General features: G+C 38.7%; 5 protein-coding genes across 5 annotated transcripts in view; 3 read left to right on the forward strand and 2 right to left on the reverse strand.

Annotated features, from left to right (window-relative positions):
* Positions 1 to 7838: 7838 nt before the first annotated feature.
* LOC139708928 (histone H3.3A) lies at positions 7839 to 12079 on the forward strand. The gene is made up of 3 exons (XM_071620893.1): positions 7839 to 7958; positions 9971 to 10262; positions 10787 to 12079. The coding sequence occupies exons 2-3, from the start codon at positions 9981 to 9983 to the stop codon at positions 10913 to 10915; spliced, it is 411 nt and encodes a 136-aa protein (XP_071476994.1). The 5' UTR covers positions 7839 to 7958; positions 9971 to 9980; the 3' UTR covers positions 10916 to 12079.
* Positions 12080 to 19442: 7363 nt separating this feature from the next.
* On the reverse strand, positions 19443 to 22412 carry LOC139708942 (uncharacterized). The gene is made up of 2 exons (XM_071620911.1): positions 22317 to 22412; positions 19443 to 20142 (listed from the first exon to the last, which is right to left on the reverse strand). Exons 1-2 carry the CDS (start codon positions 22391 to 22393, stop codon positions 19728 to 19730), a joined length of 492 nt encoding a protein of 163 aa, XP_071477012.1. The 5' UTR covers positions 22394 to 22412; the 3' UTR covers positions 19443 to 19727.
* A 2599-nt stretch (positions 22413 to 25011) lies between these two features.
* On the forward strand, positions 25012 to 32645 carry LOC139708943 (5-demethoxyubiquinone hydroxylase, mitochondrial-like). The gene is made up of 6 exons (XM_071620912.1): positions 25012 to 25088; positions 28672 to 28931; positions 29579 to 29693; positions 30323 to 30407; positions 31109 to 31232; positions 32537 to 32645. The coding sequence occupies exons 2-6, from the start codon at positions 28689 to 28691 to the stop codon at positions 32612 to 32614; spliced, it is 645 nt and encodes a 214-aa protein (XP_071477013.1). The 5' UTR covers positions 25012 to 25088; positions 28672 to 28688; the 3' UTR covers positions 32615 to 32645.
* A 5858-nt stretch (positions 32646 to 38503) lies between these two features.
* On the reverse strand, positions 38504 to 118625 carry LOC139708930 (cytohesin-1-like). Its single transcript, XM_071620894.1, is given in 14 exon segments — positions 38504 to 43295; positions 49241 to 49389; positions 49789 to 49860; positions 51100 to 51176; positions 66946 to 66984; positions 66987 to 67056; positions 73075 to 73223; positions 73776 to 73888; positions 76061 to 76141; positions 84154 to 84272; positions 98804 to 98867; positions 99521 to 99585; positions 106014 to 106087; positions 118252 to 118625. Coding segments are annotated over 14 exon segments (1272 nt in total). The 5' UTR covers positions 118373 to 118625; the 3' UTR covers positions 38504 to 43216.
* Positions 118626 to 125197: 6572 nt separating this feature from the next.
* The window catches only part of LOC139708931 (sodium/calcium exchanger Calx-like), a 95485-nt gene continuing 76503 nt past the window's right edge, over positions 125198 to 144179 (forward strand). The window contains exon 1 of the mRNA XM_071620895.1: positions 125198 to 125245. The gene's annotated coding sequence lies outside the window, so the exon portion shown is untranslated. The remainder of the gene's footprint in view (positions 125246 to 144179) is intronic.

Genomic DNA, 144179 nt, shown 5'->3' on the forward strand with positions numbered 1-144179 from the left:
AAATAGCAATTAGACCAAACAGTAATCGGACGAAATGATGACTAGACCAACTGGTATATATTAGACCAACTGATATCAAACAGTCTATTAGACCAACTGGCTGTAGACCAAGTTGTAATAGAGTGTACAAACCGATCCGGACGATAGCCTCTTTGAAATGGTTGTTTGAAGGTTAAATATAAATTCAAAACTCGTCTTTTAATATTACATGAGAAAAAGTACCAACGCACCCTTTCGGCAAAACCGGGGGGGGGGGGGGGGGGGGCTTTGGACGAAGGGTGGGGTTCCAGTCAACGCGACGCGATCCAACGCTCCCAACGCACCCTTTCGGCAAAACCGGGGGGGCTTTGGACGAAGGGTGGTGTTCCCATTAACGCGACGCGCCACCACCCAACCAACCCTTTCGGCACAAGCCGGACCATAATATCTGGCGCTGAAGGGAAACCTTGCAAGGCGCCCTCTTCGTTGATTACCAGCGCATGTCGGCATGTCGATGGGGCGGATACCGAAACTAGACCCGCCTCATCGAATACAGTACTCTCCGCATAATCGGGTAGGCTCGATCAGAGCGTTTCTTACCCGATTAAGCGGAGTACCCGATTAACAGAAGAACATGTCTCATTTAAAATTGACACACACAATACAATGTGTATGTATATTGTACACTGCACCAAACACCTAACACTGTATCACGGCACATTGCATACCTTATACTTGCTCGGTCACGAGCAATGATTTACACTCTTTTTATGGAGAAATATGTCTTCAGAAAACTTTGTCGTTTGACTATGGACTCCTTGTTAACACGCAGGCGTTTTCAGAAATGAATACGTCTCTTTGCGTTCATTAGTCTCATAGAACATCGGGTAACCGGGTATACTTTTCGAGAAGTGACTTGGGAAAAGCAAAATTATGGAGCTGATGCATGGCCTGGTTTTCGTTGCAAACTTCTCGTATTGTGAATGTTGTTGCGGAGCAAGTAAAATGAGGAGCAAGTAAAGGGAGGAGCGCAAAACTTGTGTGTTCAAGCTGTCTGTCTATGCAATTGTGAGTGCCAGCTACATTGTGTAATGTTCGTTCACATGTGGTAAATCAGAGTCGGTATACTGGTACGTGTGTTTTCATGTTTAATCACTCCCCAGATGATCGGTCTTCTTTGCAAAGCAGAGAATACATTAGGCCTAGTCGTGGGAGATTTTTGACATTCATGATTTTTCAAAGTGTTTTATCTGCGATAAAATGTGGACAGAAATTAGATTAGAAGAAAATTATTTACCCATTTATGCGGAGAGGCAACCCGATTATCAGGTACTTTTAATGTGCATTGGAACTGATTTTGACATTACTACCCAAATAAACGGAGTACCCGGTTAAGCGATACCCGATTACGCGGAGAGTACTGTATAAACCTTGCCTGAATTCGCTTTGATCAGGACGAGAATGGGATGGCGAGTAAGTGCCATCTTCTCTTCTCACCTTTACATTTATTGGACATAATTATAGTGCCTTGACGAGCTCTTTCCCGTCCTTTCGAAGACTCCTTGATGGGCGAATTTCGACTATGAGTTGCCTTCTCGGAGAAGAGAATCATGAAATACAAAATTGAATTTCTGCACAAAACTATAAATGCTCAAATTCCGCCCGTATGTCTTTATACGCTAACCGTCAAATCCGGGGCACTTGAATTTCTGCACAAAATTAAAAATGAATTTACATTGGAGATTTTTGTTTGTGATCACCGATGTCGTCAATTCCAGTTCGTGGCATTAAAAAAAAAAGAATCATAAAATATCACAATATTTGGAGTTTATGATATAATAATCACTGATATTACATTCTGTGATAACTTACTAATGATATCCTGATTTTGTGATATCACTATGCTATATCTAAAGTAGAATTTGTGATGAGATTGTCATGAACATAATTTACAATTTCAATATGATATTCGGATTTTTTTTTTTTGAGGGGGGGGGGGTTGATAATATCACAAATTCCCATTCGGTTGTCACATTAAAATCCAAATAGGACTATATCAAGAAATTGAATTTGATAATACAAGTTCATCATAATATATTATCACAAAATCGTGTCTGCAAAAAGTCACGAACTGAATTTTATGATACCAAAGATATCGTGATTATTTTTTTTTTCATAATGAATTAAGATTGTTATTTTATTTGATAAACGACGGGAACTTTGGCTGCCAAAAATTCGATTCGTGGTATTACAAGGTCAATATTTTTCTATTCACTTCCATCCCACGAAAGGTAATATAATACAAAATATGCATTTTACACATTCAATTTATTGGAAGCAGGAGGCCTCACAGATCATAAAGTATGTAGGCCCTATGGCTTGGTATATTGCAGTTATACGAATTATATAATTAGTCATTTGCATTCTTTGTATTATGTATATTGCCTTCGTTGGATGGAAATAAAGTATAGATTAATTGAATTTGATATCACGACTTGGAATTCGTGGTATCGAAAAATAATAATACTGTAAAATTATATGATAGTATAGATAACGACATGTTTATACATGCCATTATATGGAAACGAGCGCCATGTTACTTACATAGTCATGCTTTATGCACGAATAAGCCAGTTCACGATCCGAATTCAGAGCACTGTAACTTATGGCGGCCATGACAGTGGTGCTTCTGCAAAGAAGATCAAAAACACTTGCAATGGCTGATGCAATAAGCCAAGTGTATACATGCATAAACCAGGGAACTCGAATGACCGGGTCTCATGATTGTCAGTCGGTTATGGTCTCCACTGAGCCACAACAGCCCCTCGAATCATAATTCTGTGTATCATTATTGAAGAAGTTGCGCAGAATTTAGGTGATAACGATGCAAACGAGTTGATGATAAATGTTAACAAAAGAAAAACAGTAATACATAGGCCTAATAAATTGTGTTTAATAGCATGATTTTGGTTTTACCTTGCCTATAATCAGCTAATCATGCTGAAAGAGGAATCCCGCACCAGTCAAAAGATATTAGTCTGAAAAGATAGAGTGAAATTCTATAAACAGAGTGTGCCAACTTGATCAGAATCAGTCGATGGAAATAAGGGAAGTTCTGAAATTTAGCAAAAACGGATTTCAAACACTTGATATGAATAATATGCAAATAATAATTGTAGCACCTTTACGGGTTCAAGTTTGCACTTTTTAGACCTGCTATATTCTGGTCTGAAAGGTACAATAAAAGACACATTTTAAGGATGCATTCTGATAAAACATAATAATTGTGTCACACGTAAAGGTGAAAGTTGTAACATTTTTGCTTAGAGTGTTCTCGCCTTAAATACTTTTTCACATGCAGCTCGGAGAATTTTTTATTCCAGGCTTATGAAGATGTTTATGACTATACAAAAATGGCGACGAATTGATATCAAAATGGTTCTTTGGAGGTAAAAGATTTGTACTGCATGCTTCAATGGTTTACATGGTCATTGAATTCTTCACTCTTAGAGCTTTTGCCTAGAAAACGTTACACATTTTGGCCCTAAAACATAATTATAGGCCTATATACCTGAGACCAATCTCTAGAGAATGACATTGGCACAAATTGCTTCATTGTTACAATCCTGTCATGTCCTTAATTGAACTAAAGTAATTATTCACAAAAGCATATACTTACGTGAATTCATGCACTTGGAATCGGCGTATTTTGACCTCACGGTTCTATACACCATCACCGCCTGACAACTCGTTCTGCTATGATTCTGTTCAGTGTTCTCGTTCTCGCCTTGTAGGGTGGTTCACACAAAAACAAAATAATGTATAAAGTACACTATTATGTTATTATGCATACATGTATAATGTTTGCTGAGCATTCCTGTTTCGAGTTTATAAACGCATGTTCCTGTCGGGACTTGTTCTTTTTTTTCTGACCTGTCACGACTTGTCCTCTCCCTGATGGCTAATCTCATTCTATATAGGCCCCTACATCGCACAAAAAGAGTTACAAAAGTCAAGGGTTTAACTCTCAGGATCACGTCCAATTGCACCTTGTGATCACAGACATTGCACTATACACAGCTAGATTGCCACTGGGATATGGTGCATAGTAACCCGATGGTAATGAGCGGGTGAATTAACTTCATTTTTCTGGTCGTTTTCATGTTATTCGTGCAGTTTCATTTATTCATTTTCTGTCCTTATAACTGGCATAATATTATTCATTGTACCATTTTCTTTGCTCATCTATAAAGCAGTAAGGAAATCAAAGCGTTTACGGTCTTAAATATGATTGATTGATTGATTGATTGATTGATTGATTGATTTATTTATTTATTAGGAAGTCTGGTCAGTGTTTGATGACAGTCCTCTCCCAGAGGGCCCTGCCATGATTGTACCTTTGTACCCCAGAATTGCCAATACTGCCATACCCTATCCAGCAGGGTCAAGAGCGCGGATTGTGGGCAAAAGATCTTTTTCCAAAGGTGAGCGCACCGGGCATGGATTCGAACCCGTGATCTGACTCTTCTGTTCACAAATCCATGAAGAGCCTTGTCTATTCCTTTCGCAGCCCCGTATAGGGCCTATACCCTTCCACGAAATTGTTAGGAGTGGGGACCTGTGTAGTCTATATCTTTGCAACATATTGTCCCCAGTTGAACATTAAATTATACTGTAATAGAGCTTATAAAGCTGTCTGTGTAAACATATCCAACAATGTCAGTGCCGGGTCCAGAGTGCATGATTGGGTGCTCATGAAAGCAGAAAAAAAAAGAAGAAAGCATGCATAAAAATCAATTATACACAGGTGAGATTGTTAAGCAAGCTGTGTAATGGAATTACATTGCTACATTATCTGAAATATCTTATGTGAGCCTCTTATGTCGTCATCTTTGTTCAGTGTAAATCATTTTGGGTTTTTCAGAGAATGAGCCAGTTCGTATATAATAATAGCTCATGGATTGTATACACATTGGTACTTCAATGACCTTTTTTTTCTCTCTCTCTCTCTCTCTCTCTCTCATTAAATTTGGTTATTATAGGCACTTCACTAGTTTTCAAAGCGGCATAATGAATAAGCTTGCCCGACGTAACAATATTTATGGAATTCGTGTTAAAAAATGCGTTTTATAATACCAGGTGACCAGAATATTCAGTCCGTCAGTTGATATTTTAGCAGGCATGCTCATTACATTGTTTTGTATTGAATGCAACAACAACTTTTTCTTTTGATATTGCCAAATTCCAAGCTATCTGTCAGTGGAATGAGCTAAGTATGCAAGCACAATAGATCACATGAATAACCATGACATCACAGATGCTTATCTCAGTGAATTATACGAACAAACCACATGCCTGTTAGTACAAAATGACCAAAAATGTGCAAAATGGAATTCTGGTCTATTGTTTCTCCGATCGGTAGGACCGCACAATAAAATTTCAACTGTAAGTCTATAATGGCAGCCTGTGTGGTAAGGAAATTTAAAATCGATTTTGTCTTTTGATAAAACGGGGCCCTGCATGAATTCAGTAAAAGTTTGGTTTATATTCTATATATAGCTACTTAACGTTATACTTATACTGAAAATCACTTTCATGAGGTTGGTGATTTTAATCCTTAACTCACATTTTGAACACATTACATCAGCCCAACAAAAGATTTAAAGCAAATGAAAATCACTTTATCCCACTATAGGCCCCTAATGCGTGTTTTTGCGTGTTTATTTTTGTACAAATTTTCTTCGCGTGTCATTAAAATATTTTGCACACTATACAATATTGTCGCCGAAAATATTGAAGGGCTGCTGGCGGGGGGTCGCATTTTAAGGATTTACTGAATCAATGCATGCATAAATTAATCATGTTTGTCAAAATAATATTGGCACTTGTTAGAGCGCATTATAACTTCTCGGCGGCACGTCTCCAACATGGGTAGGCCTATATTATAGGGAAAGCTATAAAGGGGGATTCTTGTTTCTTCTCCTGTTCCTTCAGAACAGGGAGGTGAGAGGAAGGTACCTCCCTGGTAACGAAACCAATTCAGCAGGTCTATGCACGGTATAAAGCATGACTCTCCGTACCCCCGACTGGACCAGGATATACCCCAGGCACTGTTATGACTAGATACCACCCCCCCCCCCCCGAAAAAAACAACAACAACAACAAAAACAACAACAAAAATAGGTCTAGTGACAATTTGTAGTTTTGGCATGCATGCCACTTTCAATAATTCATTCAAAGATCCTATGGGGTAGGGCTTTTCTCGTAAATATTATATAGGGCCCTATGCGAATTTGAGTCGAAGTCGACAAGAGAAATTTTGTTTTTTCTCCTTTTCATTGTAGTATATAGTTAAGGACACTGTACACCTTATAGACATGTGGATTGACTGAAATGCAGCAATATGAACTTATACCACATCGTAAGAGTTTGAGGAAAATCGATCGGACATTGGCATTCAAAACTGATTAATTTTTGCAGTTTCTGCTCAGTCACTGCTGGATGAGAAGACTAGATAATTATTACGGCTTGTGATGTCACATAATATTGTGTACAACGATATAAAGAAAATTCAACGTATTTTATACTCCCATCAGGGCCGGCGCAGTGTTTTCAAAAGTGTGGGGGCCCACTTCCGGGTTTAATGAGCTAACGAGCAAAAATTAAAAAAAAGGCTCATCTCTTCTCCCCGTCCACTTTCGGGTTTCTTCAGAAGACAAGCAAAAAACAAAACAAAACAAAACAAAAAAACAAAAAAACATAACCTTACCGCCGCCATTATATACTTCAAGATCCCTATCTATTTCTATTTTAGTGCCACTTACGTACTTCCGGGTTAAAAAAGGTGTGGGGGTCCAAAGTGATGACACCTTATTGTATTCCTTTGTATGGTGCACAAAAAGTGTGGGGGCCCGAGCAGGCCCGAGCCCCCACGGCTGCGCCGGCCATGCCCATAACAAAAGAACTCTTGACCTCCCCCCTTCGCTAAGGCATGGAGAAACCATTACCCTAACATACGTCAGTATAACAAGTCGAGGAAACGTGCACTTTTTTCAAAAGTAAAATTTTGTGAAATTCTCCTTATATTTTCGTTTTATACTCCCTAAAAAAATCTTGGAGTGATCCCTGAGGTTACTCTAAAATAAGTGAAAATAAACATTTTCACTCAAAATTCACTCCAATTTCACTTTAAATTCACTCTTTTCTTTCACTCCTTCAAGAGTGACCATTTTCACTCGATTTTTCTTAGAGAGTAGTTCTACGCATGTGACATCACACACTGCAGTAGTCTCTCATCCACTAAAAGTTAAACGGATTGTCTGAATTTCCCCAAACTTTTACTGATCTATTGCTGCACTCACTCAATCCGCATGTCTATGAAGGTGGACTTGTATAATCAGGACTACATGATATCAGCACACTGAGGATGACTACAGTATAGGTCGAAGCCTTTGCTTTTTTCTGAACATCCTCACAAATGTATTTTACTCTTGATCGTATCATACGTGCCTGTTTCTTGCATAACATTTAGCAAAATCCTAATTCTTGACACCTAAAATTCTTTAGCAGACGATATCCTCGCGAATCGCGCGTTCAAGAGCCCGATCGCCTAATACACGTAAGTCCCATAGGCGAATCTTGGGCATTTCGGTGGATCCAGCGCACATTGTAATAGCCAATGAGTAGCCGAGAAAATTGTCCAATTGAGGCGAAGATATCGTACCATAACATCCAATCAAAATGTGATATGTTTGACCAATCAGATCCAAGTATGCGTGAAGACAGTAGCCTATCAAACATTTCGTTATTGCAACATCCCGGACAGACCAATGGTAACCCCCAACTCATTACCTACCGGCTGCCAAACTATTTTTAGTAGAGGGGATTGCCGATTATGCACGTTGACTGTGTTTATTCCGCGCTTGCAAGTTACCCAGTGTGAGCCACTCGCGAAGTGAACATTGTGAGACCGGTAGAAAGTGAGTAAAATTGTATTTTCACGGCTACTTTAAGTTGTGGACTAATTTTTAAGCCGTTATCAGTTAAAGTAGATATATATAACTCCTGTTTATGTGAATTTTACTAATTTCGAATAAGTATTCGCTTGTAATTAACTCCTTTTGTCGTGAATATCGCCGAAGTGGGACACAACAATGAAATGCCGAAAAGCGCGCTAGAAACAGTTGAAACAAGCTCCGTCCGTGTCTAGCGCGCCTGTCTAATAGAACGTGCGGCGGAGCGGCGCGGTACGTGTGGAATTAGAACTGTAGAAGGCTTCGAAGTCGAGTCCAGTGAAAACTTCAACTTATTAATGCACTCATAGTTCACTATGGTCAGGTCAGGGACGTCTCCCTGCATGTGTAATTTAAGATCCTATCCGTTGGATGTAGACAATGTTTTTGTGAGCATCTAAGATTTTCTTTTGTCTTGTAAAATGTAACGTTAGATCTTTTTTTGTATGTAAGACTCTCTAACTTTAAAGCGTAAGAATCAAGAGCGCGCCAGAAGCCGTTAAACACATGCCATGGCACCATCCGTTTCTAGCGCGCCTGTCGAATAGAACATGCTGCGGCGCGGCAGTGATGACTGGTACTGTGAAGGCTGCCTACATAAATTTACAGCAAACTACAAAAATACAAATAATAATGCCAACTAGAAAAGTTCTACAAAAGTTAAAACTGGATAGAATCTAGAACGTAGAAATAGGGTTCTAAATGCTCAAAGAGTTGTAGGAAAAGATTTTCCATTGTAAAAATGCCGGCCTTGTGAAATTGGGACTCTTTTTTTTTTTTTTTTCATTGTGCGTGGTGAGGGAATGTGTGATTCAAACACTAACAAAATGTTAGACCCTTTCTTTAATTCTAATTTGTTGCCTATGTTGATAGAAATTGAATTTCTATTGCTCACGACCTGGCTCAGCGTAATTTGATTGACCTGAGCGAGTGTCGTTGCATTTAATGATTTATAATCTTATTTATGGTATCATTCATTGTTTTGTTGTTCTTGTTTTTTATCGGGTAAATATTTGGACATCTCCAAATCCCCAGCCCAGTGCAGTGAAGAATGCAAAACCATTGCATGTAGTCTCATGCGTGAATGTTCGTTCTTTACGCGCAGTGCTTCAAAGAGAGGGGTGTCCATTTCAATGTACAGTGTCAATGTGGTGGACACCTTCCCATAATCCCTTGTCACATGACTTGCTCACTGGCATGTGATTTCCTCACACAGAATTGCCAACTCACACACAATTGACCCAATTTAAACTGTCCGCATGATGAACAAATCCTTGTGCTGAACCCCAAAAATATAAATTGATTTTTTTTTTTTCAAAGTCTCTCCAAATATCTGCCTGATGTTCCAAACATATTTGGCCATCATCCAAAATTTGACTGCCCTCTTTATGTGCTAGGCAGTGCCTACTTGTAAAGCCTTAGAGTTCTGTGATGAGATGTAGGACCTCTGTTACAGTGACTCAGCCGTGCATTTTCGTCCGTTTACACTGCCTTGTCGAGCCACAACCGGCAATAACTTTCCTTTCGCACGTTCCTTTGAATGTCATAGGTGCGCTCTTCGTACATGATTTTTTTTTTACTCTCTCTCTCTCCCATGATCTCTACAGTAAGATTGGGTTTTGCCCCACTTTTGGGTCTGCTTGCCTTTACATCTTTACATCAACAAAAGTTGTCTTGTGCCAGCCTCATGTTTGGTTCCACATTTTGATTTATGTGTGGTTACATCAAAATGATTTTTCCCACTGTAAACGGGTCTATTTGTTGAAATTGGGCAAGACTGAATTATGTAATATGTTATTGCCATGGCCCACAACAGCCAAGTACATAGTCATCAAGGCTCGTACTGCCATACTAATGATCATATCCAAACATTCATCCCTATGAATAGTGGCTAATGATAAGTGGTAGCAAATATTCTTTTTCTTGCAAGAAAATGATTGTTCACCATTAATTAAACTTTCGTTGTTGCTATTTTTCAGAGATTAAGCAATGGCCCGTACAAAGCAGACAGCCCGAAAGTCAACTGGAGGGAAGGCTCCCCGTAAGCAGCTGGCCACCAAGGCTGCCAGGAAAAGTGCCCCATCCACCGGAGGTGTCAAGAAGCCCCATCGTTACAGGCCTGGAACCGTCGCCCTCCGAGAGATCAGGCGCTACCAAAAGAGCACAGAGCTGCTGATCCGAAAACTGCCATTCCAGCGCCTGGTGCGTGAGATTGCCCAGGACTTCAAGACTGAGTTGAGATTCCAGAGTGCTGCCATTGGGGCTCTTCAGGTAATTTAATGTTTGCATGGAGTCCTCCTTGGAGTCATCAACATTTTTTTTTTCTTCTTTTTAGGTTTCTATTTATAAAGCTATCTTTAATGACCCATTTGACGGGGGAAAATGACCAAGGTCAATGAAAGATTTTATTAGTATGAATTAGTGGTGACAACCTGAAGTGTCTAAGGGGTAATTGCCGTCTAAAAATTCCTGTTGACACCTATGCTGCAGCTAAGGAGCATTGCTCACATTAATTACATTGAATTTGATTTTCTGGTTGGTCATTATGTAATCATTTGTGCTTCTTTGCGAAGGTATTGATGAATCTTTGCTCTGATGTCGTGAGAACATAAATTTTTTGTTTTGTCTTTGTTTTATCCAGTATCCCAGCTGTAGATTTGTTGTTGGAACAAACATTCACCCCAAACTTAAACCGTGGCTGGCCAGTTTTTGTTTTTGTTTTGTTTTGTTTTTTTGTTTTTTTTTTCAGTTGTGAACAAAAGTTTTTCTGTTCTTTCATTACAAATGATATGCAGGAGGCCAGCGAAGCATACCTTGTTGGTCTGTTCGAGGACACCAACCTGTGCGCCATCCATGCTAAGAGAGTGACCATCATGCCGAAAGACATTCAACTGGCCAGGAGAATCCGCGGAGAACGAGCATAAACCGGATTGTGTGGTGTCATATTATGTGAACCTGTACAAAACAAAAAATAGTAGCTGGCACTAGAATGGGCTGTGGGCTGGGTCCCTACCTCCAAGTTTTTTAACGAATATGTGAAAAAGCTACAGCAGGCGGAGATGGAAACATGCTGGCAACAATTCCGGAGAAAGACCTTTTCAGGACCTTAGAGTAACTTCACACTTTGAGCTGCATCTGAACTATTTTTACAATCTTCATACATTGGGTGTGCATTCTTGTGGAGGATGTTCAGTCACACAAGTTGAAGATTTGGCACACTTCCATGCCAGTAAAGTTTTTGTATACAATACCTTTTCTTCTCTTTTTTTTTTTTCTTTCTTGCAGCATGGTTTTCAAATGCAATATGCGCAAGTCTACAAAACTTTCAGAAACACTAGGCCTGTCTTTTCCACTGTTATTTTTGTGACTGAACACCCTTCAAGAACTGTAATGTTCAACTTCAGTGTGTGCAGTGATTGCAAATCTGTACATTTTACCCAATCAGGAAGGGGGGTGGGAGTTGTAGCCTCAGAAAATTTTGTATGTTTTGTTTGTTTTCTTCTTCGTAGCACATAACTTATATTCAGACTTGTATGGTGGAGTGTCAGTGATTGGTTATATTACAAACTAGTAAATGACTTGTGTTACTTTGTCTATATATTCATGTCTTTATAAAACCTGCAAATCAACTCCCACGTTTTTATTAGTGAAAGTTTGATCTTGTAAATATTTTTACCGCAGGATTTTAGGTTAACCCCAAGTAAACTTAAAACATGTACTGTTACAAGTCCACGTATAAATACTGCAGAAATAGTTCATTCAAACACCTAATGGGGAAGACTTGTTTTTGTTTCAGGGGGGATGTACCAAACTGAAAAGTGAAGACCTAAACTACCTCTGATATATTTAGAAGCTATGTAATGGTAAATGAAAGCTAAGTTATACACAGAACATTTGGAGTCAAACATGCAACAGTTAAAGGGGGGAGGGACCAGGTAATTTTTTATCATACCCAGTTATCAATGCCTATGGGGGGAGGGGGAATGATGGAACAAATAATGTAACCTATGTCCTTGATTCGTGTTTTATGTGTAATAAACTTGGGGTATAGAAACCGAAATGGTTCTGTGTGCATGTGCCCTAAGCGTTATGTCGTGGTGTAGTATGCAAAGTGATGTCCCGAGTGCGAGTGTGTGATGTGGGACTTTAGACAGTGTGTACAGTGCTGTGTTTTTGTTTGTTTTTTCTGTACCAGTTGACACTCCATGCACACAGAGTTCATTCAATTTAAAATTGCTGCTGTTGGTGTGATGTGTGTAGATCTAAACTAACACCACAAGTACATTGTACAGCTCAACATGTAGGTGTACACCAGGGTAACCACAAAGCTCACATCCAAAGACACATACACAGTGTATTTACACTGTGTTGCTACACCATGTTTCATCTTTCACTTTCAACATAAATGATGCTGGTCTAAGATGTCTTTGTAATAGACATACACTTGTACATGTACAGCTGTATTCAGTTTTAAAACACTAACTCTATAGTGTATGTTGGCCATAACTAGGGGGCTTCCAAAATATGGAGAAAAGATTATTCTTTTGGCTATGAAATGAGTCGGGTGCATTGTAATGTCAGGGCATAAATCAACTTTTTAGACACACCGAAGCCCCCCAGCTATTACTGCAATAGACATACATGTAACAAAAAAATGATCCTTTTTGGTGTTACATGTACACTGTAGTGTGTTTTGATGTCTGTTTCCACTTCATACCGATGTATTGTACATGTATCAGTACATCGGTGTGAAGTGAAAACGGTAATGTCGTGTGCATATGCAAGTGGCAGGAAAGTGGACCTAAATGCATGTTGCTAGATTTATTGTGTACATGTACAAACATAAATCAATCTGTCTCATTGTGTACAATTGCACAAGTTAGTGCTAAAAGCAAATGTGATGGATGTTTTTGCTGCAGTTAATTTGCTTCTGGATGATGCCTCTGTATGTGGATGAAGTGGATTGATTCATCTAACTGGTATTGACCGATTCGGGTTCGTTGAGGGCAGCAGACATTTTACGGCACAGGGCGCAGCCATAGTGGGTGTATCAGCCGACCCCCCTGCTCTCCCCCACCCCAGGGCAACATGTTTATCACGCACTTGTAACAAAGGTTCGCGCACTAGCAAGCATTCGCGCACTCAGTACGAGACGCCCATTGGCTAAAGCAGTTTTTCATTCTACGCGCGTGCTAATGTAGGGAGAGGGGTGGGGGAGTGCGGAGGGGGGGTCGACTGATACACCCACTATGGCTGCGCCCATGCCAAAAATACACATAGAGCGTCACAGAATCGGTCAATAGGATCAATCACAAGATACAATTTTACAGTACAGTATGTGCATGCATGTTTTGACTTTGAAATTGCAAAGTTGCCTACACATTTCCTCAAATTCTAGACAACATGTACAGCCGTACATGTACAGGACGTACATGTGCAACCACCTGTCATGCATTCCTCTAATATGAATAGGCCTACATGTACAATTAATGAATACAATGTACAGGTACAGAAGTACACCTGTACAGTGCGAATTACAAAACGACCTTTGAACTTGAAGAATAAAATGTACTTGCGCATGAAACCTGAGAAAGTTTCAACTGAGCTATTCACAGGATATACATAAGTCAAAACTGGCTTCTAATCAATAGGCATTTATGCGCGTAACTACATGCCAAACATTCTCTGTGTACAGTGTACATGCAAATGAGCCATGTCTCGAGTAGAAGTATAGTACACTGTAATTATCAACGTGATTTAGTACATGTACAGTGTTGTTCCCTCTGTTTTATGCAACCTGTACATTATGCGGACTTTTGATACAGTCATAGAATGTACAGGAACCAATCCATTACTGTAGTAATGATCATGTTGAGGCATGTGCATACCGTAGTACATGTACACTGCACATGTCTGTGTGTTTGTAAACCTCCTGTACTACCCACAGTACATCATATACTGTACATTGTACTACACTACATACATTTACAAAAATTGTATTTTACTCTGAACACAGGACTGGACAAATATGTAGTACAGTATGTGCTTCATTAAAAGAAGAAAAAAAAAATAAGGTGCATTGATTGTTTACTGTGCAAACTTCACCTCACTTGTTGAAGACATTTTTCACACATCTATACAGAAATACATGTATAGCTTGTTTGCTTGGCTTTGTCTTGCACACATACATTTGCAATTCTCCCTCCCTTGCTTTCTTTTAGGCATTCAGTGTACATGTAATTCCACACCATGTTTACTTTAAAATGAATGAAATCACATGAACAACATAACAGCAGGTCCCCAAGTTTTTACAGAACAGTGCTGATTGTCATATCTATACACATGCAAATTGGTGTCATGAACTCGTGTAACATGCTCATTGGTTCATGCACAAAAATACAAGTACATGCATTACATTTATTTTTAAAAAAAATTAACAAAACTTTGTCAGATCATGTGACAACTTAACAGCCAATTTCCCCTTAAAAGGGATCGTATAGTTATGGTTGAAACCCAACTTCAGGTTTTTAACTTTGTGTCTGTCTGTGTGTGTGCGTGTACATGTGTGTGTGATAATGAGAAACCTCTTATGAAATATGAAAGAGCATGTAATTCCAAGAGGAGTTTCACGTTAATTTGATGAAAATTGGCCTTGAAATGGCCGAGATATCCGAAACTGAGCAATCCTGATGATAAAAGGTGGGACCCGACTGTTATTAGGATTGCTTTGTTTTTGGATATTTCAGTCCTTCCAAAGCTGAATTTCATCATAACTCTATAAACTTTGAATTCCTCTTAGAAGTGTATGCTCTGTATTATTTCGTAAGTGGTTTCTTGGTATCTTGCAGAAAGTTCAAAGCCCAATCCTCACCTCCGCAGGGATGCCAAGTTCAAACAAATTTTATGAGTGAGACTTTCATGACTCAGCATCTTGGCATGCGAATGTGCGCGCGAGCGAAGGTGTGGGAGGGGTTTTTCCCCCCTGTGGCCCAGTCCCACGGTAGGGAGCTTTTTAAATTTTTAGCTCTTAATGGTGCGATCAGGTGCATACTTAAGTGACTGTAAGACAAAAGGGAAATATACCTTCATTTGCAACTATCACTTTAATCTTTTGAGCTATGCTCATTATTATAGGCCCAAGTTGCAGACTTCGCCTGATGCGTGAGAAAAATGGGTGCCATGCGTGAGATCGTGAGATGGCCCCTAAATGCTTGAGTCTCACGCAGAATGCGTGAGACTTGGTAGCTCTATCTCCGCCGCCAATACTATAGGCTCCTATCATCCCTGTACAAGTTTTAGATATACAGTGTACATGAATATATACACCACATAATAAATGCGTGCATTTTTGAGCTATGTGTACAAGTATAAATGTATACACATACATATACAAGCTGTATATGGGATACACTTAGTTCCAGAATATCAACTCGGTAACTCCTACATGTTGACGGCACCGTAGGATCCTGACACGCATAGGAAATAATATTTCACCAGTCCAGATGTAGCTTCTTCTGTCTTCCTAACTTTATTGGAGCTTGAGCTTTCAGCCCAGGCCTCCATCAGGGTATGTTGATGATGAGCCTCGTGTTGGTTACATGTATGGTCTACCTTACTAACTACCCACCCCGATCTTCATAATACATGTATCTACAGTTTATCTTGTACATGTATACAGTCAAACTTGCCTAAGTCGATCTAGCTGGACTGAAGAAATAGCTTCCACTTACCGGTATGTAAGGCCATGACATAGCACCTATTCTGTGATTGATGATGTTGATGGTAAAACAGTGTCAAACTTTCATGAACACATGGAATTGATAATTCGAAAATCTTACTTATTTTCTGTCAAATTTTGGTGACAGCTCTTTTATTCTGTCAGATTTTACACTACTGTATTCATTAACCCAATAGCCCTGGGGGGCACATTGTGCCCCCTACCATATTTTCATTTGCCACTTCTACACACTTTATCCGATTTCAACCAAATTTGGTGACTTTTCCTGAAATCTTATTGCAAACATTTTGATATACAATTTAGCTATGTCCGATATTGTTGGTTGCCATGGCAACTGTAAACTGATAACCATGTCAGCAGAGACTCCAACCCTAAGCACCTTCTGATCTGAAGATTCTCCCGCCTGAAACCCCTAGCAAACGGGAGACTCCAACATGATGTGCGCAAAGCGCATATAAGGCTTATTTTTCAACATACGAAGACAAAAAGTAAGAAATCATTTCAAACGGGAGACACAGAGCCAGGGCGGGAGAAATTAAATCTCATGCGGGAGAATGGGAGATTTTGCAAAAGTGGGCTTTCGGCGGGAGATCTCCCGTCGAAACCGGGAGAGTTGGAGTCTCTGTATCAGTCAGATTTTGCATGTTTTTCTGTTTCAATTTCACTTAACATAATAATGGATGAAATGGAGGTTTTCTTGGCTGTAATTTGCTGAAGGACCAAAATGTGAAGTAATAATGGTCATGAATTGCCCTGAAATGGTATTCTTATTATTTCCTTTATTTTTTATAGACATAGGCATCAAACAATAGATATAATAGAAATAATCAAAAATACAGCTGTACAGCATTTTCCAAAGACTTCCCTTTTATTTCGTGTCATTTTCACACAGGCTTAGCCTGTAATATCATTTGTTATGTTTATCATATCATCAATCTGCAAACTCAAAATTCCAATATCATGGAAACATGAAATGTGACACCAATACAATATGTACCTATCCCAAGCAATACATCATAGGTCTCATATATTTCTTTATATTGTAATAAATAGCGCCCCCACATGTTGACCTTGAGAAATTTTAACCATAAAAAATAGTGGGGGTTGACTTGCTTCTCCCTTGTGTCAGATATGAAAATGATTGATATAAAATAAAAACATATATGCTGGGGATAAAAAAATATAAAGAAAAAACATGATTTTAGCATATTTCCTGTGTATTTCTTTATATTTTGGTAAATAGTGCCCTCAATGGGTGACCTTGAGAAATTTCAAGTGTTAGGTCATGTAGAGTACAGGTTGTTCTACCCATGTGCCACATATGACGGTGATATATGTCATATACAAAGAAGTTATATAGGGTGGTACAACGAGCCAACCTTGGGCCTGGAAGGGGTCAAAATAGCTTGGGCTTTGTAGGGTTAAAGCAAATGCTGACAAAGTGTGAATTTTAATCTTAAAGAGATGGTACAATTTTGGTTGAGATGTGGGATTCAGATATTAACTTTTTGTGAGATAAGTAGAAACCAACTGTGAATTACATGTACAGTTAAATTTAGTGCATTCAGAATTCTAAGAGGTATTCAAAGTTGTTTTAATAAAATTGGTTTTGAAATGGCCAAGAAATCCATAAACAAAGTACAACAAAGTGGTCCTCATGAAAGCATGCTTTATATTCTTATTTTACTGTATTTCTGTATTGCAATCTTGGTAATGTACATTTTTTAATTTGATACAATGTTCTTGGATTTTTTACAATGTTTAACAGCATGCACATTATGTGTGTGGTTGTTTTTTTAAGTTGCAAACAACTGAATCTTGAAACAAAAGCAGTACCTGGCACTTACATATTCAGTGAATGTGAATCATCAATCATTTCATCATAAACTAATATTCTACAAAAGCCAATTGATGTTATTCACCATGTAATTTAATTTCATACAGCTTGACATGACAGCAGCTGTTACATAATTCAAACTTCATGTAAATGAAAGTATGTAATACAGTGTACAAACACAACGCAATATGTGCAAGTATATTATGAAATGCTGTGCAATGAGCTCTAGCTATCGCCAAACTCTACAGTATATGGCTTATCATCATTTTTTTGGAATCCTTGAAATGGCTCAAGATCAATCAGTGGAGATTTACACTCTCAGCCATGAAATCATCTAATTCAGGGTTCACAAATAGCACATCATTACCACAAATCTGCAAATTTTGACAAAATGCAATCTTGCATAAAAAAAGAAGAAGAAGAAATAATAGTCAATCACTATCTTGAGCTCTTGTTGTGTAAGTTTAAGAAATAGATGGGGACAATACATTCAGAACACTTCAGCTTATATCTTTTCCTAACATGATGAATGGAAAACAACTGTCAGATTTGAATAAGAACAAAAGAAAGTTGAATAATTGTTGTTTTCATATTAAAAAAACAAAAACTCAACATTGGCTAGTTGGGTTGAATTTTAATGTGGCTATTCTCACAAAAATATCACCTTTCAGAAAGAAAAATACAAGGGCAGAGGTTAGTGCACTTTAGACAGTGAAAATTCATACTCTTGTAAATTTTGGTAAAGTCATGACAATCCCCAAGTCGAATCAAAAGGGACTGGTTATCATATCTTCAGATTTACAAATCTGCATTTTCACTAAACAAAATAAAAGTAGCACATGCTTGTATCCATTCTAGGTAGAAGTCTTCTTTGACATTTTCCCTAATTTTGGACTTGTGTGAGGTTGACTTTTAAGGCAAGGTGGACTGCACATTCACACATCACTTTGAAGGGTCCTGACTGGGTTTGAGGATGGAACAGTTCACATTACTTCGACAGGTAGAGCAAAAATGTCTTAAGAGTACCGGTACAACTTTTATGAGTACTCAAAAGAATGTTTTTTGTCGCATTTTGAAACAGGTAGAGCACAGATACATTACATATCATCTTTAGAGTTACCTATACCACTAAGAGGAACGAACGCATGTCTTTTCACCAAGATTTTTCTGTGGGTTTTTTTTTTTCTGATTCGATTTTTTTTTTCTGAATTGAATAAAAAAAGTTGGTGGTGGTGTTAGAAAAAAAAAATACCACTGTTGATTTCCTCTTGAAAATCTGCATCCAAACAGGAAATCTTTACTACCTACAATAAAGAAATCTGAAAAGATGTCTCTGCAACCTGTGATGACATCATTGTCAAGATCCATGAAATTGCATTTCGCTGCTACAACGTACAGGCATTTCTAAATCATGCAATATTCATATACAGTGGATTCCCATTATAACGAAGTCCTCGGGACGGGCAGTTTTCTTTCGAAATAACGAATAAACTATAAAAATATATGAAGTGGATAATGTTACGGCCCACGTTTTTACTTCGTTGTAACCAGAATTTTGTTATAACCATGTTCATTATAACGGGAGTGCACTCAACAGGTGACTCCCGTTGTAACTAAGTCCTCAGGACAATTTTCCTTTGTTATATCAAAACTTCCTTACAGTCCAACACACAAAGTGTAAAAAGATGACATAGATGATAATTTTGGGACCTAAATTTTTACTTCATCATGCAGTTATACTGGAATTTCATTACATGTATAACCGCACAAATAAACAATAGAAATACATTAAGAGTGGATAATGCTGCGGTATGAATTTTCACTTCGTTGTAACCGTAATTTTGTTATAACTGTGTTTCATAATGAGAGTGCACTGTATATCTGGGCCCCATTTCATAAAAGGTTGATACAATAACAACTCTTGCTGGAATGGCAATTGTCATGGTAAGGACAAGAATCCAGCTTTCTGATTGGCTGTTGCTATTGGAAGTTGCCATTCCTGCAAGAGTTGCCATCCTAACATCTTTTATGAAACGGGGCCCAGGTAATAAAGTCTCTTAAAAGCTGCATGGAAGTAGGCAATAAAGCACATTTTAGAACACTCTACGAAATGTCCAAATCCCATTCTTCCAATAAATTAAAAGAAATATTTCGCTGAGAATCATGAAGGTGAGACATTGGGACTCTCTTCTCCTTCTTGAGACTGCTGAGTGGCAGTGGTCGGAGACTCCTGCTCAGGTTGTGGGAACATATCGGGAAGGCGGTCATGCAGAGTCTTTTCAAGCTCCCTGTCTATATCGCTCTCCGACCTTAAGAAGACCCAGGCCATGAAGATGCAGAGGCTTATGCTGAGGGGCGCAACCTTCCACCAGGGGCGAGAGTATTGGGCCCCAAAGCTCTCATCGGCGGTCCAAGTTGCTGCTTTGCTGCCGGAGAACTTGAAAGGCACATCTGGATCATCTTCTTGCCCACTATCCTCTGCCTTCTTGACATCCTCACCCTTGGAACCTTTGGGTTCATCTGAGTACATGGCCGTCTGTGAGTGTGATGCCAGAAGTCTTTGAAGACATGGTGACCTGGAAGTGAACGGAAAGAAATACATGTATATACAGAGGAAAATTAATAGAAATACATGTAGTACAATTTGCAGCGGCGGATCCAGGGAGGAGGCACCGGGCGCGTACCCCCTCCCCCATTACATTTTGCTAAAACAAAAGAAATAAAACGAAATAAATGCGGGAGGGGTGCGTGCACCCCCCCCCCCCTTTAATTTTGTAAAGGTGCACCCTCTTTCCGGAATCCCTGGATCCATCCCTGATTTGTTGATATATCCATGTTGTCTTATAACAGACTCTTCATTACGCTTAATTACTTAGTTAGGTGAGAATCAAAGTTATCAAGCGACAAAGTATCTTATTCACTGATCGTTTACTACACAAATGCTCCTTGTCTAAAGCAAACAGGATCGGAAGCCTTCTCCTTGAAATTAACATTCAGCAACATATTTTTCTGGAAATAAGAGATATTGATTATCGTCACTGACTAAAACTAGACATTGTGACAAAAGTTGTGACTGACTGTTGAAGTGTTGGTCTCTCAATAGGAAATAAATCTTTACTGAAACATTGACCAATGACCTGATGACATGTCATGAAATATGACTGTCTAGTGTTACACAGTGATTTAAATTTTATATACATTTATCAGATCTAATCTCAGTCCGGGAAACCCGCTCATGAGGACCGCCCCCGCGTACGAGGATGGTCCCTCCTCATGAGGACCTCCCCCCGCCTCATGAGGCCCCCCGGGGAACGCCTCATGAGGCCCCCCATTCACTTCTTATTCATCTCACATCTGACGTACAAATTGTCGCACCTTTGCACGGTGATTTTTTGTTACACACACATGTCCACTATCCATGATGAAAAGAAGAAAAAATCCTGTCTGTTTTTTTTTTTCAAAAATCGAGTTTTAATCAACCGATGCAGAGCGCCCATCAAAACACGGGCGCCAGCGCATTCGCACAATGCAAGACTGCCGCACCTAGCGGCCTGATCCGACTAAATATTTTCGATGCTTTTTTCTGCGGCTCTCACCTCTCCGCGCACGAATCAGCCTCGTGAAGCTGAAGTCTGACATCTTTTTACACAAATTCGTAACGAGAAAAATTAAATCAGTACCGTACTAACCTGATCTTGTCCATATATTCCAAATTACTATTCCACACTGATAGAGTAGGTGGGTAGATGACATACTCCAGTTTGTTAGCAAAATAATCACTTTGTAGGTATGACGAGTTCAGACATACCAGACTGGTATGTGCTGGATGCGTGATGTGATGCGACGTACGTCGCGTCGCGGGATGATTCCAGAGAAAGCGCCCAAACGGCGGAATCGTGGGCGGAATTGACGAAGAAAGTGAACTCGTCATACCTACAAAGTGATTATTTTGCTAACAAACTGGAGTATGTCATCTACCCACCTACTCTATCAGTGTGGAATAGTAATTTGGAATATATGGACAAGATCAGGTTAGTACTGATTTAATTTTTCTCGTTACGAATTTGTGTAAAAAGATGTCAGACTTCAGCTTCACGAGGCTGATTCGTGCGCGGAGAGGTGAGAGCCGCAGAAAAAAGCATCGAAAATATTTAGTCGGATCAGGCCGCTAGGTGCGGCAGTCTTGCATTGTGCGAACGCGCTGGCGCTCGTGTTTTGATGGGCGCTCTGCATCGGTTGATTAAAACTCGATTTTTGAAAAAAAAAACAGACAGGATTTTTTCTTCTTTTCATCATGGATAGTGGACATGTGTGTGTAACAAAAAATCACCGTGCAAAGTTGCGACAATTTATACATCAGATGTGAGATGAATAAGAAGTGAATGGGGGGCCTCATGAGGCGTTCCCCGGGGGGCCTCATGAGGCGGGGGGGAGGTCCTCATGAGGAGGGACCATCCTCGTACGCGGGGGCGGTCCTCATGAGCGGGTTTCCCGGACTGATCTAGACCCTCTACGACTAAAGTCAGTAAAGATGTCTCCAGACTACGGATTACGGACGACGTTTGGGCTTTTGGCATTGCTTTATATAGGTAGCACTACGCATACTATAAGACATATAATCACATAACAGGTTATTAATTTACACTTGATGAAGCTCTTTATACACATATTTTTAGGTGTCATACTCATAAATACCAGATTTAAACTTTACCACCTTCAGTTAGTTGTAGAGCATAAACTTTTTACTTACATGTGTTGATTGAGCGGAAGACGGTTTACATCGAGGAGTCTCAGACACGTTCTACAACGTAAAATTGTCGAAGACATTTCCTTGGATTTGTCAGGCCTCCCCTGGTTCCGCTAGCCGCTTTGCTTGAAGTTGATGCAAGTAAGTGAAAGTGAACGACTGAAGAGAGATGTCGATGAAATTCACGACGGACGAAATCTAAATTGCCCAAAAGATAATGATAACCAGTTCTTGTAAAAGATAGATCTATCTAGACCGTCTAGATGTTTGCTATAGGTTTGTCACCCTACAAAATCAATGTCTTTGTTGCGACCAATTATGCACAAAGATACTTATTTCACAACAGATCTGATGTCCGTCCAACAGCACCCGCATTTCCTGCATCTGGGACTACACTAAAAACAGTTTGCCACACACGCAGTCATTACGGACGGAACACTGCAGACTGCGGTGGTATCACGTACACGTAACTCACAAAGATTGGCGTCGATCGAACCCGAAGCCTAAGAAGAAGAAGAAGAAGAAGTCTATTTTCAGACCCTATTTGTCCTAATACTAAGCATTTTCAACTGATTATGACGATTCGTCTATGATCATTCTAAACGCAATTAGGTTTTGTTTGACTTTATGATACCCTTATAAATACTTTACAGTTTATGTTACTTATTTAGCAGTAAAAATACAAAATATAAACAAACGTACACGTGTATACATAAAAAGAGTAAAAACAGACTATACAATCAGACTAAATTGACGCCAGTAAAGTTACTTCTCATTGAGAGGGCAAAAATCTGAAATTATCTACCATTGAAACTGGCTCTAGCGGACTCGACCGTGCTACTGTCATTGCCAATTTAATAGACAAATTCGTTACTTTTTTTTTGCGACAAGTAGGGCCTACCTGTAATTAACGAGGATCCTTTCGATTCTTTTTTATCCATTTCAATCAGTATGAAAAAAAAAAATATAGAAAGCCTAAAAGAGGAGTAGCTTAATCCAGTTTTCTATGAGTTAATAATTTTATATCTTTCTTCAATTCATTTTCACGCCTTACACACTGCAGAATTGGTTTGAAAAAAAAGAAAGAAGCTGCTTCCTTTAAGATGTAATTCATTATTCATTCCATTAGTTGAAAATGAAAGAAACAAGTGGTAACTTTTGAAAAGACACATATTTTGTGCGAAAAACATTGAACAACTTCATATTTGTGTATCACACGCAGGAACACAACAGACAATGCACATCTCCTTATATGCTCTGGAAAAGACTTCTGACAAGCTTTACAAAGATCTCAAATTCTCTATTGCGACTGAATCAAATTGAGTGAGATTTCATATAAGATGTAGTAACTTTATATATTCACACCCTGAAATTAAATTTTAACTGATTCACTAATTTTAAACTTGTTGTTCAACGGTTCAGTTAGTTCGGGTCGGATTTTTTTATTTTTTGGGTCTTTTTTACATAGGAGTGTGGTAGGGCCTATGAATTACAGGCCTACAGTTGTTGATTTATATAGTAGGGTAAGCTTGTCCATTGTTTCTGATCTTAAGTTTACATGCTTGATGCTGATTCTTTTAATGACAAAATTAATATAGTTAATCATAGATGGAAATGAAGTCAATTGACATCTGATAAATCGATCCGCTAAAAGTCTACATTATTTTGATGTGACTTTAAAGGGATGATACAGTATTGGTGGAGATTTATGAGAATTGGGCTTGAGTAACTTTTTTTTTGCGAGATACCAAGAAAACACGCATGATGTAGTACAGGTACAGAGCATACCATCTTAAGAGGAATTCAAAGTTTATTTGATGAAAATCGGGTTTGGAATGACTGAAACATCCAAAAACAAAGTAAAACAAAGCAATCGTATAGTACGTGTGAGTCCCACACAGGAGCGGATCCAGGAATTCTGTAAAGGGGGGGGGGGGGCGTGACTAATATTTCTGGTGCCACTTCTGGGTTTCATTTCATTATTTTTCTTTTTATTTCTTTTGTTTTTAACGAAAAATAAAGGGGGGGGCGTGCGCCGGTTGCGCCCCCCTCTGGATCCGCCACTGCCACATTAGAATCACTCTTTTTTTGATATCTCAACCATTTCAAAACCAATTTCAATCAAATAAACGTTAAATTCCTCATAGAATTATATGCACTTTCATATTTCAGAAGAATTTTCTCATTATCTCACCAAAAAAATGTTAGAAACCTGAAATTAGGTCTCAAACTAACTCAGTTGAAAACAAACTCAAACTATACGATTCCTTTAATGGTGTAGGTCTATACAACCATATTTTTGGATTTCTCCGATTACATTGAAGGCATATCCCACCCCCCCCCCCCCCACCCCCTCTGCTTTGGAGTTGTTCAAGATTTTTAGAGATACTAATACTCCCTAAGGAGGGGAATAACACATAGGGGATAGGATGTCCCAGATGACAACCCTATTAAATGAGGGGGACGAAAACGTATCTTACATTTTACACCGTATCCATTACTAAGTAGCTAATTTGATTCAAATTGGCAATCCAGAGTGTTTTTCACCAGTAAAAACTCACGGTCTTAGCTCAGATCATCGTGTTGCGTAATATATGCACATGTGTTGTACAATATTCTTGTTACGAAAGATACACATAATTATTTTAACGATGAGCTAGTACGTGCTGAGCAGGACCAGAGCAGGCAGTGGCAAGCTGATGAAATGATCGCCGCGATCGAACTTGAAGAGCTGTGAAATAATTACATCGTACAAATTATACATCGAGAGAAGAAGTAAGTGTTTTGTTACATCATTAAGACATGTAGTTGTAGACTGTTCCATCCATATGCCGTGTATTCTTGGACTGTAACGAATGCGAGCGTTACAAACGAAATACTTTCTGTGCAGTTTTGTACACCCAAATCAGTTCGGGAAACCCACTCACAAGGGGGGCCCCTCCTTATAAGTAACCCGTCCCCCTTATAAGTAACCCCGTCCCCCTTATAAGTAACCCCCGGGGCACCCCTTATAAGGAGTCTCCACGCTTTTTTGCAATGCAACGCGAAAATGAAAGGACTGCGGCAATTCGCTTGATTATGTCCATAAAGCTTCACAAGTTTTCTAGTTACTCACGAAATTTGAGCAAAATCGGTTTGAGGCATCATATCTAAAATCATGGATTTAAATGCGATGTCAAACGACCCATGCGAATGCTGACATGCGAGCCATTACTGGCGTGAGTGTCGCCAGGCGCGGCGGCGCGGCAATGCTTGAGTGCAGACGTGGCGACTGAGTACGTACTTAGTCGCCACGTCTGCACTCAAGCATTGCCGCGCCGCCGCGTCTGGCGACACTCACGCCAGTAATGGCTCGCATGTCAGCATTCGCATGGGTCGTTTGACATCGCATTTAAATCCATGATTTTAGATATGATGCCTCAAACCGATTTTGCTCAAATTTCGTGAGTAATTAGGAAACTTGTGAAGCTTTATGGACATAATCAAGCGAATTGCCGCAGTCCTTTCATTTTCGCGTTGCATTGCAAAAAAGCGTGGAGATTCCTTATAAGGGGTGCCCCGGGGGTTACTTATAAGGGGGACGGGGTTACTTATAAGGGGGACGGGTTACTTATAAGGAGGGGCCCCCCTTGTGAGTGGGTTTCCCGAACTGAAATGCACTAGTGAGATAGCCCCACATGTTGCAATTTATGTCAGCGACTTCGCACCACAGGTAAATACACACACACTTGAGTCCTTGGCTTGTGTGCTACTATATACTAATGAAGTATAGCTCCTCACACTCTAAACTAAATGGAAATACCCAATAGATCTACATAAATTTACGCATACATAACATGATCTTTTGTCGTGGTCGAACAGGTGCTGCAAAAGAATGGGGGAGCAGAGCTGACCACTAAAAGAATGTTCTGACTTCTGTCAATAGTGTCATGTCACATGTAAATTTAAATTAAATTTAAATTTACTGTGTTATCATCAAATAATTTGAAAACAAAAAAGGGGGTCTACTATTACTAAGTACTATCAGAGTATCAGGCTGACTATGAATTTACTACTAGATCTGAATTACCTTTGTCGATGACGCCCAGTAAATTGTAACTGTAAGTCAAGGACTTGTAAGAGGGCCATTCCAAGAATCCAATCCTGAGCCTGAGGAGTTCCATGCAATTATCATTGAGCTAACTTTATCATTATTTACATTAATTTCACCTCATCTCATACTCTATTCTATGGAAAATTTATATTGCCTTTTTTAATGCTCAAATCCTCAACATTCAAAGTGCTGTGTACTTCTACTTGTAAGTTGTAATAAAATCTTCACTCCAGTAAAACTATCTTATTCTAGCTCTGGGAGGCCAATCTCTGCACTGTTAGCAGATCATGTTTAATTTTCATGATTATATTTTTCACCATCATGGGAACTGGGAGGTAATTTGATGATAATCTGGAAAAGAGTATTTTTGTATTTATTTATTTACCACTTGTGGGATGGATAGCCCTTTCAGCAAATTGCTGTTTTTCGAAGGGGTCCAACCAAAGTAAAAACAACATAACAATACACAAAACATTCAATAGGGGAGAGTAGTAAAAAACAACAACAACAAATGAAAAAAATGACTGTACAAGAAATACACAAATTTAGCTGAAACAGTAAACAAATATAAGTATACGCGAGGTACATATAAGGAAAAAAAGAACTCAAACAATAAGGAGCAAAAAAAAAGTCAGAGGTAGGGAGGTAAAAAAAGAAGAGAGAGAGAAAAAAAAAAGAGCTAAACAAAAACATTATCTCGTATATTATACCAAATCAAAATGCCATAAACTCAATAATGTAAAGCATTCAATGCAATTGGAATGGTCTTCAAATAATGTTAAAACTCTCAACTGAAACAAATTTACCATATATTATATCTAGGTCATTCCATAGTTTTGCGCCACGATAGATCAAAGATCGTATACCATAATTAGTTTTGGGTGGGGGGAGATTGAGTTTATGTTTGCCAGATCTCGTTACATATGGGGTTTCACGCACATGAAACATACTGCTTAAATATGATGGACAAAAATTATGGGTTATTTGGTACATAACGCATGCTGAGTGTTTTCTCCAACGCACACTAAGTCTTTCTAGTTTAAGTACATCATACAAATTTTGCGAAGGAAATAAATAATCCACATTCAGTACAATCCGAAGTGCCTGATTTTGTAATACTTGTAATTCATTAAGATAGGACTTGTATGTGTTTGCCCAAACTACATCGCAGTAGTCAAAATTAGGCTGAATAATTGATTTGTAAAACAATAATGCCGTGCGTCTATCAATATACAATCTTATTCTATGAAATAGATATAACAACTTTAACACTTTTTTCTTCACATAATCAGCATGTTGTTTCCAACATAAATTCTGATCAATAATAACATGTAAGTATTTACAACATTCATTTCTCTTTATTTCATTATCATCTATTATAAATATGACAACTGTTAAGTACTGTTCCTCATTCACTTGCAAATTTTGGTTGAGGCCTAGAACATGTGTGTCAATGTCTGTATCTTGGGCTCTGTGGGGATAAGGGGAAGGTCTATTGCCGTGTACTCATAACATCATGCTTGATTTTATAATAGTGCAATGGCTGTGATTTAACATGCTTTTTGTATTTCTTCAGGCAGCCAGACAGACAATTGCATGATCACTTGCACTGTTGTAGAGTATTGTCATAAAGTTCATCTGTACTGCACTGGTGATAGATTTGTAAATATTCAGTCTCATCTCAGTACCAGGGATTCCCCCCAGAAATTTTCAGCCAGTACGTCAGACTTGTTCAGTGGATTGCCCTAGATTGGCCTTCCTGAAGTGATGATAATGATTAAAACAGGGATTACAAATGCTCTTCATAAAGTTGGATACCCCCCCCCCCCCATGTTTATAAATTATGGCCTAGATGACTATTTCACTCCTCATCATACCACCCTCGCCATATCTAACACAGAGACTCCAACCTAAAGCACGTTCTGATCTGGAGATTCTCCCGCCTGAGACCCCTAGCAAACGGGAGACTCCAAATTGATGTGTGCGAAGCGCGAAGTTCCTAGGGTTCTAGATGCTCTCTGGTGCTATCTAAGGCTTATTTTTTCAGCATATAATAGCAATAAGTAAGAAATCCTTTCCAACGGGAGACACAGAGCCAGGGCGGGAGAAATTAGATATTAAGCGGGAGACCGGGAGATTCTGCAAAAAATGGGTTTTCGGCGGGAGATCTCCCGTCGAAAACGGGAGAGTTGGAGTCTCTGCTAACACCCCGAATTACTTTTTTGTTTCATTGCTCATTTGTTGTTAAAAACACTTTTCAATTAGGAAGTACACAAAGCACAATGCTGACAGCTGTTCCCCAGCTACGTTGTGCGGCCCTCAGGCAGTGCGTGCTCGTGGCCAAGAATCCGCTAGTCCTGCAGCGAGGGGGAGAGAGGGCCGCGAGTTCCATGACAGGTCTGAGCAGGAAGCAGATGATCGACCGCATCATCCGTGTCGATCACGCTGGTGAATTAGGAGCAGACAGAATCTATGCCGGCCAGATGGCAGTCCTGAAAAACACTTCAGTGGGACCCCTTATCCAGGTAGACAGAAGAATTCCTTCTCGGAAGATTTTTTTCCCTTTGAAAGAGCAATAGCTCCATTTAGCTATTAAGGAATTATGTGATTTCCATACGTTGGTCATAATTCTATGGGTATTTCTTCTGTAAAGACACTTCCCCCACTTTTCCCACTTCCAGCTGACCTTCTTCTTTTTTTTTTCGATTTTATTTAGTTTCAAAATATAATAGGCATCATTTCCAATACATAAGTACTTCAGGGTTTCATGCCAGGAAGATGTTTTTCATTCTTATTTCTATTTTGTGTGAATGATAAGATCCTTGTTTTATAAGTCCAAAAGTAAGATTGAATGCATTATTATGATGATGAAATGAAATTATATTTATGTATGATATGAATTGAATTGCTTCCCAATTGCCACATGCATTATGTCTTTTGCAAATACCTTTCCCAACATACTTGGGCTAATCACCTACATTTAGTTCTGGAATGTCCTTTCCTTGTCTTAGTGCAGCACTGCTATGTCATCTTTTTCTTTTTTTTTCCTTCGATAAATCATACCATCCGTTCACATATTCCTACATCATTTCTCATCGATGTGGCGTATTGTTTCATTGATTAAAATGCCTCTCTCTCTCTCTCTCTCTGTCTTTCCCATTTTCACAAACAGGAAATGTGGGATCAGGAAAAACATCACAAGGAGACGTTTGAGAGGTTGATTCCTCAGCACAGAGTCCGACCCACCGCATTGCTACCCATCTGGAATGTAGCAGGATTTGTTCTAGGTAAAAGGTGTTCTGATGTGGATAAATGATTTCATTGCAGCTGATTGACAATCAGCTGCAATCAGTTGTCAATCAGTTGCAATGAAAATTTATCGACTGAAGAATTTCATGAATTTGAATAAATGATTTCAGTTGTTAAGTTGGAATAAGAAAGAAGAGAAAATGAATAGTTTTTGCACAAGGAGAGACAGACCTACAGACAATAAGGAGAGATAAAGAGGGGGGGGGGGGGAAAGAAGAATTTGTTCTTAATTACTCCACATTTCCTCAAGCATCTATCATGCCCTGGAGAAGTTTCTCATCTCGTCTATCCTTATTGCTGCAAATATGGTTGAATGGCAAATGTCATCAAAAAAAAAGGAAAAAAAAAACAAAGGAAACTGAAGACTCTTGAGGTATACTACAATGGGAGTTAGGAATTCAAAGTTTTCAGTCCCTCAGAATAATTACTTTTCTAAAGAACTTGCTGTAAGATTGACACTAGCAAACGTGTATCATGTCAGTTAGTGCTAGCAGAAGCTTGGCAAGTATTTTGTTGATTTTTTTGTGTGTGTTTGTTTGTTTGTTTGTTTGTTCTGTAACAACGTGATCAAAAGTTTTGATGGAATGTTTTTGTTTCCATTGTCCAGGGGCAGGCACAGCCCTGATGGGAAAGGAGGCCGCCATGGCCTGCACAGTAGCAGTGGAAGAGTCCATCGGTGAACACTACAACGAGTAAGAGATTTGCATGAATGCAACCTCATTTTGACATTAACGACAAAAGGGATGGCAGCTCGAAGTTGTCAGGATGATGGCCTCATTTGCAAGTTTTCCATCTCAAAGTAGCTGAGTGTTCCTTTGAATTTGGATGAAAGTGTGTTCTCCTAGGGAGATGGTCAGAAGGGAGATTTGTCCTTGATGTGGCAAGAAATATCTCCAGTGAAATATATTCTACCCATGTAAAGAAAACGATTACAAGCGTGCAGAGGTCAAATAGGAAAAGTTTCTCAGAGTGATTTTGATATGATATGAGAACCCCACCAGTATGGTGCAGTTCTGAATAACGCAGAGCATTTTGTTTTTCTGAATTTGCTGAAATGAAACTTTAAGGGAGAAAATAGTTGTTATACTGTGTTGCGTACTGAGAGACAACAAGAAAAAGATTGATAGTGCAATGATTTGGGATGTTATCACTGTGAATAAACATTCCTTGAAATTTTACAGACCCCTCAATAGCACTTCAGATTCCTTACTTGAAACATTTTGTGATTATTCCCCTCTGCCATCAGTCAATATTTTATATACTGTCACCGTTTTGATCAAAGCTGCTTTATCCCGAGTGTGTGTAACTGCAGTGTTCACTTGTGCGGTCAATATAAACAAAATATAGTCTGAATGATGCGTTCTGCCGTCCTTTCTTCTGTGTTTGCCAACAGTCAGATAAGAGCACTGATAGAAGATGACCCAGAGGTCCATAAAGAGCTCCTGGAAATCATCAAGGAATTCAGGGATGATGAACTGGAACATCTCAACACAGGATTGGAACATGATGCCAAGAAGGTAAGACTGAAAGAAGGTTTCGGCTCTTCACTTTGAAGTACTTGTAAGGGTGCACAGGAATGATATTAGACAACTTTCAGACAGTCTACCAACATGCACACATTTGCTGTACATCACTTGTTTCAGTGGAATTTTTTAAATTCAGAATATGTGAATAAAATGCAAATAGATAAAGTGATGAACACAAATGAATTTGATTTGGCATGAAAGGTTATTATTCAAAAATGTAGTTATAAATCAATGAAGTAGATTTTGGTTGGATGCTGGAGTTTTAGTTAGTTTTATGTGTTTATGTTTAAGAAGTTAGTTTTATGTGTTTATGTTTAAGACTTAAAACAAAAGAATTTACATGAAGGACAATTAAGATTGAAATTGAACATCAAATTAAGATTTGATGTACCAGTACCCAATATCAGGATTTGACTAGTAAATATCGTCGGCCTCGTGCCAAAAGGGCCTTAACACCATAGACTTTGTACACTGTTAGGGCCCTTTTGGCATGAGGCCGACGATATTCTGTGTGTTTGTTTGTTTGTTTGTTTGTTTGTGTGTTTTTGTGGAGATGGTATTGAGACTTTTCTGTAAAATCAATGTAGGGTAATAAATATGAGAGATGTCAACCGATAGTATACAAATAGTGAATGGTCAAAAGTCCAATGGTAAAAGATTTCGCACGAGGTGAAAGATAGATGTGCTCTGTTCAAGAAGGCAAAGCTGAGTTGAATATTGCCCCTCATTTTTCACGGAGTGCGAAATCTTGTTCCATTGCACAAGTAAAGGCCATACACTATTTGTTTTATACAACCCCTAGGACGTCAATAGATGTAGTCCACACAGATTCTTGAATTTAGCACAGAAATATCAACCATTTTCATGATGATGGTGAATGAGTAGCTGCACAGTCACAGCCAGCCGTCAAACGTATGTACATACGTACGTACATGAAACTGATCGGTTGAAGTGGTTTACAAAAATGAGTGACAGAAGTTTGCACTTACAAGCGTGCTTGTAGTTGTTGAGTGCGCACAGCAAATGTTTGTTATTTGTGAAATCAGAGCCGTGCAATGGTAAACATGCGTTCTCCATTTTTTGCCCAAACAAAATTGCACAGCTGACATCCACAGCATGCGATGGTACTTTTAACTGAATGTCACGTGATGGGCAGTTGACCAATCGGATAGCTACATTCTTTTTAGGTGTTGTATAAATGTGTGTGTTGTGCATGCACATGGACTCGTAATGAAAGGTGTAACCCATCTATTGCTCTGTTCTCAAATGTCCATGTTTCCCTCTCTACCAACCAGGCACCCATGTACCCAGTCTTGGATGCAGTCATCAAGGGCGGATGCAAGGCTGCCATCTGGCTGTCGGAGCGAATATGATGCCCCACATCCCATCTACCATCTTGCCACCGAGTCTTAGTGGAGGATGTCGTCATAGTGATAGACTCACGTGATCCAAGGGAGAGGAAGATTGTGTCTCATACGAGGATGTGGGCTCTTTGCTGGAGCTGCGCTTCTCTTGGATTCTAGCGTGTTCTCTCCTGGCGTCGTTGCAATACTGATTATATGATGTGATGTGCCTTCCTTTTGTGATTGGACATCTGCATGTCTACTTGAGAAACTGCCTCTCAGCCACTTAGGATGGCTGGAACTTCTGCTGACATTTTGTTTCTCAAGGACAGGGCTCAGATCTGACATCACTGTTTTTGTGTTGTTTTGTGTGTTTTTTGAGCTGATTTCGTATTAATTAGGTACGTGAATGAAAACAGTGCTTGCTGGGAGTAGTATGTGCTAGTGGAAAATGTCACGCAGTAGAATAGAGTCGACCTTGCCTAGGTCGAATCTATTTGGACTGAAGAAATAGCTTCGACTTCGGAAAAAAATTGACTTATGAGGGATTAAAATCAATAGAATATAACGAGAAAAGGACCTGAAAAGACCCTCGATTTAAGTAATTATTCGACTTGTGTGAGGTCGACTTAGGCAAGGTTGACTGTATTTGGATTGAAATTGTTTATTTTGTCAGAAAGTCTTGGCAGAACGGAGGGGGAAGGGGAATCATATAGCTGCACTAATTACATGAAAAATCTATCTATCAGTCTTTCTCAAGATAGGCTGATGACATATTCAGAGTTCATGATAGTCCATTTTATATTAGCTTTTTGAGATGAGTACTCTTGACTCTCTTATTATCAGCTCCCTATTTGATTCATTTCTAGAATGAAAGAGGGAAGTGTACCACAAACTTTGTGCAGGTTTTCTTGTCACTCATTTGAAAATGTTCTGCAGGTGCTAATAAAAACTTTTGTGTACGATGTGAACTTTGTTTTCCTCAGTGATCAACCAAGTATTGTAATTTCTTTACAAGTTTATGAATCTATGTTTATAGCAACATCTCTCCATGTGCTGTTTTTTTTTTTTTTTTTTGTTTATGCAAGTCATGTAAAGTCAGGTGGGAAATGAATGTAATAAACTAGAAAAGCACTCTGAGAGCGCAGACCTCCACCAAGCACCAAATTTTCACCCGTACCACTGAACTCAGTGAGCCATACACACTTGCTGAAAATCGTCCAATTTCCCACTATAGCAGCCTTTTGTTTACTTTACGTCGCCAGCTGAGCAGCGCTTCGCCCAAGCAGAGCACGTGCCTTAAAGACAGCCAATCCCTTTTGCATGCAAATTTTTGAAAAATTGGTGAGAACACTTAGGTATTGAAGAAAACACTATTTGGAAACCTCCTGTAAATTTTGAACTCAAGAGGGTCTTTATTTGTTTAGTTAAATTGACCGTTAAGATTTGAATAATTTTTGCGAACTTCGCAAAAATTACAAATCTAAATACTAGTCTAGTTTTACAGACCTGTGTGATTAGTTGTACATGTAGTTCATGTAAGTGGTGTGTTGTTATTTGCCATTGATAACAAAGTAAGAGAAGCTAGTGAATTCTTCTTTTCTGACAGCTTTAACATGCATATCTGTTGTTCGAAGTATAAGTATCATATTACAACCACAGGAGGATTAATGTATGCAGCTGTGCCTAGTACACAAAATACGTAACGGTGAGCGTTTGGTGCATTATTTGAATTTTAACGGCTAACAACGTTCAAATATCACAGAAATGTTATAGATTTACAATAGTCTTGTCATTCTGGTGGAATATATCATGTTCTGTGCTATTTGGGAAGGAATGCAAAAGGGAAGGGCCATCTTTAAAGCGTGTATGCAAACCTGAAATATGCGCAGCTTGAACTCCCAAGTTCATTCACCCTATCTGCCAAAAGATTAAAAATCCTGCAAAAATCCATAAAAATTTCCAGATCACTACCAAAAAATCAATCATCTGTTTCTTTTGTCATTATCAACTTTTCCTGCAAGTTTCATCTAAATCCATACACAACTTTTGAGTTATTTTGCACACAGACAAACAAACAAACAAATGCTGATGCAAACATGACCTCCTTCCTTGGCGGAGGTAATGATCGTTATTGCTCTCGATAAGAGTGGGTCTTGGTCATCTCATATTCTATTCTGATGAGTCAGTGTAATCGATACGGATTGTTTGGCGAATGCAACCGGATGCTGAATTTGTTATGCCATGGCCCTTGTGCTGTCGCACAATGTGACGTGACATGCCCACATTATGACAGCAAAACTGAAATAGCGCCACCTAGAGGTGGTGTGTGGTGAAGGCTCACAGACAAAAGTATGACTGCTGCATTGAACCCTCTGGAGACCACTGTCTTTTTTCAGTATCAGTGCTATTACAATGTATATACAAAGAGGTTGTTCCTTGTAATCAAGGAGTTGAGTGTGGTTACTTCCTCTTTTTGTTCAAGCTGTGATGGAAAGTTGCCAGTTTTATGCCAAATTTTACCATGCATACGTGGGAATTTGAACATTGTACAGTGGGACCTCTTTATCGGGAGGCTGGGCCCATCAAAATCCTCTTACAGCAAAGTGATTTTGCCGGTCCTTAACTCTTATATTTCTTTGTTTTTTTTAACCTCGTTTTGTGAGAAACCCAATATTATGAGGCAATTGTCATAATTGTTTGGTCCTTGTTAATCCACTGTAATAACTGGGCCAGGGTTGTTGTTTATTAGTTTGACAAGACTGCATAATCACACAGTATAACTGCTCGTATGCGTGGAAGGACTGCATAATAAAGAGGTTTCTTTTTCTTTAAAAATGTTTCTCTAGGTGTTCAACTGACAATGATATCTACCATCCTTATTTGGAACCAAGGTAAATTGTATGTTGTCATATTGTTTCCTGTGGTGAGAGTTTGATGCTCTGCATCATTTATGCCATTATGGTAAATATTTTTATTCTAGGAAAAGTGACAAATATATTATACATGTATTTGCACAAGTTTAATATCTTGTACCAGAGTTTCAATGTGCTATGTTTATCAACATTCTGTTTGTACATGTAATGTAGGGGCTATGAAATTAACTCATAAAAAGCCACGCAAGTATATGAATATTCATGTGAATCATTTTGAAGAGCCACATGAGTAAATTGATATTTATGTGGATATTCCAAATCACGGTACACTTTGTAACTAGAAACAATACAAGGATGATGAAATGATTATTACCACTGGATAACAATGCAGGCTGGTTGAAGTCCTTAAGACCGGTCAAACCTTGAAACCTCGCTTACACTATCCCTCAATTGTCAATGATTCGACACAGCCCATGCTTCTTGGTTTCAATAGCCATCTTGCATAGCATCTTGTCTGTGCTTATTAAGACAGCTTTCCATTGTGTAGGAGTGTGTTGTGATACGTGATGGTAAATACCATGGCCAGCTTTTGTTTCCTTTTATATGTCACACAGAGAAGATGAATCAGTAGTACGCCATTTCCTTCTGGTGACTTTTGTTTGAATGTTCCCCTCTAAACTTTGTGAGTAAACCCTGTCAGTAAAATAAATGCATGTGTACATAACTTGACATGAATCTCCTTCATATGAGTTGCATAGTTTGTGTCTTTGCCATTAGTGATCCCACGGAGGTGTGCATGAGATGTGAATTTGGTTTGGGTGTACATGTCTCAACTGTGTCACTTATAACGGCAGTCCAAACAAATCATTAGAAGACGGAACGCGTGATTTCTATTACGTAGATGTGGATACAAGTATTTTATTACAAACTCAAAATCCCTGTTTACAAAGAGTTGCACATGATACGAGTGAATTTTGGTACACAAAACTCACAAAATAATAAACAAAAAACAACAACAACAACAACAACATATCTTTATGCATATATACACTTTACAGTCAAGAGCAACACAGAGAGATGGACAGCTTCCGATGCATTTTCTACACAGAATACAGTCACTTCCACACAAAGAAAATATAAATATATTTGTTTCTTGTCCGTCACACTCTATGCGACCATCTGCATAATATACAGGGCTATAATACATTTTTTGTAATGGCACAGCTTAGGACTTGAGTATTCTCATTTCATACAAGTCTTATTCTCGTTGCCCCAAAACAGCAAGGTAGGCTGTATGCTGATAACTCATAAATCATTTTCTTCAATACATATGACACTACGTCACACTACTCAATGGTGGACTGCTTCCGCTACAAAAGCTGTAACCAACATCATCAGACATGTTTGCGGGAAAGAAATATTCCAAGTTTCACTTCCACCGTTGCGAAATTGCAATAAAACATTTGGGTCGTGCCATATTCATCTGCAGGGGAATTCATTTCGTACTTCCTCGCTTGATCATTCCTTATACTTCCTTAATACTTCACCATTTCTTACAAGGTATTTTTGGTTCTCCCCTATGAGATAGTGCACAAATTTTAAGCATCCACAAGATTATGTGTGATTAAAAAACAAGACTTGTGCTGTACACAAGGCTCTGTGGATACTAACACTCAGCAACTTATGCTCTGCCGAAGGCACTAGCATGGGCGAAATCCATGCCCAAAGGTCTGGGAATAATTTTTCTTTCTTCCATTTCTTTGTTGTTGTTTTTTCCCCCTCTTGTTACAGGCAATTCATGGTAGCTTAGAAATTTTTCTTACCAAAGAGAAAATGGTTCACTTAATATTTATACAAGAATGAGTTTACAGTTATTTAAGAAAAACAAAACAAACACATTAATACAGCCTATGGCATTTTGCAAGGCTCTTCATAATGAGCAGATTTTTTCCCCTTTTGTTTTAGCTTTTTTTCCCTTTTGTTTTAGCTTTTTTTTTTTTTACTCAACTGGAAGACAATAAGAGTTTAACGTAATGATGTAGAGTTTTTTCTTCTGTTGTTCAACTGTAACATTCTTGACTTAGTTTTCTTAAGAGCTATACATCACTACTGCTTCTAAATTCTGCCTTCATAATTCATTTAGAAGAAAGCTAATATGAAGAACCTACAAATGAGCTACAAACTTTTCTATCTGAAGATCGTAAAAGAAAAGTACATTGGAGAGGACACGTCAGACTGATTTACTGACTGGCCTCTTCAGGATCACCCACACTATCCTATCTACAAAGGTTGTATTACAATGAAGTTTCTCCAAACATAAATGTAATGCTTCGGGAACAGACTTTCACATCGCAAGAATTCCTTGCAAACGTCCAGCAACTTTGGCCTCCTATGAGCAGTTATTGAAGGATCCCAAAGTATTGAAGGCTATAATTAAGCTTACAGGGGAGTAAAAAGACCAATAATAATAGGCAGAAGGTGCTAATCTGATCTGTCAAGGTGTCTGGCAAATCGCTTATCCTCTACTACTTCCTGTCACCATCACTCTCCACACTTGACTTCCAATGAGGAAAAAAACAAAACAAAACAAAACACAGACACTAAAACTCTATTTGCAAATACTTTGTTTTCTGCTGTTCTTTTCCATAGCAATGACATCTACCTATAGAAGAAAACATGAATTTTGCCTGTTTTTGTAATGGGCGCAAAATTTAATCGTTTCATTTCAGAAATAATGTCTGTATCATTCTCATCTAGTCAGAGCACAATTCCAGAGTGAGAAGCGAGAGGTGTATTAGATTTTTTTTCCCCCGTCACTTTACTCTCTGATCATGTCAAAAGGAACTCCCCCTTTGCTCTATTCACCACAACATGCAAATCCACATTCTTGTGGAACTTGTTGTAAATGGGAATTGTCCCAGACCAACGTCCTCTTGGCACACATGTTAACACATCATCACTGATCATGTTGTATTCTGCAAATTAACACGATCATGATTTCATAATAATTATTGATTTTTTTTTCTTCAGATATTATCTAATGTATGTGGTAGGCTGTACACATTGCCACTTGCTACATACAGAGTTTGCATACTTCTTGGCACTTTGAAGCAAAGGGAGTAGTGAGTTTGATTTCTTTGCATTTTATTTGACAGTGATGATTTCCAATACAAAGCCTCTGATGATGCAGATTTGCTCTGCTGCAATGTAACAGCAGCCACCATCTTTTGCAAGGCATTGTCAAGATTCCCATCATTCCTTGAAGCTTACTGTATACAATAACTTATTGAGTGGCCATTAATACGAGTGCAACATTCAATCCACTGACATTAAATATGTACATTTACAACAGTACTTGACAGCTCAGGCCGTCGCATCTTGCACAAGTTCATGATCTCCCACACACTGAGAGCAGACCGGGAGAAATATAGCAAATACTTTCACTTGCTGATGTCTATTAACCTGAAGGCAGTCTCAATTGAGAAATGGCAAATGCTACTCAAATTGTCTACGCCACCTTTTACACCAAATATCAGAGTATAAACAGATTGGCTTCCATAAGCGAGAGGCTGAATTGAAAGCTAGGTATAAACTAAACCTGCTTCACATAGTACTACCAGCTTCAAGTCGGTCTGGCTTCACAGTTGCTCTAAAAATCTCAAGACACCTAATTAAAATTTTCCCCTCCTTCTACAGGGATTAAGCCTTGTAGGCAATGCTTTGGCAGTACATATTCCTTTGCAAGACAGTTTTGTGGTCAGCAAATACTTTACAAAACTTGTGATATATTGCTTTATTTGGGCATGGAGGGTTGTGCAAGCACCTTTCGACCTTTCACTTCATGCCCAAACATTTTGGTATCATTGCTACAGTTAAATACTGCGCCAATGATACATCATATTTAGATTGTGCCAATATTCTTCATCAATTTGTTTCTGAAACCTTTAAAAGTTGGCAATCTTGCTCAAAAATGTACTCACTGCTCTCAGAATGACATACATGAACTGACAAATATTAACAGCCCCCTAAAAGAGAGAATACATTACAGTCAATTTAGTTCTTGCAATGGACTACGATCTGTCACTTACTTTTTATCATCGAATAAAGTGCCTGTCCATTGTATATGCATCTGTACATAGTTGCCTGTGTTCAGCATTGGATAAAGATATGAACATTGACTGACCTTCCTCTACTGATCACCGGGGGCACTTCAGACTTTCAGAATCTCCAGCGATACCCCTACTTGACTGAACATATTATTGGTAATCAAAGGCAGAAAGATTCAAAGTGTTAACACACACTGCTTGCATCACTTCCTATGAAGTAATGCATCTCAATTAGCTCCCTGTTTGAAATTGCAGTGTAGAGGATGTATAACAAAGGAATGCATCAGTCTCGACCCCACCCCTTCCGAAACTGTTTCTCAGCTCAAGTTCATTGGACCAACGCCTTCATCAATACATGTGTATTCCACTAAACAATGCACACAAACTAAAGTGTGATTGATTAGCTCCATTCTATTACATCAATATGAGAGTAGGTGGTGTTTCCATATCAAGTGTGCGTGTATAAATACAATAGCGTGAAATCAGACAGAGGACGTATGCTCACTGAATTGCTGATACCATGAATGAAAGTGCGGTTATTAGAGTATGTGTATTCCAATGAACTAAATTCTGTTTGTCTTCTCCGCTCCAATGTCTATGCTTCAATCCAAAGACTTGTTTAAAAACTGCATTTACATACCACCTGCACATCGTTTTGCAGATGAAAAAGACGCAAGACACACGTGAAAGTGAGTGCTCTGATCTGATCACAGATGTTCATTTGTAACATTAATGTGGAAGCTACGAAAAACACGAACTGGGCAAAGCAAAGCTGGAAAATGGAAAAAAAAGGCTTTGCTCCTTTTGTGCTCCGACAAAAATATCAACATTGATTCTACATTTGTAAATCTGTGCCACACTATGTGCAACCAAACACAAACAATCGATACATTATCATCATTTGTTTTTAAAAGGGGAAAGAAATAAGAATTCAAATGCAAAATTGGAAGACAATACTTGTGTCTTTGTCAACATTATTCTGGTGTTCCCATTATTCAGGATACACACTCTCGCACACACTAACTGTTCGAAACATTTTCAGAGCGTGCCCGCTCTGATAAATAGTTTTCAAGGACAAAAAACCCACATAAGACAAAGAGAGGAATAATAACAATACCCTCTTGGAAAGAGGAATGACAATTAGACATCATAGAGTCTGTAAACTAATCACTTGATAATGACATCAACCCTGGAACGTCGGTTTTGATATAAACACCGCAGCAAATTTTCGAGTGTCAAATCTACAAGTGTAACACTATGCAGCAATAGAACATTGCACTCTCATGTTGATCTTTTTTTTTTTTGGTTCATTTTTGTTTTGTCTCATTTTAATTGGTTGCTTTCTAGAGTAAATAAAACTGTTGCTGCCATTTCGTAGAATAGATTACAAGTAGCTTTCTGCTTGTCCATATAATTCTGTACAAGGGCACATCAAGGCATACATCAGTTCTTCTGCTTTAGTTATCACTCCCTCCCCCCTCCCCCATTTGAAACATCCAGTGGCCCTACTATGTGCAGAGAGCTTTCACAATATATCTTGGGGCATACATGACCACTGTCACACTGTGCTACACTATAAATACACAATTGATTCAGTAATCTACACTACTACATTTTCTTAGTGGAATGTACAACATCAAGCATGTATGTGATGTAGTCAAAATTGACACACAACAGTGAATCCATACACATTTATGTCAAAGGCGCGACATCATTCGGACGCACTGACAAAATAAAAAAGAGAACAAAAAAACAAAAAACAAAACAAAAGACAGATACAATTTCACAAAGTATGTTACATAACGTCAAACTAGACCTGGCAAGTATCTGAGCAGTTCTGCATTACACAATGCAACAGGTGCGTCCTATCTGTGCAGAGCCAGCACGAAAAAAATAAACAAAACTACTTTACACATTGCATCTTATATAAGACATGAACATCAATTCCAGAGCTGCATAATGACACGAAATACAACTTGAACATTTCTTCAGTAATCTACATCATGATTCATCTCTGTAAATTCCACAAGAGAAGGGGGGAAAAAATATAAAGAAATGGATTTTACGTAATGATTTGCGGTTTACATTTCTTGTGAAGAGTCCATCGTTTCAGGCATATGATATGGATTCGACATCAGTATCAAGAACACCAACCATTGCCCTTTACAGATCTAAAAACACATTTCAAGCAGGCAAAATTGGGTGATACTTGGTACAATTCTCTAAAGGCCTTCAGAAGAAATCCTTTCCCTGACATCGTTCCAAATGCATAAACAGCATTTGGCTTTCATTCTCATATTTTCTGTCTTGTCCACCTTGTAGTGACCCCTGATAAACTACACTCCTCACAACATCATAACATGGCCTGCTGTATTAAAGCCCTTCTCTGCGAATGGCCTCTTCCTAAATAAGATCAAACAGAAAATTCAGCCATTCTGAAAAGAGTATCTCCTGCCTGTGTGGACAGTTCGAACTGGAAGTGTCAAATTTGTATCAGCTCGTTCAATGCCAAAGACAACTTGTCTGTGTACAAAGGCAATGGTATTTTAAGCTGGTGGATTCTGGGTTAATTTAATGATGTCCAACTTTACAGCTTTATATGGAGAGCAAACTTTATGCACATACCACAAATTTTCTCAAAGATTATTTCTTTTTACATGATTTTTTTGTAAACATTATTAAAATTTGGGTCGCTGCTCTACTTTTACATTTATACCATACTTGCACACACTTTTTATTTAAAATCTTTCTTTCATAATAATGTTCATGATATCAAAGCACATCTTTGCTGCTTTGAACCTCAGGCAAGGAGGTTATGTTTTTAGCAGCATTGGTTTGTTTGTCGACTTGTTTGTCTATCTGTTTGCAAAATAGCTCAATAAGTCAGAACTGTGATTAGGATGAAATTTTCAGGAAAGGTTGATAATGACACAAGGAATAGATGGTTACATTTTGGTAGTGATCCAGATCGCCGTCTGGATGCAGGAATTTTTTGTAATTCTTTGAATAATTCTTTTTCATTGGGAAACAGGGCCATTTTCATAATTTGTGTATATAACTTCACAATAAATAGCCAGATTACTCAGTATCACCATCACTCTTTTGTACACTGTATTATAATAATGACTGTTAATCAATTTTTATACGCAGTGGGAACATAGGGCTATAATATACGCACTAGTCGTAGTAGGGTAGAAATTACAATATGAGTGGAAATGGGCTGCTTGGAAGAAGTCTGCACTCTCCCGAGTGCTTTCTTGTTTCTTGATTCTTGATGGTTTTCCAACAATACTAATGATTTGGGGAAAACCAAATATGTGCATAGAGTTGCCTGCACTCCTTAATTGAAAAAGGATCAACTGATGTAGATACAGTCATGCCATTGATTGCATCTTGGGCAAGATCTAAAGAGGAATTTAAAGGGGGGATGAGAAAAGGTGGGTGGGGGTGTGCCCCTCCAGACAACGCTTCCAGTGGTGGAGGCGGTTCGTCTTGAGAGAAGGGCAGGGGGATGTATGAGGCAGCACGGCATGATGGGAAGGTGGGTGGGTCAGGGTCCCGCCTCATCTTTTCTCCCATGGGGGTCTTTCTGCCCCTCCTCCTTCTCCTCCTCCTCCTCCTCATCCTCCTCCTCCGGTGGGCCCGTCTCTTCACGCCTCCGCCTTGTGGGATGCTTTCTTCTTCCTCGCCTCCAGCATCTCGTAGAATGGATCTCGACTGATGCTGGCCCTGCAGATGGGGAGGAACCAAGAGACAGAAAAGGAAATTAAGGGTGTGGAAGTGTTTACCAACAGATCATCAGTTCCTACCAGAAATATTCTGCTGGAGAAACCATAAAACTATTCCATAGACAAAGCCAGCGAAAACAGAACACAAATAGGGTGGGGGAAATGTATCTTACAGGAAATTATTACCAGTAGGGAACGTATAGTCTGCTTGTTATGTTTTTTTCTGTCAGGCATGTTTGTGTTCACGGTAAGATCAGTGCTGATCAAAGATCAACATTCTGTTCAAGATCTTGGAATATTTGAATAGAATCATCGTAATGGAGCGTATTGATACTAAGTACTGCAGACGAAGTCAAATCTAGTGGGAGGAAAACTGAAAACCAAAATCAATGCTTGACGATTTGGGGCATTGTAGTTATTCTTTTTCCATTCTTGTGTAATATTCATGCAAAGGAAAAGGGCTTTTTCTTCTTCCTCTTAAGTTGAAACACCAGTATGACAAGACTGACAGCTTAGCAATGGGGTTACACCCAATCAATCTCACTACTGTCGCCCACCTCTGTTTAAAGGGGAATGCGGTCGTAAATGATGCTATGGTATTTGCGCAGTGGCATCACAGTTTAATAATAGATCACGTCATCCGAGCCACGCTACATGCAGCAATGCAGTGATAAGTTCACACGCTCTTTGGCAATCCTACTCCAAAACAGATGACTGTCCAAAAAAACCCAAGACAGATAGAAGAACTTGATCCCACAGGGCTGATGTCCTTGCATATATATGTGAATGCACAAGTATATAATACTCTCTGGCTTTGTTTGTTGTTGTTTATTCTTTCCCTGCACCTTTGTTGGAGCATTCCACCTGTTGGTTAGGGGAGACAGTAACACCCAACCCAAACTGGCAATAGGAAATTGCTTTATTAACATAACAGGAAATTCAATCGCGGGCTGCCAAGTTCTCCGCAAGCAGTCAGACAAAAGAGAGACAAGGTAAAAAAAAAAAAAGACATACACACACAAAAAAAAAATAGCTGGCACATCTATGGACTATCAAGCCTGTCATTGTCCCGCCCAGCTTTTCCTATTAGCTTACCTGTAATCATGTTGTGTGGTATAGAATGCATATTTCGCTCTATTACAAGTATCACAAGAGGGGCAACCACTATACACACACATGCACACGGAACTGCTTCCACAGTGGTGTATTTGTTGTAATATCATATAATAAAAACCTATGCATAGTACCCTTCACAACTGATTGAAAGCCCACTAGTTTTTCAAATCTTACTAAAAAAAACATTCTGCACAGCCCCACCACAAAGGGGATATACACATTTTTCTTTCATGGGCGAGTTTTCCAAACATGCCTTTAGTTTCAATTTTACTACCTGTGACAATGCATATTTTTATCATCACGGAGTCCCTAACTCTCTTCTCTCTATCTCTCTCTCTCTCTCTCTCCCTCTTTTCTCTTTCATTTCTTGACTTGTTTTCCAAGAAAAAACAATTAAAAGGATAATAAACACGAAAACGACCTCGAGGAGTATGACGGAAATAAAACAAAAACTTTATACTATGTGCAGGGCAGAAGGATAGAGTTTCCAAAGGAGCTTCACAGCACTTTGCCTGCACTAAGCACAGCCTCAATTGGTCTCCCATAATTCATGCTTTGGGCAACACATGGGGAAAACACACACACACACAAACATTCCTGCCTCGCACATGTTACATATATCTCCCTCCACTCAGGTACAATGTCCTTCCTCAAACGTGCTGGTATGCACAGTTACGGTTTCTTCGAAGAATGGTCATTTAATACAGACAAGGATAGCCAATGACCTGCTAAGTCCACGAAACCATATTTCTGGGGTTCAGAACTGTGTCTTTTTCATTATGATTTCCACAATTTATTGTTATGGCTTCATTTGTCTGGGTAAAGAAACAAATCTTCTTTCATCTGAGCCCTTTGGTCACGTCCACTGACTTGGAATTCTTGTGCCCAAATCCCTGAACCAGAGTAGTAAAATTGTAAATGCTGCTCTGTTTTTGGGTCCATTTTTACTTCCTTTAAAGGTCCTGTTTACCTTTGGGAGCAGTGATTTAACATTCAAGATATCACATTTGCTGCATATGCGTAAGTCTGTTGTACCACAAAACATCCTACCATATAAAGTATTTGCAATAAAGCCTAAAATATAAAGGAGATATCAGTATTTTTCTCAATAAACCGTAATGGTAGACGGTTCAGTCTGGAAACATTTTTTGTGGTAACTATTGTTCACATTTTGTATATTTAACAATACTTATCATCGATTTTACTGAATCAAATTTTTACAGTGGTTGTTTCTATCCCTAACTCACATTTTAGAGCTATTTTAAAGCACTAATGCTGGGTTTTTGTTTCATCTGCAAATGGTAAATTATGCCTTTGACGCACAAGCAACTGTAAAACTACAGCAATTTCACCTCAGTCCTACTTTTGATGCCAGAAAATCCTGCACACTGTTATTGTCGATAAGTAAAGCAGTTTCAGAGAGACTTTGCCGAATAAATAATCATGACTATATAGCCACTTGCAGCATCATTAACATATTTTTCACCCTCCACAACGAACAGTTATGATTCATTACATGCAATTCTGTTTACATGCAAGTCTGTTTGATTCTTTGCCATCATAACACAAACAACTTGAGTCTGAATCAAAGATCACAGACGCATATTAGTGCTTTACTTCATTAAAATGCGATACCCTTCTCTCAACCGTACAATAATTATTGCCATCATTGTATGCTCTGAAATCACTGCGACTTATACAGTGCACTGTACTACAGTCTTTCTGATGTAAAACGGAGAGCAAACCAGTCGTGTACTTCAACACATGTGGGACTGAGTCATTCTGGGACCTTGATAGCAAATCAAACTTTACAAATTGGACAAGAAGTACCGGTACCTTACGAAATTTGATGAATAATACGCGACCCATTGAAATGCAAAATTTACATTTTATGTATGCATATTAAGCCTTAATTGGCTTGTAGCACAACAGCTGTAGCTTTAATTCTTGGTTTTTTTTTTACGGTTAATTCACAACATTGATATAATCATACGGATGTTGTTAATTAGAGGCCTGTTTCAGGAAAAATGCTCTTGGCATGTTATAAGCTGTTATCCAACATCATACTAAAACTAGTTGCTTCCTCTTTCCCCTTACCACAACAACATCAATACTAAATTTCATTACAAAACACTATTATTAATATCCTTCCGCATAAAAAAAAAAATATCGCCAGCACTTTTCAAGGCTATAGATCTCATGTTTTCCCATGAAACCTAGTAGGGTATCCACACACAATGCTTTATTTGGGCTTACAGCAGTGGGATGTGTGTGTCTGTGAACATTTTTGGTCTGTTCATCTCGATCATCAATATACATACATTGCCTGCATGTACTGTGTATAATATATCATAATACATTTCATATTATATTATAACATACTACATCATAATAAAATAATGTGAATACATCTCCTACATGTACTGTGTATGTTTCAGTGCTTCTAGATGAAACGTCTAACAGCAATCCCGAGAACACAAATCAATATTACTTGCACCATTTTAAATTCCATTATTCTGACATGATAGAAAGCCAAAACTCAAATAATATATGTGGATTGAGTGAAAGCAGCAAAATTAGTAGAACACATAAGTGGAAGTTTCAGGAAAATTGGACAATCGATGCAAAATCGATTAATTTTTAAAGTTTTAATGACGTCATCACAGGATAAAGAGTCTACTACAGTTCATGATGTCATTATGGACTATATAAAGAAAACATAAGGAGAAACCCACAAAATCTCTCTTTTTTTAAATCAACAGTACACCTTCCATCCACTTGTTACTGACATATGTTAAGGGTATATGTTAAGGGTAATATTATTTCCGCTGCATTCTTAAAGTGGTAAGTCAAGTGCTTTTTCATTATGCTAGAATTAAATAAAAATAAGCTGAATCTTCTTTATATTTCTATATACTGTTGCCAATAATGATGTCAACAACTGTTGTAGTCTCCTTATCCAGCGATGACTGCAGTAAAACTTTATAAAGATTCATAACTTTTGATTTGATTGTCCAGTTTTCCTCAAACTTTCACTGATGTATTCTACTAACACTGCTGCTTTCACTCAATCCACATTTATATTTGGGTTTTGGTTTCCTTTAATCTTTATTTTTTTCTTTTGAACAAAGTGCAAAAAGTAAAAATGAAAAAACGAAATCAATGCAGCATATCTCATCGAATAAAAAAAAATGAAACAAACAAACAAAACAAAAAAACCACCAAGAATTTCCCCGTTCTGTCACCCTCCGCAACCGTCATATCCTTTTGTTTGGGTTTGGGAAGGTCAACTTGCCAATTGGAGGTCTTTTAGTCCAGGAAACGAAAATACAGACCACGGCCAGGAAACATTACGGGACCATCACGTGCCGATTGTGGCTACGTTTTTTACGCTAACGACAACGGGCTAAAATGTATCACAAGAAACCACTTTCAACTTGCTTTTTATCTCTGGCAAGGCAAAGGAAGTTGATGAGTAAACTGTCTTCCACATGAGGAAGCCAGAGATATATTTGACAATGGACGGTGAGCAATTTCATGCATGGTGTGAGTATGGCAATGTGAGTGTGTGTAGGTGTGTGAGTTGATGCGTGTGCTTTCTCCGCCATACACAGCACAATTTAAGCATTTCCAAACATCTTTTGACTTTAATGTATAAAAACTCGCTCCATCGGCAAAATCAGAATAGCTGAAATAACCGAGATGTGAGAGCACTCCAGAAAAGCAAGAACTGCCAAGATGGCGAATGAAGGAACACTCCAAATAATACTGACTCATCTGAATGATGTAGAATGAGCACTTGAAAGCTAGACAATCAAAACAGCACAAGGCTTTGTTGGCAGAGCGAGGTCATCACGTAAAGGTCAATCTCTCTCAAGCATTCAACTCCTTTATCTAAAGTTGCGATGGTAAAATCTCAAGGGCCTTAATGGTTTTGAGCATTTCGGTTTCACACAAGAATCAAACACCTGGTATGCAAGCAGCTTTCAGCCAGGAGGGAGACTACCACAAGAGTACACAAAATGTTACACTTGACATCCTGCAAACAAAACCACTCTAATCTTCTATGCAGGAAAAATGGCATCATGCATGTGCTAAGATCTGGTTTACATACAGCCTATCACTTCTACCCTCGTTATTTCCCACAGAAAACCTGAATTATGCTCTCACTGTCACTGTAATTGTGTTCTGTACTCAAATGAAGCACAATGATCAGTCCTGAATAGGGAATGCAGTGAATTTTAGGAGACTATTTGACATACCACATACTGACTATATCTATTATACTATTACCATGTGCATTCCTATTGACAATTTGATTGTACCATCATTATCAAAACTATTATGATCCTGATGATAATTATAATTATAATCATAATCATAAGCATCATTATCTTTATAATCATTATTATTACTATAATCATTATTGTTATTATTATTATTATTATTATTATTATTATTATTATCATTGTTATTATTATTATCTTTATAATTATTATCATTATTATAATTATAATCATTATTATTATCATTATTATTATTATTGTTATTATTATTATTATTATCATCATCATTATTATTATTATCATCATTATAATTATAATCATTATTATTATTATCATCATCATTATTAGTGTGATTCCTACTACTTCAATTATCATTGGCTTTGTCATCATTTTAACTATTATTTCGATTAGTACTCTTATCATTCTAATCATCATCATCATCACCATCACCATCATCATCATCATCATCATCATCATCATCATCATCATCATCATCATCATCATCATCATCATCATCATCATCATTCTAATCCTGCTAACTTACTGCAGTGCATGGATCCACTCCTTCTTCTCCTCCTCGCTGGTCGCCGACATCCTGTACGATGTGTGACGCCCCTCTACCACCCGTCCGTCCCCGTGGGTCTTCGCCGCCTTGATCACGCTCTTGGTCGTCGTGTTCAGCTCAAAGCAGTGCTGCAACGAATAATTGGGCAGTGGCAACGTTGAGAGTGTGACTTAGTACTTGACGCTTGCGGTTCACAGAGAGCCATGCGCTCCTTTCATGCATTTTGAGACATACAGTAATGTTCACTTTCGTTTACATTGTAGGTAGTTTATACACTGCACTCTGGTCAAGGTAATATACCTTTTCATATTGCTCATCTATGGAAAAGGTGTCAAAGTTTCTTATCATATATTTAATTCTTTGACTACAAGTGTACTTACCAAAGATTGACAAGGATGAAATGTTCACTGCTAATGCATGATGGCATCTACTAATGCTATGAGGAATTAGAACTTTGAGGCAATATTTCTGAATATACTGGGAATCCTTGGACCACCCTTACTGAGAAGAGACAAACGTTGACTTACCGCCTTTCCTTTGTCCTCCACCTCTTGCACCGTCAGGTTTTCTAGCGGGATGATCCCCTTCGGTTCGCGGTCCTGGTGGCGGAGAAAAGGAGAGACAGCGTCATCTAACGGTGCACATTCTTGCGATGACTCTCGCACGTTTCACGGCTCTGCTGCATCAGCCACGGAGGCAAGTTTCATCCACATCATGTTTGCATTAATGCATCCAAACCCACCCACTTGCTATATTTAGGAGATTCTCATGACAGTTCTCACACGTTCTCACGATTTTGCGTCAGCCATACAGAAAAAAAATTTCACTCACATCATGTTCGCATTACGCTTCCAACCCACCCATCTCCTCAATATTTCCGTCACCTATGGTCTGCTAACTCAACGCACATGTTCAAAGGTTGGCAAGCATTTCTTTCATTTTCCATAAAATTTGGCTTCTACTCCACATCCAATGGCAAGACTTTGTGAGTAGAAATGACCTCTCGCATCTAAGAAAACTTTGTACCAAAGAAAACTATACAACTACAGTTAGCACCAGGCATTGTATTTACTTCTCTAAAAATCTGATATGAAATTCATATGTTTGAAATAAGAATATGTTTGCCTCATTTGTGCACTGTCATCCTTCTATTTTCATCTCTGGCTCCACCCTGTATCCACTCCAAATCTATTATTGCTGGCTCCAACCCACTCCCCCCTTCCCCTTTTCCCTTCCCCTCTCCCCCCCCCCTTTTTTTTTCTATTCTGCGATGGCAAGCATACCCAGGACCATAGGAAGCATGCTGCAGTGTCTGCACAATGTGAGTCACGGCTAGACTTGTGGCAAACAGGAAATCATAAACAGCGACGCGCTGGTACCTGACCCGCAACTCAGGTGCAGCCCCGTCTGCCGCAAACCCCCTCTCTGACGTCTTTCGGGCTAGTCCCCTCTTTCCCCGCGCTAACGAGCACTGCGTACGACAAATACGTATTGCATAAAGGTCAGGCCGATCCTAATCGCTGCCCAGACACCATCTGCTTAGTGTGGCGTCAGAGCCCAAATTAGCACCATTGTGAGTTGTATCGATATCAATATATACATTTATTTATCAGTACATATATAGGAAAACTGGCAAAAAAATATGAGTCTAATGACATAGTTATACAAACTCTTTGTACCAGCCCATTTTCAAAATATGATAAAATCATTACTATTTTCATCATCATTACTTTTGTTGCGTTGCATGCCATTTGATGAAACAGAATTAACGCTCCACTGCGGTTACCAGGCATGATCTACAATTGCGTTCTCATGAAGTCACTTCTATCATAACTTACTGTTGTGAACTCAAAGTAGTAGAGACAGTTGTCTGTGAGGATGAACCACCTCCGCTTCCAGGTCTTGTATCTTCCTCCTGTCAAGCAGATAAGACAACAAAGCTCAATCAACAGATAGACTTGCAACAACAACAACAACAAAAAAGGACTTGTTTAACCAAAAAATAAAAAATAAAAAAAATGTATGCATAAAAATCTGCTATTAACAGAACAAGTGAAAAGATTAATACACTTGTGTAGTTAGGGTTAGTAGAAATCAGGTTAGAAACAATCATTTCAACAGAGGAGAATTTTTTTTTCTTCTGGAAATTCTATGAGAAAGGCTTGCATTTCACAACAGGCAAGAAATAAGAAGTATTGAATACAGACATGCCCCTATCAAGCACTGTAATCCATATTTTAGATGATTCTATAATGAGTTCTCATACAGAACAATGTTTCTTGAGATTTTCTATCATGGGTTTCTAATACAGGACAGTGTTTTTGAGAATTTGGGGCCTTTGATATGATAACTATGCCAGAAGCAATTATAATTACATGTAGCAGCTGATCGACCATTGGACAGGAGAATGTGTATTATCTTAATCTTGTTTCATTACAATTCAAAAATGTCAGCTCATTTTACACACACATATTTATCATGGCTCTTCTATCTAGTGAATTTCATTTGCTACTGAAGACATGTTTTCTACTGCACAAGGCAAGCTCAGACATTCAATGTTTTGGCCGTTTTCTAAATCTACACCATACCACACAGACTGGACAGGGTGCTTTACAAAGGGCAGTTTGAAGCTCTGCAGACCCCACAAGTGAAGGTGGGTGAGTTTTGAAAGGGAATGTTTGGGCTATTCTGTTTCTCTTTTCTTTTTTTTCTACATATCGCTGCGACAAGTGGCAAGAAGGGTGAAGGATGGGGCATTTGAACTTCAAGGAATAGAGTGTAAAGATGGCAAACACACACTATATCTTGAACTTCCTCGATCACTAATGACAGAAACAAGTGCACCCCAGCACCGTGATAACCCTTTGCTGCTTTAACCAATAAAACAGTCTGCCTTAGTCTCTCTACGTATCCTACTTCATCGCACATGCACAGTAGAAATCTAAACCAATGGAATAGACTCCCAACCATATACGTTTGAAGTGTCTATTTCTACGATATATCTTTCATGCAAACATGTTCACGTAGTTCTTCTGTCATTCTCTCATTTGTACCATAATTTTTAAGAGGGCATACAGAATCTTGAACACGTGAGGAATAGAGTGGGATTTACATTACTTTTGAGATGGAATGAAGGCTTAATTCAAGATTTCAAAATCTACCAGTATTCAGCTCTTGTGTATTTTGTCTGCTTATAAAATCTAGATGCAATATCATACAAATGCAAACTATTAAGACATGAATGGTTTTCATTTAGACTATGCACATAAACTTCATTAGAGGCCTGCAATACACTGTCTCACATCTAAAAATCCTCTTTAAATATTGGATCTCTTTGGGGGCGGGGTGGGGGTGGGACAGAAACTGTAATTGATTGAGCAATATTCACTTCCTCTGTTACGTCAATACTTGGTAATTGGGGTTTAGTTGGCACAAATGTTAGAGATTTTCCCTTTATATCCACTTTACCATCAATACTTGTGAACACCATATCCCATGACTAATGAACATAAAAATTATAACATTACCCAATTTTCCACAATGTTAATAACTGAATAAATACATACATTTGATGTCATAAAACTACCCGAGTAATCAATTATGTATCATAATAATATTTAACAGGCATGGTAGTTAATGTAGTCTGAACATACTCCCGAAGATATTCCGTTATTAAGTACCGGTTCATATCATCCCATATAATGATAGAGAGAAAAAGTACCCTTTTGTAGAGGTTCTCTTTTGCATTGGCATTCTGGGAATCTCACAGAGAAATGAGTCCATTCTTGCCCTAAAATTGACAGGCAGTGAATGAATACATCACACACCAATTCGGGAAGACCACTGCATCTGACAAATTAAAAAGTTTTGTTCTCTTTAATGTCATAAACAGACTGAAGAGAATGCCCTAGAGCTTTCCATAAAAATGAATTGGAAGTCTTTGGAATGCATTGATCATCTTACATTGCAATAAAAGCAGTTTCAAAGGCAGACTGTGTAATGACACATCGTCGGTTGAGAATGATAAGGGCGTTAAGTGATTGATCACAAAACCCATAGTGTTCGAGACAACTTAAAGCCCTTCTCATTCTCAACAGACGACATGTGGAAAAAGTGTGGTGGATCTTTGGACAGGCTTGCAAAAGAGAAAGCTCTACAATCTATGACCCGCAGCATTTACATAGACGGTACACCTAATGACCATAAACAGAAAAGAAAAAGGGGATGAGAGTGGTATTGTTGGTCGCCATGAAGAACAATAGATCTGATACTACGCAGCAAAAGCACATGTTTCCCCGACCTTGTTGAGATACCATTATTGTGACACTAAATGAGTGCATTGTGTGTGTGTGTAGGTGTGTGTGTGGGGGGGGGGGGGGGGGGTGGGGGGAGGTTCTTTCATTTCTTTTCTACTCTTATTTTCTCATCTCTGGGCTAGTGCTAGATGACAATGATAGCACGTGATGCGTGTGAGAGTTTTCTAATGTTTTCCCCCAATGGATGAAGTGCCCATGCAATTTATTCAAGGTACATCCTTGTACACCATGGCTCATGGCATCTTTCCAATGATGTGGTTTTGTCATTGAAAGGGTCGTTCAAAAAATAAAGGGGGCTATAACATTGATGGGACTATTGGGGGTGTGTGTGTGCTTGAAACAGCCAGGCTAGGATCAGTGATGGTAACGGAGAATTGACATGCCTCTAAACCACACAATTTATAGCCAGAGATGTATCAGTGAAGTACAAAGCTCTGTAAACATGACTATACTCAACCACTATCCCACTCCTCTCATGTGCACATTTCAAATGTAAAAGGGAAGTTATGCTTCATTTTGAATTCAGTGCTCATGTCTGTCGATAAAACGGGAATAAATAACAGAATTACAGCTATACCCCCCCCCCTTTTTTTTTTCTGAATTACTTATTAAACTGATGTACACTTGTTTCAGGAACGAGATTAATTGCAGCCCACTCTTTTCCATAATCAATTTCAAAAGAATGCTTAAAAATTAAAAAGATCATAACGTCGCTGGGGTGACAAGACCTTGTATCTGCAATTTTGGTGAAAATGACTTTTTTTGATTAATGGTCAAATAATCGGTTAAGTGATGTCCTGTCCAAATCCTGTCTGTCTTACGCCAAAAATGAAGCCACCACGGCATGTCCAAAGAAAGGCTATCCCATTCGCTATAGTGCTTTGGCCGCCATGTTTTTTGGCTCTCCCGAACATTTGACATTTTGTAGATACGAGGTCTTATCGCCCAAGCGACGATAAACTCTTGAGATTCTGGAGTACCACTTAATGTGGGAGAAGCCCAAGAAGATAATGGGAGCCATCATCATAACGGATGGTATGGTATTGATTGAGATGGGGCTTCAGGTTTCCAACATTTTTTTCTTGTGAGATAATGAGAAACATCTTATGAAATACGAAAGAGCATACAATTCGAAGAGGGATTCAAACTTTTATTTGATGGAAATTGGTTTTGAAGTGGCCGAGATATCCAGATTTACTTCGTTTTTTCAATATCTCAGCCATTTCGAAACCGATTTTCATCAAATAAACTTTGAATACCTCTTTAGAATTGTATGCTCTTTGATATTTCATAAGTGGTCTCTAATTATCTCAAAAAATATTAAAATCAGAATCCCCCATCTCAACCAAAACTATACCATCCCAACAATGTATCATATCTTATCACGGGCAAAGACAGAGGATTGGTTCCCTTAAACCTCTTCCAAGCCAGTTTGTGCCGTACTGTAAAAGTGGAAATTTTCGCGCATTTCGCGCAACCCGAAACTAGCGCGAAAATAAAAGCACGCGAATATTTTTGCTCGCCATATGTTCCAGTAGTTGATGTCTTGATTCCACGGAATTAAAAACACATGCGAAACTCTTCTCAGCCCACCGAGCGCGAAGAATAAATCTCGCGAAAATATCCACTTTTACAGTAACTGGTATTAGGGGCTTCAAGGGGGCAAGAAGGAGGCAGAGAAGTAAAGATATCAAATTATGACATATCGATCAAAGTTAATGCAGAATATACTCCATTCTTCATAATTATACTGAAATATGATTATCATGAAGGAGACTACGTATAAGGGACAGACAGGAACGTGGCGCAAGCTGATAATGAGAGAAAGGTAATCATTTCATAGAGATTATAAATGCTAGAGACAGAATAAAGAGGGGGAGGAAAAAAAGTTGCCAATTTGCAGATCTCAGTAGATGAAGAAGTAAACAGACAGAGCAGCCAGGAAAAATATAATTTAAAATGCTGCACAAAGAAGAGGGGGAAAAAAAACTTTCACTGGGCAAGATCTTAATGAGGAATGGGATAATGTTTTTGTGTTCAATGCAAATCAAACTCAATGCAAATTGAAATTCCCTGAACAACATTTGAAGATGTTGAAGCTCTATCAATATTCAACGACAATTTATCAAAATTAAGCGAGTTTCTCACTTGAATGATTAAGTTTGAGGCAAACATATGGAAGCTGACAGCAGGAAATGAAAATGAAATTCAAGCTTTTTGGGAAAAACCATTACACAGCCATACTGTGTACAAAAGGGTGCCACAAGGGGACAGGTAATTGTGGGGGAAAAAAAACAATTAAAAAAAACCATACCACTTCTAAACAGGAATGAACTTGGACTGAAAGATTTCCAATTGAAAGAAGCTATTGCTATCATTACAAAAAACAAGTAAATTGACCTTCTACATCAAGATTGATACAGTGAACTTCTCCATTAACCCTTATAGTGCCATGGATTTTGGATGGTATGTACAAGGCTATGTGGGTTTCTGTGCCAATCAGGACTCCAAGTACACAAAGGCTTAACTACAATAGGAAATGACGATGTAATGCCTCCCTGCCTAAAGTGAACATTGCATGTCAGAATGCCCTTTTGTTTTTTAAAATGCGGACTTATAGAAACAAAAAAAAAAAAAAGCCACAATTTTCCTGTTGATTGCTAAGTTTTCTCTTTCTGTTTTGCCTTGTCTTATTTTGTTTGGGGCTTTTTTTTTTATTCTATTTCAAAGAATGGAGGACCTTTCCTTGTTCTAAAATTATATTCGCACTGAGTATCAGTTCCAAATTTGTACGATCTGGGATTTCACTTTGGAATGTCACAATTTGAGACTGAAAGGGAATATTTCACCAAATGTAGCATCATTTTCACCATGAGAAAAGTGTTAAAAAAATAAACACAAACATGTATGGGATCATCCCACTTTTTCCAACCCCCCCCCCCCCCCCACAAAATGAAACCATAAATATCGATATAATTCCCACTTTTCTTACTGAATGAGGTACGAATGATGTCATCAAACATTTCACAACTACAACATGCACCCAACGTGTATATGCAGGAAACTTGAATAAAACTATGCCTTATGAAGCCACTGGCCAGGGTTGGAAAACGGGTTCCCTTTCTAAATCCAGGCTAATGAAAGTCTTGCCATCATTTACTGACAACAACCATGAAGAGAAAAGATCTACACGGGGAGACTGTGTCATGACCCATTACCTGAGCTATGAAAACAAGGAGAATGGTTGATAATTTGCCTGAGAATTTATACCAGTCTTCACTCTTTTTTTTTTCTTTTCCTCTGCAGAGCTGCAGAGGGTGAGTTTTCAGTAGGTGCATAATTATTTTGTTGGGGTTTGTTTGTTTTTTTTTTCAGTACAAACTGTGCACACACAGGTTAGTGAAGAGTGTCAAAATGTTGAAAGATATGAGCACAACGTGGGAATCCGGAAAACCAACACTCATAGTGATTTCAGTTAAAATGTAACAAAACATTTAATTTCAAATTGAACGTCGCCTTATGGGATTTACATTGACATTTCAAAAATCATTACTCAGCCTGATGCTGAAGGCATATTTATGCATATTGTTCATGTTTTTCTTGTAAGACAGATCACCTTATTAAATCACATGATGCAACACATTTTCCTTTCAACATTACCTTGAATGATTTCCTCTTCTTTGTCTTCATTTACAAAAATAAAGTAACCGATTCTACAATTATGCAACAAGTTCACTGTCCATCAAAATCTCGGTAAATAACCATTCAAGAAAGAAAACATACGTAAAAACTAACTGAATGGATCATAGCCGCATCGGTCTTGGTTTAAAGAAAAAAAAAAGAGTAAAGAAAAGATTGCATTCCCTTCTGTTCGAATGATGATCTTTTTTTTTTTTCATGCACATCTCTTTACTACTACAAATTAAAAGGTCACGAGTCCAAGCTTGCATGATGCCGTATGTCATACCAAAACAAAACTTCCACGATGCACATATGCTCTGAAACTTTATCGCAGACCGGAAAATAAGAAAAAATCAAAAGCTCAAATGCGACCGCCTGCAACATCGGGTAGGAAAAAAAAATGAGAACAGAAACAAAATTTAAAAAAAATAAAAAATTTGATCAACGACGAGAAACATAAAACTGGGATGTAAACATGCCACATTCATCTTATTCCTAACCAGGAGAAAGAAAATATATCTTGATGAATAGCAGAAACATATCCTGTTGACTAACCGACACACACAAAGTGGTGATGATCACTACCAGCACAATGTCACTCTTTTGTGTAGTCCCACATACTCTGTCCCATTGTATGTCAGAAAATGCTTTGGTTTGCAGTCAGCATGATCTGTCTGGCATTGATTAGATACTAATCGTTCTGGTAAGGAAGCGAAATCCTAGTCATTACTTCTCTCCTTTATTTTTAGAACATTAATGAGGGGGCAATTAAAGTGTGTCTGCCAGTATGGGTGCTGGTAATACCATGTTGTGGTTTCTATTAAGCAGTGGAAAAACACATTCATCAAATTTAGCTGAGCTGAATTTCAAATTTTGTCATGACATTGCAAGTATAGCTTTAGCACCGACTGTTGGGCCAGCAAAATAGGACTTATCCTACAGCGAAATATTACATACAGCGAAATATTACTGGCTTAGAATTCGAAAGCAACTGAAATGCAGCATTTGGCATGCAGAATATCACTTGCTCTTTCTCTGACTATACGAAAGCTCACTCTGGTCATGGGTCCGTTTAAGATGAGTCAACGCAAAAAAAATAAGGGGAAAAAATTGGCACCAGTCCATTAAAGAGACATTACCCAGGCGCAATGATAAGTGTCCTTTAAACTGAGCTATTGTTCCTCCCCTGAAACTCAGTACAATGTTAACAACCCCTCCCTTGTCGGTCTGGTTCTCAAATTATGCTATGTCAAAGTTCTGTTTCAGGATGTTTCAACAGGAAGAGAGTCGCGAAGTGAAAGCAAGATCACCTCAAGAGGTTCCTTGTTGTTCTGAAATGCTGGTAGGATCGATTTATCCCGCAATCCACGCCTGTCCACCATACGACAGTACTACCACTCGGTTTGACTGTCACGTTCCTCAGTTCATACACTCCTACGCTTTACCCTATACTCGTTTGTGCACAAAAAAAGGGGGGAACTTCAAATGCATAGTCTACTATAGTTCTGCAACACCTCTGATAATCAATAAAATTTGGTCTGAAAATTATGGCATTCAGTGCAATTTCATTTTGTGTTATTTCTGCTCTAATTGTCCGAGCAATCAACACCAGAGCATATAGAATCTTCTTGCATTGTCCTATCTTATTCTGTATGCACTAAATGCATCTCCCAGATACTAGTGTAAAATTGTGTTTTCTATCTGGAGAGTGTTACCTTGGCACCATAAATTTCATATCATGAATCCACATCACATGAGCTCTCATCTTATCTCCATGCTATGCTAATTTTAGTCTCACGTTTCCCAAGGTGAGGACACTTCTTGCAAACGGTCCCATAATACTAGCATGTATTTTGGCAAATCTTTCCAAAGTCATACTGCACAAGGATTAAAGGTAGCACTCATGCATGTGTGGTGTGAACACACATACACACAGTTACATGTACATACATATGAAATATATGTAAAATATATATATGTATATGAAATATATTCATTTCTCTACTAAACAAGGACAGCTGATATATCTCAGACTGCTAACCAGGAAGTTACTATCAATTTTAGCTTTACGTATTGATACTGCAGTACTGCACATTGTACTCATGAAAGTACCATGTGTTCTTGCTCCGCCTCTTCTTCTTCCTCTTCTTCTTCTTCCTTCTTCATCCTTCTTCTTCTCCTCCTTCTTCTTTTTCTTTTTCTTCTTCTCCTTCTCCTTCTCTTTTCCCGTACCCCTTCTTCTTCTCCTTCCTTCTTTTCTTCTGATTCTTCTTTTTCTCCTTCTTCGTCATTCTTTTTGTTCTTAATCTTATTCTTCTTTTCATTCTTCTTCTTCTTTTTCTTCACCTTCTTCATCTCCCTCCTCCTTTTTGTTCATCTTGTTCTTTTTTTCCTTTTTTCTTTTTCTTCTTCTTTTCCTTCTCCTTGTTCTTCTTCTGGACTTCTTCTTGTTCTTCTTCTCAAGAAATGTATTTCATTCATGTCCTGAGTGATGTTTGTACGTTATTCTCACAAGTTATCTCACACATATCATGATTCTAGTTTTTTTCACACAAAACTTAAAATATGGTGCATAAAATTTTGAGGATTTTTCCATTTCCTTCTCTTTCTTTACTTCACTTTATTTTCATTCTACTTAGTTTTCAAAATAAACTTTGGCACTGAGAGCACAGGATATTTGCATTAAGTTGAAATGGAAGATAGAAATACCAATATCATATTCTATAATTGCCAAGCCAACTCATTAGCAAGCTTCGCCCCGTCACTCTCCCTCCCATTTCTTCCTCTGGAATTCGGCCTTTAAGCCACTAAATTATACAATACAAGGTCTTCTAAGACTGAGCCATCTTCAGTCATTAAAAAAAAAATGTACTGTTTTTAACGACTGTACAAGGAGAAGCTGGGGTATATCAGCACTCTATATATTGAAGTCCATTGAATGATGATTACCCACAGCCTATCAATAAGCATGTGTCACCGCCACATCTGTTACTTGGCGTTCTTGGCTGCGGATTAATCGCAGGAAAAGGCGGCGGGGGGTGGGGGGGGGGAGCTGACGTCACCTGACAGTTAAAGGAGAGTTGCGATGAGTGATGTCACAGCACGGCCTGCCGTCTGCTCGTCACTTCGTGCGCCTCTTGATTGGCTGAAGTCCTTACTGATTGGAAAGAAGTGGCCATTGTTCGGGACAGGACTTTCCCCAAATCACTATTACTACTCTCCGTGTGGGTTGCAGTGGATGGCCCATACCTCACACCCGTGGGTTATTCACTCGTCAAGAAAATTCTCACTTATCTTTGTTTCAATTCTGTTCAACCTGAGTTATCCTTGGGGAACTAAAAAGAAAATATGCCCAACTCTGCTTGACTTTAGCTTACACGATCTTCAGACTGTTCTTGCAAATTTCCTCCAATTCTCAATGAAAGCTACCGCTCAAAAAAATGATATAATGAAACAACTTTTTTTGAAGCATACTTTTCAATCTTCAAACAAAAGACACAAGTTATTACTTGAGCATGTACGAATAGATAACAGTCCCCTTTTTTTCCCTTCCCACTCCAATCGGGCAGAATACTCATCTGTAGATTGACACAACTTCTTATCCCTTGCCCCAATTAGTATTGACATCACAGGAAATGCAGCTTTCCAATTCGCTGGGGCACTGACGTACTTTTCAACATGGCTGCGTCGCTGCGAATTCTCCCCATCACGGGCAGCCGACCCACCACCAGACAACCCATCGTGACACGTGCCATGGCACGCGGGGAGTATCGGAATCCCCAACGCCTAATCTACTGCCCCTGCAAAGCCGGTGGGTGAACTGACGAGGCATTCTATTCTAGATACTATTTGGGCACAGTGCTCTGTATTTGTTACATAACATCTCTGACTAGCAATATGGCATGCCTGATGTGAAATCATGGACACGACACACTGATGAAACACTTCATAAGTTGGAACGAAAAGAGCAAAAAGCCACTGGACTTCTCTCCACCAAACAGCACGGATGACAACGCATCACAGAAAGCCAACCAAGCACAATCAAATTCTATCTAGAAAGTCTCAGCCAAAATGCAGATGTGCATATCTGTTTTTTCCCCTCTAAAAGCAAAATGAAAATCTGAAAAATGAAACTGAAAGTTTTGTTTACATTCATGACACAAAGACATCATACATAGCTTGGACAGACCTGCACCCTCACTCTAAACGCTTGTTGACGAACAATTACAATTCTAATCCAGACCTTTATACTCATCAAAATACTTTTCTGCAAAGCTCATGGCACAACTGTATTTGAGGGGTACACTTATATAGGGGTACTTTTACGGATTCCTGTGATTGACACTAATGATTGTCGATGAACACGGAGAACAATGATGACAGAGTGATGATTTTTCAGAAAATTAAAGAGACGAGAAGAAAGCCCATCACCGCAGTCACAGCATGCACCAAATGGAACGTGAACAACGTGAGCACGGAAAATAAAAACAAAAACGAAAAAGGAAAGGTCGACTGTAATGTCACAAGTGGCGGAAGAAAAGGTTCGTGGAGAAGGTGTGCCGTCCACGTGTCAACAGACATAGTGTAAGAGGATGATGCGGAAGAGAGAACACGAAATTCACTATGGTTACGGTGCCCTATGACTAGAGGGGAGAGATGCTCATCAATTTTGGTGAGGGTAGCAACGGGGGGTGGGGCAAAATTTGAATGCAGATAGAGAGACAGAGATTATGAGTGAATTAATAACTTGAAAATAAAAAACCAAATTAGAATTGCGACATAACACATGCTACCTTGCACCGCACAATTCAAACAGACCATGTTGCAAATCAAGATTGCGCCAAACCTCGAAAGGAAGAAGGAAAATGATGAAAACAAACACAACACACAAATAGAAAGTAAAACGGAAGTAAGAAAGAAAATGACCGCAATCCTTTTTTTTTTTTTTTTTTTTTTTTGACAGAGGAGAGGGAAGAAAAGAATCGTGGCATATATGCATATATTCAGATATAGAGAGTTATAAGCACTGACCTCCTACGCGCGAGAGTGCGTCACGTCACCGAATAGGTTAGGATTTGAAATCGGAACAAGGTACCCAGCACACATGCAGTGTGTGAAGGATAAGTGTATGCAGGCAACAAGATTGAATGGGCGGAGAGAGAGAGAGAAGAGAGAAGGGGGAGGGGAATGAAACACACGGGGGGAAGAGAGGGGGGGAAAGAAGACAAAATATAATCGATCAGTTACGGATGAAAAAAATTCAGGCATTTACAAATAGAGTCTCTTCGGCCTCCTCTCTTTCTCTCTCACTCTCTCTTGTTCTTCTTGTTTTTGATGGTGAAAGCTCTCCGTCACTCAGTGAGCTGATGATACACTCAAGACAAGCTAGATTGCACACTAATTTTGATTATGTTGTTTCAGACTCACTATCTGTTACTCGCAGAAATTCTTTAGTTACGGGGGGGGGGGGGGGGGGATGTGAACAATGATGTGATATGGATGTATGAGACTCAAGAATTATCAGAGAATAATGTGAACAATGTACAATCATCTGATTGTGAAGTTTGGATGGATTTTTCTTCTTCTTTTTTTTCCCCCATAGCTTGGTGATAGGGTTAAGGGTGAGGGTATGCTACTTTATCAGGGGAAAAATCTGACAAGATATTAATGGGTATAACTATTCAATAACTATTTATCAATTTTTTGATTGGGTTGTTAGAATATATGCTAATAAATCAAACTACAGCTTCTACATTACTTCAAAGAGGTTATGTGTGGTGTGTTCAAAATCGTGAAAATATGCAGTTTGACTATACCGCTCTTTGCGTCTTTGAGTGAAATGCTTGAAGCTGGCTGTGCATTTCTAAATTTACAACATTACATGTTACAGTGCATTATGTACACCAATTTTCCAACGATTGAATTAATCATGTCTCGATAGATATTTTATACAATTTGAGGCGCCATCTGACTGCAGTAATTGAATTTTTAGCTGGATTCAGATTTCTCCAAGAATATTGTGACTCGGTGACCCTCGTAAAACAAAATTAATACTGAAGTGAAATGAAATGAAACGGGGGGCCTAGGGGTCACACTTTCTCTGGCATCATTGTTAGTAGTGAAAGTGAATTAGTACAGCTGTTTTCTCATAGTACTCTCACTTTTTCTCAGTGCCAAGTGTCAGCGAGTGACCTTATCCAACCTCTATTATGTGACGCAGTAGATGAGGGGAGAACTTTTTTGGTCTCTTTTTATTCAAAGCTTTAAAAAAAAATGGCAGGAAATTGGAGGAAATAGGCAAGGGAAGGATGTTTGAGCTTCACAAAGAATACGGCCAGCGGTAACAAGGATGGCCAGATCTCTATCTCTGGGCTCATTTTGAAGGGGGGCTTATTTTGAGCCAAGAACACACATACACCCACACACACACACAAATACACACAAAATTCCCACTTTGGCTCCTTAATTCTGCCTTAACAGGAATGGACAATCTTTTTCTTCCTTTATTTTTCTTTCTCATGTTGTATCAAGACTTTACCTTCCAGTGTTTTTGATCAGTGGGAAGTAGTCTTTGAATGTAAAATAAGTAGAGTCGATGTAGTATTCCTTTAACTCTACAGGAGGCCATGAGAATTTATTTCAACATTACATAACACTGACCGACTGAACCTTGTGGCTCTTGTAGTTGTTATTGTTAGCAGAGGGTGTACATCTTTTTTTCTTTTCTTTTTTTTTGGACCCTGCAGGCAGAGAGACAAATGTTTTGACTTTTGTCTGGGACAGGCAGCCATTCAAAGTTTTACAGAAAGTTATTAAAGCAGAAAGCACACACTGTGAGTGAGTATCTGGGTTAGTTTTATTTGGCACAGCAAAGCTATAAAAAAAAAAAATGTTTGAACTAGGGACATATTCCTGTAGCTTTCTCTTCCTCTCACACTATGAAGTCTACATGATAACTGTATACGCCATGTATTTCGCAGGTTTTTATTTTCCAAATCTAACAACACACGAACATACTAAAACTCTGATGCTGAAGTGAATGCATTGTGCACACGTTCACATTTCCGTTCATTACTGTAATCCATGACTGGGAATTTTGAACACTTCCAAAATTGTTGGGAAGTATCGATTAAAAAAAAAAAAAAAAAAAAAATTGGACTCGCTAAATATATGGCATATACAGTAACTATAGATCGAGTGACCTGCATGCTATATACAAGTGTATCAAAATGGAATCAGTGCTGAAACGAACGCATAATCAACAAATACAATCAAAGGAGTAGAAATTGTGACACATTTGATATAACAAAATAAAATATAGTATGGAGAGAATATCTGAATTCATGTACACCACTCACAAAAGTAAAAATTAAGTCCCATAGTATATGACAATCATGACTGTGGGATGTTCTCTATGATAGCATGCATATACCAAATGACATAACTTGACCATGAGAAGAAAAAGAAACGGAATTATCACACGATAAAAATCCTTAAATCCTTGAATCTGAACCATAGTGCCTGATCTATTTGTCTGCCCCCAAAATCAATGCTATCACTGCTAAGACTTGTTGCTGTCTACTTATTGTCCCCTCCCGCCCCCCCCCCCCCCTTGTTTTTAAAACCCATTCAGACTCTTATAATATCTATACACTTTGTGAAGACCTGCCATGTTCCTGCAGGCCGTCTGTTAAGTTGAAAATAATCTAGAGCACTTACAGGCAACTTTATGAACCAGTGTATAACCTAATAAAATTAGAATGTCAGCGACTGGTAATAATTTCCCTTTTCCTATATTACATGGACTAATTCCACTTGAGTTTATTTTTAAAAGGGGAAGGGGGGTCCAGGAGAATGTAAATACTGCTTGTCACATGTTTATCCACGGCTTTCATAAAAATATACACTGCCCTAGTCATAGCACGCGTAGCATGTTTTTGTAACTTTCCTTGATCGTCTCTTTGGAAAAAAAACAAAGAGAGGAAATCCGTTGCCCACATGAAGGTGAAAGTTGAGAGTGTGAATGATGGTAAAGGCCTATAAAGAGAAATGCCCAATCATGCACAATTTATCAGAGACAAAATTAGAACTCCTCAACAAAAACCACAAAGGCTAATGGATTCTATAGTCAAGTTATTGAGTATGACGGTTTCATTTTTATCTCATTCATATTCTTTCATGAGACAGTGTCCCATTTACAAAAAAAAACCCACTAAAACAAATAACAAAAAAGACCCTGACTGTAAAATGAAAATAAATTTCCGTAACTCCAATAACACTTTCCTTTTAAAGGACAAGTTCACCTTCATAAACATAAGGATTGAGAGAATGTAGCAATATTAGTAGAACACATCATTGAAAGTTTGAGGAAAATCAGACAATCCGTTCAAAAGTTATGAATTTTTGAAGTTTTTGTGCAGTACCCGCTGGATGAGAAGACTACTGCAGTGTAGGAATAACTTAGATGTCACATGCGTACAACAATATTAGGAAAATATAAAGAGAATTTCACAAAATTCCATCTTTTGAAAAAAGTACACATTCCCCTGACTCGTTACCGACAAATGTTATGGGTAATATTATTCCCCCTGCCTTTAGAAAGAGGCAAGTCAAGTGCTCTTTTATTATTCGAAAAAAGTGAAAATATGTTGAATTTTCTTTTACATTTTCTTTATACTGTTGTACGCATATGACTCACAAGCTGTAGTAGTCTCCTCATCCAGCGGTTCCAACACAAAAATTTAAAAAATTCATAACTTTTGCATCGATTGTCCAATTTTCCTCAAACTTTCACTGATGTGTTCTACTAATATTGTTGCATTTTCTCAATCCTTATGTTTATGAAGGTGAACTTGTCCTTTAAGTCTACTTTTTATTTTATTTTGCTTTAGTTACATTCAGTGACCGCTAAGCATTTCCTGGATTTTGAGCAGGATCGGGTAGTCTACGGGGATTTAAATCACCATGGAAACAAGTTTGGCCCCACCTCCATAAAATCATAAAGATTTTTCGGGATACCTGCTGCTTAGTCTTTGACGCAGCGACGGCTTTGCTTTGGCTTCAAGATTTTGGTCCCAAACTGGCTTTTCCTTAGCAACCCCTTTTCCTACAGCCTTTTAATCTGTGCCTATGTTGCACGACGAAATGAGGAAGATTTCCAATTCACTACGAGGCATTTCATTAAGTAACCTCCCCCTCCCCTTCCCCCATTTCACTGTATGTGTGTAAGTGTGTGTTAATATCTGTCTGTCTAGATACTTATGTGTGAGATGCGTATTTACTCACATTCACAATTTCACTAAGAAAATGCATTTCTGATCATAGTTATCAAACGGTATTTATACTCTGTCATCACGATTATCTAGTATTTTAGCCCCCCATTCCAATACACTTAAACCTAATCCCAAATCCTCCATATGGCGACAACAAAAAGGCAATACAAAATGAAAAACATTTTTATTCCCATATACATATATATAATACAATATATATATATGCATACATGAAGACTTAATCAAAACAAGAAATAATACTTCTAAATGGGATATCATCACTCACAAATGTCACAACAAGGGAAATGTTTCATTATACAGTTTGAATTCCATGTCTGAGAGGCTTGCAGCTGACAAAGTTTTTTTGTCTTTTAAACATGACGCCGATGCCCTGACGGGCGGACAGCTTGCCTACCTTGCTTCATCAGCCAACCCTCTTTGTCAGGGTTGAAAAGGTGTGCGTGAGGTCGTTCCCGTCATCCTCCGGGATCTTGAACGGCTCGTTCTTGATGCTCTCGTACAAACTCTGCGATGGCGTGAAGGCGGTTTCCGGACATCGCGAGAAAAAGACAAATACAGGGTGATACGGAAAAAAGATACGTAGAGAGAAAGGGAGAGGGGAGAAAAACAAGTAGAAAAATTAAGACAAGGAATATGAAGTCCAAAATTCTTTCTAGCCATGTCTGGCAAAAATCATGTGCCTTTCAAACATTTTTTTTTTTCTTTTTGGTTCATCATGCAAAAATTCAACCCATCTGAGGGATACAACCTAGATTTTTCTTACATATATAGCCCTGAATCAGGAAAAATTGCACAACAGACTTTGCTATGCAAATCTTACTTGTCTCATTATTGTTATAATACATCTTCCCAACCATGAAGCAAAGCCAAACAAATTAATATACAAACTTACTTGGGGAAAATGCGTGCTTCAATGCAAAATAACAAATTTTTGTAGAAGCTTACTTTAAAAAAAAAATGTATGCCAATGACAAAAAAATAAAAGGGAAAATATGAGAGAGATCAGGTGGTTACGCAGGTGAATTCCCATCCAATCGCTTAACTACACTACAAAAGGACTACCAGTGCAATTTCTCTTCTCAAGCATAAAGCAAGTCATCAACAGACACGTGCAAAACCTCATGTCTACATAGGAACAAGGGAATTGTTATCCTTGACTCTCTTAATTTTTATCCTTCCACTCTCTCTCTCTCTCTCTCTCTCTCTCTCTCTCTCTCACTCTCAAAAACTCCTAAAAGTAAATTACAGCTCACAGTCACTCTAACATAGTATCGCATTTCACTAGGGCATGCACAAACAGCCCATCACTATACTTATGAATTTGTAAGTTCATGACTGACTGTTCATGTGGGTTATGTCGTGCCACAAAAAAACGTGTCCATAAAATTTCAAAACCATTTTGAAACTTGAAACGCACAAAAAGGTACAACAAAAAGCATTACAGAACAGAGCTACAATTAGTATGAATCATGTGCTATGTACTTAGTTCTCCTACTATAGAATAGAGCAGTTTGGAAAGAATTTGTCAGACTGCTCACGAAATAGCAAGGCACTCAAAACAATTTCTCAACTCAAATAAGGCCAGCAACGAGTTCCTGGTGTGTATAAAGTGAGATGATACCGTATTCCTCTTCTGCTACTGCATGCCTAGCTGCAAATAGAACACACAGACAGACCTTCAACTATACCACCTCCTTGAATAAACCAAGAATGAGCTACAAAAAAAGGAGCCTTTTCCATAACAGCCTCACAACCACATGCACAGATGATTCCAACATTTACTCAGGAGACTGGAGAATCCCTCAATTTTGTTATCCATGTGACTGCATGAACAAGTCATGTCTGAACATACATTATACATTATTCATAGATTGAGCCTTATGTAATACACGAAAGTGGGGTGGGGTCGGGAGTGGAAAACGTCGTGACGTCAACAGACTTATGGGCGGAAGGGATGATGTGAGGCCCCCGAGAGCCAAGATTTAACAAGAATAGGAGGACGTTCTCCGAATGCGGCACAGCTATTCTTGAGGCTCTGCTGACAGGAGGGGTTCATGCACTCCAGACGTTCACATGAACCCCACTCATTAATCCTTTCCCCCCACAGAGCGAGATTATGTGCTGGCAGTCCGTGCTGTGGATCCCCATATCGTATAGATGCTGGTACCACAAAGAAAAAGGACCCAACAAACAAATAAAGACAGCTCATGCTCATATACATCTGCTAATGATGCCTGCATATTGAGACTGTACCTACTGTTTTTCACCAAGTTTCATGACAACACTGCAAATAATATTCCTACTATTTCTCTTCAAATTACTTGGATATGCCAAAAAAAAAAAAATCCTAACCAAAATTCTGAAAGTGACATCATCTGTCAATCACTGCTGAAGTACTAAATGTGATTAATAAAAGACACTGGAATGCACATTCCTCCAGACCGAGCATAACTTGCATGTTTCCACATCACTTGACATTATTTAACATACTGGACATTGCAGGAAAAACATGCAAATTACACTCTGAATAAGGTAATTTGAAGGAAAAGCAGTAATGAAACATGTTATACAGTAAATAGCACACATTCAGATATTCTTCTGGTCATGTGCGTGTTGATCAGGGTATAATGGATCAATACAAGTCGACATGCATTTTGTGAGAGGGGTTCATGGTCCTGTCGGTAAAGCAGTACAAGCGCAAATTATGTTGTTTTTCTCTCTCTCAATTCTGCTGTAATTGTATGAAGTGGGACTGACTGACAATTTCATGTGCTTCTCAGAAGTTCCTAAACAGATTAAGCAGCACATGTTTAGCATGAATTACAGATTTATAGAGAGGAAAAAAAAAAATTGCATTAGTTCCAGTCTTTAAAGTCTTGGCTTTGATTTGCTGCTTCTAATTATGCTTGCAGACAGAGAAACAAAATGCATGCACAGCCAACACAAAACAACAACATACGCATTTCAAACAAACCCAGGGAAAATTCATTAATCTGAGTGTCAATCTGCAGTTGAGTAATTAGCATGATCCTAGACTGAACTCCGGGTGCCCCTGGGAAAAGCATATTACTCACAGAGTGAGGGGGGGGGGGGGGGGGGGGGAAACATATCGAGGCAGAGTTTTCTGTACCTCGAAATCTAATGCTACGTGATCTTCTCTCCCTGATAACATTATGACTCACGATCATCAACGCTCCTTTTTTCTAATTGCCGATTCTGGAGAAGAGAAAAGGATGTTATCTGAAATTTTGCTGGAAATATTCTGATTGGCGATGGGGACTAGATAAGACTACAGAGATATTCAGTGATTTTTTTTTTTTGTTCTTTTTTATTTTTGGTCTTCATTGTACCCTTTAAGGTTCCTTGTAGCAACTTCTGGCATGGCTGTGCTTTGCCTGATATGGCAACAACTGACTACATGTGTGCAAAACAACCCCAAGCTACATGAGGACATCTGTCATCAGAAGATTTAAATACAGATTTTTTTTTTTTTTAAAGCGCTCGACGACAGATGTAGTGCATTCCTGTCTTCCATCCCACTCTTGTGTTTTACAGTCAACAACGTCCAGCAATGGGGCTGGAGGGAGTTGGGTTTTCGTCTCGGACAAACATGATCATCCCTGATGGCTAATTGATTGACCAAGATATGCCCGGTATTCCAACCATCCTTAGCTCCAAGGAGCGTAAACAGGACCATTGGTATGACATCAACACAGTGCGCTTCTACATCGCATGCCAACAAAAGTACGACCTTTGTACTTTCTTCCACTTGAGCTATACACACTCTTTCATATTTTGTTTTGTTTTTGTGGCAAATATTGTGTATTGATACAATCAAGATGACCAAGGGTTGGAATGTTTTGTTTGGATTACTTGAAATATTCCTCTCCCCCCCCCCCCCCCAAACTATACTCAATATTTACATGTCTCTGAGCTTGATATAAAAATATTGACAATGATCTTCCCAATGACCAAACTACATAATTAAAATATTTCCCTTCTACTGCTCATGACGTCGTTATCAAAGGTTCTGTATTTAATCACAGGAACTTCCGTAGAATAGACCTGGCTACTCTTTCATTCTGAAGAGAACAGTAAAAAGTTGTTATCGTGCCAAGGTCACCAAATGATAATCACTGCAGAAAAAAATAAAAAATCATTGCAGTTGACCATGCACTGAACAAGACTTTCTCCAGACAATAGCCATCATTATTAGGAGCCATTTATTAGATACTTCTACCTACCAGCACAACAAATTACAGTTATCCCCCACAAGATCCATCAATTTTGAAAAAAATATCAACAACAACACACAGAAACAAGCCAATTTCAAGGCAAGCACGATCACATTTCGATTCAGAATTTTCTAGTTTGAAAAATTGATCTACTTCATGAAAGTAGATTGCCCAGGAGATTTTCTCAGAGCATGGATGAAGCACCAAATCCAAAAGAGTTGTAAGAATGTGAAAAAATACTTAAATGAAATAAATGAAATAAAATTTGCCACAATCTAAAGGATGGTATTCAATCAATTAAATATGGCCGACCACCGGCACCATGAAACAGCTACATACATGTAAGTCTTGTGACCGAAGCCATCCATAATTGCTGGTGTGCAAATTATGGCTTGCGATGTCATTGAGTTCAATTTTCATCAAAATACAAGATTTCTGCAAAACTCCGTTCCAAACTAGATCAAGGACATTATACCATACTTCCTCTATGACGAAGCAAGTTGATTTGTTCTCATATGAAAAAAAAGAAAGAAATAAAACAATAAAAGATAAAATCTTGAGTATGACATATTTTGTTTAGTCATTGTGGCACTATGATTTCATGGTCCAACAAGAGAGTCATTTGCAACTTTCATTATACTGTAGCTATTTATTCAATTGATTTTGAACAAATTTATGCTAGTCTATTCCTTTAATTGCAATAAAAAAAACTTAATTTCTTTTTTCCATTATCCCTTGGTCCACATTGTCAACACAGATTAGGAAGAAACACCATGAGTAATAAACTCAACACATACATGTAATGAATGAATTTTTTATTGAAATTTGGTAAAATATGGATCAAAATATCACTGCTGTGTTTACATTGTGTTATGGAGTTTCTTTTTCACATGTAGGACAGATGATGAGGATCGGGGGTGTTATGTAGAAAGTGGAAGTTGTCATCTCTGATTTATTCATATGCCGAGAAAGAACCCACACGATATTGAATAACTGACTATGAGTGTGATGAATACTGCTAGCTGAACTTTGGCAAATTCAAGCCTGTGACCAGTCTTGTGTTGGTTGTGCTTCAAATCCTTTCTCTGCTGCATTCTTTCCATCACTGGGTGCCAAATGCTCTCTTCAAATTCATTAATTCCAGATGAAAGCAAATATTTGAGTACTTCGTTCGAGCTAATGTTTGAGCACCTAGTTTTCGTGACTTCAATTCTTCATCCTCCCTACGTTTCATTTGGCCTATAGAAACAAAATTAAAATTATTTTTTAATCGCTTCAGAGGATCGCACAACCAAAAAAGGATATTAGCTGACTGACCTACATCCACAATGCCAAAAATGCAATTAGGCATTCTTGTTTCGACACTGTTACCTTCACATGTGAGATTTATGGATACCTGAAACTAGATTCCTTACAAAGATATAGCTGTTCATAATGAGTTGCATACATATTACTGTTGGATGTGAAAGCAATATGTGTGGAAAATGAGCAAGGTCTGTGAGTTTGTCATTAAGTTTAATACAAGCAGCAGTGTGCCAGATTTGTAAGAGTCTAGCTTAAAGTCTCTGATAGATCTAAGCTGACATAATTCATAAAATCCATCTCTCTCTCTTTCTCTTGGTACTCCTCTCTTTTCTTGCCTCAGTCTATCTTCCTTTCTCTCTTGAATTCCTCTCCCTTTCTTTCATATTCTTCTTTATTTTTTATCTATCTATCTCTCTCTCTCTCTCTCTCAAAACAATTTTTCTTAAATCTCTTTACATCTTTCAGTGCCTCCGTCTCTCCCTCCTTCTCCTCTTTCATCTTCCCATCTTTATATCTCTCTTCTCTTCATCATCTTCCCATCTCTCCATCTCTCTTCTCTTCATCATCTTCCCATCTCTCCATCTCTCTTCTCTTCATCACCTTCCCATCTCTTCATCAGCTTCCCATCTCTTCATCATCTTCCCATCTCTCCATCTCTCTTCTCTTCATCACCTTCCCATCTCTTCATCATCTTCCCATCTCTCCATCTCCCTTCTCTTCATTATCTTTCCATCTCTCCATCTCCCTTCTCTTCATTATCTTCCCATCTCTCCATCTCCCTTCTCTTCATTATCTTCCTATCTCTCCATCTCCTTTTTCTTCATCATCTTCCCATCTCTCCATCTTCCTATCTCTCCATCTCCCTTCTCTTCTTCATCTTCCCATCTCTTCATCTTCCCATCTCTCCATCTTCCCATCTTTCTGTCTCCCTTCTTTTCAGGAGTACCCTTAGCGATGGAAGTGGAGGTGATTGAGGAGTTTACCTTGAGGAGCTCCTCCGGAAGATCCCCGCCCTCGTTGATGCCCCGATTCATGTGGATGAAGCGCTCCAGGTTGGGCTTGTCCTTGACGTTGGGGTTGTGGAGACTGGTGTTCAGCATGATGATGGCAAAGGAGAGGACGTAGCAGGTATCTGAGTGGAACACGGCAGGGAAAGTCAGTTGGTCATTCTCTGGCACAATGATCATTATTTTTCTCCATGGCAACGGCTCTTCTTCGGCATGTTTCAAGGAATGTATGCCATGACAACCCATACCACAAGCCCAGGGCCCGTTTCATGCATCTGATTGGCTGAGAGCTAATTTGTCATAGAAATGTGGCAGTTGTTCCTGACAACAAGTTTTATGAAACGGTACCCAGACAGATCATCTTTAAATCATCCATCAAATCATACTGTAAATATTAACATTATTGTCATCAATATCATCATCATTATCACCATCTTCTTCATCCATCATCACAGTTATAAAGCATTTTAATGTACCTTGGCTTCCCGTCAAAATATACATATAGGATCCTACATAAATTTACATCTGTTATTCAATTGTCATTGTATGTGAATCCACTCTTCATATATGTTTTTTAACGTTTAATTTGGTATCTAGGCAAAGTTTCATGATGGCTGTGATAAAGAAGAAGAAGAGAAAGGAGATAAAGAGAAAAGTCTTCTCCGCGCCCGCTTCACCTGTTGATTCAAAGACGCCGGGGTTGGTCTCGCAGTAGCGCTTGGCAAAGCACTCCATCATGCGGTCGATCTTTTGCGCCTCGCCCGGCAGACGGAAACTCCATAGGAATTGCCTGCATTGTGAGGGATGGGGGTAGAAAGGGCGGGTAAGAGGGGGGTAGAGAGGGGGGGTAGGGGTAGGGGTAGGGATAGGATCAGCGAGAGAAAGAGAATGGGGGCTTATAGAGTGATGGGTTTAGGAAATGAGATTTGAGTGTAACCCACCCCAGGCCATGCCAGACAGCTTGAAACAATGGCTCCTAACTTGTTTGTGTCTTGTCTGAATACATAAATATATTCAAATCAGGTTGGGGTGAGAGGTGGAAATGGGTAATGAATAGCTAGTGTGACCCCAAGGCAAGAATTTACCACACACCATTAATAGTTCTTTCCTCTTCAACTTCAAAGGTTCTAACCTCATTTTCCCAGACATGATTAAAAAAAAAAAGAATAAAAATCTCACCAATTTTAAAGGGTCTGTACAGTTCTGGTCGAGGTGAGGATTTAGCTTTTAACGTTTTGCGAGATATTCAGAAACCACTCTATGAGATGTCAAAGAGCATGCAATTCTAAGGGGCATCAAAAGTTTATTCGATGAAAATCGGTTTCAAAATGGCCGAGATATCAAAAAAAAAAGGTGAAACAAAGAGATACTAATAAAAGGCGTGGCCTGTAGTACTATATTATTATCACTTTTTTTGGATATCTCAGCCATTCGAAAACCAATTTTCATCAAACAAACGTTGAATCCTTCATAAAATTACATGCTCTTTCATATTTCATAAGAGGTTTCTCATTATCTCACTTAGAAATGTAAACACACATGAATCCCCACCTCAACCAGTATTGTACAGCCCCTTTCAGTTTCATTAGCAGAAATCATTGGATATTTCAGCATTTGTTAGGTTTTCTCACTCCATATTTCAAAACTAAGGAATGAGAGTATGAAACGATAGTTTGATTATTTATTTTAGTTATTGTAAAGCCATCTTAGCATTAGGCGTCGTGATGATAAAAAAAAAAAAAAATTATCGTATTTCTCACATCAATGCAACATCAAGGGAAACAGTGACATTATTATCAAACAAGCATCACAATATGGTATGATATGATTCCTTTCATATTGTTATTGATGAGCTACAACAGTTTCACATAAACCCCCACTGTTTATTTTGGGATTTTTTTTTTTATCTTTTATTTTTTGCACCTTGTCATGACCTGCCTTGTTTTTGCTGACAATTTTTTTCTTCACTGTCAAACTTCTGAAACCTTATTTCTTAAAAGCAGTTTTGTCTACACATAAAATGTAGCATTTCCATGACCTTTTTCTGACAATTATTCGGAGATTCGTTTGAGACGAGAAAGGGAAAGTCGGGGAGATCACGGGAGTATTTCCCAAGATGATTTGCAGGCTTTCAGGCAACAAACCTACTTCCTTTACCGACTTCTCCATAATCTTCACCTCCTCCCACTGACACGTTTCATCAGTCCGGCCTGTTGTTTTTGCCTGTGGCAATTTTTGATCTGTTTTTTTTTCTCCCCTCCTTCAATAACTATTTCTACAACAACCAACACTGCAAACCAGACACAAGATTCTTTTCCAATATATCATATATGTATGTGTGTGTGCTTCTACTTCTGTGTATATCAATATGTACCATACACAAAGTAAACTCTTTGAATGAGCTGACAACTTACTTAAACACACTAGGACCTCTTTATATGAAGAGAATATAATGTAGGCTTTATACAATTTATACCTACTCACAGAAGGGGACCAATGTATGATTAAAATGACTGGGGGTAAATAACTCACTGTGTCATGAAGTTTTTCATACATATTCTACTTCATACACAAGACCTCTCTGGTTCCAAGGTAACCATAGGACGCATTAAATGCTAATTTAAAAAAAAAAAAAAAAAACTCAGAAATTTTAAGGGATAACTCAGTTTCTCCATACTGAAACAATGTGGAAACCCAAAATCAAATCCATTTTGATAATTAAACGTCCTTTGCAAATGTATTGGACAAAAGTGATACGATCATGGAGATAGGGCTAACTGCTTGATCAAGCTAATGAAATACCAAATATTCCATACACACACAAAGAAAAAAAACCTCACATTTTGTTTCACAACATTACATTCAAAATGCTTGAATGTTGGGGAGTTATATAATGGATTTCCGTAATGCATGCAGTGCAGTGAGTGCATCCATGCTTCACAAGTTGTACGACGATACTTACCTGAGTGCCTGTACCAGAATCATGTCTTTGAACTCATGGAGAGCTACAAAGGCTTCTAAAACATCCACATTGAAGTCTTTTCTGTGTGTTTGGCGGAAAGAAGGAAAGGATTAGAGTGGCATTATTAACCATACAGTACAGAAAACATTTGCAAGGCTATTCAAACGTAACATTATTGTCATCAGTGCAAATCAAAAAGTATAGATCAGCGTAAATGCATGAGGTTTGCAAAGATTAACTGAACAAGCAGAAACCATGTTTCACGGATTTACAAAGTGCTAAGTGCTTAACAATAGCAGCTAGAAGATAAAGAAAAATACAACAAAATTTTTCTTTTCACATCAGAGTTGTCAGATGCAAAGTAAAGCAGTCATCATACTGTATCATATTAAAATTCATCGTGGCTTGTGGGTGAACAGACTAGATCTGTAATTGATCATAAGTCAATCTATCAAGTAGAAATATTTCTTTCTTTACAAAACTCCTTTCAAAGGCTAAACAATACTCAGATTATCTGATTTTAACAATTTATGACAAACAAAACTTAACATAAACTTCTGTGATGCTATCACTTAGTGTCTATTTTTTAGTCTGAATTCCACGAAATCAGGTATGACATTTCACGAAAAAACCATGACGACAGATTGAATATCATTTCATATGAAGAGACAATGGAACCTTACACTCGACTCAGGTCATTATCAATGCCAGAGCCTTGTCATAGCAAATGGTTGCAAAGAATCATTTGCAAAGAATCATTTGCATGTGTAACCTAATAATTATGTAGTACAAAGAAAGTTCCCATGTATTGAAACGCTTTCAAGATCAGTACGGGGACATTTACAGATGTGCAATCTTCGCGGTATCCTTGGCTTTGTGTAGAACGAAACAGAAACATCTCAAATTATCTCATTAAATCTAATTGATGCTATTTTCTTCTCTTTCTTTCTTTTATCTTACCATAGACAATAAACCACTGGACACTCGCCACAATGAATACCAACTTGCATCATATGGCCTATTCAACACTAATTTATCTTTTGTTTGCATTCTACTTTCACAGAGCCATTCTTAATGTCCAAGTCTGATCAGAAGGATCATGGGCCACTCCCATGCTTGTTGTTTAATTCTCAAGTACTTTACTGTTTCACTCATATAAGTGGGTCAAAATACCCTTCACACCAAGTCTAATTTCAGTTATCCATTCATCACCCCTGATCTCTATTATCCCGATATGGAATGGCCCACTACTGTCTTTGCGTTTTGAGAGCAAAAACTTTGCTATAAGTACAGTACAAAGCAGTGATTCTCTTGCAATTATTAGAAAATCAAGAAAGTCTGGACATAAATGTTCAACACTAAAATACAATTTGTGAATAGTAAATCAACAATGCCTTTACATGTACCCCAATACAACTTGCTTGAAAGTATATGCTGAGCATGTTCCTCACTTATCCGGTAATATCACTTATCGCACGGCCATCAGCTCCGACATGGTGAGATAACAGGTTGGACACTACTTAACTGACCACACATTCACTTCAACAAACCTGGCAAGTTCTACAAATTGTTTCAAAGAAGAAAAATAAAGAGAAGAAGAAGAAGAAGAAGAAGAAGAAGAAGAAGAAGAAGAAGAAGAAGAAGAAGAAGAAGAAGATGGAAGCTCTTGCATTGAAAGTGGGTAATTTGATGCCATCCTTTATACAATGAACTTTCCCTCACATAGCTGTGTAACATGACCACAGCGGATCGCTTGCTTTATATCGTCATGGAAGCCACAAATATTTTGCAGGGGGAAAGGGGGCAAGTGTGCCTGGTATCAAATGACCGAAAACATATTTTACAAGGAAGGAGTTGGCGATGTTTTTCCCCCACGTCATCCGTGCTTGAAGAGGGAAAGGGGTGGGGGCAACAGCCAGGAGTTAAAAATGTGCAGCAGGCCTACAACTGTATTCAGTAAAGCTTTGCACGCAAAATCGCTGAGGACACAAAAAGATATGGAAGCAAAGGACAGGTTCCCAGGACAGTATACTTGCATCCACCTACCTAATGACATTGATCATGTGAGGTTTTGAAACTCTAACTTTGATTGCAAAATTAATTTTGGCACCCCATCGCACCTCTCTCCCCCCCCCCCCCCCACCTCCTTACAGACAAAAAGTCATGAGAATCCATCCCAAGGAAAAGGTTGGGTGTGAATAATAGAGTAGCCATAATGATAATGCAGCATATGGGTGAAGGTCTGTGCAGAGTTACTTAACTCACACGGACAGTATGACCTCCTGAACCCTAGCGATTCTTTTTAATCTAATCTGGCATCATGTGAGCCACCCAAAGATAGCCATACTGGTCATGTGACAGTCACATCTCGTGTAACCACTCCAGGCTTGAGCCATATAAAATAACTTTAAAAATATGATCTATTTCTTATACATGTATTCAAATAATTGATTTTTCCTCAGTCCTGGATAATACACAAGGATATGACATCCCTGGCACACCATGAACGAAACCATCAAAATAAATTTCTTTTTGACAAACACAGCCAAAAAACTTGACAAATTGATGATGCTCTATTCACTCTACATGATGGGAGAAGCATAACAGACCATATTGCAGTAGCAGCTTGTTTAAGGCTGCGTTTGTGTAACTCGAGAGAGAATCATGTTTCAGAACGTGTTTCAAACTGCGTTTACGGACGTGGTATGAAATGCGACTCTCGGGGTGCTGCATTTATCCAACCATCATTATAATCACAATTTGAGTATTGTCACTGCACAGCTTCTTTGCAGTGTTTGACCTAGGAAGTAGAGGTCAACTGCGTACTAGCAAACATGCCTCAATCATTAACGCACAAACAATGGGTAGAAAACACAAATGGCACGCACTTTTCTCCACAACCAAAAAAAGCTGGAAGTTGACCTAGGCAATTCGGAGGTACAAATGCATTTCAAAACGTCATTGAGTTTATCTACTCGCAGAAACGGAATCATGGTCTCAAACGCATTTCAAATGCCTGCTTGCATGGTCGTTCAAATTGGTGTTTCTAAACGTGTTTGAAAATACGGTTGCATTCATCTATTGCCCGAAAATGCCTTAAAATCTGACACTCAAGTGTCCACTTGGGGGTGGGGGGGGGGGGGTGCCCTATGGCAGAAGAAAGCACAACCAATAACAAAACAATCCCATCAACTCCTGTATGAGTGAACTATGCCCTCGTGAGGAAAGTCTTTGTTCAAAAAAGAAAATTATGATAAACAAAGGACAGAAACAAAAATAGAGTCTTACTCTTGTTCTTGGTCGTGGAAATCTATTTTAGCCCACCCGCTTTGCCAAAATAAGATTATTTTTACCTCGAGAACAACAGCTGCATGTAGAGCAGTCTGGGCACAAGTATCAGGCCAGGCCGGTTATGCCCTTACCCGACTAACGAGCATACACGCCACTCGTGCAGGTGCGGCTGAATTTCTTGTCACGCTCTTTCATCCGAATTTCCCGGATCATCATCCATGCAAACATATCTCTTCTAAACCAGTCATACTGTGAATAATTTCTTGGCAAGATTTGCATGTCCAGCCTTTCAAACAATTCTATGACATCAATGAAAAATGACTTTAAAAAACAACGACCAAAAAATAGACAGAAAACTCTTCATCTCAGGCAAAACTTCCCGCAAACTCTTGTCTGTTGCTATTTTGGATCAATGATGCATAATTCTGACTTTCGGCCAAAACAACCGCAGTCTGCTAACTGTTCCACTTTGGCATCATAAACTCCCACTATAAAGATAAATGAATTACCATGTAAGACATTTATCAGAGATGACACAAACTGTACCATCACAACTGTTGAAATACACCTTTTCCATGTCTGTTGTACAAATATGTCTTTATGAATAGAAAACAGTTTTTAATGATGACTGTATATCTACAGCAAAATTTTGCACTGTAGAAAATCATGGCAAATTGTATAAACTGAATAAACAAACAAGGCAGGTACACAAAAAGAAGTTAATTTGTTTGAAGAATATTTTGGGCTTTTATTCCAAGAGAACGTGGTGGTGAGAATTTTCTCACCTGAATCACTGTAAATGCTGATGTACTGTAAAAGTTGATATTTGTTAAATGACAAGTGGATATTTGGGGCTTATATTCCCAGAGAACGTAGTGGTGAGAATTTTTCACACCTGAATCATTGTTAATGTTGACATACTGTAAAAGTGGAAATTTTCACAGTGGGGTATTTTTGCGCATTTCATGCCACATAAAACTGGTGAAAAAAATAAAAGCAGTGGTCGAATGTAGATCTAATCGTATTCTATATTTTGATTCTGCAGAATTGCAGAATTAAAAACATACGTGAAATTCATCTTACCCAGCCAAGCGTAAAGAAATTCCACCTTTACAGCACTGCATAACATTATCTTTGGTCACTGCTTTACATTATGAATCTAATACACAATCGTGCATTTCCATTCTGCATACTGTCAACATGTCAGGTTGACATTAAAAACAGAATATTCTTCGTTATCAAGTTACATCTAGTCAAACAATCTCGCGACATCGTTGCTCGTTTCACTGTTTCGATTCCTCCTTGCGGGGGAAAATTCTGTTGTTTTTCTATTCGCATGTTCTCAGGGTACCATGTGCTCGATTCGTTGGCGAGTTCAAGCCGCCTTAGCCCGAAAGAAGCAATTAGGTTCAAGGAGGAAGAGATAATTCTCAGAAGGATGACCACTGCGCTTAGATTACATCTGTAGGCAATCTTTACCATCACTGATCAAAAAGCAAAAACATATTATAAGGAAATCTTCCACTGAAAGAAAAAGTAATAGAAAAGAAACAAGCACACAATACACAACACAAAACGAAGCGAAACATGCCTCCGCACTTTCCCTTCAAGTAACATGAAAGAGGACATCGTGGAAAGTACGTAAGCGTGGCTTAGACTGAGAAATAACTCCAAAGATAAAATTCAGAGTCTAGACATCTCCAATGAGATTTCATTCTTTGCCCCTAACCATACTGATGTGATATATCAAAGTCAATGCAACATTCTGGAATACTACTGTACAAATTCAACCATGCTGTTGTCATTTTTTTCTTTGTTCTTTGGGGGGGGGGGGGCAGGGCAAGTATACTAGCAACATTTAAAAGAGTATAAAGGGTCTTTCCATTCAGTGATTCATTGTATAATTCTTCCAGTTTAGTCAGGGCAATTTAGAAATGTTCTTGGCGCTTTAACTCAACAATTAGTCCTCTTAATTGCATGTACATAAAAAAGTTGATTTATATTTTCCGTGGGGGGGGGGGGATAGGGGTAGGTGATGAGGTTTCTACGACAATTTGACAGTCTATTCCATTTAATAAATCATACATTGTTCCAGTAATAAAAAATATATATATATATATATATATATACATGTAATTTTCAATGTGATGACATATTATGAACAATAGCACATCTCAAATAGAATGCCACAATTACATTTTAAGTACTGTTTTCCTTATCAAAAGGGGCTTTTGACAAGATTTCTACTTCCACGGATATATAATGTATGTGTGCGAGTTTCACTCAGCGGACCCCCATCCCCATCCAACCCCCTACCCCGAGCTCTGTTCTCTCTGTTCATGTGACTTCGGCACTGTCTACGACGCTTCCTCTCTCCTCGCTGGCAGAACAGTTGGTTTTATTTCGCCTTTCCCCGTCCAAGCTGTGTGACCGAGTGTTCTATTTCTGGAATGAGGGAGCCACGCGAGGAGAAGACGACCTCACCCTTTGCTGCAGACAGATTTTTAGGGTAAAAAAGCTTTTCTTTGGAAAAAAATATGGGAGTAAAAAAAAATCCTCTTCATACTCTTTACACAAGACTTCTCTCTCTCTCTTTTTACCCCTCCCTCTTCACCAATCACAAGGGGAGAGGCCCCAAGGGCTCAATAATTCCTCCATTTTTTTTTTCTTGTCCAAATCTGACAGGAACTCGAACTTCACACTTGGCACATCTCAGACTACAAAGACTTCAAGTGAATCGGCTGACACAATATCTTCACCATTTTTTGCAATTAAAAGAAAAATAAAAAGATCTCAGTGCTTTTTCTTCGAAGTATTATAGTACATTGAATTGGCAATGCAAATATGTCACAGTGATATTTGAAGCGCGAAATGCGACGAGTTTTTCACATCATTCGGCGAAACTTGCCTGTGAATTTTCGAGCATGGACGTGGGGTATCAATTCTGTCAAATCATTTGTGTACCTCAGGAATATGAAACAATGTCCCATGAGATCGTAAATAAATCACAAATCACACTGGTGCCTGATATTCACATTTTTGCAGCAAAGGGCTGTTGCATTTTTATGCATTTCATGGCACTATAAATCATTCTAAACAATTGTGATAAAATTCAAAGACAATGCCTACATAGGTAGATTCTAGGCTTTTCTAGTGTGTAAGTGTGTATGCCTGTATGTGTGGGCGTTTGCATGAAGCAGTTGATGCAGTCAAAACAAAGATTCGTTGTTTGCGGTTTTACCAAGCGGCAACACTTCATACAAACTTCCTATCCCACAAGCCCTCCCAAAACATTTGCCCAACTCATCACTAATTCTGACTGTCAAATTGGCAATGTTTCAAAGACTAAACATACATGTGCAAGCAGCACCCCCTCACCTTGGGTATGTGCCTCTTGGAGAACATCTATCTATAAGCCTATCTCCTAATTTAGCACCCACGAGTATGACAAATTTAATCTTGTCAGCTGATCTTGCCTCTCCACAAGGGAAAAGAAAGAAAACAAAAAAGAAAAGGCATAAAACAATTTGCCTGCCTGCCTGCTTGCCTTCACCCGTAGCCAAAATAGTCGCAAGGCACGAGATCAACACTGGCATTTGCACGTCAACTTTTTCAGATGGAAAAGATTATTTTTGTTATGAAAGAAGAAAGTGATCAGCTTCATTCTTCCCTCAGTTCAATTAACAAATTTCCAGAGATACTCTTGTATGTTTGAATATTAGTTGCCACATTATTCTTCACCATTAGACTAGAACAAACAAAAAGAAGAAAAAGACCAAATATTGAACCCTGTGTCTTTACAACAATTCTTGGCGAAACATTTTTAAATTCATCTACAACTCAAGAATACTTTCTTTGGTAATGCTGCCATCACATAAAATGACTTCAGAAGCATCCCAGTCCTTCTGAAAGTTTAAACTTTTCTAGAAACATTGGCTTTCATTCTGGCCCGGACAGAATAATGCGACGAACAGAGCCTCATGCTATTTTCTAGTTGTTCATTAGAATCTTGGATGCTGTGTCATTTCTTCACGATATCTTTTGCATCTTGTTACTCACAAGCTTTATAGAAGAGCAAAGGAATGCATCTAGGACAATCAGGTGTTATCAGAATGGCTGAGGGCAAGACTACGCTGTAAGATCTTCCATATCACAAGAATGTGTACGGATGTACTTTTCTCGATCCATCTTGCATCGTATACAGCTGTAGGTATGGAGCAAAGGCTTCTTCCATCATATAAGTCTTTCCAGAAAGACCTTTTCATGTCTTAAACACATTTCCAGGAGCAGAAGCGAGACAGAACCATCAAATCAGCAGTCAAATAACCATGGAAGCAAATTTTGAACGGTCCACTGTTGTGCCATAGTACATGTATTTAGCGAGTCTAATTTTTCTCACATCGGGACTTCTCAACACTTGCTTGAGTGGTTAAATTCTCCACTGGGGAGTACTGTCATAAACAGAGAAATATATGCTTGCACATCACATCCATTTTTCGATCACAGTTAAAATTTTTGTGTGTTGTCAAATTCATGAATAGCACCGTACTTGCAAAATTCACAAAAGTATTGACTTGAAAAATATATGGTATATACAATGCTTCACAGGTGTTGAGCTGGTTATAAGTTTTTGCTTGATACCAGTCTACTCTTGCTCTACATGTCATTGATCTGTGTCCCTCATTTCAATGCATTTATCTGATATGACTTTGAGCTTTTTTCCATCAATTCTTTCATTATCATACATAGAGTCCTCTAAAACTGCCCCATGCAGCTGGGCCAGGATCCATCCACAATCTTACCTTTCCCCAAGGTAGTCCCCTATAGCCGTCTTGTTCAGGCCCTCGCCCTTGTACAGAAACTGGGCCACTTCTTCCGCCGTGTTCTTGAGCAGGTTGTTCTGAATCAGGTACTCTATGCCCTGTGGGACGGATGGAGGATGGAGGATGGAGGATGGGGGGTGGGGGGGGGGGGGGGGGAGACGGAGAGAAGAAGGAAGGGTAGGAGTGATGTCCGGCAGGAACAGGAGGAGGAGATACGGAGAGACAAAAGGGATTGAGGAAGGGAAGGAGAGGGGAAGAGGGCAAGGTGAAAAGGAAAAAGAGGATTAAGGGAGGGAGGAAGGAATTTAGAGAGGTGGGCAGAAAAAGCAATAGGTAATAGAAATCAGAATGAGATCAAAGAATAGAAAGAACAGCGAGTCACACAAAGGGAAATGTGAAAAAAGTGGACAGAGAGGTAAGGAAAAGGAAAAATGGGAGAAAATTTGGTAAATGAAATGACATAGGTCATAATACTTCATAAAAGGACATGATACAGACATATTTCACATAAATAAACATGGTAATTAATGTACAGACTCCTATACAAGCATACCTCATTACGAAACCATGTACTACAAGGTTAGGTCAGATCAAGGTAATGGGTCAGATCATAAAACAATGATTCCAACAGCATACATATTGCACAAGAATGACAAAAGGTTGAGGAACCACTTCTGTTTTATCTTTCTCTTTCTACCTTGATCTTTTCTCAGCACAGAAAAATTGCACAGGTGCAGTTCATGAAAAATTTTGATGGGGACTTGACTGTGATGTTAGTTGCTGGAACGTTCACTGGTACAACTAATCTCAGACCTTTAATTTTCCTTGTGAACACCTCTTATCAACTATCTAACAAATCAATGGCAGGTGAGCGGATGCCTGCAGTTCCACTTTTGAACAGGTCTAGAAGCATTTGGAAGAGTCCCTCACGGGTTGCCTGCTGCAACTCATGATGCTCCTGACAACAATCAAGGAGCATCATGTTTTGGTTGTCATGGTAACCATCCTCCCCTGACATTATGTTGCCTGGGAGCTGACTACAACAAAGCAGTGCACCTGGGCAAAAAATGCAGGGTGCTACAAAACTCATTTTTCTGCTTTGCCTGGGGCATTCTCCACTCACTCTAAAGCAAAAATTCCCATTTATGCCAATTTGAGCAAGCGAGAAAAACATCTTTCATAATAAATGCTTCGATCTATTGAAAGACTGATAACAATAATCCTGTATGTTGCTCTGATCTCTCAATCTGTTCAGTGAGTTAATTTTGTTTCTGATCAATGGTTATTTTTTTTTTCTCCGAAAGTCCGAGTCAAATCTTATGATATTTATCACAATGCCAACAGCCCTTGTGTGTGTGCATGAAATGTGCATGAACTTACTTTCATTTCCTTTAACTCCCCTGAAACCACAGATAGTTACTTCATCTTCATTCTCTGTCATACATGAACTATTTTCAGTCTAAACCGCGCTTTGAAATATACTCCACTTGACGCTGTTCCAAACTGCTTCTGAAGCAAGTCTCCACACGGACGTTTCAGAATCTTTCAAAGACAAAGGATTCCTTCTCACCAATTTTAAGTCCATCCATTCCACAAGTGTGAATCTTTTTTGACGAAGTACGAGCAAGAAAGGGGTAAAAGAATATTCAAGAGCAAGGAGCAGTTCTCTTCACCCTGCTCATGAAATATAATCCATAAGTTTTTTCAATCTCTATGCCACTATCTACCGCATGCTACAAAATTTGCTTACAAGTCTGTGTGTTCCTACAGGTTGAATTAGAAATCACTACGGTGTTTTCTTTTTTTCACGTCCTGTGTCATCTTTCTCCTACTGACAGGAAAATCCTGGCAATGTGCAACAACAGCTGCACAAAGTCTAGGAACAGGACACCGAGCATTAGCGCCAACCGAAGCGATAAGCCATCACGACTGGACGCGAAGGCAGAGCGGGCAACTTCCCAGTAAATGCTTCCAGCTCGTGCATCTAGACAAAAGTCAAAAACTAAAGGTTCACATTGTCAGGTTTCAGGACTGGAGATAGAAAAGCCTGACTGTAAAAGCAATGGTTGGGTGTAGTGTCTTTTTTTTTTAACCAATATTCCTTTATTGTACCACTCTACTACATTCAGCTTTCATTTTTGGATGTTGCTCAAAACAAAACTACACCACATCAAGGACATATATATTGAGCCTTATAGGTGCATAGAGACCGATTCGGGTTCGTTGAGGGCAGCAGACAATTTGTGGCACTGTGCATAGCCATTAGCTCATTTTGAGGTGTCTTAGCCGACCCCCCCCCCCCCCCCCTCTTCTCCCCCACCCCCGGGCAACATGTTTATCACGCACTTGTAACAAAGGTTCGCACACTAAGCAAGCGTTCGCGCGCTCAGTACGAGACGCCCATTGGCTATTGTAAAACAACCATGCATCAGTTTTTCATTCCGCACGCGGAAGGGGGTGGGGGAGAGGGGAGGGGAGGGGGGGTCGGCTAAGACACCGCGTTTATGGCGCTGCCCATGCCAAAAATACACATAGCGCGTCACAGAATCGATCTATAGATTGTGAGAGAGCTTACTGTTTATTTTACAAACATACATAAGCTGGGACGGATGCACTGCATCTGAGAAGCAGAAAACGGGGAAGGAAGAAAAATTTCCCGATCTCTGCGAAACAACTTGGTATCAGACGCTTCGGAAGCTGTACAATTTCCTCCCATTGCCACAAAAGACAATACCTAGTGATACACGTGTCAGGAAAGAATGGTAATCGTGCTAACAAGTGCCAGTCCCCCCTTCTTTTTTTCTCATTTTGTATCAATTTCCTGAGAAACAGGACACACTTCTAGAAATATCAGAGCCTACAGGTTAACAGCCTTTCAGTTCGATAGACCGTTCATGCCTCTTTCTGTAAAGTGTACTTGTATAATCAAGCTATATCATTGTTGGCTCGACAGAAAAACAAGCAAGGTTAAAATCTTTATGGTTATAAAGGAGAATCTGATCTACATGGATCAACTGTAATTTTGAAATTGCAGAGTCACTGTTTCCTTTATATCACCTACATGTATACCAGGGCTCACAGGGTTCGAAATTGGCGATGGTCCGCTGGCCATTGGCCACCCAAAATCATGTTGGACTAGCTAAAAATCATAAAATTCTGAAGTAACTGGTCCGTCTGGCTAGCCAAAATATTGCTTCAGTGTCAAAATTGATTCTAAGTAGTCCGCCTGGCTAGTTTAAAAAAAGAGTTAAGTGCGACCCCTGCCTCAACACTAACGGTGGCCACGTCCAGCCACCAAAAAAGGTCGGATGTTTGCCCTTGGGCCACCAAAAATAAAAGTTAGTGTGGAGCCCTGTGTATACCGTGAAATAACTCACTGAGGAAGGGCTAGCTCTGTCCTAGAAAGTTGGAATCTCTTTCGCAAGCAGGTAACTGGAATTGTGTAGGCAAAGCAAGGCCTTATTAAGTCATGAAAAATATTGGAATAGAATTTTAGACGTACTCCTATTAGTCATCATTTTTAGTAACAAATACATGTACTCTATGAATAGTCAATATTTCTCAGGGAAAACTGACACTTAAAGGCAATCTTTGCTTTTGTGATCTTTGAGAAATATTTAGGGCCTATACATGTACTTATACCTACTCTTTTTTCCTGGATTTACATTTGGGAACCAAACATGATTTATCAATCATTCTACAAATCATTTTAATAGACTGATATGAATATATCTCGTAATAATAAAAAACCATGTACAATATCTTGTAAATCTGAGCATGGCAGTCGGCACTCCATCAGAAAAGTTCCACAAATATTTGACCATCATTAAAGAGGGATTGAAAAAATTAAAAAGTGGCCCGAGAAGAGGCCAGAGGTCAGGACATTACAAAAGTACAGCTTGAAGATTTCCTTTACATTGTATGTGAAATTTCACTAGTGACGACAAGAGTCCTCTTTCTATCAACTATGTACAGATACCTAAGCATAGTGCCATATCTGTGAGCACTGTAATCACACCTATCTACACAACATAGCTTCTTTTTACCTCCTGAACATTTTGCACCGTGCAGGTTGCAAATAGGAATCCTGAAAGCAGTAGCTTGTAATCAGGAGCCTGTCATGCATTCCCATTGTGTGTGTGTGTCTGTATGTCAGTGTTGATGTTAGAGGCAAGATATAACAAAGCACAATAGCATGTTTCCCGTGTCAGTTTGAGGTTCAAGAGCGCGGCATACCTCATGTCTGCGACAAAACCCTTTGTCAATCCTCCGATCCCTTTCTCAAAAATCTCTTCCCCCTCCCCCTCTCCCTCCCCCTCCCCTTACCCCCCCCCCACCCCCCACCCCCCACCACCCAACTCCCTAAAAATCAACTGACAGGGATCTTTACAAGAGGCTCCAATATTTTCACATTATCCAAATGAGTTGTGTGGTTTGCTGGTAATATGAAAAGAGGAGAGAGAGGCCGGGCCCCATTAGCGCATCACCTGAGGCTAAAAAGTCGTCTTCACATCAGCCCAAGTTTAAGCACACAATCAGAAGAGCGGTATTGGGTGGGGGGAGTTCCTCCGCTGGGCCGCTCTGTACCACGAGTGGCAGACACACTGCCCCAGTGCAGGGGATCACGTTTCCCGCTTTTGTCTACCTCGGCTTTGTCTAGCCCCGAATTACTCTGCTCTGAGTGCTAGACGGGTTTTTGATGAATAAAAAGCATTTTTATACTTGGGACAACAATGTATGGAATGACAACACGCACATTACGTGATGACTTCGGATGTCTTTTGTTGAATATCCACATCGCTTCTTTGCCTATCAACTCACTTTGTAGTTGAAATGGGGACGTTCTCGTACTTTGTATGCTCACAGTTTCTGGCAGGAACTAAGATGAGAATTACTCATGGACTATCCATTTTTGACAGCACAACCTTTAGCCTACTAGCCATATACTTTATATAATGACAAATTCAACAAAGATTTCCGGTTGGAACAGAAAAAAGAAACTCCTTTTATATCATTTCCAGTTTTCCACAGAGCACTGAGGGTCAGCATATGCTCCCTCAAAGGCCTATGTGTCTATCTCTATGGCCCCTTTTTATTTTTCTGAGAAAGCATCTCCGTCGACTCTAATTCGACAAAGCCCCTACACTTGACCAGGAGATTGCAGGTCGTTAAGAAACTGGATTAGCGACCCTATGCAAACATTAGTTACGTTCAGACGGTAGGCCCTAACCTCGAGGTTAGGAAACCTCGAGGTTTAGCTCTTGCCCCCTAACTACGACGTGTGTCCACACGACGAATCGTAACCTCGAGGTTACGAAACTTCGAGGTTAAGCTTCTGCCCCCCGTAACTACGAGTGGGTCCCACTCGATGTTAAAACCACAAAACCGGAAGTTTAAGCCCACATTGCTAACAAGGCGTCTATTTATTCTTTAGTCCAACCCTGTCGGACTCGCTTACAGGTACTCTTTTTCTCTGTCATGATATGCAGAGATAGCACTGCACTGATGACTTTATGCCTTTATGAAGATATTCGTCGAAAACATTTCTTTTTTAGCGTCGGAGAAGAATATAGAATACAGTAGCGAGTTCGACATGTTCAGTTTCAGAGATCAAGCGCATGAGAAGAAAAGATGATGTTGTTGTGTCGTGCGTCATAGGTTTTTCATGTGTAGTGTATTTGTGGTGTACGTTTGGGAGGTTGACCCGGAAGCAGAGGGAAATTGTGGGGGGGGGGGGGGGGGCTGGAGTTTACGGCGAGGTCACTCTTAACTTCGAGTTCGTTGTTTTTTGTGTCCACACGGTGCTTAACTACGAGTGGGGACCCCCCGCGGCTCGTGGTTAGAGCGCTAACCATAAGATTTCTCGTGGCTCGAAACATCGAGCAAACCTCGAGGTTTGCTAACTACGAGTGCGTCTTCACGGTCCCTAACTACAAGCTCTAACCTCGAAGTTTCCTAACTTCGAGGTTAAGGGCTCCCGTCTGAACGTAACTTGTGAGTGCATCTACTACGTAATCGCAAAGGAAAGCGCCGCGTGTGTTACCCATGCATCAGTTCACACTTTATGGGACAGCTCCCTCTCTGCTCTTTAATATTTAAAACAGTGTGAAGAGCACCCAGGCTGTTTTTATGTTTCATAGAAAACTGGCTCTTTATTGGACCAAATCCCTACACTTGGCCAGGGAGATTATCGGCCTGTTTCATACAGGATTACCCATCCTCTGCCTATGCACTTCTGTCATTTGACTAAGAAAAAAAAATTCATGGCGCTGGCCAGTAGCAAAGAGATTCAGTTAATTTGTCTGGATGCCACACTGACCCCATGGATAAGTGGCAATAGTTTGAGTCATCCAGACTGCATAACAGTATTGCTCAACACTGTTTCCAGTTAGAAAGCTGCTCTTAACTGTGGTGGTTTTATAGGCTACTGAGTCTCTGATATTGTATGAATATTAAAGTATGGTCATAACGAAGAGCTGTTGATATCACACGCTAAATGCTGCAAAAAAGCACTAAAAGAAATATGTGACTGTAGGTATATAACACACAATGTTTTTCTCCGTATACAACAATGCTTCAGTAGAGTAGACTGGACTTCAGTAAGCAGTTTATTAGAGTGGTGATTTTGGTCTGTGGTATACAAGCGGTATATCTTCATGTTCACAACAGAATTTTGAAAACTTTTGTATACATCAGAGTGGGTCAAGTACATGTAGGGCGATAGATAACAGCTTTCATCATTACAGACATAATTATTCGCATTTTGATGCATCTTTATCCAAGCAGGAGATCAAGTAAGAATGAAAGTTGATTGCTCTTGATTACCAACAGAAGTCAATGCATGAAAGCTCTGTTCTTTATTTGCCTTCTTCCTCTACCTGTGTGTGTACTCCCCCCCCCCCCCCACAAAAAAGGAGAAGAGAACAGACACTACAACACATATATGACAAAATAACAACAGAAATCAGTCCCCTTGAACACTAAAAGTTCAAAATACTGAAATTTTATATTCAAATGATCACATTCCTCATAAGCACCTTAGTACTCCAACACAAATGAGAGTAAATAGTGTTATATTACAAGGTGCTTCTAAGCAGATTGAGACAATTTTGATCACTAGTGATCAGCTCAACATTTGGCACATTATCACAAGATCTAATAGTGGAATACTGAATAGCATTATCATATCACCATGGCTAAGTGCATGCAAATCTTTGACAATTTGTCTAAATTACATCAATGGTAACAATCTATACAGACTGAATTATTAGACTACCGAGATAGAAATTGAAAGAAAAGAAGGCGAGAGAGGCGGAGGGAGATAGTGAAAGAGGTTAGTGATGAATCACAGAGCTGGAGTACTATCACATCTGAATGGACAGCAAAGAAGGGGGCTGTCATGTAGCACCATGCTTCAGTCATGCATGTCCTCAGTGAATGTCTTGGAAGCAGGTGTATCAATAATTGTGTGGGTGTGTATATGTGTGTGTGTATATGTGTGTTGGGGGGGGGGGGAGAATCATTCTACTCCACAATAATACAGCTTTCCATGGCAATCAAGTCAGGCATGCAGTTTACATAAAGAGGGGCTCTCACTTGACACTAATTATGCACCTTTCTCTTCACTCTGAATAGCCAGCATTCCATTTGAATTCTTGTTTCACACGGCCCAATTTAACAGAAATAAAAAAAACAAAAACGATGTGTCAATGAACGCTCTTTCACAAGTAGGAATGTGTCAGGTGTATCTGCAAATTTCTCTGATGTGTCATCAACAGCACATTGCCTTGGATACATGTAAATACCAAGAATAGAAATACAACGCCCCCTTTTTTTTTTCCTTTAGAAGTCCATCAAACAGTTTGTTCCATGCCATATTTAGTATCTCTATTAAAGGAACAAAATATGAACAGGCCTTTGTCAGATTAGTACCATCAGCAGGTTGATACTATTCAATGCAAAGGATGAATTGCAATCTATACATTTCCATGATAAAAGAGGATGAATAGATCACAGATATCTCTCACCACAGGATAAAAACTACCATCCTCTTTCGACAAAATAATATCCTCTTTCGACAGAATAACACGCACGATGCTCTTTTTGCAGAACTTACCGTGTTTTTTTTTTCAGCTTTATGAAGAAGAAACACAAGCTTTGGTCTAAATGAAATATTTAGTACTCTGAGGGATACCATCAAAATCACATGTATGCATTTGGGTGCAAAAAAGGGAAGAACTGAATGAATGAATCAAAATATTTATTTCCTTAGCAACTGCCTCATGTCAAGTGTCAGCAGAGCAGACACTCAAGAGTTTACAAACTGTAAATTCATTACTCCATGCTTTCACTCACTGCAAATTCTGCGTCATGGAGGAGTGGCGTGTTTGTTTGTAAATACACAGAATTGCCAACAAAGTTAAACACACCTTGGACAAAAATAGCCTGACAATTCTTTCATCTCACATCATAGTTTTGAAGATCGAGAGGGCTACAGGCATGTTTACAAACCAAATAAAACAACAATATCTCCTATTTAATGAACAACAGCAAATATGACAATATTTTGACCACTGTAAGAAAAATAAACATGTAAAATAACTACAATCGTCACAGCAACGTAACATGTTGTGCCAAAGTGTAGTAGAAACACTAAAAATTAATCTTGTGTTTTACCAATTTCGAGCCATATTTGTCCTACCCTACAGGCTTGGCCACAAGCGAAGGTCAAACAAATGTTCATTTCATATGCACGGTCCTTTTTAGTTTTCTTCTTCTTCTTTTTTTAAGTGAGCTCGTTGCTAAGCCCTACATGTGCACCAAATTCCTGTGGTCAAACGTCAAAATTTTCCAGTGCATATTTCTTTGGCAGGCTGTAACCACACTATTAAAAGAATTTTACCACAGGCATGATTGCTTGTGTTCTAACAAGTAAGTGAGTGAAGACATAATAGCATGCCTCTAAAGTAGAGGCATAATAGTAGACAAGAAAATTGCCCTAAAGCAATACTTTGACAATCAAATTTCGCACATTTTTAGCAATGGACACAAAACTGCATTAATTTCACATACTAATATTTCTGTTGGACCCTCTTTAACAGGCCAGTGTGCGGCAAGAGATGTTTTTTTTTTTCTCAAATTCACCTTGTCAAAATAGAAAAGAATGCCATGGAATTTGCATTGTCAAACAATAGGAGTCGCAACTATCGTATTTTCCAAAAACTACTTCCTGTTTAAGATGTGCCAATGGTACATCTATACAAGGAGTTGGTCATGTTCATAGCAATTTGACTCTGTATTGACACAGTATGAAAGTATTCTCATGGGAGCTACTACTGCTTATGCACAACATAACATCCTCACTGGAGGTAGGGGAAAGGGGGGCAATTTGAGCCCCGGGGTAAAATGAGCCCCCTTGAGGAATTTTGCTCTCTGCTCTAATGTGCCTGGGCCAAACTGGCTACTATTTTGTGGTATGTTAGTCCACTATCTCTGCCACAAGTTGCAGTATAATACTCACCTACATCCTATTTCATATGGCAAGGAGGAGCAGTTAAACACATAGCACTAAGGAATTTCATCTCGAAAGTGGCATGTCCACTTTGGAAAGATCAGTACTCTATCCACCCCTTTGCTTCAATTATTTATATTCTTTGTTGATTGTGTTAAGTAGCCATAGTATGTGCAAATTATAAAATAATTCTAGAGAAAATCATTTTGATTTTGTGCCTGGATGTGAATGTATGGAATAGTACCCCGTGGGGTAATATGAGCCCCCTCTGTTATGTATGGATGCTGTGTACTGTGAATAATGGATCGAGTATTAAATTTTGATACAATTTATGATTTTAATTGAATGTTTCTTGAAATATACCTGAATAAGAGAAATGCATGTAATCAAGCACACATTTAAAGAGAATACAGGTGTATGTGGCCCTACAACAATAGGATGCATCTTGCACTAACGTATTTGTGCCATTAATCGGTACATTGGAACATTGGGTGAGAATAAGAAAGAGTGAAGAGGCTAAAAGAAGACTGCAAGGAAAGCAGAACAGAAAGAATCAATAACAAAGGAAAGACAGGGATGAAACAGAATATTTTTGATGAGCCAGTGGAACTTCCACTAAGTGACAATGAAACCCAAAATGGATGACAATGAAGTCAAAAAATGCGAAGCATGTGGTGAAATCGATGATACCGTCCACTCAAGTTCATTGGTTGTTATCTCTGTCCAAAGTTATTTTGCAGGGGTGTAGCTGCTGTGGCATTGATCTCTCTTTAGTTTTAAACGTTACAGCAGTTTTTTTGTAAGCAATTATTGCTAACAAATCATATAAAACAGACACTATGCATTGTGTGACAACACTTCCGGAAATAGAACATGGTGGAAACACATAAGCTATGTCATTAACATTGCTTTAATTAATGTGGTAATTAATTAGGGGGATATTAAGCTATAGCAACACTTTTATACTCCAGAATACTTATGAGATAAGCAAAATTCATTACAGTTTGTTACAAAACAGAAATTGATTAATTACACATGGTTTTGAAAAGGGGCTCATTTTACCCCATTTTCATGGGGCAAAATGAGCCCCTTGTTGTAGTTATTAAACACCAATTAATATGCAAATTGGAATAGCTGACCAGTAACATAATTTCTACATGGTATTATTCAGCCTATCTACTACTATTACCTGTGGTATTATCATGCTCCAGCATGTTTATTTATTGAGATATTTTTTAAAATGTAAAAAAGGGGGCTCAAATTGCCCCCCTTTCCCCTACATGTATGGTTCATTCTAGACATGTGCATTCACTGACAAAAAGTTTATTTGGCTCCGTGATCCATACAACAAGCACAACAATTAGTAATATTCAACAAATGAGTAGGTCCTACATATTCTGGCTCTTTCCTAAAATCTCCCCTCTTCTCCCCCTAATCCCCTCCCCCCCCCCCCCCCCCCCAAAAAAAAAAAAATAATAATAATAATAATAACAATAATAATAATAATAAATAACTAAAATAAAATAAAACACCAAAAAATAAACCGGATAAACAGAACAGAAAAGCAGAGGCATAAAATTAGATATTATAAAGCATCCACTACAAGGATAAAATATGTGTAAACCACAGTAGTGAAGTACACTGGTGAGCTGTGCACACACAAAAAAAAATTGTACCTGCATTTCAGTATTCCTTTTTCCCTAAAAACACTGCTGCTCAGACATCATAAGGGAGGTGAGCCCATGTACAAAATACCTTGTTATTTAGCAGGGTGCCTGCTTGCTTCAACATTGGGATGGGACTGGAAGAGGCCAAATGCAGGATCCCTGTCAAAATATTGACCAAGTAATTATCCAAACATGGACTGGGTTCCTTGAAAAGTGGATGAGTGACCACTTTACTGACCCCAAGGCCACAGGAAACAGATGGGCAGTGCCCTCCACTGCCCACACATAGTTTGCAGGCACAAACCCTTGTTGGTCGTAAAGAAGTCTGCGCCAAGACTACTATATGCACCACTTCGGCACTGTCCCATAGGCCCTGTGTTGTAGCTTCTCCCAACAAGAGGCTGCAGTGCAGTGGTGCGTGTATTAGTCTTGGCAAATGCAGACTCCTAATACGACCAACAAGTGTTTGTGCCTGCAAACTAGCCCACACATGAAATGCATGCAGCTTGACCGTCCATCCCCAATAGTCTTGCCTCTTTCAAATTATCACATCATTTTGATTTGATGGGGGGTGGGGGGGAAGATGTCTTTTTTTCGTTTTGACGCCCCAGGTTTACAAAACAAGCTTGCAACTCACTCAACAGGCAGAGGAAGTGAGCTCAGATGGTGCAATTACTTCTTTATCCATGCCACCAAGTGCTTGCCTCCATATAAAGGGGGCATCTCAGTGAGTGGCAAATGTTTGCGAACGCAGTGAATTCTAGGGAATTTTAGGTTTCGCTAGAGTTGTAATCAAATTCGTAAACAATTTATTGTCGCAAAGAAATTTTGAACACGTTCAAAATTTCTTTGACAATGAAAACTGTTTGTAAATTTGATTGCAATTGCTTACAAATTTGATTACAACTGATAACGAACCCTGGAATTCCCTAGAATTTGCTACGCTCGTAAACATTCACAGCTCAGTAAGATACATGTACCCCCTATACTGACCAGAAGAAGGTCATGCAGCACACACAAACCTACAGATTGCCGATAGGTAGAAGGAAGACTACCTGCAGTATGTACCTGCATGAATGTTTAATACTGAAAAAAATACAGGATATCAAATAATTTTTGCTATCCATTTCAAGGATATTGGTGAAATATTTCCGGGGAGTGATATCACCTTCTTTGTGGCTTCAATTAGCAGGATACTCTCCATTTCTCTTCTGCCTCGTTGTGTTCATTTTTTTTTTTTTTTTTAAAGATGAAAAATATTACAACAAAATTTAATACTGCAAAAGCAGGGGTATCGTGCTGATGTATGCAAAACTAGGTATTCCATTGCATGGTATCTTGAATCACAAACTATATCCCAACAGAAGGATTCAACCCTACAGTGTGCATTATTTGTTTTATAGATGTTGATCCCCACTGATAAATGGGTGCTGTTTGCCTTGGTGGGGTCCACATTTGTGGTGGTGCCCTGAGCTGGAGACCACATTAACCCTGACCACATGTTTATTTGTTGATACAGCTCTTAGCAGAACTGTAGTTTACTCCTCCATGCACTGTGGCCTGCAAAGCAAAGCCACAAACTCACACGTAACACAGTTTCAGTGAACTCCTCATGTGACGGTAACAAGCAATTCCCCATACACAGTCAATTATGTATGTATACCGTATGCGCATCTCCTGGCTTGCCTTGGTACGGCTCTCCAGCACGGCTACCTTCTTTCATTCAGCCATCTGGTGGGGCGACTGTTTTTCACTACATAATTATGTAGATGCCCAGGAAAGCTATACAAACAGTTAGTGTTGCCCTGTGGTCTGTGCAAGCCTTGTGATGTACAATTGATGTCAGCAGTACGATGTTGCAGTTCAAGACTGTTTATTGGATTCATTTCAGGGCAACACAAAAGAATTTTCTCCCACTTGCCCACATGGGCATTCAGGCAAGGGCACAAACTGTTATTAGACAAGAGCCCTTTCATATTACTTGCCCAATATTGACTTTTAGTGGCTCCTTGCAAACTGACAAGTGTGTTTTGAGCACTCTGCTGTTTGGAATTGGAGCATGTTCCTTGTTTCAGTGCTAATAGCACCAATCAATCAGTGTCAATGAAAAACTGGAGTGCAGGAACAGTAAGGTTCAACTTCAAATGTGTTTTATATCTAAACACTTATCACTTATGATATGTAATGGCTAAAAATATGGTTTTGCTTTCTGCAGAAACTTGACATTTTATTTTATTTCATTGCCAGGCAGCCAAAACATTACATTTTGTGAATCTTTGATTACCTAGCTCTCATTTCAATTTATTCCTGTCCATCACATTGACAATTAAAGACCAATAATTTTACTTCACACTCTCCATACTACCAGCAACTTGTTTGCATACTATCTCAATAGCATTGTGAGATTGTGAGCGTGAAAGGGTTAATGCCAGATGCACAGTAGGGCATTGGTGACTCTGACTTTCTCCCTACCACTTTGTGAAAACACACCCAGCGCTATCAAAATTAACCTAAGTCACCTCTGTTTATTGTTTACCATTCCATGAGTCCAAACACAGGAACCCAAAGACAATAGATAGTAGAGCAACTGACGTGCCGTATGTTCTCTGATACTTTGAACGTTGACTTTCGGCTCTTTGGCATTCCATTCTGCTGAATTTAATATCCTTGGGTTCCATTCCATGCAAAAAAGTTGCTATATGATAGCAACTCTTGCTGCATTGGCAAGCGTCATGGTAACAACAAGAATGCTGCTTCCTGATCGGCTGTTGCTGTGAGAAGTTGCCATTCTAGCAAGAATTTCCATAACTTATTTTATAAAATGAGATCCGTCTGACTGCTATCCTAGTAAATGATTTCAATAGTTTGTAAAGTCTTCAAATTACGAGTGCTGTATCACCAGTTTATCTGGTTTCCTTTATTCAAAATGCTGTTGACTGCACGTCATAGTTTATGCAGTGTTTTTGTTTGTCTGTTTGTTTGTTTTCAACAGGAATGACTGAATTTGCTAACAATCACAACAATGCATGTACCTCAATTGCAAACTGTGCATGAAAAAAAAAAAATCTCCACAACTCATTTGATATCTACCCAGTGGATAAAAACAAACATTTGCTGTGGCAAGGTGTATAGTTGCAAGGTTTATAAACATAGATACAAAACTTGCTATCAGTATTCGAAGCCTTCAGACAACTCCCATATCTCTGAAAACACAGACAGATAGATGAACTACCCCAAAACACAATGCGTCCAGCAGAGGGGGGGGGGGGGGGGGGGGCAATGAGGCATAACAAGTTGATTCACAGGTCAAATTTGTCCACCAAACTAAAATGTACTCTCCTCAAACAAGAGGGTACAACTCCCAGTTCTGGACCTTGACATAGGGTTCCCTCTACCACTGACTGGGTCAATGACAATCAATGTATGATATTCACAGCTGTACCAGCCATACCTTTTTGGGATCCATATTAAACCTGGTTCTCCCCGTGTTCATCTGTCTGGTCTTTGCATCAGTTCTGCGGACAAATCAAGAGGTAGATGACAGAGACAATTTGTGAGATACACATGTTCTTCCAGGGTAGTGTCCTTTTTTCTTGTGGGGGAGGGGTGGTGCTGTTTTTACCACAGTTTCTTATAACTGAACATTAATAACCACCAAAACAAGCGATTTGTTTTGAGCACCAGAACAAACAGTTATAAGTACGAGACAAAAGTGTAAACCTGTTTTATTACATCAATATCAGAGATTTATCGTTAACTTATGACATGAATTACTTTAGCAGCTGAGTATCATCTTTAAAGGAAAATTCATATTCATTTATTAAAATGAAAGCAGGAGTTCATGTGGGTTTGTTTTCGTCCTCCCAGAGTATGTCGAAATTGTTCATTTCAGTCACATCGTCATGACGGCAAAGTTACTCTCTCAGTATTGTTCATTTGTATTGGAAACAAAATGTCACTAAAGTGATATGATAAGCACTCTACCACAGCATACATGTTTGTTTGTTTTTTATTTGGCTTTGCCCAAAATCTGCAATGGCTGAGATGGGGAAGGGATAGGGTTGGGGAGGGAGTAGAGATGGGGAAGGGGTATGGTTGGGGATTGAAGACAGGGGTGGGGTAATGGATGGATGGGAATATATGGGGAATTGTTCGCAGTTCATCTCACCTGCTGTCATCATAGTCCATACTCTCCAGATCTGCATTGACATTGGCAATCTCCTCCTCCAATTCCTGTGTGAAAACAGACACCAACAAAAACAGCTTTAAAGAATGGTAGCCATTTTATAGTTATCATGAATATCTACGATTTCTTTCTTTGAATTCAAAGTTTGTTGTGTCTAATCACAGTATATCAAGAAAGGAAAGATGGTAAATCATTTGAAATTAATCATTGTTTTCAGCATTTCTATGTACCAACGTTACCAACAATGGAAAGACATATTCTTTTAGAGCAAGTGGCAGGTACTTTCAAACTTTCTCTCCAACTTTTGTCCATGACATATTGGGAACAACATTAGCAAGGGCAGTGTACTTCTTTTCATACATGGGGGGGGGGGGGGGGGGGAGGGGAAGGAGAAATTTGATGTTCCTGTTCAGAATAAAAACAAATGCAGTATGTAACATATTCTTTCATCATGCCTCTGGAAAATGCTCATCTGGCCCCAATTAAAGACAAGATGTTGGAGCAAACAAGGCCATCATCATGTGCAGGGACAGGCAATTTTTCTCTCGTCATCTCGAAAAATCGTCATCGCGAATTTTCGCCCACGGAAAACTTTGCACGGATGGCAAATTTTTTGCCAGTGGAGCATCACAGGGTCTCAATGAGGCGAGGCAATTGAAGCCTGGCTGGTTCCTATCACTCCTGATTGGGCGTCGGCCAGGATGAGTCTAACATCTGGTCCGGAGGTCAGGGGATGATTGAGGAGATTCCCCCCTCCCACCCCCCCCCCACCCCTCAAGAAAAAAGGGGAGGGGCAAAAAGAGCAAGATTTTAGGAAGAGGTGACTTTCGTCTAATTTAATGGTCATCTGTTGAGGAGATTAACGATTCCTGGTGAAACACTAGTCGTGGACAGATGCAGCCTAGCTCAGCTTTCTCACACTCAAACAAAAGAAAAAAAAATAAAGATATTGAAAAAGATTGAATGGTATTCAAATTAGACTCAAGACAATTCCCGTATATCAATTTTTACACTTATCAAAGTTTTGTCAGCCATTCCTATCTGATTAAAGATAAGAAATTGGACTTGTCGCAGAAGCATCCTAAATCCTAAGATCATCTGTGAAAATTCAACGGAAATGGTAGCAACACATCACACAGCGTACTCTGCATATTCTTTACAAAGAACTCGCAAATCACTGACAATGACATAGAATCATAACTTCCCATACAGTAGGTCTATACCACCAAACAGTCTTCCATGATGCTATTACACGCGGAAAATATCTTGTAAAACATTGTCAGCATTTTTAGCCTCCAACTACTCTTCCACAACATGGTCTGCTTCACAGCTAAAACCTGATCTAGAAATATGTGGTACCTGTTATCTCCTGTGATAGTGTTAGATAAAGCTTTAAATTGTACAAAGCAAACATGCCCTGATAACTAGCAGCAAAGACCACACACTTCATCGTCCCATGCTCTGCTCCGTCCATTGTTACGCTGATAATTTTTCATTGAATGATAATGAAAACAAAATAAATTCTGAATGAAACAAAAGCAAACATTGAGTTAACCTGCAGACAAAATCACATGAATGCTCAGAATGCAGTGTGTTTACCTTGTGGGAGTTCTTAAAGTGAAACTGTCCAACTCACAATTGCACTAAAGCTAATGCTAATGTGAACATGGGATTGTAAAGTTGTTTGCAAATGTACGCATCATGCATAGGAATAGCTTATCTGTAAAATAGGTGTGGAAAGAATCAATGATGAAACTGAACTTGAAAGGTATTTTAAAGGACTTGCAATTAAATGTCATTGACCCCACGTCAAACGTAATACAATCACAAATACACAATACAGTGAGCCATGGGGGCACTGTCTGACTGACACCTTGGTAAGGACAAACACGTAAAACTAACATTGATTTGCCAGAGCTATCAAAAGGTTTCCATTGTTTCAGGGTATTATCTGACCACGCTAATATCCGAACAGAGATAACTGATTATATCCAGCCTTCATTTTCCAAGAATGAAAGCAAAAGGAACGAGCAGTGTGTGCACTGGTGTGTCCTACTGTATAATGACAGGCAGTTGTAATCATTGGCATACAGTGAGAAAAATGAGAATAGTGCACTAAAGAAAATGCATTTAAGAAAAATTAACCACATATTACGAATCTAAGGAATTCTGCATCAGCAAGCCAACAATCTAGACTATGAGCAGAGCTACACTAATTTGAAATTGTACATAAGGATATAATGCACCTATTGAGCAAGAAAGCTCCGAGACTCGAGATAGACTGCATTTACTTTGCCCAGCTCCCTAGCTAAGACTCACTATACATACAAGTACACTCTGTGTATTAAAACAACAAGAAAGTAAAGTACCAAATTTTCTAAAGCAGGTGCTTACTGTCAAGACACATGCACAACTTGAATGTCATGGCATTGTCAAAGTGCTTTGGTTTCCCAAGGTGCATTGAGGCATGAGCAATTACAAATTTCATTTCTCCCCGAGTGAATCGAAAAGGAAGAAGAAGAAGAGAAGGAGGAGGAGGAAAAGGAGGAGGAGGAGAAGAAGGAGGAGCAGTAGCAAGTAATATACAGGACTTTTATACATTTTTTCATATCTGCAGTTTGTGCAACAGTAGGGTTATTGCTGTGTCTGGTGAATAGTCGCCAAAATAAGTTCCTTGTGTGTGTGTCACATCAACCATGATATTAAATCATATTGTGCTCGGCTAATCTTCTTACAGATTCGCATTTGTGTAAAATGCGATGACGTGTGTGAGCTTTATTAAAGAAAAATATTCATCAAACATTCCGTGTGTGGTGAATATAATTATGAAGGACATCACAGAGGCTGGAAGATTGAGCTAACCTCATGAATAATGCGATGTCACTTGAGACATCTAAAGCTGTGAATGTCTCTCTTGAAATGAATTGAGACATTATTACACGAACTCCAGAAACGGCAATACAGGTTACAAATAGTATTGCAGGTTTTGTTGCTGGTGTTGTTTTTCTAAATAGCCTTTGACTACATGTATCCACTCACCCTGCATACAAGTTATTCACTGCCGACTGGAAATCTAGCAGACAACATTATGCATAGAATTCACGCCACACTAAACTGCATTCTACCGCATGCTCTACTCCATTGCATAGATGCCTTTCCACCTCTCCCTCTCTCAATTTCTTATTCTCTAACCTCAGTCTGCATTTTTTTTTTCACCCAGTATAACAAGAAGGTACGGGGATCTGGGAATACCGCTTATTTCGATACGCAACGAATACAAGAAATTGGCTGCAGACTGTGGCATTCTCCAAGGCTCAGTATCCTACAAAATATCTGAGTGAAGATTCTATTAGAAAGAACAAGGAAGAGTTTGCTGGATCATCTTTTTCACATCGCCCTCTCCACAGCAATATTTTCAGTGGTCACTGTCATAGCCTCAGGGATGACTTGATATTTCAATCACATCAATAAACGACACTGACCTAGGATTTGTTTGACTACTGCATTATGTGCTACTCCTCCTCCTCCCGCTTATCCTCTTCCTCCCTATTCGACCTTTGGTCCTTTTCCTTCTCCCCGTCCTTCACGTTCTCCCTTTTGTCTTCCTTCACTTTCCCCCTTTTTCCATCTTCCTCACGATATCATTAAAGCTTTGTCAATGTCGTCCCAATATCTTCTCTTTGGGCGCCTTTGCAAGGAAAGTCGAAAATATTTGGACCATTTCTGCAATATCTACAGGAGAAGAAAGTGGTATTCCTCTGAAAGTAATCCTTGCAGTGAAACCAGAAATTTTTGTACCCACGAAACTTTTGCAGATTCTGCAAGGAACCAAGATTTGCGATATAGATGTAAAATGCAAATTATAAAGTTTTGCCTCCACAATGCATCGAATGCCAGCACTGGCCATTTGCGAAAGTTTCATGCCGTGAAAAAGGCTGTCGGCTCCAACCTGTGAACGTTTCATGCTGCGAATGTTTCTGGTTTTAGAGCAACTCTTGCAGAAACATTCAGAAAAGATCACACGTTTCTACAGGTTTATGTGCGAGTCTCCTGCAGCAGAATCACAAACAGCATTGTGACCCCCTGCAAACCCCCTCTACAGCACACATCTTATAGAGACAAAAAGGTTTGGTAATGTCAAAGCCATTGTTGGTATGATCACTCTCACAGGTATTGCAGCCATTTTGATGGATGATTTGGGAGAGGTGGTACTGTATTGACACCACAGAAAGATTGCTCCCCTCGGAGTATGATTATTTCGACACTTGCTTCCGTTTTCCGGCAATCACACCCAGAATGATCCCTTTTTACTTCACACATCCATGCTGTAAAGTTATTGATCTTTGACTGCCTGCTCCCTGGAGTGGAGTTTTCTCTTCTTCTTTTTTTCATTATCAATTTTTTTTTTTTTTTTTATTCTGAGTAGTAAAGAGAGAAAACTGTCTGAATGGTGCATTTCTAAACAATGCTGTTTCAAAGGTTAAAACCGTTTTCTATTTCATTTTTCACTTTTCTTGCATTTTTTTTTTTCTGGGGAGGGGGTGAGGGATATTCTAAATATTCATTAGGGGTTGAGGTGGCTTAGCTTTGGGTCTGGGCTTTGTTTTTTTTTTTATGAGCTTTTTAAATTTTTCTTTATTTTAATCAGGTTTATATTTGAATGTGTGTGACTGGGCCTTATGAGCCAATTTCTTCTAATCATTGGTGGTAAAGGCTTCTACACGTAAGCTGGAAACTATTTTACAGTTTTTACGTACACTTTCTCTACTTACCTAACATGCAGTCAGTAATGAAAAATTGGTTGACCTATACCCTTTTGAAACAATGTTAACAATGGCACGCAAGGCAAGGACTATAGTGATGTATGATTTCTTATTTCTTATTTCTTTGTGTCAGGGGTGCATCTAGGGGGAAGGGGCAGAATGGTGTAACATAGTTATAGGTCACTTTGAATTGCAGCGTGTATGTCATTGTGTCTAAAACTAGTGCAACTGTAATCATTTTAAAGGTTGCACGTGCTCTCACACTACGAACCACGCAGAAAGTTTTCACCACGAGCAAAGAAGAAGACTTTAACATGTTAAATGCTTCTTTCATTAGGCATGTGGCCTTTATTGTTGGTCATTGATTATGCAGCTGCCTGCATGTGTCCATACAATTACGGGATGATTTATTTGTCAGCATTAAAATGGGCTAATGCAAACATCCTAGGGAAGTCTCGAAGTAATTGACTTGGTCACATGATCATGATGCCTTCTGCATACAACACTCCACTTTCAAGAGAATGTTGCACAGCTTTTACTCAACTTTTAATATGTAAGGGAAAAAAAACCTCTTGTGTCAAGTAAAATTGGCAAATAAATACACTTGATGCCATTGATTCAGCAACAGTCAAATCATGAGGGCTTAATGGTGAAAAATATGCCCCCCAAAATAGGTATTTATATACACAAGTAACTGAATATTAGTAAAAATTGTCACTGCAATTTAACATGCAGACTTCGTATGAGTTCTGTAAACAAATCATTCTACAATTTATTAAAGTGTCATTGAAGTCTAGCGATCACTTTGTAAACAAATTAACAGTGTCTGAAGGCAAGGCGTGTAATGTTATACTAATGATGCACAGGATAGAGTGTGTTAGTGAAGGTGCGGCGCGCTCGAGAGTATTGACAATGGTGCGACATGCACGAGGCGCAGCCGAGTGCATGTTTGCAACCTTTGTCAATACTCGAGAGTGAGCCGCACCTTCACTAACGCCACGAAATAATCCTGTGCATCATTAGTTTTATAAAATGGGTCGAAAACTAACAGCATTATTCACGTACCTTTGTGGGTCAATACCAGTCAGCTACATGTAGCACTCGCTCAAAAGTCAAGATGTCCGAAGATGTTCGTCCCAAACATTTACGCACGTCGCACTCGGAAATCCCGCACACTGATAAGTACTGTACGTACGTATAAGAGTATCCGTACGCCACGTACTGTTATGCACAAGAAAGGCCGCCGGCTGTTGTGGCAGCCCGCGGCCCGAACTAGAAGTTGTTTACAGGATTGACAGCGCGTATAGTAGCGCGTGACGCACTTGTAACAACTGATTGAGTGCGCACTGCTAGTGTAAAACATTGTGACGTACGTCAGGCCAGGGAGGTGGAAGAGAGACTCTTCTTAGTGCTTACCTGAAGAAAATAATGCACGCACACGTGACTCATTTCAGCGCTTCCAATTGGCTACATTCTTGAACCCATTTTATAATTTGGTTTAAAATAATAGGCAACTTACAAAAGTAGGCATGCTGCATCAAATTTCAGGAATACACAAAAATCAATTCAGACATCCATTATAAAGTGACTTGCTGATATCTGAGACTGCAGTATCTTTTTTCACTGCACTCCCAATATTGAGTTCATATTGGACTGATTCATTAGTCTACAAACTGTAGTTTCCAGGACTATTTTCTTTCTGGACTACATACCCTTATCTCCTTGAGGAGTTGCTGCTTGGCTCTGCTTATGTCCTGCAGCAGTTTCAGCTCCGTCTCTGTCAGATCTGAAAGAAGGATTGTTCACAGAAAGGTTGTGATTTGATTGGTGAGAACACATCACATGGACGAGAATGAGGCAAATACACATACGACATCGTCAACGTCACAGCACATGAAAAGTCACGGCAAATCATTTCATTCGCATTCAGGAAATGTTAACCCATTGAGGACGTACCGATTTTGCTACAAAATGCATTTCCCATAGACACCTGCCTGAGTATATTTGGGACTTGTCCTCAAGGGGTTAAAATGCCTCACATGTATTATTCACGGTTGTACATGACAATTGTGTGCATGAGCATAAACCTTGGGAGTTCTGACTTACATGGAATAAAAGGCGAGGAAGCCAAACTGGGAATACAAATTATATGATTGCTGCCAACACTGTAAACATCTCACACGTTATACAAAGCCCTCTACCCAATGTCATACAGTATACATATCTGAAATGGCAGTTGCAGATAAAGGTCTTGAGCAGTTTGCTTTAATTGTCCTATGTTTCACTGATCTGTATGGTGCATAATGTACACGTACTTGCAAGTACAAGAAACTTGTTTTCCACCACTTTAGCAATTCATGCTAATTTGTTTTAATGCATTGAATGATATACTGGTATTCAGGTTTCTGTAACATAAACAGCACACATATACAATTGTACCAAGAATAGCAGTTGCGAATACACACCAGCAGTAATAATGACAATGTGTTACAAAATGTGCGGAGCATATAGCGGTAGGCCTATATTAAAATGTACCCTGCAGTTGCAAAACAGGGAATAAAACAGAAAAGAAAAAAGGAGACTAGATGCCCCATCACAATGCCTTTGAAATCATTACCAGCATCTGACAGCCTCAGTTTGGGAGCTCCTGTGATTACAAGGGAATGCTTGGGTAGGCAATCCAAATAAATCCTGTCAGCTTCATTGGGCTTGCTGTATTCCTCAGAGGCCCTACCCCCAACCAACACAGGGAGCAGGTGATGTAAGGAGATGGGTTCCTATTCAAGACGATCCCAGAAAAGCCCTGGCCTTTTCACGATCATTGTCATCGTTCTTTTCTTCACTTCTGACAGGAGCCTCAAACGTCAGGAATCTCCTCCACACACATGGGTATATGCAGGTGATTAATCACAGCTTGTTTATTGTTAACTTCGCAAACTGCCCATACCCTACCAGCAGGCATTCACAATGGTGCTACCTCACTGATGCACACCCAATGAATGCAGCCATCTAGGATCCTATAGTACTCCTAAAAACCTCATCAAAACACAAAGAATACCCTATTCTTAATAGTCGTGAGAAACTCTGTGAAATTTCACGAAGCAAACAACTAAAACAATGTGAAGTAGAACAATAACTCCTTTACTTTCACTTTCGTCAGTGCAGTTACTCTTGGCATGTGTACACGTAGTTACTGGTGTGGTAGAAAAAGAAAAACACAACTAATCCGCAAAGCAACAGCGTTGTGTGCTGAACTTCACTTTTGATTCCTGTGTACACAGTCTAACTTTTCACTCCCAAAGTTTACCATCAGTAATAAGGGTTGTTGGAACCCAACCTAAAAAAAGAAAAAGAAAAAGGTCTTGAATGGGGTGTATTTGCAAGGTTACGATGCAATATTTGTTCTCCTGGATAAGCGACCAAAGGTACTGGAGCAAGGAGTTGTGACATAAATGTATTCTATACCTGTCTAGCTACCCTACTAACAAAGCACACCATTGCTACATTGTAGGAGGAGCGTTCACACAGACTGGAACTTTGTTGACAGTTTTATCTGAGCAAAACAATACCTGCTGATTGACACTTCCAACTACTCTTCTCTCAAGCTCGAAAACCACTGCAAGTCATCCTGCCCCTTTCCATAAAACACAGAAGTCCCATTCACACACACCTGAAATTATCAGTTTTTGAAAACTAATTTTTGCAGTGCAATGCAAAAGCCATTCAGTTTTGTGTGTGGACAAACACAAAAACATAAGCTTGGTGACTCTAACTACACGCATCATAATAAGAATACATGTATCTGTCCTGCATTACTTTCTCTCTTTTTTTTTTTGGGGGGGGGGGGAACTCTCAAGACAACTTGCCCAACTTGGTGTGTGTGAATGGCACACAAAGAAACCATCAATTATTACTATTGTCTTTAAAATCCCATAATGCAACTCGCCATATTAGGTCTGCACACTCGGGTGCCCGGAGTCACAAAGACACAATGTGGTCAAATACACATCGTGCATAGTGTGGAGATAAAAACTCTTAATTTGCAGCTGAGTGATTTTTGTTTCATTTTGTTCTGTTTTGTTTTTTCCTGTGTGTGAACAGGTGCGAATAAAATTAATTTTTTTACTCAATGATGCAAAAAACCGATAACTCCTATATAGGCCCTATGTAAATGCAGCTGCTGTGATGCATTGTACAATACTGCATTTAACTCACTGACTGTGGACACCTACATTTGTAGTGAGACTTGCACAAAGTCTGTGGGAATTTGAGAATCATACAGGAATTGAGTTAAATACACATACGGAAAGGCATACAAAGTGAATGTACATACCACAAGGAGGTGGTTCAATTTCCTTGACAAAAATGAAACAGATCCATTCTATTAAAACAGTTGAACAAAATTCAGACCTTCAGCAACAGACACTGAACTGATTGAGTGTCAAGAATAAAGCATTTTTTGTAGTCATTGAACAATTTGGTGGCTTGCGATAGTCAAGACTGGTTTTAGTCATATCCTTACAGATCTACTTTTAGTTGCACAAACTGCATTCACAAGAATGACCTACTTTCAAAGCAGTCACCACTTTCTCCTCACTTTTCTGTTTCTTTGCGGCTAAGAATTCATTGACTTTTAGCTTTCACCTACAGTATCAACTGCCTATAATCACTTTCCCAAATTGTCGTGGGTAATACAATACAAAGACCTGTCCATGATCAACAATAACCTTTCATCTCCACATGATTTTCATAGAGACATCACAAAAATATGACAGAATTAAAAAATGTCTCCAAGAATGTAATGGGGCCAGAAATGAGCATTACAATTTGATGTATTTTGTATGGTACAAGCATTGCACAAAAACAGTCAAAACTTTTTAAAGCATACAACAAACTTCAATACCCATGAAGTGTTCCAATTCTATGCTGGATGATTATGTGTTCATTACCATGCTTTTAATAATCATGCCAATTCACTCCTGCCTGTCAATCCAATATCAATTAAGATGGACAATTAATCTTTATACTTCACTGGTTTCTAGATCAAGTGAATATGTACATTGTATGCAAATACTATTTTGTACGCAAATGGCCATGCACACGTATGGACATAGAATATACATGTATACAGACCCATCCCTCCACCCTTCTAGAAGAAACAAAACGTACCTTTGAAAGCTGTCACTCACCACCACTTAACGAGAGAAACCGAGCATACGTGATCCAAGCAAATGTACTACTAGCGGACAATTGGTGCGACACATGAGTACTGTACCTGAGAGAAACTCATGATCATTCTTAAAACGACATTAATACCAGGGACTCTGGGATTACGGGAACCTACCATGGGTATTGCATGCTCTATAGCTATCTCTGGCAGCGGGAGGGTTAATCCCAGACATAACAGGGGCACAGCAGTTCATCTTTGGCTCCCTGCGTCTGGAATCTCGGTGGTATTTTAATGCGACCACTCGTTATCAGCCGAGGTTTGTCCGGTACAAGCATTTTGTTTTCCACCGGCAGCGAAGGAATACATAACATGATATAGGCCACAACACATTTCCATCTAATCCATGACGCTGGCTGGAGAGCTCTGCTGAATGACATCTACATTGTGCATCACAAATAGCTTGAATTTTTAGATAGGCTATTATCTATCACATCAAAACAATCGCATCACACATGTATACTAGTCCTCCCAATTCAGTTCTGAAGAACTGCATTACTGTTTCCTTCTTTCTCTCCCCCCTCTCCATTCATACCCCTCCCCCCCCCCCCCCCCACATTTCCTTCCCTCTCTCATACTGAAAACAAATAATTAATTAACGATGCCTCTGGAAACTTAAGTAGTTATATCATTTGCAGTTTCCCACAGACCTGTCCAGACAGTAACTATTGGCATGGGTGACATAATTACAGGGCAAAAGTATTTATCCCCATAATGAAAGAAAAAGAAAGGGATAGTAACAGAATGTATGCTTGAATGCAACTGAATCCACGTCATTTCAAGTTTAGTTGGGGACCTTAGTTTCACATGACACACATGATAGAAAGTGAAATTTGATTGCCTTCTGTGCCTGATGCATTCAGATGAGCTCTACGGTACTTTGTCATGTACAAGTACCTGAAGCATCTCCAAGAGCCTGATGTTTATGATTCAATGATAAAAGCACATTGTATTTGTCCTGGTGGGAAAACCAACCTCAAACCCCGGTCACACAGCGCTTTACGGCTTAATCACAGCCAAAACACGTCAAAAAGTGGTCTCCCGTGAAGCAGACGATGTTGTTCGCTTTGATGTCCAGTTTAAGACGAGCTACAAGCAGTCGATTTATAGACGTGGCAGGACGCGGGGAAAAATCTGAACGGCGTTGGACGCGGTAAAAAGTTTTTAACTGCTCAAAATTTTATTCCGCGGACAACCACGGGCGGCACACGTGGTAAAGACATGCAACACACGTGAAACACATGTGATAATCCGTGTTCCGCCAGTGATTAAAACTTGGGGAGACGCGGTAAAGACGCGAAAATTTAGCAGTCTGTCACGGGCAGAGCACGGACATCTGATGCGTGTTACGCATTGGTATCACGGGAAATAGCGTGTGTTTAGCAGCTTATCGGTGACAAATGGATTTTTCCGCGTACACACATGTGGCTGGACGTGGTTAGCCGTGCTTAGGCCGTGCTTCAGCAGAGGAACATCCGCCTACGGCCATACCCCGTACAAAGCACGGCCGAACCAAAATTGACCAAAAAATTACCACTTACGACCACGTCCACCAGATTTTCATAACTTTTTGTACGTGATTTGGATGTGGAGTGCTGTGTGACCGGGGCTTTACACATGATGGAGAATTGTGGTGTACTTGCCCCATACAGTAGGGCCTGGCTACATGTATTATATAACACAAATACATAAATACATGTAAGCCTGAAGCTGGCAGAATACAAAATTTGTAACGTATTGTAGCTCCGAGACTAGTCGTACGAGCCCGACAAACACATGTAATAGCAAGACAGTGAATGATCCTTTAACAAAATTAAATGTCCAATGGTGTATTTGTATGAAAGGACACTGAAGACACCAATCTCATAATTTGAGCAAACTCCAGCTTTCCACTTATATCATACACTTGAAGGGAAATGTTTGAGAGCTAGCCATGATCTCCAGTGTATTTTGGTTCCCAAGCACAACATCAATACGTGTACCTCACTTTTCTTTTCTTTTCTCTTTTTTTCATCAATACCTCACTCTCTCTTGCAATACTTTCATACCTTTCAATGCAGTGTGCAATGTACCTGTAGATGCAGGTAGATGCAGTACAGTACATATCGTAGATGCAGGTACTTTTTTTGTCAGCACATTCTGTATTCAAGACACTTTTTTGAATATGATAGGGATGACTGTGCAATGTGCAATAATGCACACGTGACTGAGAGTCTATTATGCATACATTTGTACACGTACACAACATCGAGAGAAGGGCAAATTGATGTACTGTTCATTAGGTGGGAATAATTTCCCTGGTATCGCATCACAATTAGCTAAATGCATTTTTTATACCACTGCTACACAAAATATCTTTTGTGTCGTGCTCAGTTTGTTGTTGTGGTGGTTTTTTTTTTCAATAGAAGTGTACAAACGACTATTTGAGATAATGTTCATCAGCTGAAATTGCTAATCGAATCTGAGTCAGAAATTTATTTCCAACAAGAGTCCAATAAATGACAGAATGTTACAACCATGTAAATTCATGTCCATGCTGAGTTCTTGACTTGAAGCCAAATGGACTTGCCCTGCACCAATGAAATGCTGATACTGTACTACCACATGACGCATTCCAGTCACTGATATCATCGATGCAGAACAGGGATACCACATACACGACACACAATAAGCCTCTATGTTTGCTGCTGCTGCTGTTGTTGTTGTTGTGCTTACCATGCATGGGGGCCGCATCAGAAAGTCCCTTCACAACTCAATGTCCCTCTTCTTAATGATTCGTAACTATTAATCACCCCATCCAAAGGGAAGACTTTCACTTTTGGTGCCCAGTCCCGATGATCATCTCATTGATGTTAATCTCACGCCATGCATCGATCGATCTACGCTGTCATACACACCGTGGGATACACTGTTGGTGCTGTGATAGCGAAATGAGCCCCACACATTGCAGATGTTTAAATACCGTCCTACGCACTTGTGCCTACTTGTATGTCCACGTATAAAACAGGCCTTCGAGTGGGCAGTAAAAATTGTATGTGTGGCGCTACCCAGGAAGGAAGTTAGCGGAAACCTGCCGGAGAATAAAAAAAATAAAATGGCCAACTTGTCACTGGGAAGCTGTAGCTCTCTCTCAATCTCTCCAGCTCTCTCTCCCTATCCTCCTCCCCCATCCCCCCCCCCCCCCCCAAGCCTTTCACAATTTTCCAGGTTAGATTCTCATCCTGTTGAATTTTATAGTCACTTCCAAAAGCAAGGAATCATCAGGTCTGTTTTGACAATACTGATGACAGTCTAGTGCACGTTGGTAAGAGTCTGGAAAAACAATCAATATAACTTTTTATGAAATTTATGCATGCTAACATGACTTAATAAAAATGGCCAATTGTACGGTGTACCTAATCAAATGGCAAGGCACAATATGAACATATTGGTTTTATATGTAATGCCTGAACCTTGCTATTCAAGATCCAGCAAAAGTTACAACAAAATCATACTATGAAACAAGGTATAACCAAGTATTGAAAAGCAGATCTTTGTAAATGAGAATCTTGGACACTCATATAACGTACAAAATGCATAATTTACAATGCTAACCGAAGAAACATTTCTGAAAGCTACAATTTATGGGCCTATATGGCATGGTATTAAATGAGCATACATTCCAAAGAATGTAATCTGCAAGCAACTCCCATTATAACAAAGTCTTCGGGACAATTTTGTTTTGTTATAACGAAATTCATATATACACTGTATTTATAGTTAAGCCTATATCTGAACGAATAAAGTGTATCATGAGATCTAGATGATGATTTTTGGCCCTGAATTCTACTCTAGTTGTATCCAACATTTCGTTAAACCATGTTCGTTAGAACAGGAGTGCACTGTACTTACATTAAAATTTTAGTACTGGTTTTACTTGTAAAGAAATCAATTTCTAGACAGAGTCAATTTATCAATTTAAGTCATGACATTGCAAGCATACAATGTAGGCCCATTCAAATCATTTATTCTTTCGTCATTGTGGCTTTAACTTCAAGTATAAACTGTGAGTATTGAATGAATCATATCAAGATGCTTTTCTAAATCTTTTCAAGCACAACAACAACAGAAGCAGGATTTAAAGGAGAAAAGGATGCCAAATATTCCATGTGGAGATTCCCTACGAAGGCACTTGATACCCAAATCTGTTCCTTGCCAGGTCAGTAAAGCCCTGTGCAATGCCATTCTGATCTGCAGGCTTATAACTCTTGAGTCCTGAGTGGCAGAAGTTAGAGCCCCACAGGAATACTGGCTATCACCCCAGAGGTGAATCAAATAGCAACATTGACAGCTAGTGAAGACACAATTCCCCAAGTTCTTCTGACAAATAGGCTCAGTCAAAGTTGGGGCAGCCCGTGGCTATAAAAGATCACCAGCAAAACTTCAGCAATGGGGTCGGGCCTCTCTCTGCCAGCAGTACAGGGATGGCTATTGTTCCAGCCTGCCACCCATTGATAGGGGTTAGGCCCTCCCAAACAAATGCCCTCATTATTTCAACTCATGACTGTTCAGTCGCCGGGGATCAAAGCCAGCGAGCCAGCTTTAGAGGGGGTTTGGGGGTACCCCAAGTATGTCATTACCAGTAATGAGGGAGGGAAGAGGATGGCAGGGGGTATACAATATGTAGCTCCTTCTGAAGCTTGTCCTTTGTATCAGATGAAATGCTACCATGCAAATTCTACTAACTGCAAGGGTGCTTTGAAGCACTGTTGTACATGACACTACCCCCCCCCCTTTCTCCTCCTCCCTACAGACTCCTAGCGTCCACATCATATCAAGCTTCCATACAACATAACAGCCAGAGCAACATTGTCACATTCTGCTTCAACCAGCTACATTGTAGTCACAATATATAATACCCTCAGACTGAAAGTCTGCCACGAGCTAGCATCATTAAAAAAAAAAAGGGGGGGGGTTGAATGTCTGCGTGTGATTGCACACACAGTGCGGCAAATTTCAAAGAACTTCAAAGTTCAAGTATTGTATGGCATTATGAGAGTGACAGCTTCTAGTTTCACAAGGAGGCATGGATCACTTGGTTCCTAGCTCTCTCTGACACAGAGTTTCATGTGCACCATGGTTTCATGTATGAACGACAGTAACACATACTAGTACTTGCCAACTGTCTGAACGTATTTATGGACAACAGTCACTGCGAGAGAATGTTCACAGTAATGATGCATGCCATGAACCTATTTTGGATTGCCTTCTCATGCAACTAAATTGAGCTCTACACAAAATCTGGCAGCCCAAACCACCATAATCTAATACAAAAAAAGCAACCACACACACTAAAAGGCAGCTCATTCAAGTAGAAGCTAGATTGTGAATTTCGGTTGACCATTGCTAATTTTGAGTTGCTCAGGCCCCTGATTTAAAAACAAAAACAAAAACAAAACAAACAAAACAAAAAACATTGTTAAAAAAACTGTCATAATAATTTGGTGTCCTGAGATGCTAATTGCTGTCTGATTCACAGAGTAGGAAAAACAAAAACAAAAAACAATGTACTGTCCATCTTACAAATGTTGTTTGATCATTGACAAGCATTTTTTAAGCATGATATTCAGTACACTTTGTACACTTGTATGTCAGGCACAAATATATCAACATCAACAATATTTCGAAACATAAGCTTTAACAAAGGATATATCCTGACAATGATTTGGGAAATACATATTGTACACATTTGTACATTAGTACATCCTATATTTTTATATTTCTCAGTCACCATTAACATTTACCAACATCAGGAGGTCACTTTACATACAGATTTACAAATGTATGAATCACCCAGGCAACTTCATACCATGATTCCTCATTAATTTGCATAGAAATACTATGTGCTGACAATCAATGGAATTATGAAGACTGAGACCTCCTTAAAGGACAAGTTCACCTTCATAGACATGTGGGTTGAGTGAATGCAGCAATATTGATAGAACACATCAGTGAGAGTTTGAGGAAAATCAGACAATCCATTCAAAAGTTATGAATTTTTGAAGTTACTGCTCAGTCACGGCCGGATGAGAAGACTACTATACATGTAGCTTGTGATGTCATATGTGTACAACGATATAAAGAAAGAATAAAGAAAATTCGACATATTTTCACTTTTCTCGCATAACAAAAGAACACTCGACTTCTCTCTTTCAACAGGCAGGGGGTATAATATTACCCATAACATACAACAGTAACAAGTCAAAGAAATGTGCACTTTATTCAAAAAGTAAAGTTTTGTGAAATTCTCTTTTTATTTTCCTTATATCGTCGTACGTATGTGACATCATACAATGTAGTAGTCTTCTCATCCAGCAGTGACTGCGCAGATACTTTAAAAATTCATAACTTCTGAACGGATTGTCCGATTTTCCCCAAACTTTCACTGATGTGCTCTACTAATATTGTTGCCTTCACTCAATCCACATGTACATATGAAGGTGGACTTGTCCTTTAAATATCCAAGCTGGTTCTGACATTCTGTATGCATTGTCAACTATCAGACCTTGATCTCTTCTCTAATTTTATATGCGTAAGGAAACTCATCCAGTAGGGAGGCGGTCTAAGCTCAATGCTGCATTGGGAAGAGTAGGAAGTGCAGAGATGAGTCACAAAGCCCTCTCTCCAAATCTAATTTTACTCATCACGAATTACAACCCATCAGATCACGAATCACGGCTCATACGCAGTGTTACTCTGACACTAATGGGCACAATGGTTTAGGCAAGCAAGCCGAAGCTACAACACAAGACATGATACATTGACGAGAATTACATGTATTGCGTCATTGTCTAGATTCATTTGTCATTTGTCAAAGTTACTCTTGTTTTTGCTGGATGGAACATAGGCCTACTGTCTTTTCTCTGATTTTTTATTGTCCAGTAGCATTCAGGGAAATGACAAAGTATTGCTCTTTACATGTGTGACAATCTACCAGCATGCTTGGTTTGTTTTGAATAAGAAGGGAGACATTTCGATTACTGTAAGTTTGTTTGTTTTTATTATTGCATGTGTCAACCCTGCATGCCCTACAGAATTCCTACATTCCTACCAAAAAAAAAAAAAAAAAATACTGTCTAATGGTGGTCCACAACAGAATAGACAATGCAAAATTTTATGAACAGGCAGTTGAACTATTGCCATCGGTAAATGCATTTCTACAAGTCACACACCTACAAAAATTTTGTACTGTATCTCAAACCAAAATTATCATCCTATCTAAAGGACACTGGAAATGAACTGTATAAATTTGGCACTCTGATTAAATGTTTACATTTGTGAAACAGTTTGGAGTTTTTCTTCTTCTTCATCTTCTACCTATTCAGTACAGTCCTTCCAGACTGTGTGTATCATTGTACTACATCTACTGTACTGAGTGTACATTGTATACATATTCCGGTATAGGGCTCAGCTACGGTAGATATTGCCACTTCATCATCACTAAATTTTTAAAATGAAACTGCACAAACAGTCTTCTACAGTATGTCCAAAGTGTGCATTATATTGATAAAGGCCACGGGTGACTGGGTGTTCTTTTTCAATCATATTTATACAATTTTATACAAGTGTACAATGTATGTTTACTATCTCCTACAGAGGTAGGCTACTCATGCATAATAAATGATCAAGTGTCATGAACCAAACAAAAACAAAAAATGATAAATAAATATATAAATAAATACATAAATAAAAACACTCATAGTTATGATGTATCAATAACTTCTACAGTATTTGAAAGGTAAACTACAGGTTTTTAAGCACAAGTCAGGAAAAAAGGAGTACCGGTACCAGGTACTTGAAAATTTGGATTATACATGTTGATTTTTGGGGGGGTTTTTTAATGAATTTGGGGACCCTTATCTTGAGTATACCTCAAAAATTCAAATTGTAAGTTACATATATTACGCAAAACCACAGAATATGAACAGACAACATTATAGATCATAACAACACTACAAAGAAGATAGTTCTTCGTGCAAGGCTACAATAAAGAGACATGATATATGCATTGTACTCGGTTCATCTCATTGTACTCATTCAATGAAAGTGTGAGCATTGCATCCATCATTCCAATATTTGCACCTTTTGGGAGTCAAAAAGTATCGTTTCACAAAGTACAAAACAGACATCTAACTTTTCACAGAGGATTTCATCTCATTATGATCATCAGAGAAAATGAATTACACCACAAGGCCTAGTAGGGTTTCTAACATAAGTATCATACTTAGGTATTGGTACTGTACATGTACAGTCACATCTTTTCAAGTCAGGATCAACTTCAGTTGTCAATGACATGGGCATTGGTGCGTGCATTTTGTATCAAGTACAATGTATTTGTGGAAACAGCTCTTCCTCTCGGCTGATTGACTGTTGATATTCCACAGCACAGGCACAGCACATGCGTGATGAACAGAGAGACCAACCAAGGTCTATCACTAGCTTAGTATCAGTTATCATCATCGAAACACTAACACAGTCAGAGAAGATATTTATACAATATATAATGATAACAATTCGTAACAAATTCAAAATTTACAACATGCAAACACCAGCGAGAGATATTAACCATGCACGCCCTTTTAGACAAGCATGTTTGACCATTTGCAGCATGCGTGCGAGTTAACATTCATGAGTACAGGGATCCTAACGTAGGGACTTGCAGCGGTATCAAGCATGAAACCTACCGGGGTGAAGCTGGGCGTCTATTGAGGCATACTCCGGATCGGGTATACCGGCGGGATATCCAACTCCGACCGCAACTGGAGGCATCGCGACCGGCAAGTTGACCGGGCTTTCCGTCATCATTTTCGGCGATAAATATCCAAAGAATGTCGACAAGCGTTTCTGTCACTACTCTGTGCTGATCATACGAGAAGTAAGAAATATCAGGGCTCCGGCAAATTAGTAGAAATCACTCTGATTTAATGAGCAAAGTCAACAATTCAGTCGCCCTACCACACAGAGTGTAAGCGCAGCGCATCACCTCGCTCCGATAACACGGAAGTTCCTGTATGGAAAATATGGTTACGTACGTACGTACGTACGTGTGGACGTGTGCGTGGTTTGTGTACACCGTACCGAACATAGAGCTACTCCGCCGCACACCTCGGGTGGGTGGCTTGTGGGAAGATTGAATACTAGTATCACTCGAGAGGATAAAAATGAAATGCCGGTTGCATGATGAAGCCACCATCAGATGGCGCCCTATCAAATACCATTTTGTAAGTGATCAATGACGGGATACGAATAAGCATTCGTGACTGATAATAGGTTGATTGTGAACATATTATATAATTTATGATAAGTAAGAACGATCAAATGTTCGTCATCATACACACTTTGGACACAAAGCTTAAGCTGATGAAATAAAATTAGGTACTACAATTATTTGTTCAGAAGTCATCAAGTCAAAAATAAATTACAATATTGCTGGTTTATTCAGACATCAAGTCATGACCACCGTCTTGATAAAAGGGAAATGACAGCAAAATATTCACGTGGACTGAGTGAATGCAGCAAGTTTTAAAAAGCTTTAAGAAGTTAGATATTATGAATGTTTGTGTTTTCTGTGCAGCCGATGAGAAGAGCACAAAACAGATTGTGACACCATGTAATATGAAGAAGAATATAAAGAAAGTACAATGAAAATTCAACATCTTAATTTACTTTTCTACCATAAAGAAAGAGCACTTGAAGAGTTTGTTCGCAAAAACCGATAAGTCCATATTTGCCAAATGGAGATATTTGCGATTAAAGGTCAAGAAAAAAAGAGAATAATAAGAAATTTTTTGCTTCTTTTGACCATAACTTCAAAAATGTACCTTTATATGTAGTGACCCATATATCATTTAAAAGGTATTATTTTGTACTTTATGACAGAGACCGTACTTCAAAATCTTTAAAAAATGGACTTATCGGTTTTTGCGAACAAACTCTTCACTTGTCTCTTTCAGAAGACAGGGGAGATAATAATCATTGCCCTTTCATGTATGTCAGTTACAAGTAAAGGGTGTGCTTACTTTTCATTACAAAAATAAGTTTTATTGAATTTTCTTTTTTTATATTTACAATAGTCCATGCAGCATAATAATTACACTGTAGTATGATTTTGATATAATGTATAATAATTATGGTAACTATCAGTAACACCGTGCTATGTTGATGTAGGCCTACAGCACAGAGAGGATGATCATTGCTAATTTCGAGGTGCAGCTGTGTCAATCACAGTTATAACTGATATTGTTATCAATAATATTATTTGTATTCCTATACTGTGGGATGAAAAATACCTGATTTGTTTTATCAAATCTCATGCTGACTAAGAACTGTAACATGTATTTTGTTTGTTTGTAAAATTTGATTCAAACTTTTAGTCAATTTTGTTTGTCCCCAAAAGTTTCTTCATCGACTCTTTGACCTTCAATTCAATTCAATTCAATTCAATAGAACATTTATTTCCAGATCAATTCGTGTAAAAAACAGTAACAATTCAGCAATGATAAACTGGAGGTGACAACTCAGTAAGCACAGCTTGAAGTGAGTGCACCTTTAACATTATTTTGAAAACGTAGTTGAATCTGATTGAAACATAGCTAAAAAGACATTAATATACATTTACAAGACGAATACAGATACACAAGAGACTAAAGCTAAGGATGCAGGAGGAAAACAGATAGGAAGAAGGAAAAAGAGAAAGAAAAAAAAAGAGAAGAAAAAAAGAAAAATAACATTAAGGAGAGGTAAAGAGAACCCAAAAATATATAATACTAAAACAAACCAAGGCAACATTGTACATACATGTACATGTATATAAGCATTTTAGTGAATCAAGAGAAATTTAGCAGCTCTCACTATGAACTACCTTATATGGATGAATACAACTTTTTCTTGAGTCTTATCTTAAAACAATTTTGAGATGGAGCATTACTTATGTCTTTATAGATAAATTGTTCCATTTCTTGGGGCCCATAAAACGAATATTATGCTGGTAAGACAAGGTTCTGGGTCTGGGCAAATGCATTAATGACGAGGAGCGTGTGTAGAATTGTAATTATGCATATTCTGATTGACATCCAACAATTGAACAAAATGGTCAGGCATAAGTTTGTTGACACACTGATATACAAAAATACATTGCTGATAGGTGGTGATATTTTTCAAAGTAAGCAAGTTTAGTTTTGAGTATAACGGGCCTGCTTTAGATTTCGGGTTCGCTCTTTAGCTTTCGCTGCTTTAGATTTCGGACTCTTACTATTTTATTTTGCTTTGAAGTCAATTTCTTTAGACTGGACTGAAAAGTACTTCCCCACACCATGTTGCAATAAGACAAATAGGGCAAAACAAGAGTGGAGTATAACATCCGTACTACATCAGTAGGTAACATGTAGCTCAGTCTGGATATAATACCAATGTTCTTTGATATTTTTTTCTCTGTCTCTATGAGGCTTCCATGTTAATTTTGAATCTAAAATAACACCAAGAAATTTTGTTTTCTCTACCCTGGGAATTTGAACATCATTCAATTCCACTTTAACAAAATCAGTGTCATATGATTTGCTACGATTACCAAAAATAATGAAATTACATTTGCGGGGGTTAACAGATAATTGATTTGCCTGAAACCATGAACACAATTTTGACAGGTTACCATTTACTTGATCTTGCAAAGAAGGAAGATCCTTACCACTGAACAATGTGTCATCAGCATATAAAATGTACGATGAGGTATCGGAAGTACAAACATTTACAATATCATTTATGTATAATATAAACAACAGTGGTCCTAATAAGGACCCTTGCGGAACTCCTCATAATATTTTCTTTAAGTCTGATATACAACTGATATATTTTGTACATTGATATCGATTGGAGAGGTAGCTTTTAAACCAACTGTATGCTACACCTCTAAAACCATAGTGCTTTAATTTAGCTAACATAATATTATGATTAATTGTGTCAAAGGCCTTTGACAAGTCAACAAAAACACCAATAAGAAAGGAATTTTCCTCAAACGTATCAACAATCTTATTCGCAATGTCAATTAGGGCCATGGAAGTTGAATAATTGCTGCGAAAGTCATACTGATAACTACCCACAATATTATTTTGATCAAGAAACTTAACAGTACAGTTGTAGACAATCCTTTCCAAAATTTTCGAAAAACAAGGAAGCACTGAAATTGGTCTGTAATTTGACAATTCACATTTGTCACCATTTTTAAACACAGGGGTTACACGAGCAATTTTCAGTTTATCTGGAAGACTCCTGATGATAAAGATAAATTGAATATATGACATAACGGTTTACTAATTTCTTTTATTGTATGTTTGATTATACGAGGACTGAAATCATCAATTCCAGAGGCTGTATTATTCCGAAAAGAGTTGACAATGTTACATATTTCTGCTTCAAATGTTGCATGAAAATAAATGGTATTCAAACAAGGGTTCACTAGATAACTCATAAAGTTAGAATTATTTTGTGGTATCAACTTATCAAGATTTGGACCAACCTGAGTAAAATATGAAGTAAAAGCATTTGCAATTTTGTGAGAGTCAGTTAAGTTAGTTCACCATTACATTTCATTTGCATATCAGTAACACGTTTACTCTTGTCCTTATTTTTCCAACTGCCTTATGAGCTTCTTATTTTAGGTCTCTATCAAAATTTGATTGTTTTTGTTAAAACGGTAAATTTTAAAGCAGAATGTACAGATCAAGTAATGACTGTAAGTTGGTAGAGATTATTAATATTTTATTGTATGTGGTACGATGTACTGGGAGTACGGTATCTGCTTGCGTTCTTGTTAACACCGAAAGAGGGCGTTCGTGCGTGATGTACGGCACCTGATGTGCGGCAGAGCCTTCTCATAATGGCACTGATCTACAGGCAGTGACAGAAATCATTCCGCAAAGCTTTGCCCTCTGATAGTGAAGTAGAAGTTAACATGAAAACAAAAGCATTTAAACCAAATTGCAGGTTTATATTGTGACTATACTGTCCGTCTTTTTGTTTGTTTGTTTGTTTGCCTATTGCGTCTTTTGTTTTACAATTGTATTTTGTTTTGTTTTCACGCCCGAGGCGTATCACTGGATATTTTGCAGATTTTTTTGTGGGTTTGTGTATTTTGAGAGTGTTATGAATGTCATGTTTATGACTTTTATCATCATGTTCTGTTCTGTTTCAATGTTATGTTAAGTTATGTTATGTTATGTTATGTTATGTTATGTTATGTTACATGGGGGTTACGTTGATATACTTTTATCACTTTGAAGGGATGGTAATAATAATTATAGCTGCGGTTGAGATGGGGCTTCAGGTTTCCAACTGAAGAGTTTGTTTGCAAAAACCGATAAGTCCATTTTTGAAGATTTTGAGTTACGGTCTCTGCCATAAAGTACAAAATAATACCTTTTGAATGTTGGTCACTACATATAAAGGTACATTTTTGAAGTTATGGTCAAAAGAAGCAAAATTTGTCTTATTATTCTCTTTATTTTTCTTGACCTTTAATCGCAAATATCTCCATTTCGCAAAAATGGACTTATCGGTTTTTGCAAACAAACTCTTTAACTGTTTTTGTGAAGTGATGAGAAACCTCTTAGGGAGTATGAAAAACAGCATGCATCTAAGTGGAATTCAAAGTTTATTTGATGACAGTTTGTTTTGAAATGGCTGAGATATCCAAAAACAAAGAGGTCCTAATAAAAGGTGGGACCCCCTTTTATTACGTCCAATTTGTTCTACTTTGTTTTTGGTATCTCAGCGATTTCAAAACTGATTTTCATCAAATAAACTTGTGAATTCCTCTTGAAATAGTATGCTCTTTCATATCAGTGGTTTCTAATCATTTTGCAAAAAGTTAAAATCCGAATCCCCCATCTCAACCAAACCAGGCTTGCTCGGCCCGTGATCTGGCAAAACTATCTTTCTCGTTTATGGCGATGTCGAAATCGATTTTCAAAGAGTGATTCACATAACTTGGAATATAATGTGTTCTATACAAAAAGGAAACGGTTTCGGAGAATCCCGCGGAGTGGACACAAGACAATGACTGCTTCCATAAAATAACCTTTTGGTCAGAAAAGAAAACACCCCCCCCCCCCAAAAAAAAAAAAGAAAAAGAAAAAAAAAGGAAGGAAGAAAGAATGAATAAAATGAAAAATTGAAAGGAAAAACGGTCGAAATCTTCCCAGATCCTCCTCCCCATTGGTCGGACATGATCGCTCTTGCCATCATCGGGAGCATGCAGTTCAATATACAATACATCTTGCGTAGGTCAGCCTTTAAAAAAAAAAAAAATTCTCTTTTTTTTTTTTGGCGAAAAAAAAAAAAAACAGTTTTTGCTACTCCAGTAACGATAATTTCATACGAAGACTTTGATCCCGAAATGTGCTGAGCGCCATTTTTAAACATCAGGTATATAGAACAAAGTAAAATCTTTCTAGTGATACCTCACTTGTAAGATAACAAGGAATATTCTTGATATTTTTGTGAAAAATGCCTCATATTTTCTTATCATTTTACTTTCCTTTGTTTTTAGCAGTTTTAATTTCAAATATCTCAGATTATATAACAATTTTTGGGACTGAACTTCTCATGTCATGGAACAGTTGAAATGAATATTCAAGATTTGCGTCATCTTCCCTCCCGAAATTTTACCGTTATTACCGGTATCATCTCAGAGCAAAGGTTCAGAAACTAGATTTAGTTATTTTTATTTAATGATTGGTCTCCGAATATAGGTTAAATGGCAGTGTTTAATATGAAAGAATTCATTCTCTATAAGACACTGTCACACAGAGACACCAGACGAGTGTGAGTATGCTTTTGCATAACGTCAATAAACTGTGAAATCAATCTGAAACGGAAGTGCATCCCAAATGTCATTAAACATGCCATCACAATAGCTGTGCAGCTGCAAACGTCATCTTGCAGTTTCGCGCTAACAAATTATACTGTTCAAAAGCAAACTATCCCAAACTAACATTTTCAGGGGGAGAAATCGCTAAACCAAATCGAGTTGTTCTCTACACTTTGAACAATTATAATTACTGTCCAACTATACTTGTATCATTCACTGCATTTAAGTTTCATATCCAAAAGGTTTTATGTTTAGTGCAATACAGACGGTGATTTTTTTTTTTAATGCTATGACTGAAAAAGACGATTACTAGTATACCGTAGCATTACAAGAAAGCGGACATACAAACGAGGTGAGATTAAAAGAAATCAAAAAAGTAAAAGTCACTTCTACGTTTCCCTTGCAACTTTACTGTGCCCCTGGAGCGGGTCTTTATTGCTCAACGATACGAGTATACTTTACCGTATCAATGGACTTAGGCGCGTCCATTAAAATACTACGAGGGGTTAGATTTATGAATGCAACCCATTTTGTATTTTGACATGTGACAGTTTTCGAGATTTTTTTTCTCATAAAGAAATTTGTATATTATTTAGTTTGCATGAAGATGAATTTACTTCATTTTAGATTATGAGCAGATTCATATTTCGTCAATAGATTAGTCTTCTTGAAAGAATAAAAAAAGAAGAACCCCTATTTTGAATGGAGTGTCCCTAACTCCTGTGTTTGGGTGCGGTGGCCGTAGGTACTTGTATGACATCCAATGGTTTCAGATCATCACTATCGAGAAGTGGACAACCTGCCTGGAAAGTAAGGTAAATTAGCCCTTTCGTGTGATTTTACATTGTTTTCAGAAATGTTTTGGTACCATCAGATATTGCAAGTGACTTTTTCGACCTAATGTCGTAGCATTGTGTCGTTTATACTCTAGAAAATAGATTTAGACCTAATATTCTACACGATGAATCGTATGTACTGGCAGCGAACCACTTGCCCATTCACGTGAAATTATTTTTGAGTGTGTTGTACGCTGTGCTAAACCAACCTGCTGATCGTCGTGGATTAGTATGAGGTCGTGTCTAAATCGCCGGTGCGGTTGGTTGCCTGGGATCTCTGGGCCGATATGGGCTCGGGACAAGGTCAAATCATACAAGAAAACATCCGGCACTTCAGCAGTAAATTGGGTCGGAAATTTTCGTTACTCTGTGAATAATGAATGAAACCACATGAATGCATCTGGATCTAGGAACAAATATTACAGTACCGGTACATGTATTTATTTGTTGTTGCTTAGATCTACGCTGTCTAACCTAACTGACTACCTCGAATTTCATTGTAGTCTAGATCTAGACCTCTCGGCTTTCTACGTGACTGTACATGTATTTCAATGCTCCAAACTCATCAACAATCCTGACGATCTCATTCTCAGTTTGGTCTGCAAGTCTTGTTTAGGATATCTTAAATAGCATTTGAAAGAGATAATGCCTTGCTAAATAGTTCAGTGAAAACCTTTTGAGTCTCACTGCTGAAATCATCACTTTAGTGTCAGTCTGATTATTTGTGTATATTGTCATTGTGGAGACTGACTGATAGTCCAATTTCCAAGGAACTTAATATGATCATGACTGAGTAAGGATGAATGTAATGCAGTACATGGGCATGCTACACACTTCATCTTCGCATTTGTTGAGATTTTTGCAGAGTCACTTTCCTATAAGTTAAGATGAGGAACAATGCTGTAAATATCATGAATATTGACACAAAGCATTCATAAATGGAATGCTGCTTCAAGAACTGATGTTGTGTTGGAAGTTTATGCATGACTGGGCAAATCATGGAAGGAATTTGTGAGGGGTGTAAATCACAAGATACAGTAGGCCTATAGATCGGCCTACAGGCATACTCTTTCAAATATCTTGTACGGTAATGTCTTGAACACTTAGCAAGACTATTTAGTTTCTAATTCGAATCAAGAGATATTGAAGTTACTGAAGCCGTCTCCTGATGAAGATACATATTTTTGCATTGTATAATAACTGCAAAGAATTCTGTCACAACACATATTTTGTATTTAAAAGGAAGAAGTGCACTCATGAATGGCATTAAAACAAATGGAAACATCCACTGAAAATACCCTGTGGGGAAAAAAGTAATGGCAAAATTAATTAAGGGCTTGTTGCTGCATTGATTGACATATAAATGAACGCATTGATTTTGGTGAAAATATTGCTAGGTGCATTTTTAAGCAAACTTGATATTTCAAATGTTTGGCATACTATAAAAAAAAAAATCCATCCACCCCCCCCCCCACACTCTTCTTGAAGTGCTACAGCTGCTTTAACAAAGAGCGCTTCCCCTAGAAAAAGCATAGAGGGACTTTTAAACAGTAATGTATGTGGTGAGAGCGATGAGCTATTATTTCTCAGCATTGACTTTAGTGAGAGCGGAGAGAGTGGATTTGACAGATGACAAGCTGGCAGTTGACTATTGCCATCACATTCGACCTTGGTAGAGCAATTAATAGGAAGTCTGATACTACCTGTAGTGCTCTGTATTAGCCTCGGAGGTCACATCAGCTAAATTGTTCTGTTGTTTCGAAGAAAAAAAAAGATAATTTGTGTGCAAGAGGATGTGATATGGCTCAGAGTTAGCTGTCATACTGCATATTGTGCATGAATAATCAAGAAATCAAGGTGAACACTTAGATGACAGCCTTAAGACAGAACCCTATAGAGAAAATTTTCTTTTATGCATACACACGTCATAAGTCTTATTCATCAAGGGTGTCCCCATTTGAGGTCAAGTACCACTTACCTTACAGATGTGCCCTTTTACAATGCATTCAAGAGCAACAAAGCACAGTGTCACATTGACCGAAAGATCGGTCTGTATCTGTCCGTTGGGGAATGTTCCGCGGAGACTGCGTCTGGCTTCACGGATCCCCTCCGTATACAGACCGAAGTCAATGATGCCAGCTCCTGTGTGGCAGTAGCGCACAGATCCAACGTTACGATAAACCAAATTTCAGGCAGCTTTTTTACATTCAAATAAGTTTGACATGACATGACACATTATGCAGCAATATTTGGGGTTAATTTCTCACATTTTGCAATCGAAATACTCACAGTAACTCGGTTATAACGCAGAAATTTTATCCATATCGCAACATCGCCATCCGCTAGCCGTAAGTCGCCATTTTGAATCTGTAAGCCAATCACATGTGAGGTACGTGTTTCAGTAAAAAAAACATGTAGAAACTACCTCGCATGTGATTGGCTAATAGATTCGTACTGTATGTTGCTGCAGTTTGAACGTGACGACGCGACGGGCTGGTTGATGTGTGTTTTACGTTGAAAATTCGACCAAAATGTTGGATTATTCATTAATCTGGTGAGTGCAATATACTCTTGAATAGTTGATTCCACTATACAAGCTTAAATTTGCCGACCTAGGGCCGTGAATTAGACGCAATCGAGAAGGGTGAGGTACCTCACCCAATTTTCCATAGAGACAGTGGTTAAGAACATCCACACAGCAATGGGTACTGCAACCTTCCGTCTGTCTACGGAGGACAGCGTTAATGGCAAAATATAAAAGAGTCCTCCGGACAGACGGATCTTTCTGTCTAAATGTCACACTGAAGGGCTTTTTACACTTGTAAAATTTTGCTTAGCCCCGGACCAACGGTGGGGCTAAGGGGGGGCCTTAGCCCCACCGTTGGTACGGGACTATCCTTAGCCCACTTTCTGTTTACACTCGTTTTTGCCAAAGTGGGCTAGACCCACTGATAGTACGGTACTATCTGGCCCTGCAAAATAGCAGGGGTTAGCACCGCAATTGCGGTGCCAAGCAAGTGAGTGTAAACAGAACGAAAAAATAATCCTGGGCTAAGCGACGGAGACGAAGTCCGACCCTCACTGACCAATCAGAAACGAGGTAATCAAGTGCTGCCGGTGCGTGCGTGTACGTGTACAGTACACAGCGTAATTATGAATATTCAAGTCGTTTGGAAAGTCCGGGGCTAAGAAATACAAGTGTAAAAAGGTCAGTTTTCTCCTTAGCCCCGGACAAGAGATAGTACGGGACTAATTGGCTAGTGTAAAAAGCTGAAAAAATTGGTACGGGACTAACGATAGTCCTGGGTCAGAGAAAGTCCGGGGTTAAGAAACACAAGTGTAAAAAGCCCTTGAATGATTTCCCTTTGTGAAAAACAAAAACAAATAGAGTGATTGAGTGCTATTTATAATTTTGATTCAGGTGAATTGAAAAAAAGAAAGATAAAAAGTTGCCAATGAAGTCTATGCATATTATAAAGCAATGCATAAATTGCTGAAGAGAACAGATCCTTTGTGGGAAGCAGCATACTTTTGATACGCCCTGTGTTATCTGACTTTCTCATATTCTATGCAGCCATTTGACAGAAAACACCTTGACAAAGTGTCATCCATTAATTTCCCATTATAAAGAGATGTGGAATGATTAAATATATCATTTCAGTCAGTGAACCTGTTTGTTGGGTAATATTATACAATGACACCTAGTCATGTGTTTGTACACGTGGACTGTGGATAACAACTGTTCCATATGATTTACACTGTAATAGTTCTTTGATTTTTTCTTTCTTTTTGTTTTTGTTTTGGGTCTGCAGCACTACAGTGCATATCCCATAAATTGTCTGCAGTATATCAATAGGCTAGGGGTGATGTCCACATTGTAATGTATTCTGCAACGAGTTTACTGTACCGTAAACGGACTCTATGATACATTGCTTGTGTGTGTTGATGTGAGGGAACTGATGAAGAATGCATCATGAGCCATGTTAACTGCGAAACATCGTTAATTATAATGGCAAGTTCCATCATTACATAATATGGTATGCTCATTTCACACTTTGCTTTGTTGACTGGACACTGATTTCATACATATGGAAGATGAGAGTAGCGGGCCTCAGTTGGTCACGATTTTTGACCATGAATAATGAATGCATCATTACGCTCAGCTGGAGCCAGAGATGCTAGGCATCGCCTTTTTGTGGATGTAGAGTGATTATAATGTTGTGAGACAGTCACAAGTGTACACAGTCACTGGTGTATTGGGTGTTTTTGCGCTCCTTTCTGCATGCCATTTGTCTAACTGTGGCATTCTGAAAGCATTCTTAAAGTTGAAAGAGGTGTAATTTGCTGAGTTACAAGAACATCCCATCATGCTTCACCTAAACACAGCATGCCTCATGGCAAAACATCCTCATGTTTTAAATAGATTGGCAAACCAGCATTTACAACCATATGGCTATACTCGGGTTTATGACTCAGTATCATTGCAGTGATTAAAAAAACACTTGTGATTGGATTGATGGATACAATAATGAACAAGTCTTGTAAGAGAAACAGAGGTTGATCATTGCATTAATGTGAACACCACTGATTTGACTTTAAGTCCAAGTTTCCATTATATAAAGATAGATAGAGAGAGAAAAGATAAACCCCAAAAGCTTTGAATTAACATAATGTGAACCTTGCATCCATGGTACGATGTCTAGTTGAGAAGACTAGTAATGATGTTCCGCTTGATCTCGCGGATTTTGAGGGAAGGAAATGTGAAAATCCTGATAAATGTCAGTGTCTGGAGGAAAGAGCAAAAGTTGTGGATTTTTGTAGGAGTGAAACAAGGAAAGAAAAGGTCTCAATGTTAATGAAAAGGTCACACTGCGAGACAGGGACCGTTCAGGAACGAGTGATCCGTAAGGATCATGATTAGGTCTGAATCAACCAAATGTGACAGAGCTGGTTAAATCCTTCATCTGTTCAAGAAGTAACCTTCATGGGCTCGCATGGGACCGCATGCAGTCAGCATATGAATGAACAGTGGAGGCGTGAGATGTGATATTAATCCGTTGAAGACTAGTCCCAAATATTCTATGGCTGTGGTAAATGGGAAATGCATGTTATAGGAAAATCAGTCCGTCTTTAACAGGTTAACTGTTAGTGTGCTTTGAGTGCCAAATGACACAGAAAACTACAAAGCGTTGTGAACACAGTCCAAAGTCCTTGGCACAAAAAAGGTTAAGGGAATCCTTCCCCCCTCACCCCTCAGCATCTGGTTGCAAGGTGGCTCTTCACAGATGAAACAGTATCATAATCGATGAAAAGAAGATGTGCACAAAGTGCAAGCACTTGTTGCAATAGAATATTAGTTGTGAGTATTAAAATGATGTATGTGTGATATCCTGGAACAGCAAGACTCGTTAAATGGTTTCTTAAGTTGAAGAAAAAGTTGCACCCTGTAACATGCATGCGGTAATATTTGTGAAAATAAATGGCCACCTTGAACACACTTGCCAACTACGTATGATGATGGGGTCGTTGTGAAAGAGATGATACGACCGTCACTACTTTTAACATTCAAAGGAGATTTTGCTATCAGAGAGCATAAAGCTGCACCAACATGTGTTTTAACAGTGGTATTAGATAGCTGAATTACCCAGCTGAGTTACCCAGGGGAATTAAGAGTCAAGGTCATGACTCTGAAACTGACCTTTCATAGCTTCGCAAGTTGGCAGAAATAAGAAGGGGTCATGTTATTAGGGTATAGAAGTCTATTGGAATGACAAAAACCCTCTTGAATATATCATCATCAAGGCTATGACATTCTGTATATTAGACATAAGTGTCACAGTAAGTCTGAAGTGACTATCATTCACTTGTGCATGCTCCCCCACAGATAGTGCAGCTGTTTTCCTCTCAAGCCGATCCTGACTTCAGACCTTTTCATTAATGTTTTATGTGATGAGAAGCATTTGGGTGCCGTGGAATTGCTCCCGATCACGATCCCGGCATTTAAAGATCCCTCTGCTTCGCCTCTTTAGGATTCCATGCACCAAAAATCTATTCTCTGCGGAGATAAACAGCACCCTGCTCCACTTAAAGATAATAAAAAGTTTTGGTACCTCAAAAGTTTCCCTGAATTTCCTTGTCTTGGTTTGTGTTTCATGTTAAAGTACGTTGTCTGTGAGAATTACTCGCCCCAAAGTGCTCTCATGTCTTAGTAATCATGCAATAATGGTTTCGTACCAGAGCCGTCGCCGTACGGCATCGATAAATATTGTACGAAACCACTGACTGCGACCAGCAGCGTGCAGCCCATTGTACGCATAGCTAACTGCAACCAGCAGCCCCATACGCATAGCGTAATGGGGCTTCGCATTGTAGCATTCAGGATCATGACAGAATTAGTATCGCGGGTAAATGTCAACTTAAAATCCAAAAATTTCTTCGATTTGAAGACTTACCAATTAAGTTGAAGTATTGAAAACAGGCTTCGAACAACGTTTGGTTCTGCCAATAGTCCCTTTCTTTTCGAATTGATGACTGAATGTGACTCGGTCGAGAGGATCTTGGGAGAGCTACATACGTTTGTACACTGACTACTACGGCCAGCGCATGCGCACACAAACATCTTATCCGTTGATGGATTTGAAATTTGTGTGATGTGATGTGTTCGCATGCACTGGCTGTAGTATTCAGTGTATGGTAGCTCTCCCAAGGTCCTCTCGACCGAGTCACATTCAGTCATCAATTCGAACAGAAAGGGACTATAGGCAGAACCAAACGTTGCCCGAAGCCTGTTTTCAATACTTCACCTTAATTGGTAAGTCTTCAAATTGAAGAATTCTGGGGATTTTAAGTTGACATTTATCCTGCGATACTAAATCTGTCATGATCCTGAATGATACAATGCGAAGCCCGATTACGCTATGCGTATGGGACTGCTGGTCGCTATACGTATGGGGCTGCTGGTCGCAGTTAATTGCATGATTACTAAGACATGAGATCACTTTGGGACGAGTAAGTCTCACAGTGTTAGTTATATGAAAGGTACTTTAACCTGAAACACAAACTAAGACAAGGAAATTCAAGGAAACTTTTGAGGTACCAAAACTTTTTATTATCTTTAAGAGATAATTTTGTTCAGTCTGGGTGTGTGTGTGTGTGTGCATGTGTGTGTGTGTCACAGAAGAAGGGTAAAATTCTGCAGGAGAAGTCTCAGAACTCCAAAAGAAGTAGTAAATGGAACAAAAGGCATCATCCACACACTGTATACGCCAAATATTTCACGAGGTTTTTATTTTCGCAAATTTCGCAAGTCAGGTGCTATTCGCGAAATTAAAGACACGCAAAAATATTGACTCTGGTCCCGATGTGAATGTGACGTTATACGCGTGTACACTTCTCCGTTCAGTACAAGACTCGACGATCACGAATTTAACCACTCGCAAAATCATCGGGTATTCCCGATTCGCGAAAATTTAGACTCGCGAAATATATGGCGTATACAGTAACCTATTGTCTGATTAAATATATCAGAGGATAGGAAAAATTTACCATACATTGTTTATCTTCCACTCACATCACAATGAAAGACTTTTAAATCAATTTTGTGTCTTCAGGTAGAAATGTGAGAACAAATTTGACTATTTTTTTTTGGGTGTGGTCACATTTGCTCTGTCATGCTGTTTTATTACTCTGACAGCAGTGCCCTTTATATTTTCGCATGTCATTGTCCCCCCCCCCCCCCCCCCCCTCACAGCCATAGGTGTCCTTGACTCATTCAGGGGTTTCATACTACCAGCAAATATTTTAGAGCAATTTAAATACTGGCTCTACACTGTTCAGATGTAACATTTATCAATGTTTCCTTTTGGCTCAGTGAAACTGTGCAAAAAAACAGAAGAAGATTTTTCCGCATTTTTCTAATGACAAAAGACATCCTCAGATGGTATAATATGGTTGTGGTATTTCATGCTAATCTCATGGTAACACGAGGGGTGAAGTTAGTGAAATTTTCTTTTTATGCAGAAAAATAGTTAATGATTAAATCAGACAAACTTAAAAAAAACAACTCACAAAACTTTAAAAATGTCAGATTCCTGCAAGTGTTCTTGAAAGTAGTAATACTCTATTTTTTAAAAATCTTTGGCTGAAACCGGTGGATCATGCATTGCAAACTGTCACATGTTGTTGCATAGATATCAGATTGCTTTTCTTTTGCTAACGACACTCTGAAAATGTCATTCTGCAATACAGAATTTTATGTTTTGTGTAAAGTGTAAAAACTTATGATATGCATAGTTTTAGGTAAAGGGCGAACTTAATAGTATTTGCCTGGTGCAAAGTACGAATGTAGCCTCCAGCTGCATTGTAATTTTCTGCTTCCTGATTTATTTCCCCTCGTGCTGGCACACTAATACAACAACAAAAAAAGAAACTTGAAAAACATAAATAATGTGATACTAAATTGGATTTGCAAGTTCCACGCTCCTTCTAATTGCTTTGATTGAGCGGCAGGGCTTAAGGGAGGAAGTCCTGGCACACTTTGGGCGCAGTATTTTTAGCCGCAACCGTCGCTTTTTATTGGAAACTTCCACGTTATTTTGCGGTCTTGGCAGAAGTGTTTTGTCATCACGACGTCACATGAAAGGGGGGGACGAGCGGAAGAACGTTTTTGACGTAATCTTTGCCTCGGCAGCAGCGGGCGGAAGCGACTTTGACGTCATCTGGGGAGGTCAGGGGAGGCGTATTGAGGCAGGTGATATCCTGGGCCGCGGAAAAGATGGATCGGCCTCGTGCAGTCACATTAGCGTTGGCCCTAGCAGCACAAACTAAGTTTGGGTCGGATGATTGTTGCTTTGGCGACAGTGTGAGTAGGTTGTCAGGGCTTGGGCTTGTACCAGACTTCACACCTCTTCTTTTTCTTTCTTTTCCGTCCTTTTTTTTTTTTCTGTCAGGTGTAGGGAGATTATATTCCAATTATCTATTTTTGACTCTGTCTGGCTCATTAAACTATGACATGTGTTTGATACTGAAAGTGTTTACAACATAAACTACAAAGTTGCTGGCAGAAGTTTGGCAGATCAAAAATGTGTGTCTACAGGTATTATTAACTTTAGGTCTTTCATGTTTGGTTGTATGTGGTATGTTAAAAATTACATATTTTGCCTGTTTTTGATGCATGATATGAATGTGTATTAAGTCTGATATGAGTGTATTGGATTGATGATTATATTTGTTGGGTTATTCCCTATTTATTACTTAGAAATATTCATATCAATTTACACTTGGTCTTCAAACCTGGTTTCTTCTTTAGCATGAACATCATATTATTATCAAACTTTGTTCCTATGATAGAATATGAAATTGATGTGAATGATTTCATGATTTTTGATACAGTACATGCTCTTATCTTTTCTCAAGTACCAGAATTTTCTCTCATAAATCCACTAGGGCTGAAAAGGTCATTCACTCAAAGGCACTTTGATAAAATATACCCTGCAGGCCATAGACAATCAGCGTCGAGAGGTTTGCAAAGTATTTTTAACCAGCAAACAATCTCTCTTGACGCTGTGCAATTATGGTCTCATGCTCATATATGTAAGAACTGCTAACTGCGGAATGGGGATGATTAATGTTTTTAAGGTAGTTTAGGTTCTAGACCCTCCTCTTTGCTTTTTTTTTCTATCATACATACTTTAGTTTGTAGACCTATGTTGGGTTGGAAGTGATGCACTCTCAGAAAACCTAAAGCTGTCTCACGTTGTAATACTTCCTAACAATCAAATGGCTGTGAGATGCAATCTTGCTTTGAAGATGATCCATTGTGATATTAATAGAATGATTTGAAATAAAGAGTAGAAAACATTTGCATGGAAGTCAGACTATCATGTGGCAGGTGATATGAACCATGACTCTGTTGTGGCGCTAATGGCCCTATGGGCTGCTATGACTTTTAAATAGTATCAAATACTGTTTATTCTCTAGTAGCCTCAAAATGCATATAATTTGTGCCTAAAGTTTATCGCAAAGGGCCTTTTGGACTAACAAAGAATGACAGACACAGTGCAAAGGTCTCCTAGAAAAAGTGAAATATCCAGGGAATATCATCAACATAAAAAGAAATAAAAGCAAAGTAGCGCAGATACAAAAGCAACAAGTACCAAAAGTGCAAGAAGTACCACAATATCAATTTTTACTGCAGGGGCGGGCTGATTTTGGTACAACACGCAACTCCCATAGACACTTTGCACGAGTATACTCGCGACCCATCCTCAACGGGTTAATATTCCTGCTGCTCATCAGGTCAGATTAGATAGACTTCTGCTCCTTTCAAATCTTACTGCTCTCATTTAACCCGCTGAGGATGGGCTGATTTTGCTTTATTGCATTTCCCACAGACACCTGCCTGAGTGTGCTCGTAACTAGTCTTCAATGGGTTAACTAGGCATTAAAAAAAAATCCTGACAAAATTTCCTTTGATTATTGTCACAAGCTGAACTTGAACATAGATCTGTATATAATGATATCTAGATATTATTATTATCATCATTATTATTATTATTATCATCATCATCGTCATCATTATAATTATTATTGTTATTATTATTATTATCATTATTATCATAATCATCATCATTATTGTTATCATCATCAACAGTATCATATATTTTTATTGTTATTATTTTTTTTTTGAGATCGTGAGAAATAGAGCATGTGGTGTCGGTTTCACCCAGAGTTGTCTGAAGGTGCCAGTCACATGATCACATGCGACAATCTGCCCAGTGGTGGCACCTCACGGGTGCCAGATATCATGGGGCTGAGCCTGGGGAGTGTGAATTCAGACATGCTGTGTGTACTAGTATCCTCGCACAGTGATTCTGATGACATCGTCCCTCATGGCAGAGCATTAAAGGTAGCAGTCCTTCTTTGCAAAGCTTCGTGGGAACTCTAGAATTGTAGGAGGTTCCTCAATAAAAGCAGTTTGAAATGGCTGAGATAGCCCCCCCCCCCCAAAAAAAAAAAGAAAAAGAAAAAGAAAAAGAAAAAGAAAAAGAAAGTAAGCTTGATAAAAACTGGGCCCCCAATTTTATTTATTTTTTTTTTGATATCTCAGCCATTTTAAAACTGTTTTTCATCAAAAAGAAAAAAAAACTTTGAATTCCTCTTCGAATTGGGTGCTCTCTTTTGATTAGTAGTTGCTAGTTATCTCTCAAAAATTGTAAAAATCTATAGCCCATCTCAACCCAAACTAGTACCATCCCATAAATGGTGTCTCCAATATGTGGATACCCTGAGTTGCATCATACTCACTCTTTTCTTGTTCCTTGTTCACCAGTTCCAATGATGTTACGTGTAGGGGCAAGTTTTACAACTGAAACAACTACAGAGAATTAGATGGAAACATTTTGTCCTGTTTTCATCCTGTGAATAGATTGCACACAATACACACACACACACAACTCCCAAACCCAGCACTCACTCAACAGGGGCTGTATAGGAAGAGCTTGTAACAACACCACGCTGCTACTATGCAGGCCTCATACTGAGATGCTATCTGTCCATCCGTCAATCTTGACGAAGTAACAAGTCGGTGATACACTGTAGTCGCTGCGGTCCAGACCAGAGCAGATGCAGTACGTGTATCTGTCAGACAAGATGCTCTCATGCAGACGATAGATGGTTGTGGCGGTTGTACGCGTCACAAGCCCCCGCATGTTGCGAGGGATAACCCCTCCAGCACTCGGGATCGCGATTAAGGCCATGCTTGACCATCAATGATGGATGTCATGGTGTGTGCTTATCCAGCTGTGTCCTGTTCTGTCCATCTAGGCAGTCAAAAATTGACAATCTCATAATTGCCTCTTGGGAAATTACCAGTTGATGTGTATCTTTTTCCCCTGTCATGCAATTAAGGGCAATTATAATATAGCTCTAGCAGTGGATGTGGTTACATCACCTTGTGATGGCATCTATAAATGGCAAATTACCTGAATTCATGATTATCGTCTTTTCATAAAGTACCAATTTTGATATTTCCTATTTCTTGTCCTTATAATGCTGTCTTTTAGTCCGTCAATCTTTTTTCTTTTCTCAATTTGAGATTTTCGTGGGCCCTGTTGCATAAAAATTGACATCAAACATTAGGCAATCAGAATCCAGTATTTTGAGACTAATCATATGTTGAATTATTGTGATATTGTGACTTATGTTTAATTGCTAATTTAATACAATATGGCCCTGTTCTTCTAGCCACCAATTTGAATGTGCCATTCTATTCGCACCATTTGGTTTTGCTGTCCTTTTCCAATGCTGATTAGATTCTGACCTTCTCCAGTTTCAGGTTTACTTTAAAGGACAAGTCCACCTTCATATACATGTGGATTGAGTGAATGCAGCAATATTAGTAGAACACATCAGTGAAAAGTTTGGGGAAAATCAGACAATCCGTTCAAAAGTTATGAATTTTTAAAGTATCTGCGTAGTCACTGCTGGATGAGAAGACTACTGTAGTGTATGATGTCATATGCGTACAACCATATAAAGAAAATAAAAAGAGAATTTCACAAAACTTTACTTTTTAAATTAAGTGCACATTTCTTCAACTTGATACTGACATATGTTAAGGGTAATATTATTCCCCCTGCCTTCTGAAAGAGAGAAGTCAAGTGTTCTTTTGTTATACGAGTAAAGTGAGAATATGTTGAATTTTCTTTATTCTTTCTTTCTTTATATCGTTGTACTCATGTGACATCTCAAGCTATAGTAGTCTTCTCATCCAGCCTTGAGTGAGCAGAAACTTCAAAAATTCATAACTCTTGAACGGATTGTCCAATTTTCCTCGAACTCTCAATGATGTGCTCTACTAATATTGCTGCATTCACTCAACCCACATGTCTATGAAGGTGAACTTGTCCTTTAACCTGCCCGTCTTATTACTCCCTATTAAAAACACCCAAAGCTACCCTTCTGCTTTTTTATAGTTTTATGTTTTGCCATTTTTATTGTTTTCATATCAAATATATAATTACATAATTTGAAAGAAGTGAAAGGTCAACAAAAGTATTTCAAAATTACTTCTGTGACCCACAATTCTCTTGGTAAAGTCTCAATAGGCTTTGAAATTTAAAACATAAACTTACAGTAGAAAAAAAAAATAAACATGCAGTGAGCTATTCTGCATAATTTAGAAAGTTGTCGAAATTTAGAGCAATATTGCTGCATCTTCTAGGGATCCATATTCCATTATGTACGGAATCTTCAGTTGCTAAAGGGTTAAATTCAAAATATGCAGCAGGACTGTGGAAGCCCTTGTAGGAAATGCTTGCACCTGTATACTGTACTTTATGGGGTTTGAATTTAAGCTGCATTGTAAGGCTTTGTTACATAACACTTTGAAATAGAGGCTTCCTATTAAAAGCAACCACCATTATATAGCTCTCAGCTTTCAAGATTTGCTTTTGTTTTCTGTTGCATGTCACAGTCACTATTTTTTTTTTCATAACATTATTGTCTAAATAGGTCCTTGATTTGATTTTGATCTACCAAGTATTGAATTTTAACTTGAAGTTAACATAATTATTGAGAATAATATTATAGGGATATGTAGAGAATGGCTCAATTCGGAAAATGAATTAAAGGACAAGTTCACCTTCATAAACATAAGGATTGAGAGAATGTAGCAATATTAGTAGAACACATCATTGAAAGTTTGAGGAAAATCGGACAATCCGTTCAAAAGTTATGAATTTTTGAAGTTTTTGTGCAGTAACCGCTGGATGAGAAGACTACTGCAGTGTGTGAAAAACTTAGATGTCACATGCGTACAACAATATAAGGAAAATATAAAGAGAATTTCACAAAATTTCATCTTATGAAAAAAGTACACATTCCCCCGACTCGTTACCGACAAATGTTATGGGTAATATTATTCCCCCTGCCTTTAGAAAGAGGCAAGTCAAGTGCTCTTTTATTATGCGAAAAAAGTGAAAATATGTTGAATTTTCTTTATATTTTCTTTATACTGTTGTACGCATATGACTCACAAGCTGTAGTAGTCTCCTCATCCAGCGGTTCCAAAACAGAAATTTTAAAAATTCATAACTTTTGCATCGATTGTCCAATTTTCCTCAAACTTTAACTGATGTGTTCTACTAATATTGTTGCATTCTCTCAATCCTTATGTTTATGAAGGTGAACTTGTCCTTTAATGATCATGACTGAAATCAAAGACTGCATTGAAGTGCAATTGCCAGTACAGATCCTTTTGGAAGCAAGTCTTCTGATACAAATGAGTAAATGAGTGAAAACCTATCTTTCTTTTATCGTGGCAACTATAGATTTTAGAAGGCAACACAATTTGGAACAGGTTGATGTAGTGTATGACTTTGTATCTGCCAAGAAAAACAATTTAGCAAAACAAAACAAAACAAAACAAAACTGACTTTGGACAACTGTGTCGATCGATGTGGTACTGTAATTTGTATGGAGGCAAATCATAGCACATCACTCGCTTTTAGACTGTCCCTTGGGATTACACCAATTAATCGTTTTATGTTTTAGCCCTGCTCCACTGAAACCTGATCATGCATTGAATAAGTCTACCAAGGTACTTTTATGCCAGCATAGCCTGCATATATCTACATATGGATATCACAGGATATATTGTTCTTATATCCCCTACTACTACCCATAGTCAATATGGAAAGGTATAATTCAGTGGTAGATTGATTACCTTGTATACAATTTCAAAGCAGTGTAAGCCGCATTAAAGGACAAGTCCACCTTCATATACATAAGGATTGAGAGAATGCAGCAATATTAGTAGAGCACATCAGTGAAAGTTTGAGGAAAATTGGACAATCCGTTCAAAAGTTATTAATATTTTAAGTATCTGCGCAGTTACTGCTGGAAGAGAAGACTACTACAGTGTATGATGTCACATGCGTACAACTATGTATATAAGGAAAATAGAAGGAGAATTTCACAAAACTTTACTTTTTGAATAAAGTGCACATTTCTTCGACTTGCTACTGACGTACCCTGCCTTCTGAAAGAGAGAAGTCAAGTGTTTTTTGTTATGGGAGAAAAATGGAAATATGTTGAATTTTCTTCATTCGTTCTTATATCGTTGTACTCATGTGACATCACAAGCTATAGTAGTCTTTTCATCCAGCCGTGACTGAGCAGAAACATCAAAAACTAGAGATTGTAATTTGTCATTACTGACAAATTAAGGTGATCCGATTTTTTTTTCATCAATGATTCGAGTCCTGATCGCAATAGGCATGACCATACAGGTTTCGTCTGTTGTTAAACACGTTGGCCGCGTGTGATGTTTGAATTCTCGTTTAGAAAAGGGAGTCATATCTGCCATCTTTGGTACCAAATTCCGTATACACTAGATAACGAAGATACAACAACAAATACATATGACCTTTGACCCACCTTTACACTCCCAAGATGGCATCTGAGGAAAAAGTGGTTATTTTGTGAAATGATTCTTGCGACATCGTCTATACGTGTGCAAAATATGGGAAAGATAGGACAGGTATTCGCCAAGATACAAGATGAAACATTTATGACCTTTGACCCTAATTTACATACCAAAGATGTTGTCCGATCAAGTAGTTGTTATTTTATGAAATAATGTACGTGACATGAACTAAACATGTGCAGAATATGGGGGTGATAGGGCGTGTTTTTCTTGAGTTATTGCAAAGAAAGTTGCAGAAAGAAAGAAATATCTCAATACATAGAAGATAAGCTTTAATTTCAACCAAGTTTTTTATCGTGATCCCGACATCGTATGAAAAAACAAAATCAAAATTGACGATAGCGCAAAGTCTCAGCTACAACATATTAAAATCTGGGAGAAATTCACCGAAGGGTAAGTGAGCTAGTGCTCGATAAAAACAATCATGTCAATTTTCACATTTAAAAAAATTCCCTCCCATAGAGATAACACGTCATAACGAGGATACAAAAAGAAGTACATATGACATTTGACCTCAATTTGCACAGACAAGATGGCATCTGAGTAAAAAGTGGTTATTTTGTGAAATGATCCTTGTAACATGGTCTTTGCGTTTGCAAAATGTGGGAAAGATAGGACATGTATTCACTAAGATACAGGATGAAACACTTATGACCTTTGACCCTAATTTACATACCCAAGATGGTGTCCGATCAAGTAGTTGTTATTTTATGAAATAATGTACGTGACATGAACTAAACATGTGCAAAACATGGAAGTAATAGGGCGTGTTTTTCTTGAGTTATTGCAAAGAAAGTTGCAGAAAGAAAGAAATATCTCAATACATCGAAGATAAGCCTGAATTTCAACCAAAATTTTTGACGTGATCCCGACATCGTATGAAAAAACGAAGGGCACAGTTACGGTAGCGTAAAGTCTCAGCTACAACATATCAAAATCTGGGAGAAATTTACCGAAGGGTAAGTGAGCTAGTGCTCGATAAAGATAGTCATGTCAATTTTCATTTCCAGAAAAACTGCACTCCCATAGAGATAACACGTAAACTGGTCAGATTTGACAAGGTTACTTTCAATCCATTTTTACGAGGTGATACCGTTATCCAATCAAAATTTTGTAATTTTATTTTTGAAAGAACATTAAAAAAGCTACAACATACTGAAATCTGGGTGAAAATTGACAAAGGACTAGTGAGATACGCTCGAATGAACTTAAAATTTGATGACGTCATTTTGAAAATTTACTTTTTTTACTTTATTAAGAAATTTGCTATCTTTTAATCATTTTGTCAGCATTGCCACCCCATGAAATGACATGTACAACTCATCAGGTTTTAAAATATGTAAAGAAAATGGGGGGTCACCGTCCATCCTGACGAGTAAAATCTAATTTAAAATTAGCAGTTTTTTGGCATAGTTGCACTGTATATCGCCATTGACGCGCGCGCGGAATTTCAACTTTGACGGGCCCGTGTGACGTCATATTGAGTCGCATTGATTTGAAACTTGGTATAAATATTCCTTAACATTTCAGACATCCGATCAAAGTGAAAAAACTGGAAATTTCAACTGCACATGAGCTGTGCGTGCGTATATGCGCGCGTGCGTACGCGTCCGTCCGATTTTTTCAATTTTTCAAAAAATGCTCCAAATGGTCTGAAACGTGTGCAAAAAAATTTTGAGCTCGATTGGAGCATACAAATATTTCAACGCGCGCGTACGCGCACGTTTTCAGAGAAAATATGAACTTTGAGAACATGAGTAGAATGCGCATAATTTGAAATATATGTGACGTAAATTTCATTGAAAAATTCCATTCCATTAATGAGATATGATTGAGAATGTGTTTTCATATAATGACGTCATAGTGACGTCACGGTCGACTGATCACAATGATACATTAGATTTGTCGTCTTTAGGACATGATGCATACATGGTATAATTTTGAAATTGATAGGCAACGGACTTTCTGAGCTAACCTCTGCACAACTTTTGCGGAGAAATAAAGAAACAAAGAAGAAGAAAGAATCCGTACAGATACAGAAGGTGATCCGAAGGATACTCGGATCACCTAATTCATAGCTTTTGAACGGATTATCCAATTTTGCTGAAAATCTCACTGATGTGTTCTGCTATTAAATATTGCTGCATTCACTCAAACCACGTGTATATGAAGGTGAACTTGTCCTTTAACTGTTAAGATTGTTAAAAGCATAGCATGTATACATATGAACATGATGCATGTCCAATGTGTAATATACGGTGTGTTAATGATACATGTATGTGAACATCCCAAGTGCACTCACACACACACACACACACATATATGCATACAGTACATACTCATGCATTTTTTGTTTTGGACAGTGTAGGATATAAGGCTATATGAATGTCAATATTTTTGTGACTGGATGTTGGAACAGTGTAAACAGTGGACATTTGGATCTATTGTTTATAGCTGACCTTGATACCACTGGGTGGCTGCTATATATTTTACCTGATACATGTGTAGTTCTAATTTCTATGGCTTCTGCTTCATGAATATAATTAGGTGATCCGAGTATCCTTCGGATCACCTTCTGTATCTGTACTGATTCTTTCTTTATTTCTCCTCAAAAGTTGTGCAGAGGTTAGCTCAGAAAGTGCATTGCCTATCAATGTCAAACTCATACCATATATGTATCATGTCCCAAAGACGGCAGATCAAGTAATATCATAGTGATCAGTCGACCTTGACGTCACTATGACGTCATTATATGAAAACACATTTTCATTCATATCTCATTAATGGAATGGAATTTTGCAATGAAATTTACGTCACATACATTTCAAGTTATGCGCATTCTACTCACATTCTCAAAATTCATCTATATCTTAAAACGTGCGCGTACGCGCGCGTTGAAATATTTGTATGCTCAAATCGAGCTCAAATTTTTTTTGCACACGTTTCAGACCATTTGGAGCATTTTTTGAAAAATTGAAAAAATTGGACGGACGCGTACGCGCGCGCTCATATACGCACGCACAGCTCATATGCAATAGAAATTTCCCGTTTTTTCACACTTATCGGCTGCCTGAAATGTCAAGAAATATGTCTACCAAGTTTCAAGTCAATCCGACTCAATATGACGTCATACGGGCCCGTCAAAGTTGAAATTCCGCGCGCGCGTCAATGGCGATATACAGTGCAACGATGCCAAAAAAACGCCAATTTTAAATCCGATTTTACTCGTCAGGATGGACGGTGACCCTCCATTTTCTGTACATATTTTGAAAGCTGATGTGTTGTACATGTCATTTCATGGGGTGGCAATGCTGACAAAATGATTAAAAGATATCAAATTTCTTAATAAAGTAAAAAAAGTAAATTTTCAAAATGACGTCATCAAATTTCAAGTTCACTCGAGCGTATCTCACTTATCCTTTGCCA

The sequence above is a fragment of the Diadema antillarum genome, unplaced genomic scaffold (genome assembly GCF_040938485.1).
Source record: "Diadema antillarum isolate AM-2024a unplaced genomic scaffold, OU_Dant_1.0 seq00001390_RagTag, whole genome shotgun sequence".
In the NCBI taxonomy this organism is placed as follows: Eukaryota; Metazoa; Echinodermata; class Echinoidea; order Diadematoida; family Diadematidae; genus Diadema; species Diadema antillarum.

Coding starts and splice junctions, on each gene's coding strand:
- LOC139708928 (XM_071620893.1), top strand. CDS start 9,981: ATGGCCCGTACAAAGCAGACAGCCCGAAAGTCAACTGGAGGGAAGGCT. Junction 10,263..10,786: donor CTGCCATTGGGGCTCTTCAG/GTAATTTAATGT, acceptor AATGATATGCAG/GAGGCCAGCGAAGCATACCT.
- LOC139708942 (XM_071620911.1), bottom strand. CDS start 22,393: ATGTCTTCGACAATTTTACGTTGTAGAACGTGTCTGAGACTCCTCGAT. Junction 20,143..22,316: donor CTTCCGCTCAATCAACACAT/GTAAGTAAAAAG, acceptor GTTCACTTCCAG/GTCACCATGTCTTCAAAGAC.
- LOC139708943 (XM_071620912.1), top strand. CDS start 28,689: ATGCTGACAGCTGTTCCCCAGCTACGTTGTGCGGCCCTCAGGCAGTGC. Junction 30,408..31,108: donor ATCGGTGAACACTACAACGA/GTAAGAGATTTG, acceptor GTTTGCCAACAG/TCAGATAAGAGCACTGATAG. Junction 31,233..32,536: donor TGGAACATGATGCCAAGAAG/GTAAGACTGAAA, acceptor TCTACCAACCAG/GCACCCATGTACCCAGTCTT.